This window comes from Herpailurus yagouaroundi, unplaced genomic scaffold (assembly GCF_014898765.1).
Source record: "Herpailurus yagouaroundi ecotype Mexico unplaced genomic scaffold, PumYag 426, whole genome shotgun sequence".
NCBI lineage: Eukaryota > Metazoa > Chordata > Mammalia > Carnivora > Felidae > Herpailurus > Herpailurus yagouaroundi.
The window spans coordinates 192,214-334,266 of NW_024412643.1; the positions used below are offsets into that span (position 1 = coordinate 192,214).

At 46.8% G+C, this 142,053-nt stretch overlaps 3 protein-coding genes, 1 long non-coding RNA gene and 2 pseudogenes across 4 annotated transcripts in view; 2 read left to right on the forward strand and 4 right to left on the reverse strand.

The window, feature by feature from the left end:
• Positions 1 to 14,033: 14,033 nt before the first annotated feature.
• Positions 14,034 to 82,334, reverse strand: LOC121022559 (multiple epidermal growth factor-like domains protein 6). The gene is made up of 54 exons (XM_040463755.1): positions 82,219 to 82,334; positions 81,717 to 81,851; positions 78,447 to 78,593; positions 76,544 to 76,670; positions 75,707 to 75,846; positions 73,973 to 74,176; positions 73,209 to 73,358; positions 72,820 to 72,999; positions 71,993 to 72,109; positions 71,313 to 71,462; positions 70,903 to 71,118; positions 69,765 to 69,869; positions 69,064 to 69,205; positions 68,534 to 68,748; positions 68,061 to 68,279; positions 66,538 to 66,644; positions 65,226 to 65,379; positions 64,960 to 65,059; positions 64,347 to 64,513; positions 63,959 to 64,132; positions 60,234 to 60,458; positions 59,135 to 59,284; positions 58,449 to 58,552; positions 57,427 to 57,638; positions 56,466 to 56,686; positions 55,288 to 55,434; positions 54,486 to 54,650; positions 53,881 to 54,032; positions 53,386 to 53,554; positions 51,173 to 51,281; positions 49,475 to 49,611; positions 48,827 to 48,952; positions 48,553 to 48,723; positions 48,229 to 48,453; positions 47,855 to 47,981; positions 46,824 to 47,023; positions 45,953 to 46,165; positions 39,526 to 39,671; positions 38,885 to 39,012; positions 38,012 to 38,156; positions 36,742 to 36,874; positions 36,263 to 36,424; positions 33,952 to 34,078; positions 33,437 to 33,648; positions 32,732 to 32,894; positions 32,210 to 32,292; positions 29,433 to 29,593; positions 29,149 to 29,314; positions 26,902 to 27,017; positions 25,980 to 26,098; positions 22,480 to 22,609; positions 15,909 to 16,046; positions 14,489 to 14,545; positions 14,034 to 14,118 (listed from the first exon to the last, which is right to left on the reverse strand). The coding sequence occupies exons 2-54, from the start codon at positions 81,772 to 81,774 to the stop codon at positions 14,095 to 14,097; spliced, it is 7,935 nt and encodes a 2,644-aa protein (XP_040319689.1). The 5' UTR covers positions 81,775 to 81,851; positions 82,219 to 82,334; the 3' UTR covers positions 14,034 to 14,094.
• On the forward strand, positions 60,017 to 61,340 carry LOC121022561 (uncharacterized). Its single transcript, XR_005786998.1, has 2 exons — positions 60,017 to 60,097; positions 61,133 to 61,340. It is a non-coding gene; the product is annotated as an uncharacterized LOC121022561 (long non-coding RNA).
• Positions 82,335 to 84,219: 1,885 nt separating the features above from the next.
• Positions 84,220 to 96,050, reverse strand: LOC121022560 (laminin subunit gamma-1-like). Its single transcript, XM_040463756.1, has 9 exons — positions 95,338 to 96,050; positions 94,689 to 94,776; positions 93,798 to 93,906; positions 90,333 to 90,398; positions 89,302 to 89,403; positions 86,358 to 86,550; positions 85,813 to 85,949; positions 85,241 to 85,465; positions 84,220 to 84,902 (listed from the first exon to the last, which is right to left on the reverse strand). The coding sequence occupies exons 1-9, from the start codon at positions 95,499 to 95,501 to the stop codon at positions 84,757 to 84,759; spliced, it is 1,230 nt and encodes a 409-aa protein (XP_040319690.1). The 5' UTR covers positions 95,502 to 96,050; the 3' UTR covers positions 84,220 to 84,756.
• Positions 96,051 to 110,668: 14,618 nt separating this feature from the next.
• Positions 110,669 to 111,556, forward strand: LOC121022556 (pleckstrin homology domain-containing family B member 2-like; annotated as a pseudogene).
• A 10,630-nt stretch (positions 111,557 to 122,186) lies between these two features.
• LOC121022557 (eukaryotic translation initiation factor 3 subunit F-like) lies at positions 122,187 to 124,175 on the reverse strand (annotated as a pseudogene).
• Positions 124,176 to 131,827: 7,652 nt separating this feature from the next.
• The window catches only part of PTPN18 (protein tyrosine phosphatase non-receptor type 18), a 20,782-nt gene continuing 10,556 nt past the window's right edge, over positions 131,828 to 142,053 (reverse strand). Inside the window, 9 exon segments of the mRNA XM_040463754.1 lie at positions 131,828 to 132,025; positions 132,234 to 132,308; positions 132,738 to 133,289; positions 133,609 to 133,676; positions 133,915 to 134,102; positions 134,187 to 134,305; positions 134,368 to 134,408; positions 135,296 to 135,438; positions 135,655 to 135,717. Coding sequence (XP_040319688.1) covers positions 131,958 to 132,025; positions 132,234 to 132,308; positions 132,738 to 133,289; positions 133,609 to 133,676; positions 133,915 to 134,102; positions 134,187 to 134,305; positions 134,368 to 134,408; positions 135,296 to 135,438; positions 135,655 to 135,717 — 1,317 coding nt within the window. The 3' untranslated portion in view covers positions 131,828 to 131,957.

Below are 142,053 nucleotides of genomic sequence, written 5' to 3' on the forward strand. Positions count from 1 at the left end.
TGTTCTGAATATATCTGTTAAGTCCATCTGGTCCATTGTGTCATTCAAAGCCTTTGTTTCATTGTTGAGTTTTTTGCTTAATGATATGTCCATTGTTGTAAGTGGGTGTTAAAGTCCCTTACTATTATTTTATTATTTTGTGTATTATTGTTTCTTTATATTTGTTATTAGTTGATTTATATATTTGAGCTCTTCCACATTGGGAGCATAAATATTTACAATTGTTAGAACTTTTTGATAGATAGACCCCTTAATTTTGATATAGTGCCCTGCTTCCTCTCTTGTTATAAAATCTAGTTTGTTTTAAAATCTAGTTTGTCTGATGTAAGTATGGCTACTCTGGCTTTCTTTTGACTTCCATTAGCATGATAGATGGTTCTCCATTCCCTAACTTTCAATCTGCAGGTGTCTAAAATAAGTCTCTTGTAGGCAGCATATAGATGATCTTGTTTTTTAATCCATTTTGATACCTGATGTCTTTTGATTGAAGCATTTAATACATTTACATTTGGAGTAATTATTGAAAGATATGAATTTAGTGTCATTGTGCTACCTGTAAAGTTAGTGTTTCTGGTGATGTTCTCTGATCCTTTCTAGTCTCTGTTACTTTTGGTCTATAAATTCTTTATGTATTTTGGATACTTGCCCCTTATCGGATATGTCATTTGCTATCCTCTCCAATTTAGTAGGTTGTCTTTTTGTTTTGTTGGTTGTTCCTTTTGTTGTACAGGATTTTTTTTTATTTCGGTATAGTCCCAATAGTTTATTTTTGCTTTTGTTTCCCTTGCCTCAGCAAACATACCTAGAAAAAATATTGCTATGGCCGATATCAGAAATTACTGTGTTGTTTTCCTCTAGGAGTTTTGTGGTTTCAGGTCTTACATGTAGGTCTTTAATCCATTTTGAGTTTATTTTTATGTATGGTGTAAGAAAGAGGTCCAGTTTCATTCTTTTGCATATAGCTATCCTGTTTTCCTAACACCATTTATTGAAGAGATTGTCATTTTCCCATTGCATATTCTTGCCTCCTTTGTCATAGATTAATTGACCATATAAGGGTGGCTTCATTTCTGTTCTCTCAATTCTGTTCTGTTGATCTATGTGTGTATTTTTATGTCAGTGCCATACTGTCTGTCTGGGAATTTTTATCCCTTGGCAACTCCCTCAAGCTGCTTACTTTTCTATTACTTCTTCATTTCTTCATTTCCCCCACAGATTCTCTGTACACACTAAGCTTTTCAAGAATAGCTTGAATAACAACCAAGCAGGGAAACTATGGCATTTGGTAAGTTGGTGCTGGGAGAGAACACAGCATGATTTTGACATGAGTTGTTTACACTTTGTTAATTGGCCTTTATGTCTTAGATCAACATTGCAGCTCCAGTCTTAAAACTTATTTATGTAGATGTAGATGAGTCAAGATTCACAATCTTTCACAGGAAACTGATCTACTGATGCTTTTAGCTGGTTTGAAAAAATAAAAAGGGTTTTAGAAGTCCACCAGCAATTTCAGCAAATCCCTGCCTCTAGAAAAGTTCCAAAGGGCAGTTAGGGGGCTCCTGGTTGACTCAGCTGGAGGAGCATGCGACTCTTGATCTTGGGGTTGTTAGTTTGAGCCCCATGCTTGGTGTAGAGATTGCTTAAAAATAAAATCTTAAAAACATTACCAAAAGGCAGTCCAGAATGTTCCATCTTTTATACCTTTTCTCTGTTTAGTGCAGCCATAGAATGAGGCAAATGTCAAGATAAAAGATGAGGGGTCTGGAAATCAATGCTATAGCCAGTGATTTCTAATTAAGAGACACCTCTTACTCTGTCCCAGCAGCTAAGGATGCCCAATACCACCACCATCACTGCTTCTCCTTCCCTTGTCATCATCTTCAGTGTTAGCATCATTGTTTTCAGACCTTTGTGGAGGGATAGAGAGCCAGCTGGATTCAGATAAGCTTGACTAACAGATTTCCACCCAGTCCTTTGCTGCCTCTGGGGCCTGTGGCAAGTTATTAAATATCCATGAATTTCAGTGTTTTCATCTTCAGAAATGGGGAGAGAATGACCTCCTTTTTTGTAAATATGAAACAGTGCCTTTCATATTATAGACACAATCGATTTTATTTTCCTCCTTTCACCAAGGAGCTAGGTTGAGAAGATACACACATAAAAATAGAATAAACTAAGCTCATATTGAGTGCCTGATCACTGGTGTTGAGAGGGTCCAGCTGGTGAGGTTTGTTTGCACACCATGGTCTCTTTGGAGCAGCATCTTGGCTGTGTTCTGCCTCAGGTGGGGGGCCCAATATAGGTTCAAGTGGAAGGCATAATTAGGGACAATAATTTGGAAAGTAACCTGATACTATAACCAAAGCCAAAAAGCCACACAAACCTTTTGACCCTAGTAATGCCATCTTAGAAAAACATATTACAATAAAATAATTGAGAAGAAAAAATATTTATTCTTTGTAAAGATATTCATCATAGCACTATTCACAAAAGTAAAACTAGAAAAATCAAATAAAGAATAAAAGGAGAATGGTTCATCAAATTACAATATGTTGCTCTAATACTATATAGGCAAAAAATCAAATTAAGAAGTAACATTCTCCTGTACAGACACAGGGAATGATTATTATAGAAAAAGTAAGTATAAATATCCTTAACCACCTGCTCTTTGCCATGAGGGTTCAGAGCTCAGGCAACAAAATCAGCATTCTTATTATCCTCCCTAGGTAAGCAGAGGAGTGGATATTTCCAGACTGATGAAAACTTATTTACAATATAATTTAGAAGTCAAGAGTGGTTTTCTTCAACTTGATGAAAAATAGACTCAGGATGATTGAAATATTGGCCAACTCCAGGTTTGACATGAAGAATACATTCCCATTGTAGTGTAGAAAGCATAATGCACTTTTAAAAAATTTTAACTTCCACTATAGTTAACATACAATGCTTTATTAGTTTCGGGTATACAATACAGTGATTCAACAATTCTATATATTACTCAGTGCTCATCAAGATGAGTGTACTCTTAATCCCCTAGCATAGTGCACTTTTGGTATAAGCAATATAACAGTTTACTTTGGGAAAATGACTTTCTGGTTCCCTTTAGTTTGGTCTGGGCTTCGGCTCATGGCACTGACTCTTCTGGTTTGTTCTAGCTCCTGGTATGAGGATCATACGGTGAATGAGAGGCCTCTCTGGGGAAAGGAATATGCATACGTAGATGCTTACTCTTGGTGATGTTTCCTAGGCTTTTGTCTTCACATATTCCCTAACAGAATTTTGCAAAATTGGTGTGCCTTCCTGGATGTTTAAGTTGATACGTAAACATTTTCATTTTTAGACCTAAATACTTGCAATATATCAATCATCCTATCTTTGAGGAATGTGTGTGCATGTGTGTGTACAATTTGTACATATATAGATTGAAATTATTTTTTCCTGTGACCATAAGCTTCTAAATGATAAAACATTTCTTTTAGATTGATGTATCATTAGAAGCATTTAGGACATATTTGATTGAAACATTAACCTATTGTGGAAGTGCCTTGGTTGGCACCTGGGGTCAGGGTGCAGGAAGACAACAGGACGTCCCCAGGCCTTGCTCTCAGGCAGATGGGATTCAGAACACACTACTTGTGAAGCTTAAGTACCCCCCAAATGGCTCCCCTAAAACTCTCTCTGCCTGTGAGCCTTGAGGTATGTGTGTCTGTGCTGGAGCCTGGGATGTGCATGAGACACCCTTCAGGAGGGATGTGCACTGACTATAAGACTATAAGACTATAAGACTATAAGACTATAAGACTAGGGCAAGTGCAACTCCAGTATTGGCTCCAGTCAACTCCCTAGGCAGCACCTCTATGCCTGAGTGAAGAAGGGGAAGAAGGGAACTCTGTGTGTGACTCTGCTCAGAGCTGGCATCAGTGCTGTTCCTGGCATCAGTGCTGGTGTCAGTGCTGTTCCATTTTTTCCTCTGCATAATCCTGGTTCCTGCTCCTCCCCTTCATAATGGTGGTTCCCTAGGAAACATCTTGCACCTTAAACTCTGTCTCAGAGTCTGCTTCTAGAAATGTAGCCTCTGACAATAAAAGTCCCTCTGTGAAGACCCCTGTGGGAAGCCAGGGAGCAGCTTAGAGCACTGGGTCTTAAATAAGAGGCCGAGTCCCCTCCATCCCCTTTCCTGTCCCCATGCCTCCTACACAGGGAATCTGGACAGCCTGATTTTCTGAAACACTTAACGCTTTTGAAGATGTCAGGAACTTATAGCATGACTTATAGATGTCAGGAACAGTATGCTTGTCATATTTAATAAAAATCAAACATCACTTTTTGTGTTGTTCTTTTGGGTGCAATGGGAATAGTGAGGTAGAGTCTCCAGGTAGGACCTCTTCTGTCTCATGTGGGCTGTGGTTAACATTGTAAGGTGTCCTAAAGAGAGGAGTAGGACTACACTACGACCCAGCAATTGCACTACTAGGTATTTATCCAAGGGATACAGGTGTGCTATTTTGAAGAGACACATGCACCCCAATGTTTATAGCAGCACTATCAACAATAGTCAAAGTATGGAAAGAGCCCAAATGTCCATCGATGGATGAATGGATAAAGAAGATGTGGTATATATATACACAATTGAGTATTACTCAGCAATCAAAAAGAATTAAATCTTGCCATTTGCAACTACGTGGATGGAACTGGAGGGTATTATGCTAAGTGAAATTAGTCAGTCAGAGAAAGACAAATATCATATGACTTCACTCATATGAGGACTTTAAGAGACAAAACAGATGAACATAAGGGAAGGGAAACAAATAATATAAAAACAGGGAGGGGGCAAAATATAAGAGACTAATAAATATGGAGAACAAACAGGGTTACTGGAGGGGTTGTGGGAGGGGGGATGGGCTAAACGGGTAAGGGGCACTAAGGAATCTACTCCTGAAATCATTGTTGCACTATATGTTAACTAATTTGGATGTAAATTTAAAAAAATAATAAAATTAAAAAATATATATAGGTATATAAAAGGCAAAGTAAATCCTGAGAAGAGGCAGTAGGACTTGGACAGAGAGATTGGATTCCTTGGGGAGTAATCCATCCCAGGATCTTGAGAAAAGACAGTTTCATCCAGGACAGCTTACTTTGGTACTTTTGGGAGGGAGAGAGGCTTCCCTCTCAACACCCTCTAGAGCTAGCAATCCCGGCACTCCAAAGCTCAGGCCTGAAAGTGGAATCCCTCAATATCAACTGCCACTTTGGTAAGGAGTATCAAGAAGAGAACTTTAAAGTCACTGAAAAAAAAAAATTATTGAAACATGAAGTGTCCCAAGCCTCAACTGGGAACCACAAAACTTGGAAAGTTCCTGTGATTCAAAGGAATCCAAGAAAGGGGAACACAGTAAATCTCTGTCATCTTGTCTAATTCTAAAGCCCAGGCATTACATTTATGAATGAAACTTTTGCTACTTCTCTAGTACTAGGGATACCACTATCAGCTGCTTTACTTTAGACTTCTCCCTTTTTCATACAGGACTAACTCTTTAAGAATATACTCACTAGGCCCCATTCACTGGCCTTTAGGCCATTATAATATTTGGTTAGGTGATTTTAAGCTACTGGAAGAAGAAAGTCCTGTGGGATTCAAAGTGCCAAAAAAAAAAAAAAAAAAGCTAAAGAAGGGTGTTCTGGCCATTTTGGTCTCAAATTGCCTTGTACAGTAATGGGAACAAATTTATCACAGGAAAGGATCAGGCCACTGGGGGTACACTGAACCCTGCATACTCCCAAAATAACAAGATTTAAATGGCAAACAGATCAGATAGGTCAGGCCTGCAGTTGGTTGAGAGACCTCCAAGAGAATGCAGAAAGCTACCACAAAGTGAGCAGGGCCAAAATAATGTTTGGTACAGGGGACACATTTGGAAGCATCTGCTCCATAATGATCCCCTTCTAACTCTTCTCTGATTTAAAAAGATATAATCCTAGCTTATATTGCATGACATGACCCTAGCCTCCTGGCAAGAGTTAGTTTCTTTAGGTGTAGGCAACTGATTCAAGCCGGGTCTATCAGTGCTCAGTTTTCTGTGACTTGGAGATTGGAACTAAGAGAACCAGACATTACCTTTCCATGTGACGGAACTGTAACATATGAACTCAGGAGACAAAGGAGCTAGCTATTGCCCACTGTGTACTTTAATCTGCTAAGAGAGAAGAAACAAGCAGGTATGAACAAGGAAGCAAATATGAGACACATAAAGAAAACCAGCTTGTGTTTCCAACAACTCCCCATTTGCAAAACCCAGTTCATTCCCAAGATCCAGTGACATTTCTGTTGCACTTAAACTAGCTCCCGATGGATCCTGTCCTTTGCAACCAAAGAATAGAAATGAATAAATAAAAATGCCTAATTGGGTAGATGCTGCTCAGTTCCTGGTAAATGTCACCATGCAACAGTATAGGCCCAGTGATGCCATACATTTGAAGTTTTTCATGAAAGCTACATACCTATATTTAACATGAAATCTTCTACCTTTCATATACTGGTAATGAAATCAAATTTTGGAAAAACATGGTCCAAGATAAAGTATAAAAAAATAAAAAAGAGGAGAAGGAAACTTGGATTCTGTGTTACCAATGTTATCTTGGCCTGAAGTACATGACAATAATAATGAAATACTATTTTAATAGTGAACACTTCTGAGTACTTGCTATGTGTCAAAGCTCTTCTAAAGACTTTGTGTATGTTTACTGTAGGGGACAAGGACAGTCCACCAAAATGTGCCACTTCGGCATATTGATTATTTTAAATAAAATTTCTTAAGAGACAGCCTGTGCAGGAAGTACACTCAGACCCTCCTCTGCCCCCCTTAAAGCTGGAACTAAATCTCCATGTGAAAGGTGCCCTCTGTGTACCAGGAGATAAGGAGACATCCTTATCACCATAGATAGGAAATTTAGAACCAAGAAGGCTATATAAACAACTCTCCTTACTTTTTACTAATTTATTTCTCCAGCCTAAATTCTGTTTAGAACTGAAGTTGCTTTCTTTGTCCTGTCAATTCCTCATAGATATATTGTCTCTTTGTCTGAAAAGTATCAAAACTGCCTGCCTTGGTTATTTTTTTAGCTCTCAGTTCCATTATTGGGTCTCTGTGCTCTTGTTATAAAACTTTTTTTCTCCTATTGATCTGTCTTATGCAAATGTAATTCTTAGTCTAGCTAGAAGAAGCTTGGCCCAAGGAAAATTTCTTCTTCCCCTTCATGATTCATTTAACCCTCAAAACAACAGCAAGGTAGTTATCCTTAATTGAGAGAACAAGAAATGGAATGACAGAAGCTACTTCGTACTGAATGTTTACTACGTGTGGATCTTCGAGCGCTAAGAAAATAACTTGAAATATTTCATGTAATCCTGATGTGACCTAGTGATTTATGTGTTATTATCCCTTTATAGATGGGGAAACTGAAACTTGGAGAGGTCTGTAAGCCTCTGTAAGGCTCTTACAAACTGTAAGAGCCAAGGGCAGGTGTCCCCAAGACAGACCACTGCATCATGAAGATTATTTTGAGTTAAAAGCAGTCAAAAGCCAGCAGTTTCAAGAAAGGCTCTTTAGCTCCCCCTCTACTGCCTAAAAGAATTTTCGGGCGCCTGGGTGGCTCAGTTGGTTAAGCGTCTGACTTCAGCTCAGGTCATGATCTCGCGTTCCGTGAGTTCGAGCCCCGCCTCGGGCTCTGTGCTGACAGCTCGGAGCCTGGAGCCTATTTCAGATTCTGTATCTCCCTCTCTCTCTGACCCTCCCCAGTTCATGCTTTGTCTCCCTCTGTCTCAAAAATAAATAAACATTAAGAAAAAAAATTAAAAAGAATTTAGATAGAGGACTTGCTCCAGTAAGAGAGCTGTCACCATAGAAAACAACATCGTTATACGACCTAGGTGTAGTAGACAGGGAGAAATGGAACAAGGCCTGTTTGATCAAAGTCCTCTCTATGTCCTATTGTTTCTGGATGGGCCAGACTCTTGTTGACTCTTTATCATCTTCCTGTGAATTGCATTTCTTCCTTTGAATTCCTTATCTCCTTCTTCTTAGTTGAGGATGACACACACATCTCATTTTGTCTGACCATCTTTGGAATTTCCATTTCTGTGTAGATTCCCTGTATGCATGAAATTAAATTTGATTTTCTTCTGTAAATCTGTATCATGTGAATTTGGTTCTTACTCCAGCTAGAAAGATCTTTAAGGGCAGAAGAAATGCTTCCTCCTTGACAACATCCAAAGAGAACAGCTCGTGTATGTGGAGTTGGAGGTTCGAGGTGAGGCCTGTGTCTTGCTGAGGGTTCTCCAAACCCGGACACTTAATCATGAATGGGTGGCAGACACTCGCAAGCCTCTATGCAAATCCTGGGAGGAGTTGAATGTCACCTAAACCCAGCTCCTCCTGACTCTCTCCCTGGCTATGTGGCCCCAAGTTTCATATTAGGAGAAGGATCCTTTAGTTTCTACAGTTGGCAAGGAAAAATTTTCCTCTGCTTGTCCACTGGTCTAAGAATTAAATTGAAAGGAGACAGATAAACAGGAGAAAATCAGATTTAATAACGTATGTCCAGGGAATTCACATAGACATGCGATTCTAAAGACAGTCAGGCAAAATCAGGTATATATGTCATCCTGAACTAAGGAAAAGGGTAGGGGCCCTGAGACTTCAAAGGGAAGGAAAGCAACTCACAGAAAGATGAAAAAGAGTAAGCATTTGGTAAACAAATGTTTGGTGGGCCATCCAGAAACAATAGGACCTGGAGAGGACTTTGATACCCCAGGCCTTTCTAGGCTCCTCCTGTCTACCACGCCTGGCTCATAGTATAATCCAGTTTGCTATGGTGACAAGTTCTCTACCTGGAGCAGGTCCTCCACCTAAATTCTTTCAGATGGTTAGGGGGAAGGTGAAAGTTTCTTCCTGAGTCTTTTGGGACTTGACTGTTTTCAGCTTGAAATAATCTGCAGCAAAAGTGGCACATTCTGGTGTGACTCAGCCTTGGCCCCTACACCACAATCTCAGAACCTCCTCGGAGTGAAAAAGATAAACCAACAAGCTTGCCATCTATAGAATGCCAGCCACACATCAAAAGCTTAATGCATAGTATTTCTAATTCCTGCAGCAACCTGCGTAGCAAGTGCTGCCATCACCCTTGTTTTTCTGCCAGGGAACCTGAAGTACTGAGTTTAAGTAGCTTGCTCATTGTTGCTTTACCAGGAGGTGGCAGAACTGGCCATGAGCAGGGCACCATCCCAGGCTGCGCACTTTGCTGAAGAAGAGGGATCTACAGTTCTCAGTCTCTGTGGGGAGTTTTCATTTGGTCCCAGCTTTAGCTGTCCTGACATGCAGGTGTCTTGCTCATTTGTGCATGGCCCATGTTGGAGCACAATTGTCTTGTGCAACACAGGCCCTTCGAGCTTCTCTCTACTGTAGCAGGTCTTCTCCCTTAGGATAAAGTCACCTGCGGGAGCTGCCGGAGTTGACTACCCCTCCTCCTGAGTTGAGAGTGCTTTGCAGTGATTAAGAAGGTGGTGGAGAGCATGTTCTTGCATCTGTTCTCTGCCCTTACTGATGCACTAGCAGTGCTTGGGAAAGTGGGGGCAGCCTGGGAGGCTGGACTGTCCTTGGCGTGTCAGTGCTAAGCATTATTGCTGTCAACAACATTGGAAGGAAGGAATGCAGGGCGGGATGGGGCAGGGCAATGACCTGAGGCTCTACTGAGTTGTGGGGACCGTCCCTCTCCTGTGGTAGGGACAGACCAGGCTGGTAGTACTGTCCAACACGGAAATGCTGAGGTGTTTTCCCCAGATGCTGCCCACACCAGGGAAATGACAGGCCTTGTTTAATAAAGATGGCTGAGGCCCAGGGCTTCCCCGCCGAGGGGCAGGGTGGGTTACTCTGTCGGAGCTGGGCCCCAGAGCCTCGGGGCTCGGAAGTGACCCACAGGCGCACAGAGGCTCTCTTTCAGTAGGGGAACCTTACTGCCAAAAAAATCTTATGAGGCAGTATATGAAGTAGGAAAAAAAAGAAGGGCCACCTTTTAGTAGTATAAGTTATTTTATAGATTCAAATTGAATAAATTAACTAATTGTAAATTGGTCAATGAAATAAACGAGGCTCTTTGTTTTTTGGGGGGGGTGAGTATTCCTCTCCTTTATTTATTTATTTTTTGTTTCTAAAGTCTGTTTTTTTAAATTTTCTATGTATTTTATTTTTTTGTTATTTAGTGAAATTTTTTTCTTTTTCTTTTTAAATTTAAATCCAAGTTAGCTAACATATAGTGTAATAATGGTTTCAGTAGTAGAATTTAGTGATTCATCACTTACATAGAACACCCAGTGCTCCTCCCAAGTGCCCTCCCTAATGCCCATCACCCATTTAGCCCACCCCACACCCCAAATCCCTCCAGCAGCCCTCAGTTTATTCTCTGTATTTAAGAGTCTCTTATGGTTTGCCAACAATGAGTCTTTTCTGACAAATGCAGGCATTATAATGGGACACATGTATGGCTTTTGCTGACATATATGCAAGCCAGTGTCTCACTTATCTATGTTATTCTATGACATATTATTGAGAAAAATCTGGATTCATACAGATCAGCTGTTACAAATTCCAAAAATTAAAAAATGTCTTGGTTTGCAGTTTCAAGATATTTTAAAATTAAGAGGACAGATTTATTTTTGTAGTCCACATGAAAACACACTAACCTGGCAGTTGAGACTTTGGTGGTTTCCAATGATTTGTATGTTGATGGTGTATCTTTGAATGTATTTTCTTAATTTTTTGTTTTAGAATAGTTAAATTATACTTAAACTAAAAGACCCATATGATTCTGAGGAGCTTGCATTAGATGTCACTGGCCCAGGCAAGTCAAAGATGTCCTTCATTTTGGACTCTGTGGGTATGTGCTTGGTTGTTCATTCCTAACCACCTGTAGATTTCGGAACCTTCACTGGTGACCCCATGGTTAGGCAGCACTGTAACCTGGTGGTTAGAACATGGGTTTTGTTGTCAGATAGACCAGGGTCTGAATATGAACACTGCCACTTAGTAGTTCGTATAGGTCACTGTTTCTCTGCCCCCCATTTCCTCATCTGTAGAACGGAAGTGGTGTCACCTAAGCAATATGATTCCTGTGAGGATGAAATGAGATTATGTATTTAAAGCTCTTCACCCAGGCGTTGGCATTTAGAAAGTACTTTTGAAGGGACGTGGGGACGACTACTTTGGGTGCGGCTGCCAAGGGCTGAGCGCTGTGCAGGCTGCTGAGTGCTGTGTGGACTCCAGGACATCGGTGTCCTTTGGAGGCTCTCCTGTACGCAGCTCCCCATGTCACCCGAGCTCCAGTCTCATATGTACAGCTTATAGTGGATTTGTGTGTCTAGTAGCAGCTCAAACTCAGGAAAAAACAGAATTTAGGAACTTGTCCCTCCTAACACTGTGTGCCCCCAGATCATATTATTCTCCTGGTTAATGACCTTAAAATAGTATCAACTTTCCTTACCAGGGCCTATGACCTTGGACTCAAAATGAGGTCCACGGACCAGGTGTTTCTCCTGGAGCTTGTTAGAAATGTAGATACTCTGCCCCCTAGAATCAGAAGCTGCTTTTTAACAAGATTCCTGGCAATTTTCCTGCATGTGCAGTTTGAGATGCACTGAACCCACCTCATGCTGACTTCCTCAAGGGTTGTGCTTCTCTCCTGGCAGCACTGTAAAAGCCTGGACCCAGTCTCTCTCCAGCTGGATCCCCTTCTGTGAATAAAGGGTAACTAAATGTTTGGCTATTCAGATGGTTGATTTGGCATCCACAAGAGGTGGCTCTGGGCTCGGATCTGGGTAGATAGGCTTCCCACTCCAGTGAATGAACCCTCATGTTGACTTTTTCCAGGCTGATCATACAGACCCATGGGCAGGAACCCTCCCATAAACACATGGCTCACATCTCAGTTTTGAGCCTTGGTCCACCCTGAACCATGTATCCATCAATGAATACTGTCAGACAGACATACATTTGGGCTGTGTTTTGGTGTTTGATGGTGGCAGAAAAGGGATTTTTAGATGTCTTGGGGTCAGCAATATCAATCCCAGAGGCCACATTGGGAAGCAGTTTGAATACATGGATAGCTGCCTGGAGGCCCAGGAGGCAGTGGAAATACAGTATCATTGATGTTTTTACTTTTTTAATCTGAAGTGGGGAGTGACCTTCCTTCTAGCCCAGGGACTTACTGCTACTAAAAGGGACAGCAGTCACTCACCTCTGTAGAGAATGGGATGAATATTTTGGAACCAGCCAGAAAAGCAGAAACCAGCTGGCAGTCAGCAAAGCACCTCCTCTCATCCCATGCTCTAGTGAGGACTTAATAGGGGACTTTGGCTCTTGGGGCAGCTTGTCTCTCCCCGGTGGCCTGGAGCTCTGAACAGTAGGATCTCACAGACAAAAGAGACTTGGATACTTACATCCTTTATGACAATGGCAGCTCTTGGTGAGGGGATAGTCACCTGAAAAAGCTCCCTCCTGAAGAGTTTGCGGCACAATAGTGCATGGCCACCTTGACAGACCCAGTGAACAGCAGAGGAAGGTCTGCTTCTCCAGGTCCTGTGTGAACATCTGCTTGGGACACCTGGGTTCCCTGCCTGGAACACAGGTCCATGGAGAGGCAGACCCTGAACACATTTGATCAAGTTGACAAGATATTGGAGTCCAGGTATGTCTCCATATAGCTGCTGTGAGGGCTAAGGAACTCAACGCAACACTGGCTGTCAGAAATGGCTAGACACAGTTCTACGGTCTGGCCTGGCAGCCTCAGCCACAGCATGGCTATGGGCCAAAGAGCACTAGCTAAGGATAGGGAGGGAAGCCCCAGGAGTCAGGAATTCCTGGGGCTTAGGACATTCTTTCCACTTCTACTTCCCCCTGTGATTTCCTCTTCCTAAATGGATTCTGTCCTGATTCCATTTGGTCAATACCTTGCATGTTCTTCTCTCTCATGTCTCTCTTTACCAGCCACCTAACCAGGCAGAAATGCTCTCCCTTTTCCAGGTCCCTTACCCACCATCCATGTTTAACACCACTGAACTCTTGGTTCAAGTCCTAGCCCCTCCTTGAACCTATCCCAAGGGCTCCAGTCCTGGACCTCCACTTCTTTGCCTCTGAGTGCCTCCCTCTGTCCTAGTGGTGTTCAGTTTCCCTTATGCTCATGTGGCCCTGACATGACCATGTGACTTCAGGGTCAGTGGCTTTGTCTGTATAGTCAGTTACACTCATGAAGCATTCCTGGCTCACCTGGTACCCAGTACGTGCAAAGCAGTGTGTGAGTGGTGTTTGTACGTGTACGTGTGTGTGTGTGTGTGTGTGTGTGTGACATAATTTGCCTTTAAGGAACTTAAAATCTAGGAGGGAGGCTAAATCATGGCACAAATGACTCAAGCGGGAATATGACAAATGGTAGAGATAAGACAACATGAGGATTCAAAGGAGAGAAAGATTGGGAAGGGGGTTTGGGAAGAGCTGCATTGAGCCAGAGACCTCTGGGGCAGGTCTTGGAGGGTGCAGAGAGCTTCACCTAGAGTGAGCAGATGGAAGTAGGAGGGACCTTCTGGAAAGAGAGCTGCTTGTGCAAAGGCACAGAGGGCAGAAAGCATAGGCTGTCCTGGGGAAGCACAGTTCTCTCTGGACCTGAGGCCCTCCATGTGGCACAGGAGGCTGGGGATGACCAGCACATCCTTGCCTGTCTCTACGTGCTCCAGGAGGTCACCAGAACCAGGCAGGGAATGTGGCCCACTGGGGATCCCCATGAGGAGTTGGCAGTGATGGAGGATCAGTGTGGAAGGTCTGTGCTGTGGCTGCACGTAGGGTCTCATGGTCCCCACCCCAAGTGCTTCTCACCCTTGAAGCCAGGTGCCCCAGTGAAGCTGTTGGGGGCATTCAACCTGGACCACAGCACCCAGTGGCCAGTGCCCTGAAAAGAGAGTGAGGACAGACTCAGTGATGGGAGCACATGTCAATTTTCTTGACTTGTATGACTTTATTTTCCCTCACTCCAAAGGATAGCAGACAGAAATCAGCACAAGCCAAGGTCCAGGCTCTGAAAGAAATTTGGGTGTTGCCCAAAAGAAGCATGTCATAAAACTGAGCACATGTTCCAGGCCCCGTTGGTCCCTGAGACACCCACTCCTTCCTACCAGGAGTGAATGGATTAACCCAGTTGTGTTCTCCGTGGAGAAGGCACTCCTACAGATGGCCACTGCAGCATCCTGTGTGACTCAGCATCTCCCCAAGCTGGGCCTGCTCCCTCCTGTATACACACTGCCATCTGCCACCTGGAGGAGCAGGGACAGCTCCCACTCCAGGTCTTCAATCCTCTGAGCCAGGTGGGCTCTTCTCACTCCCAACATCAGGGCCTCCTCTCTATTCAGGGCCCAGGTCCCCAGATTCTCTCCATCTGGGTCACCTACCTCTGGTGGGTAGGGTCTGTCTTCTTGCCACACATAAGGGAAGATGCTGGGAACCTCCTGAAAAGGACACAAACAGGAAAAGGAAATGTGGCCCCTGAGAGTTCTAAGTTCACTCTTTCCTGTATCCACCACATGATCTTGGCATGACTCTCGTCCCTCTGACAGTCTCTAGGCATTAGCACCCATCCAAATACTTGGGAAGATGCCAACAACTTACCTCCAGGGACTGACTTCACAATTAACTAACAAAGACATAGTGTTCCCTGAGTTTATGTTGCTACATTAAGGCACAACAACTAATTATATCATTACACAATCATCATGGTTAATAATTTGGAATAATTATTGAATAATTAAATATTGCTGTATTTTATAGCCCCTCAGCTCATCCTGTTTTTCCTTCCTTAATACTAGAGATATTTATATAATGTCTTTTCAAGCTTGAAGTTACCATGTTACTTTATCCTCACCAAATCATTTGAGCCCCTTAATGCAGTCAGTGATAGGTCCCTATGCATGGTCCTTCTACAGTGGAACTGATGTCACAGCTTCCTATCTGAAGTAGAGGGTGGCTGCTTAGAGACCCCACAGGTTAGTGTGACTTTTTTTTTTTGGAAAATCTCAGAGAAGGCCCTCCTGGGCCCTCACTCCCAGAGACCTTTCTGGTTGTGAAGAGGGGATTCCCCAGAAACACAGGTATTCTGGCACAGATGCCCACTCTGGGAAACCTGGTGAGAGGAGGTATCTCTGCCTGCTTCTCCACCACCCAGGGCATTGCCTGTGTTTAACAATTCAGCAAGGCAGGGATTAGGGTGAGATGAAGGAGGCATTGGCTTGGTGCAAAAGTTAAGAGTATGCCAAAAAACTCAGGTCAAATGAAATGATATTTTAATACAGTATTAAAAATCTCCAAGTAGCAAACTAAGGCCCACAAACTGGCTGTCTGCTTTGGTGAATAGAGTTGTATTGAGCTCAGTGCAGATACAACTCAATTATTCCCTTTTGTCTCTTGTCTTTGTCCCCTCCAACCTTTCCTATGTTGATACCTCCAGAGACTCAAATTAGGATGGGGGAGCAATCTAGATGACAGATGAATATCATGGAAAAGTCCTTGTTCCAGAACCATGTACTACTAGTTAGCTACATCTAAACAGCTATTTTTATTGCTCCCTTTTCATACTCTTCCTCAGTCTTTCCGAGCCATCAATTTACTTAGAGACCTGCAAGCCCAAGCTGATTGAGAGGTCCTCCCTGTCTCTAGAAGTATGTGCCAAACCAAACAGGCAAAACCAAACTTTGGTTGGTGGACTTTCTGGTCCCAACCCTTTCTATGGGGTCCTGTGACTCTGTGGGCCCCACACATGAGACCCAGCTATCTGTGGACATCTCAGGAGCTGAGGTGGTAGTCTGCTGGGCTTACCACAAATGTATTGCCTTCACTTGGGGGAAGTTGACCTGGTTTGTCCTTTTCCTTCTGAAGTTCTAGGGCTTGAGCAGTGAGCTGGAAGAACTCCTCATTCAGCTCATCCAAAGTGTTTTCCACCTGCCATATCTTCCTCTAGAAACAAGAGACACATGGTCTTCATTACTTTCACTTTTATTCTAATTTCATTGCAAATCAATTGAGCTCCTGTTCCATGACAGGCAATGGGATTAGCACCAGACATACAGAGTCGAAGTCAGGTCTGCTCTCAAAGAGCTCAAAGGTAAAGGCAAGTAAACTCAGGTGTACAATCCAGTATAATAAAGGCTATGGTTGGGGGGGGGGCACAGGAGCAAAAAGCAGGATGCCTAATCCAGGTAGGTATGACCAGGGAGAACTTTGCTAAAGTGGGCACATTTCAGCTAAATGTTATCAATTAACAGGAATTAGCTCGGTAGACAATGGAAGAAGGGCATGCTAGGCAAAGGGAATAGCATGTATGAAAACAGAGGTATGAGAGAGAACAGGGAACATTCATCCATCAGTCAGTCCGTCCATCTGACCATCCACTCATAAGTAAAGAAAACTTTATTGATCATTCAGTATGTGTCAAGCCAATGATTAGTCCTATAATTCCATTAGTGAACTTCCATGGGGTTTAAAGTCTATCAAGAATGGTGGACCTAAAAAAAAGAATTATGAGTGAAGAGTATTACCTGTGGATTGCTGTGGGAAGGTTGCTACGGGAAGTAGTAAAAGTTAAGTTTGGTGGTAGCATGGAATTTGTTTGGAAAAGTGGAAGGAGATGATGCTGGAGAAATGGAGGTAATGTGGGAGCTAGAGACAGTAGTACACCATGAGCCCTGTGTGCTAGTCTCAGCTATGATGGCAGAGACTTTCTTATTAATAGAATTCAATTTGTTGGAAGTGTCAGCCCTGCTGAAAAACAGTTTATTTCAGCCTCTCCTGTAGATTGAGATTACCATATGACCACATTTTAGCCAATGAGATGTTAAAGAAAATTGTTGAAAGAATGAATTGTGGAAAATGTCTTCAAAAGGAGAATTGACTTTAGGGTGCCTGGGTGGTTCAGTCAGTAAGCATCAGACTCTTGATTTCAGGTCTGTCATAATCTCATGATTTGTGGGATCAAGGCCCACACTGGGCTCTGTGCTGACAGCACAGAGCCTTCTTGGGATTCTCTCTCTCCCTCTGTCTCTGCCCCTCCCCTGCTCATGCTCTCCCTCCCCATCCCCCAAATAAATAAATTAATAAACTTAAAAAAACAAAATAATAAAAACAAAAAGAGATCTGACTTGGTCAGCCTGTTATCTTCCCCTTTTACCTTCCTGCATGTAGCATGTGGGTATTTTTCCTTAAATACTAAGGTGTTAACTACTACTTTGGGGAGGTGTTGAGGTCATGAGGCAATTTATGGTGGGAACTGGTCCCCGGTTGCCTGAGTAAAGTCTGGACTCAGGAAGTGGCTCTCTATTCTCTGAATTTAAATTAAAAACCTGCATCTTACCTGAGCACATGGCCCATTGCTGAGCAGGCTTGTTGCTCAAGGTTGAGGTTGGAACAGGTTTGATGTGAAGAAATTGGAACCATAAGGCTAAGCACACTATTAGGATGCCAGATGAGAGAGAAAGAGAGCGAGAGTGAGAGCGAGAGTGAGAGAGAGAGATATTAGGAAGCTAACCTCCCAAGAGAACTGGAAGAAACAAACCCCATAGTATGTAAGTGGAGATAATCACAGTTGCCCCACAGGGAGGCCTGCACAGAGGAAAATTCCCCTGAAGATGACTTGTCGGTGAAAAGGTAGGTAATCCAATGGCACAAGAAACAGCTGACCTGATAAAAATACCCCCAAGAAACTGGACATAACAGTGAGATCTGAGCATGACTGTCATATAAGCATGTGAAGGAAGACAAAATAAAGAATAGAATCCATAAAGCAAGCACAGGAACATTTTAGAGAAAAGTAAATCTAGAAATGAAAACATATGAAGAGAATGACAATGTGATTGATAGCTTACATGTAGACCCAGTTGTAGTGAGTTTGTAGAAACTTGTGAGGAAATCACCTGGAAGTCAGATTGGGATACGTAAATGAGAGGAAAATAGCAAACATAAAGGAGAAATGAAGAAATACAGAGGTAGAAATTTCAAATGTTGCCTAGCAAAATCCATTAATAGATGGTGCTTTTTGCCTATACATCTTTGCAAGTGTCTGTATTGTGTGTTCATTTTGCCATCTTATTGGACACCAAAATGCCTTCCTGAACTGTCAGTTCCTTGAGCAGAGGTTTGGGTTTGTCATGTCTGTGGATCCCCAGCTCCCTCACACTCAGCCTGTCTCCTGTAAATGCTGGTTGAAAAAGATGGGGATCTCCTTCCCTTGCCTCATTTATGTTTCTGAATCAGGTCAGGCAGGATGATACAGAAGAAAAAGCACAAGTTTCTGATGTGGACAGAATGGGATTTGAAACTCTCTTGAACAAAGTTACCTTCCTCTCTGAGGTTCAGTTTCCACAGCTGAAGAATCAGTAGGTCTGTCTCAGAAGGCTGCTGTGAGGTTCACATTGGTGTGTGAAAGTGACCAGCACAGGCCTGGCTCACAGGAAGACACGCTTTCTGTCTGCCCCTCTTGGGCACTGATGTGACTCCTTGTGTATTTGGCAGAGAGAAAATTAATCATGGCTTAGTGCATGGGGATGAAGGGTAAAATCATTACTATCCATTTTGGATACCAATGGTTTCCCATGTCATATAGTTCCATTGTGTCATGGACTGTCACAATATCTGCTATTTCACTTTATGAATAAGGAAAGGAAAAAAATGTCCTTCAGTAGAAAGAATTTCCCAGTCTGTCCCCACCCTGGGTTGTATGAGGAAAGAGTTCCAGTGAAATCTATAGGACTTGCTATGCCTCTATACTGGTGTCACTTGTTTTAAGTGACTGAGCAGAAACTGGAGTTTCTGAGAATACTCTATGTACAAAACACTATGTTTCATAGGCTTCTTTCCCACTTCCATTCCCATTACTACCAGATCAGCCCTAGTATCTTTTGATTAAAAAGAAATGAAAAATATATTTGCAAATGACATATTGGATAAAGGGTTAGTATCCAAAATCTATAAGAATTTATTAAACTCAACACCCCAAAAACAATTCAGTGAAGAAATGGGCAGAAGACATGAATAGACACTTTTCCAAAGAGGACATCCAGATGGTAAACAGACACATGAAAAGATGCTCAACATCACTCATCATCAGGGAAATACAAATCAAAACCACGATGAGATACCACCTCACACCTGCCCGAATGGCTAAAATTAACAATTCAGGAAACAACCGATGTTGGCAAGGATGTGGAAAAAGGGGAATACTTTTGCACCATAGGTAGGAATAAAAACTGGTGAAGCCACTCTGGAAAACAGTATGGAGTTTCCTCAAAAAGTTAAAAATAGACCTACCCTATAACCCAGCAATTGCACTAGTAGGTATTTGCCCAAAGGATGCAAAAATACAGATTCGAAGGGGCACATGTACCCCAGTGTTTATAGTAGCACTATCAACAATAGCCAAATTATGGAAAGATCTTGAATGTCCATTTACTGATGAATGGATAAAGAAGATGTAGCATATCTATCTATATCTATATCTATATGTATCTATCTATATCATCTATATCTATATCTATACAATGGAATATCACTCAGCAATCAAAAAGAATGAAATCTCGCCATTTACAACAATGTGGATGGAACTAGAGTATATTATGCCAAGTGAAATAAGTCCGTCAGAGAAAGACAAATATATGATTTCACTCAAATGTGGAATTACAAAACACAACAGATGAACATAGGGGAGGGGAAGGAAAAATAAGGTAAAAGCAGAGAGGGAAGCAAACCAAAAGAGACTCTTAAATACAGAGAACAAACCAAGGGTTGCTGGAAGGGAGTTTTGTAGGGGGTTGGGCTAAATGAGTGATGGGCATTAAGGAGGGCATTTTTTGGGACAAGCACTGGGTGTTATATGTAAGTGATGAATCATTGAGTTCTCCTAAAACTAATATTAATGCACTATATGTTAACTAACTTGAATTTAAATAGTAAAAAAGGAAATAAAAGACAAAACTATGCCAGAACAAAAAAATCTCCCAACTTCTGTTTTTCTCATTGTAAAAGGTATTCCTGGTTCAGTGTAGAATATTAGTAAATATAACATTTAAATATATAAACAGGGGCACCTAGGTGGCTCATTCTGTTCAGAGTCCAACTTCGGCTCAGGTCATGATCTCATGGTTCATGGGTTCATGCCCTGTGTAGGGCTCTATGCTGACAGCTTGAAGCCGGGAGCCTACTTTGGATTCTGTGTCTCCCCCTCTCTCTGTGCCCCTCCCCAACTTGTGTTCTGTCTCTCTCTCTCTCAGAAATAAACAAACATTAAATGAATTTAAATAATATAAACAAGTACATTAATATCATGATAACCCACTGAGGTGGACTGCATCAAAGGCTCTACTTCTTCCCACCCTTTGGGCCTGGGCCCATTGCCATGCTCTTCTGCAGTGCCCTCCCACAGTGGGTGGGCTTTTTTCTCACAGCTTTAAGCTGAGCTCCACCATCTGACTTCCTTTGGCCATTAAGATAGGCAGAAGTCACCTGATGCTAGTTTTGAGCCTGGGACTCAAGAGGCCTTTTGTGATTCTGCCAACACCTTAAGAAGGACATGTCCAGACTAGCCTGCTGGCTCTGGGAGGAGGAGGAGAGACTTTGGATGCACAGTTGCTCCCAGAGTCTCAAGCAAGCCCAGTCTGGAGCTGGAACTCAAGTGAAATGCAGACACCTTGTCAAGACCCAGAACTGAGGGGTGGGCCCAGACCAGATCAGCTGAGTTCCCAGACATCCACTGCTGGGAATTTGTGTTGTTGGTCCTGCAGCAATAGCTGACTGATACTCAGTAATCATTCTTACATTTCAGGCCTTCACATTTCAGTTTCTCTCTCTCTCTCTCTCTTCCCCCAAGATAGTTTTACTCCTGCTTTTATGGCTCTCTGTTTCTCATGTGTCTTTTTAACAACATATATACCCACATATGAAATCATGTTACATGTGCAATTCTCTATCTTCATCTTTTACCTTAATAACATTGAAAATTCTCTATAACCTTATTTTTTATAAAGACATTAATATTTTATGACAGAGCTCTACCAGAGCTCTATAACCCTGATATAAAAAATTTCAATGTCCTTGTTTCCTCATATTTGCCTGTATCTAAAAATTTTTCCCCTTAGAGAGATTCTTAGGATTGGAGATATTGAGTCAAATGGAATGAATAGTTTAGAGACTTTTGACACAAATTGATGGATTGTTTTCCAGGAAGGTTTTAACTTTTTATCCTCAACCAGCTGGATGTGGGAGTGACTACCTCCTTCATTCTCACAAATAATTAATACTTTAGTTAAATGTTTTAGGTAGATAAAAAAGGGCATCTAGTTTAACTACTATTTCTCTGATTCTTTGAACATTTTTCATATAATTTTATATGTCTGTATTTCCTTTCTCTTAGGGTCATTTACACATTTTCCTCATAGAGCAAAAGTATCTGTTGATGGTAAATTTTTACCTAGACTCCTGTTTTATATTATTATGTGATCATAACTATTATTACTTTCATTTGGGATTTTTTACCATTGTTTTGAAGATTCTTTTAAACCTTCACAGGATCCTACCTCTTGCCCTTGTGAATATTATAGATGCAGGGGCCTGGGACAGCACCCCTCCCCTGCCAAGACAGGCCATGTTGGCATGCAGATTATGCCAAGTTTAAAATAGTCAAGGCTCAAAGGACTTGACCTTCTTCCACAACCACCTAAAATAATTTAGATAGAGGACCTGCTCCAGGAAGAGTGATGTCACCATAGAAAACTACATTGTAATATGAGCCAGGTGTGGTAGACAAGGAGGAATGGCGCAAGGCCTGTTTAATCAAAGTCCTCTCTATGTCCTATTGTTTCTGGATGACCCAGTAAACATTTATTGACTGAAAATTTACTCTTTTTCATCTTCCTGTGAATTGAATTTCTTACCTTCTTCTTAGTTCAGGACATACTTCATTTTGTCCGACTGACTTTAGAATCTGAGGTCTGTGTGGATTCCCCATACATACAAAATCAAATTTGATTTTTTCCTGTTAATCTGTCTCATGTCAATTTAATTTTTAGTCCAGCTAGAAGAGTCTCGAAAGACAGAGAAAAATGGTTTCCTCCCCTACACGGACAATCAGTGAACACTTAATGAGTGATTTTCTTGGCCAGTATTCTTTAATCCTAATTTCTTTTTCCACAAAGTATCACTTCTACTCATATTTTCTCCACCCCTGTATTTGATTTCTGGGCCCCAGAATCATATACAGTGTGTAGGTAACAAGCAGTGTTGAAAGATGGGACAATTGGACAGCTCAGAATCCTTGGAGGTGACAATGAGAGGTTGGAGGAGATGGTGGCCCATAGCACTCCCCGAGGTGAAGAGGACCTTGGTCACAGAGCCAGGATCCTACCTGCATCTCAGGAAAGGCTCCATGCCTGTGTCCAGCCCCGATGATCCACAACCTAGAGCCTGGGCTCTCAGTGCCTCCTCCTTTGGCAGCACACTGGGGAAGCTGTCCAGGTCCCAGGTCCTGCTGAGAGCTGGGAAAAGGGAATGAGAGACACCCCTTTAGGCCTCTGCTGCCCAATAGTACATCTTCCCAACCAGAAAAAAGAAGACATTGGCCACTCTTAACTCCTCCCTGAGGAGTCTGGGATTAGAGAAGAATGAGATTATTCATGTGACAGAGAAACTGACAGATGCATAGATTCCCTGAAGCTGCACCCACATAGCTGTCCCTGCCTCAGCAGGTGAGTGACTTCTCAGTGACAGGTACAGAATATGTCACTGAGAAATATGCCAACTTGGCATATTGATTATTTTGAGCTGAAGGCAATTGAGAAGAAACAGATATAAGGAAAGATCTCTGCCCTTACCCTATTTTACTAAAAGCAGGACATACATTTTAAAGATGCCCTCCTCCCTCCTTCTCTAGGAAGGGCAGGAGTTAATCCCCAAGGTAACTCTAGATGTTTATCAGCCTGGAATTGGCACCACAGGAATTTACACAAAAACCTTGCTAAAACTAGCCCTTATCCACCACTGGTTCATCCATATATTTACCTTCTGACAATTTGACACCCAAGAAACTCAAAGACCATTTATTTTGTCTTGTAGCCTCTCTAAAAATTTACTGTTATTTTATTAAGATGCTGTGTAAGCCCAAGTTCTCAACACCCTTCCTTCCTTTACTCTTCACCAAGTGCTTTCATGTGTATGTGCCATGTGCATGTTAATGCTCATCTTTTGTTAGTCTAATTTACTGGGCCCTAGCCAAGAACCTAAGATGGGTAGAAGAAAGGAATTTTTTTCTTTCCCTATATCAGGCTGGTTGTGCCCTGTGAGAGCTGTGTCTGTTAGAGCCTCCCTAACTGGTGTTCCATCTGTGGCTCAGTAACTGCTTTGTGCCCTCACCCTTCAGGCCTGGGACAGGGAGATGTTGGCCCAGTTCTGCTTGCTCTAGGGAACTGTGTTAGCCTTTGTGGTAACATGTATCTGCCCACACCTTTATATGTCCTCCTTTATTACATTTCTCTCAAATTTTCCATCTAGAAGGTGCTTGTTTCCTGTTGGGATCCTGGTCAGTACACTGCTATACTCTTCAGACTCCCTTTGGGAAACTCAATTTTCAATCTCAGTTTCTGTCCCTTGATATGAGAGGGGTGGACTATCTTCAGTGAGCCTTTAGGCCTCTGGGACTGGTTGCAGTTCATGAGCCATATCTGAGCTTTCTCACCACCATGTTTTTGTCAACACTGTTCTCCTCCAGGAACACCCTTCCTCAATGCCTCTGCCAGTTAGGACCCTACTCTTATTTTAAAGCCTATTTCAAAGAATACTACCATCACAAAAACCTTTCCTGATCCTTGCAGATGTCTTTAAACCTCTATAGCCTTTTATTACAATCACTTGTTCTTCCTGACTCCTTCAGCTCTGTATCAAAGACAGCAATAAATATCTGTTGAGTGAAATTATCCTCAGGTTGTAGGTCATGACACTGGCTGGAAAGCCTGGGTGGCTCAGTCAGTTAAGCATCCAACTCTTGATCTCAGCTCAGGTCTTAATCTCAGGGTTGTGAGTTCAGGCTCCATGTTGGGCTCTGCCCTGGATGTGAAGACTACTTAAATAAATAAATAAATAGGCACTACTTTCAGGGAAGAGCCCAGTCTAGCTAGGTCCTGGATTATAAATGTTGGGGAGGAAGAATTTCCTCTGCCCTTCAAGGTCCTTTTAGCTGGACTAAATCAAATTGACATGAGACAGAGTAACAGGAGAAAATCAAATTTAGTTTCACATGTACAGGGAATCCACACAGACATGAGATTCCAAACACAGGGAAAATGAGGTGTATGTGTCATCCTAAACTAAGGAGAAGGGGTAGGGGTCTGGGACTTCAAAGGGAAAGAAAGCAATTCACGGGGAGAATGAGAATAAATGTTTGGTAAACAGATGGTTGCTGGGCCCACAGAAACAATGAGACATAGAAGGTTTTGATCAAACAGGCCTTGCTAGGTTCCTCCCTGTCCACCATACCTCATTCATATTACAATACTATGTACTACATGTACATATTACATGTAGTTATCTATGGTGACAGCTATTTTCCTGGAGCAGGTCCTCTACCCAAATTCTTTTAGGCAGTAGAGGGGGAGAAAAAGAGTTTTTCCTGAGTCTGCTGGATTTTGATTGCTTCTAACTCAAAATGATTTTCATGCCAGAGTGGCCTATCTTGGGCCAGGGGCAGCCCTTGGTCCCTACACTAACTTGCCTTTGTGTGATCCTTCTTTCTGGAGTCCCTGATCCTCTAGGAACCCAGGCCCCATGACTTTAGCAGGAGAGTCAAGATTCCTCTCCCCTTGTCTGCAAGAGACTTCATTTATGTAAGTTTTCTAGGCAACCTAAATAAGGAAATCAATGGAAAAGAAGTTTCTGGGAGGAAAGACTGTCGTAGCTTTGGTGGAAGAATTAACGGGGAGGTTAGTGCAGGGTGGGCTCTGAGACTCAGATCCCTTGCACTGATATCCCAGCTCTATCATAAAGCTTGGCCTTTCTGAAACCTGGTTCTCTCATCTTTAAAATGGAGCTGGGGTGCCTGGATTAAGTGACTGACTCTTGATTTTGGCTCAGGTCCTGATTTCATAGTTGGTGAGTTTGAGCCTGGTATTGGGTTCTGCACTGGCAGTGTGGAACATGCTTGGGATCCTCTCTCCTTCTCTCTCTGCCCCTCCCCCACCTCTCTCTCTCTCTCCTTTCTCTCTCTCTCTCTGTCAAAATAAACCTAAAAAAATAAAGGTAAAATGGAGCTAGCAATAGTATCTACTTCACAGGGTTATTGCGAGGATTAACTTAGCAGATAAAGTGCTTACCTTAGCACCAGGATACACAAAGCATTCAATATGACTACTACCACTTATGATAATTAAAAGGGGATGAAGGGAGGAACAGAGCATAAATCTAAATGCACAGAGAGAAATCAAGTCTACACAAGCAAATAAATCCATCTTAGCCTCTTGGTCAACTTGGAGGAAGAACACAAGCCCACATGGCTACACCCCAGAAGAGATGATATATCAGAAGAAGGAGCATTGGAAGGAAGTGGGGTGGGGTTATAAAGTCTAGGGTCAGCCAGAGTGAATGTGACCTCATCCCCATGGGTGGGAACAAACCCAGTAAATGACATGAGTTCTGATGAGTTAAATCAGTGACCTCTTGGTAAACCAAAGTAGCTGGGACAATAGGGGAAATTACTATGGGCAGAGCATCCTGAAGCCTTCAGCTGGATTTGAGTGGGTTAAGCTTTAAATGAGGTGTTGGTTATGGAAGATAAGATTCTCAGTACTAGATGCTAAGGGCCACACCCAAAGAATATAGCTGCTGTGTGTAAGCTTTGGTGCTGATGCCTGTCCCCACCTTGTACTTTGGTTCTCCTCATCCGGTGGTGGAGGCTGTGGCTGCAGGGACATGTTACTTGCCAGTTGAGGGTTTTGTTGGTAGGTGCGAAGAGGCTGTTCACCAACCTGAACAGAGGCCTTGGAAGAACAGATAATCCTGTAGCTTTCCTTCAGTTCTGGGCTCAGTAAAGAACAGTAATGGACAAGGGCATCATTGCTGAACCACTATGGACACCCGCACTGATCTGAACTTGGGATTCTGTTTCTTGGTGTGGCCAGGCCACTGACTGCCTAGTGCTCTTGGGGACCCCAAGTGTCTGCTCAGTAGTAGATAAGACCTGATATGTATCATGGTCTCTCTTTTCTACATCCCTACAGGTGCCTTGGGAACACATGTTGCTGTGATGGATTCTGCCCTATTGCACTGGGGTGTGCCAGCCAGAGACTCCTGAACAGAGGCCCTTTGAGTCTTTCTTCCATTTGACATGCTGCTCTCAGTGTAGGATGCATGAATCGTGCTTCCCTTTTGAGCTCTGTGTAAGAGGCCAGATCAACAAGGGACTGGGGAGATTGTCTCTGACACACATCTTGGTGGAGATAAATAGCTGAAGACAGGGGTTAACCTAGGAGCACAGGCAGCACACTCTGCTTTTCTAGCAGAGTGCAGAGCCACCTGAAGAGTGTGAGGCCTAAGCGCATATGTGCGTGTGGTGTCTGCGCATGTGTGTGTGTGCACGAGTGTGTAAGTATGAATGTGCGCATGTGTGATGTGTGCATGCATGTTTGTGTATGTGAATGGTGTTTTGTGTGTGTGTGTGAATGTGCACGTGTGTGTGTGTTTGTGTGCACGCGTGTATGCCAAATGAGTCTCCACGAGGTCAGGGTGACACTGAAGCTGTCTGAATACGCAGGTGCACTCTAGTGCCCTGGGGAGCTTTCACCTTTCTGTTGGCCCCAGCTGGTTGTCCGTGTGCGTGAGAAAGTGCTGATGCCAGTGCCACAATCACTCTGTCAAGTTCCAGCTGAAAGCCCAGGGGTGTGACACTGGGGGTGCGGCCTGGGGAAGGAGAACACAGAGAGTAGCCTGAGACCCAATCATCTCGTCTGACCACAGACTCCCCACCTCACACTTCCTTGATTTTTCTCAGTTCTGAAGCCTTTGATGGGAGCCTCTTGCCTTTTTATTCCTTCCACCTTTCATCCCAGAGCCTGCCTGCATCTCCTTCCTTCCTTCAGGCAATCTCTCCAATGTGCTAACTATATGCAGATTGAACCTTGAAAGACACATTGTGGTTTTTTATGTGTGAGTAGTTAAATTTTTATACATAATCTCTTCCCTTCTTATACATCTTTTTTTCTTTTTTTTGGTTTTCTAGCTTTATTGAGATATAATTAACATAACACTGTGTAAGCTTAAGATGTACCATGTGTTGATTTTATATTCAGAAATATTCAAAGGTATACCTATCTTTTATCACCATATCTACTCTGTTACTTCTGACTGCTTGAACACTTCTAAGTACTGTGTTTTGCTTGTGCATCCCCTGGGCACTCAGGACACCCACTGCCAAGCCCCATGCTGTGTTGGGGCTCACAGCCAGCAGTCTCCAAGAACTTCACTCTGACTTGCTGAAAAAGCCACCCACAGGGAGCCTGATGGGCTACAGGGTAGTTTTGCAAAAGTGTTATTTAATTGCTTTCTTCTTTTTAATTTGCTAAACTTTCATCACATAATTTTTTAGAAAAAAGTGTTCCTTATCAAGAAATAATGGAAGCCTCTGCCTCCAGTTAGCAATAGCTAACTCCTGCATTCAGCTCCCATCAGTGCCTGTGGAGAGGATCTTTGGGACATGGAGTTTTTACAGCTTAGTCCCAGGCAAATTTCGGATTTTGTCTTTCTCCTTCTCATGATCAGTTGGCCAGATATCCCAGCCCAGAAGTTTAAGAAGAGGGAATGGTTTCAGAGAAGGTCAAGGAAAGCTCTTAAAATAACATTCTCCATCCCCAGGGTCTCATAGACCACACATGCAGCAAGCACACCAGGGAGGGGTGCTAGTGTCTGTTTGACCTGCTCCCCAACTCCTCTCCCCTAGGGCCATTGAGGGCAGATGGCCCTCTTATTCTAGGGCTGCCATCATGGAAAAAGTAAACAAGTGATATAGCCTTGCAGAAAGCAGCCTGGTAGCCCCCTTCTTACCTAGACTGGCATCCACTGGGCACTCACAGGGAGGGAGAGGAGCCAGGAGCAAAGGGGGCAACAGCACTGACCACTTCTAACATGGAGCCAGGGTCACCCACTGTGGCAGCCAGAGCTGTGTTTTAGTCAGTAGCCCAAACATAGAGACATCAGGGCCATTCAGGGGTAGCTTAGAGACCACACGCCCAGAGCTGCCATCTGCTAGACCCACCCAGGATAATGCTCAGTTTTGGGCTCTCAGATTTCTGAGTGTGGTTCTAAGTCAGAGCAGGTAGTGAGGCCCATGGATGTCCCTCCACACCCGTTCCTGTCCTGTCACAAGCCCTGTCTGGGGACTCAGAGTCCGGGTGGGAACTGAACACATGCTTCTTTGCAGTGAAGCTCAACACCCAGGTCCTAAAGGAAGAAGGCTTTACAAGAGTTTAGACTCTTGCGAGTGGCAGGAGTATTTCAGAGTATGGGCTGTCATGGAAGGGGCTTCCACGGGGTCCACAGAAGAGCAAATGAATACTCACCCACAGACCTGTGAGGCTGCTGAGATTTGGGCTCAAGTGGACTTTAGCTTCCCATTGCTTACTTTTTTGTACTGATGGAACTTTTGTGGGGAGTATGTGTTACTTATGCCCTTTAGAAAAATAGAACTAAAGGTATAAACTAGGGAGACTCTCAAAAGCCTTAGGGCCCTTGTTACCCTGATATCCTACACAAGGCCAGCCCTAAAACACAGGGGTGGATGTGGCCGACAGGAAAGCTGGGCAGACATCACTCTGCCATGTGTTATATGAGTCTCCTTCTCCTCTGGCAAATCACACCGCTCCCTGGGCCCAGGACCATCTTCTGTGGTCAGAAGATGCTGTCCAGTTATGGCACAGGGGTGCTGAACGTCAAGTGAGATGACAAATGTGAAATGCACACTTAGGTGCTATACAGAGTTAATATTATGACTTTCCATCTGCCATCATTGTCCCATCCCTGGGCACCTGCCTCTCACCTAGAGGATGCTGCCAGGGCTCCCTAGGTAGACTTGCAGTGTGGTGGCCCCATGATTCCACACTCTGCTCAGTGTCTGTCCTGGTGGCAGCTGTGGCCTCCATCTCTGGGTCTCCACCCTTGTCCAGAGCTTGCCACTCAGTTGTGCTGAGGTGTTGGAGAAAGTCCTGGAAGAACCAGGGCTGTGTCAGTCTTTAGCAATTTCCAGAAGTGGGTGAGTGGGGCCCCTGTTCTCTGGGGTGGTAGGGATGAGGGTAGCTTGGCTGTTGGGGAGTTGTGGCGGACCTTGAGCCCCTGGAGCTGCTGGCTGGCACCCCTATAGAAGGCCAGTGCCTCGCTCCTGTGCTTGCTCAGCTGGGCGGCCACGTGTAGGCTCTGGTCCTCGAGCTTGTCATAGAGAGTGCGGACACTGAAGTCCTCCAGGGTCTTCAAGGGGAGTGGTTCTCCTGCAGGAAGGAGGCTTAGAGTGAGGCTGTGCGATGGAGCCGGAGGTGGGAGCTGTACAGCTCCCGGAGTGGCTGTACAGCTTCCCTCCTTCCTTCCAGCACTGACAAGTGAGAACAGAGGAAGCCTGCACGGGGGAGGGTTAGCGCTGGGAGGAAAGGCAAGCAAGGAGGCAGGAGACCTTCCCATGCAGGAGGTGGCAGTGGCTGTGGAGAGAACTTCAGTGTGAGTGTGACAGAGAGGGGGTCCTGCAGCCTCTGTCCGTCTGGCTTGGCGTCACACCAGAGTTGGGCGGTGGGCACCGCCTCCCTGTTTTGTTGATGGTGGGTCTCACTGGCCTTGACAAGCCAGCAGCTCCTTGAGGAGGCTGTTTGCTGGGTCGCCCAGGCCACATCTGGCTAAGTAACCTTTGTCCCTTCCCTCCACTTGAACTCATCTCACTGTCCCCATGTCTCCTTAACAACCTTGTGCTCCCCTTTGACAGCTCTTGCCCCACCTGTCCCCACTGCTCTGTGGACTCCTGTTTAGCCCCAGGTGTCCCACAGTACCCGGCAGACAGCAGAGGGTCACTAAGTACTTATCTAGCTGAGGTGTGGAGTGTGGTGTAGGCTTCTGGCTGGAGTGTGACCCGAGCTGAGCCCAGGGGAGTAAACCAGACAGCTCCACTGAGGTTGCTGGGCCTCATCGTAGTTCTCTCACACCCTGCAGGAATGCCCCCTTGCCAAGGGTCTTAAGCCCCTTGACCTCCTTCTCCCTCAAGCCCACTCTGCTCTGCTAAGGCACATGTGAGTGAAGCAGGCCCCTTTCTGACAGTCTTTCCCCCATGGAGTTGGGTTTTGAAGGAAGAAGGAAGAAGGAAGAAGAAGGAAGAAGGAAGAAGGAACGGAGGTGGCCATGCTGGCCTGGGGCTCTCTCAGAGAGTGGCCTGCAGGAGTGGAATGTGAAGCTGAGTGAGTATCCACTGCCAGGCCATACACTGCTCTTTCCCAGGCCTGGTGGGTGCATGAGGGGAGAAAGGTAGCCCCATTCATGCTGGCAGAGTGATGTGGGAGTTCTTGTTCTGGGCAACAAATGTAAGCCCGGCCCCTACATGGCCAACTTTGCCTTCCTTTCCTCTCTGCAGCCTGGGTAGGTCTGTCCCTTGAGTTACCAGCCACTCAGGTTGGAAGGCAGTGGGAAGGCAGCTTTCCAGACCTCTTACACCATCAAGCTTCTTCTCTCTGTGCACCCATCACGACCCCCACTATGTAGGGGCACTTCACCCTCCCTTAGAGGCCAGTCCTCTTACCAAAAAAGCCTTGTGCCAACACCTCCTCCTGTGGGAGATCTCAGCAATGAGCCCCCCACCCTCAGCCCTGAGCCTGAATTGAGACTTCCTTTGAGGGTTAAAATCCTGGTTTTTATCCCTGACTCTGTATACCCTTCCCTGTGTCCACATTATACACACTTTTCACAGCCCACCTTGCTGATCACCCCTGAGGGGTGATCCGAGGTGGGGAGGGTAGATTTGTCCTGCACTCAGTCAGTTCCCTCTGCCTGCATCAGGGAGGTACTGTCCTCACTGTCCAGATCTATCACTAGGAAAGAGATAACCAGCCTCTGAGCCCTAGGCAGAGTCATAGTCAGGACTGCACAGAGCTAGGCCTGCCTTGGACAGTGTGTGTGTGTGTATGTGTGTGTGTGTGTGTGTGCAATGTGTATATGTGTGGATGCTTGTGGATGTGTGGACGTGTGGTGTGAGGAGGGGTGTGTGGTGTGGACCTGTGTTCAGGTTCAAAGCTAGCAAGACTCCAGTGCTGGTCTGGTCCCATGACTGTATTTTATAACCACTTACTTCACTGCTTCCTCCAGGTCCTTGTGCATTTAATGTACTTCCTGGGGTCTCTGCAACACTGTAGTTAGGGACAAATGGAGGTAGACTCTAAGCTGTGTGAACCCACATCCAGGAGAGCTTACAGGGCTTTTCCTTTGTCCCTTTGATGTCTGAAGTGAGGCAGTCCAGTTGTTATTCCCAAGCAGGTGAAGGGTGTTGGCAGAGCCTCCTCTCCATGCCCCTCTGCACACACTTCCTCCTCACAGTAGGTACTGGGGGCCAAGTGAGGTTGGGAAGAAAGTGTGGCCCCTCTAGGTCCTCCTGAGAACGAAGGCAATATGCTGTTCTTCAGGTGAGAAGAGGAACTGACAGGGGCAGATGAGTGATCCTGTAAAGGGATTCTGTAGAACAAACTTCATTTTTGCCCCTGTGGTGAGCTAGAGCAAGCTGGCCGTGAGATTGGAGAATTGCCCTTGGGTTCCCAAGAACTCTTGACCAGCACAGCAAAGATTAGAGAGCCCTTGATTCAAGCCCAGAAGCACCTACTCTCTAGCCCTTGTCACTTGGGGATCTGGGGGGATTTCCTTGAGTCTCAATCTATTTGTCATTAAATAGGGATTGTACAACACCTGAAAACATCCACTTCTTGGCGCCATTGTGAGGATCAGATGGAAAGCATGATGTGTCTTCTAAGCTGTCAGTGCTATAGAAATGTGAGATGTTCCCCAGAGTGTACCTGGGGTGCAGGTGGGGGTGGAGGGCAGGTGAAGAAGAGAAGAGGAGTTGCTGTGTATAGGTGTGGTACCTGTACTCCAGGTAATGACTTTCTCCTTGGAATCAGCTCCTTCCCTAGAGCCCCACGGACTGAGTTCTTCATAGGACAGAAGGCTGGAAAGAAGAACCCATACTCAGGTGGCACAGGGCTCACATGGACCAGGAGTGCCAGTGATGAATATCACAGGTCAGCTTAACGTGTTCTTGGGGAACCTGTGTGGTTCAGTTGGTTAAGCATCCAACTTTGGCTCAGGTTATGATCTCATGGCTTGTGCTTTCGAGCCCTGCCTTGGGCTCTGTGCTGACAGCTCAGAGCCTGGAACCTGCTTCGGATTCTGTGTTTCCCTTTCTCTCTGCTCCTCCCCTGCTCATGCTCTGTCTCTGTCTCACTCTCAAAAATAAATAAACATTAAGAAAAAAAAGAGGACGTTCTTTCCTGAGTCTCCAGAGCCAGCACCAGGATCATGAATGTGGGCAGGGCCATGGTGGGGAGTGGCCACACATGCTGTGGCCCCTAGGCTGGGAAAGGAGTGAAGGGTGGAAGGAGACTCACCTGTCCCTGAGCGGCACATACTCAGCAGGCACATGAGACTCCCCAAGGCCCTTCCACTGGGGCCTCCAAGCCCTTACAGGGCAGGCCTGAGCCAGGGAGGGCCTCAACACAAGGCCGAGGCCTGTCAGCAGCACAGTTGCCAAGCCAACAGCCAGCAGCACTCCTGCAAGGTTAGGACAGAGAGGCAGAGGCCACATGATGACCACTCAGAGCCTCTGCAGGCTTTATGCCTCAGCCGCTGCAGGGCTGCTTTCTTCCTGCCCATCTGGGCAAGGGGCCATGACAGACCCACCGTCTGAGGCTCAGCCTGGAAAGCTCAGTGAGATTGCTGACTCATGAAGACAGGAAGGAAAGAAAATGGTTGGAAACACACACCGAAGAGGTTAGAATGAACATCTTGGTGAGCCTATGACTCCACTCAGGGGCGCTGTTGACCACGAGACCCTGTTCACAAGAACAGGTCCCAAAACTGAGGGGCTTGGGAGGTAGGAAGAAAGGGAAGGACCCCAAGAAGGAAATTAAATAATCTCTACCTGGCAAATGAAGTCCTAGTTCAGGGACAAGGTTGTCCTAGTGCCCATCTGAAGTCTTTGGGGCCATGCCTAGAGTTACAGGTAGGGCTGGACATGCACTGAAGGGTCCTGCTGTGCAAGGTTTCTCCCATGCCCCCTCCAGGTCATGGCTACTCTGGCCTGGGGTCAGTACCTGTGATCACTGTCCAGTCTGGGCCCAGGTTTAGCAGCTCGTGCCTGAGGACCCCATGCCTGGCAAGCTGATACGGGGAGGAGGGCTGCACAGGGGATAGGCCGGGATCGCAGGCCACTCCTTTCTTCTTCACCAGCACCACGATGATGCTCTCAGGCAGTCTGTTGTCTCGAAACACATATGTGCCTGGATCTAGGAACTGGTGGGCAAACCTGGGGAACGAAGGGCCAGAATATAGGGAAAGTTAGCTTTGCTGAGCTGCTTATACCAGACTGTGTGAGCTCCTCCCCATGCACAGGAATAATGTGGTCTAGGGAAGCTGCCCATGACTCCCAAATCGCTGCCCTCCATGCATTCAGGAGGCCTCACCTGTCCTTGGTCTTTTCTGGTCTCACCTCCCACATGGTTGACAGCCTCACATCCTCCTCTGTGTCTTCCTAGTGCCTCCCTAGCTGTGACCTACATGTGAGGAAGCATGGTTCCTCCAAGTTCCCAGGCAGCTCAGCAGAGATTACCTTGAAAAGTTGAGGTGAGTCTCTCGCACGAGGTGGCTGAGTCTCCTGAAGGCCCCAAAGTCCCAGTTGGGGTTGCTGTTGAACAAATGCTGCATCTGGTACACAGGGTAGTGACTGGCTGAGCGATCTGGGGAAAGAAGCCAGGTGGTGCTGGGTTCTAGGGGGCTCCTCAGTGCCAGCTCTGGGCAGCCCACATCCAGGCAGTTCAGGGTCTGTCCTCAAGACCGTGAGGAAACTGAGAAGACATGTTTTCAATGAAATGACATGTTTCATCCTTTCATGTATATGATAACACATTTAACACTCTTGGTGCCAAGGCAGCCTGCAAAGTGAGCACACCAGCCCATTGCAGAGGCCCCCAGTCCCTGATGCCCTTTGTGGGTGAGCACAGCCAGATGCCCTGGTACTCTCAGAGGTGGGACCTGTTCAGCTTTGTACCCCTGACAGGCAGTGTGCATGCAGCAGGCACTCAGTACATGCTGTGGGGTGGCTGGGAGAATGAGCAGCTAAGGGGGTGGATGGGGTGCCTGGCAGAAATCCAGGTGGGCCCAGCCAAGCAATTCGCTCTGCACAGGGGGTCTTTTCCAATGACAGGTATCACTTCTTCTTCCCAAGCACCCCTAACCCCCCTGAAAGATGGGGCTCTGAACTCACCTCCCCCAGCACATGGAGAAGGGGGAACACAACTGCATTCACTTCACAGATGTAAATAGCAAGGCTGAGAGAGGATGCAGGTTGCCCCAGGTCCTGGGGGCTTTATGGGAGACCTGGCCTGGAAACTGGGGCACAAATGTTTGGAGTTCACCTTCTGGGATTTGTTTCCCCTTTTGTTTCGCCTTGGCACTGCTTTGTGGGGAGGAACTTCGGTAGTTAGGTGACACATGAAACAAAACACTTCATCTACTTCTTGGGCCAAGTGGCCATCCTCCTGTTTAAATCAGGCTAAAAGTGTGGCTTGTGCCACATACCCAGTGATCCATCTAAGAACAAAGACTGCAGCATAAATTCCAATACCAGATACTGATATCTTCAGCTTTGCCTGAGGGAGCACCTTAATCTTTGAACCTTTATTGTGCTGTTTGTACAGGGCATTCTCTGTACTAATTTATTGTGGTTCTAAAACAATTAGCAAATCAGGCTGCTTTTGCATTTATTTTCTATTCCATACCTCTCTGCTCCATGTTTTTCTCCTCAAAATCTATTCCTTAAAAAATATATCTGTTGGGGGGGGGGAAAAGCCCAACCCACACTGGCCTGGAGCTGGCTGCTCTCTTGCTTCTCTCATGTCTTTTTTTTTTTAATTTTTATTTTTTAAGGTTTATTTATTTTTGAGACAGAGAGAGACAGAGCATGAACGGGGGAGGGGCAGAGAGAGGGAGACACAGAATCGGAAGCAGGCTCCAGGCTCTGAGTCATCAGCCCAGAGCCCGACGCGGGGCTCGAACTCACGGACCGTGAGATCGTGACCTGAGCTGAAGTCGGACGCTTAACCGACTGAGCCACCCAGGTGCTCATCTTCTCTCAAGTCTTTAGAGCTGCAGACCTGTGCCTGTTTCTGCCAAGCCAGCTGGTGTCCTGGGACATGTGAGTGGGGCAGCACTGTGACATCTGCCATCTGCATGTGAGCAGGTGGGCTGGGTGTGCAGGGAAGGCCCATCCACTCCACAGCAGCACCCCAGGGAAGTGCCAGGCAGGAGAAAGGGAGGGAATTAAGGTCTACTGAGGGCCCGGACTGTGCACAATGCATGCAAGGTTGATGCTGAGCCTGGAGGGATGAGACTTCTTCTCTAAGGGAAGGCTGTCTCATGGAGGAAAAAGTCTTGTTCTGTAAGGTTCCCAGGGGCGGGAGTCACAGGGAGGCAGGCTTCTGCTCATTACAAGGATGACAATCATTGTAAACCAAGGTGTCTCAAGATGGAGGGGGCTACCAGGAGGGGTTGAGAAGTCTGCCTCTGGGGGCCTCAGGCCCTGAAAGGACGACTGTGTGGCACAGAGCAGACATGTGGGAGGGCTGGCTGAGAGCAGAGGTCACTTTGGTGAGTCCTTGCCTCCACCCAAAGCACAAAATCTGACACCCGTGGGCTGCAGGGAGCAGTTGCAGAATGTTGGAGCTAGAGCATCTGCTCCAACGAGTGAAGGGAGGCCCACAGTAAGTGACCAATCATGTTGAGAGCAGGGGGACAGCACAGGCTTGTTACTTGCTACTTCAAAGTTGTGGTCTATATGTGATGTCACAGAACAGCCAGGCAGAGGAGGGATGAGAGAGCCAGAGCCCGAGGGAGGGTCTCAGGTACTGAATTAGGGAACTCACTGTGAGGAAGAATGTGAAGCTGGAAAAGAATCACGTCTCCTTCTTCTAGGCAGACCACTGGGTTTGGAATATGGAGATGGATGCCAGGGTCCTGAGGGACAGAGTACTCCAGTCCTGTAGTCCGATGATACCTTTGTAGCCAGGGGCTGGATACAGGTGGTTCTGGGAGAGTTTGGGGAAGGAATGCTGAAGGATCTGGGCTTGTCTGGGAGGGGGGTACACACACCCACCTACTAGCCCTGTCCTGTCTCGATTCCCTTTTAGGAGCAGTTTCAGCACTTCTGGAGCCCTCACCTCCCCAAAGACTGTCTTCCTACATGGCCTTCTGTGGTCCCTGCCTGACTCTCACCTTTTGAACACCAAGACAGGGCTGAGAAGTTTCTGAGGGGCCATCCCTTGCTGAAAGAATGCAGCCATATCCTTTACCCCCTTGCACTCACTCTGGGAAAGCCTGGGCTTGGTATTCCTCCTCTGCTTACCAAGGAAGAAAGAGTCAAGCATGTCCACTCTGGAGATGACAAAGCCAAAGATGCCACGGGGACCACATTGGACCAGATGGACCCTGGCATTCTCTTGGAAGAACTGGTCTGGGCCCAGAGTGCTTGATACTTCCTGAGAACATACAGCACAGCATTATATACCTGGGGAGGGCCAGAGGGGCAGCGAGGTTTGCAGAGATGGATGGCCAGAAACCCAGACTGAGCCCTTTGGCACAGCCCCTGGTGATGCTGAGTTCAGAGATATCCACTGTCCACATCCCTCAGGATTTGTCTCCTTCCTTACTGAAACTTGCCCAGGGGGACTCCTATGCCCAGGGCTCCTCTTTATCTTCAGCAAACACCCCTGACTCTTGTCCCTGTCCTGGGTCATCAATTGCTCCTTTTCTATTTGCAAAGTCCTACGAACAGAACAACTTCTTCAGAACAATCATCTTACTATCACCCCAAATCTGCTGTCCAGTGTCACACCAGTGATCTCCCCACCCTTTCAGTGGCAAGTAGACACAGCCATCTAGAACCTTCTGGTAGGCCAACATAAGGGTGAGCGGGACCTGCACTGCATCTGGGCCCTGGTCTTCTGCCCCTCCCACCCTGATGAAGCATCAAGACCCTGAAGAAAGCCTCAGCCAACACCATTGTAGCCAAGAGAAGGCCCTGCCTGTGGCCAGAGGTCTGGCCTTTGATAAGAGGCTCAGGCTCAGTTCCAGCAGGGCTCACACCATTTCTGTGACCACAGTGAGTGGTTTCATGCCCCTGGGCTTCACTTAACACTCTATAAAGTCAAGCTGTTGCTTTCTCGGCTCTCTTAGTGGCTTTCAAATTGGATGGTTGACATTATCAACATAAGAAATACCACTTACTTCCTTTCTGCCTTTCCCTCCAGCCTATGGAACAGAAATTCATGCAGATAGCAACAGACTAGGAAAGACTGGTTATCAAGTGGATTTTCCCTTTTTTTTTAAGTTTATTTATTTTGAGAAAGAGAGAGAGAGAGAGGAAGAGAGAGACTCCCCAGCAGGCTCTGAACTGTCAATGCAGAGCCTGATGTGGGGGTCAATCTCATGAGCTATGAGATCATGACCTGAGCTGAAATCAACAGTCAGATGCTTAACCGACTGAGCCACCGAGGTGGTGGCTGGTTTCTGCAGCCTGGTTTCTGCAGCCAGGGTGCCTGGGAGATTTTTTCCCCTTTGTCCCCAGCAGGCAGAGGCTGCCCTTCTATCCCAGCCCTTCCCCGAGGTGGGCTCACCCTCTGGTCATGGTCTCCAGCCTCGCCCTTCACGCTGAGGACCAGCTCCCTGCTGGAACCCCAGGCCAGGGAGAGTTGGGGGGCCTTTGCCAGACACTGGGCATCACAGAGCTCTTCTGCTGAAACATATTCCTGGCACTGGCAGCTGCAGGAGAGGAGAGGATGGGAGGTCTGTCCTGGTGGGTATGGCGCAGCTGCCCATTCCTGACACCCCTCCACTAGTACAGGCACCTCCAGAAGGATCTGAACTGTCTATTCTTCCAAAGCAGTGACTGCACTTTCAATGGAGGTCCATGATGACTCATTAAAAAGTGCTCTCTCTGGCCCCTGCTTCTGCACTAGCTTCCAGAATGGGAGCAGTGCCTGGGACAAATCCTAGTTGACAAGCTCAGCATTTTTGTTTTGGGCATCCTGCTGAGGCAAGAGTGAGGAGAGAGAGTTGTTCAGCCTGGAATACTCTATTCAGCGGACCTTCTAGCACAATGGTTCCCTGGCCCTGCCTTCTGGGGGATACCATTCAGTCCACAGGCCAGGGGGAGGACTGGAGAGCCAGACAAAATCAGAGCCCTTCTCGGCTTGGCATCTAGCCAGGGTCACTCCTAACAGTTGGCTCAGGGACCTGGGGTATGGCGCTCACTCTGCCTTGCTGCCAGTACCTCCTCAGCTCTGGCTGCTTGCTTTGGCTGGTGTTGGCCTGATTCCCCTTCTTGGGAAATGCTGACATGGCAGCTTCTGGAAGGAGCTTGTATTTGGCTCAGTCTCCCATCAGAGCTGGGTCCTGCTCAACATTTCTGGAGGGACTTTCTGGGGACAGTCAGGACCTGTCTGGAGACGATGAATTCATTCTGTTCTCAGCAGGTTTTTGTCACTCACATGCCCAGTTCAGCGCTGAGCTTCCCATCCACTGGGTGGCAGAAAGAGGAGCAGTTGTGCAGCTGGGGGGACACACACTTGCGGGTGGCAGCCAGACGTACTTCTCCAGCTGAGCAGCGCTCAGCGACCTGAAGGAGGATGTGGGAGAAGAGTTCTGGCTCTGGAACCCCCTGCAGGCCCAGGATGAGGGCACTCTCAGCATCAGAGAACATTCCAGGGACATGGTGGGGCCTCTGGGGAACCAGGCTCCCTGAGAGGTCATTTAGTCAGCACCCTAAGACTAAGGTTAGGCTTGAGGGTAGAGGGAACCTACAATAGTAATAGAAGACAAGTTTGCTGCTTGGAAGAGGTAACTGGGAGGTCCAGCTCTAGGGAGACTGGGTGGAGTGATCAAATTACTCTCCTAAGATCCTTTATAATGAATGCTGAAATTTGTGGGTCTATGATAAGGAGAAATATGTCTTATCATGCGAGCTTTCTAAAGTGTTCTCATTTGTATAGGAGGTAATCCATCCAGCACAAAGGACTACACATTAACCCAACAGACAATGAAAAGCGACTGGCATGCAGAGGGACCCATAAATGCTACCTCTCCTCACTCTCCTCAAGCCTTCCTTTCCTAAGGCTGAGTGAGGTGTTACCTGGGGCTGACAGTCCTCATCACTGTCGCTCTCCTCACTTTCCAGGCCCCTCCTGCTGTAGGACTCATGTCCTGCCTGGCAGATGCAGGAACCATCTGACTTCTGGAAGACCCTGTTAAGGCCCCGACATGTGCAGTGGGAGGCACCTGGAGATAGAGAAGCCCTATGGCCCATCACAGGTGCCTAACAGTGAACCATGATATGAGCAAGCTCTCTTTCCCTGTCCACAGTCAGGTACCTGATTAGGGTTAGAGTTAGGGTTAGGGTTAGGGTTAGGGAGATCAGATACCCACATTTGCCAGAGTCTGACCTTAGGAGTCTTTGTGGGGATTGAATGAAATCTTCTAAGTCAATGATTCTCAGCCCTGACTTTTAATTTGATTCATCTGAGAAGCTTTAAAAAACATGGATGTCCAAGTTCCCTTTAGGCAAATTTAATAAAAACCTCTGAAGTGAAGCCAGAACATCTACTTTTCAAAAAGGCCCTTGAGTGCTTTAATGTGTAGCTGGGGCTGCAAATTACTGATATTATTGAAAGCACTTGACACCTCATGGAAAGTGTTGTTCCTATTCTCCACTACACAAAGCCTTGTGGGCCTGTTCTGAAGGACTAGCACGGGCCTCTGTCTCTAGACAATAGAAAGAGAGGGAGCTGGAGAGACTGAAGGTCTCTGAAGGAATTTGAAGGATGGTCTAGATTGGATAGACAGAGCCAAGAGAACAGGGAATCTCAGCAGAGGATAAAGTGATGAGTGGGGAAGTTCATATTTTATATGGGAGACCAAAGGAGTCTAGGTGAATGTTCTTCTGGGAGAACAATTTGGGAGAGAGGTAGAGATTGGGACCTTGTAGCTGACTAGGGTTCTTTGCAAATCCAGCTTGTTTGCCCCTGTTGGGACTGTCATCTGCTCAGGAAGAATGAAAAACTCATTTAAAGTTTAGCACATGTCAACTTCCTGAAGATAATCACTCATACACTGTGCATAGTAGCCCAAAGGCCCTCAGCAGAACTTGTTGAATGGATTGAAAGTTGACTTTTTTTGTGTGTGTGGACTTTGTCATATTCTTTCCCCAAATTAATTTAGGGACCACTGACAAGAGAAATAATTGTTTATACTGTAGAGAAGGAAGGGAATTACTCAATTCTGAAGTGACACAGAGAACTCTCACCAGTGAGGTTATAGATGGTCAAGCCCTCTCTGATATCCTGAACTTTAGTATGTTCTTTGGCTCATTTGGACCAGGTCCCTGCTGACACCCTGGGCACTCTCAGATCGGGTCCAGGAGTCTTTCGTGTCTCATTGTCCAACTGGGCTTCCACTTGGTTTTGTGGGACCTGTAGTTCCACAGGAGAGCCTTGGGGACTTCTTGGGTGAAGGAGTGACTCAATGGGAGCAGTTGTGAGAGCTTGTCCTTTGTTGACTATGGGTTACTCTGCTTTTGCATTGCTTCACATTAATTTCCTAAATAAACATTATTTTGAAAAACTCTTGGCCTGGCATCTATGACTATAGAAATAATCATGGATCTATATTAAAAGAATCATTGTTTAATATCTTTCCCCAGCAATCTCAACTCAACAAGATTTTACTCATTCTCAAGTTCCTGTTTAAATACAATCTTTCCCATAAGTTTCCCTGATCCTTCAGTTCTTCCCATTTTGAACTATCCAGCCTTCCTTGTTTTTTTCTTTCTTGTGGCACTTGATGCTTCTGCCAATTTCTTATATATTTTCTTTCTTCCTATTTTATTTGTCTTCATATCTTCCATAGTGTCTTTGTGGCACTAACAACAATAATTGGAACTTGGCATTTGTGAGCTAACCTCTAAAATAAGTTAACTAAAAAGCCCCTACCTCATCCCCAAAGGGAAAATGGCAGTTTACAAAAGTGCATATACTTACAAGATTTTTTCTACCTTTGACAATGGCAGAGTATCTTCCTATGACATATAACTAGAAAGGTCAGAAAAAATATGGAAAACATCTGTTTGAAGGAATGAAGAACTTAACTGGGAACTTAAGGGGAAAACAGTTTTGGATAGAATGAAAACCCAGAGGGGTGAGCCCCACATTTGGCACCCCGTTTTCCTGAAAGGCATTTACCACTTCAAAGGTACCATTAAGAAGCTGAGATGAGCATAGCTTTAGGATGTCTCATAAGGCTAAGGGGACAAAAATTGGGCCCACCAAGAATAAGGATCTCTGGTAAACATCATAGGCTTTCAGTTTGGGCCACTGAAGGGCTACACCCTAGTGTGGACTGACTGTAAGGAAACCAACTTTATCAAAACCTGGAACCTAGTCCTGATTTTCTGAATCCCTGATGAAGTGAAATGATTTATTCCTACTGTAAATGCTTTCCAGAATGAAAGTAATCTTCTATGGAGGAATGTAACAACATCCAGAATTTCAGATTTTCTCTATAGTTTTCACTCACAATATGCAGCAATTTAAAAAAAACAAAACAAAAGAAACAAAAAAAATAGGCATGAGAAAAAAGAATTTTTAAGAAATCAAAGGAGAGAGAGAGAGAGAGAGAACAACAAAAAACGCTAGTTGATAGCTACAAGCTCTCAAGAGGTCCAAATATTGGAGTTTTAAGACGCAAAATGTACTTTAAACTGTTATAAGTATGTTTGATAAATCAAAGGACAAGATTAAAGGAGAATTTCAACAGGGAAATATAAAAGACTATAAATTCCAGATTTGAAAGATTCAATAGCAAAAAATAAAATAAAATAAAATATTGATAGATGCACTTAATAGCATATTGTATGGAGCTGAAGACAAAATTAATGAAGTGGGATATAGATTTGAAAAAACTATCAGACTGGATCTCAGAAAGAAAATGAAAGATGAGAAATGCAGAAAAAGGTGCAAGAGACATGTGTGTGGTAAAAAGTGATAACATATGTGTAATTGGAGAGTCCAAAAGGAAAGAAGAGAGTAGACCAGGAAAAATGTTAAAACTATAATGGCCAAGAATTTCACACATTGATGAAGTGCACCAAAACACAGATACAAGAAGTGCTAAAGAAACTCAAAGAAGATAAATACAAAGAAAAGCTATAGGAAGAGAACTGTAGTTATATTCCTAAAAAATGAAAGATAATGAAGAAATCTTAGAAGCACCAGAGAAAAGGATTTTTACCTCCTAAAAGCAAATATGAGACTTATGTGACACTTCTCAACAAAAATAATGAAAGACAGAGGCCATGGAAGTCTATTTTGGAAATGCTAAAAGAAAACAACTATCAAGCTATAATTCTCTGTTTAGCTAAAATATGTTTCAAGGATAAGCTGAAAAAAGAAATTTTAGACAAATAACACACTGGAAGATGAAATTTGAAAAACCTAATAGCATTTACAAAAACCTCAAAATATGTTAACTTCAGGCATATCTTGGAGATAATGTGGGTTCTGTTCTAGACCACTGCAATAAAGCAAATATTGCAATAAAGCAATTCAAATGTATTTTTTGGTTTCCCAGTGCATATAAAAGTTATGTTCAGGGGTGCCTGGATGGCTCAGTCAGTTAAACATCTGACTCTTGATTTTGGCTCAGGTCATGATCCCAGGGTCGTGAGACTGAGCCCCTTGTTGGGATCTGTGCTCAATGTGGAGACTGCTTAAGATGCTCTCTCTCTCTCGCTCTCTCTCTCTCTCCCTCTTCCCTCCCCCTGCTCCTCTACCAGCTCATGCTCTGTTTCTCTTTCTCTAAAAAATGTTATGTTTATACTATACTGTAGTCTATTAAGTGTCACTAGCATTGTCTAAAAAATGTATATACAGTATATGCCCTAATTACAAATATTTTATTTCTAAAATATGCTAATCATAATCTGAGCTTTCAGCAGGTCATAATCACTGATCACAGATCATAACAAATATAATATTAATTAAAAATCTTGAAATATTGAGAGAATTAGCAAAATGTGACCCAGAGATACAAAGTGAGCAAACACTGTTGGAAAAATGGCACCAATAGATTTTCTCAACGCAGGGTTGCCACAAACTTCAATTTGTTAAAAAAAAAATCCCTACCGAGAAATAAAAATGAAATAAAAATCTTAGAAGAGTAAAGGAGACATAAATAAAAGGAAAGCTAAGCCATGTTCAAGGACTAGAAAACTCAAGATAATAAAGATGTCATTTCTCTCCCAAAGGATTTGTTGTTTCTATGCAACCCAATAGAAATTCCAGCAAGTACCTCTGTGGATATGATCTGATTATATGGAAATCAAAGGCTACAAGAGCTAAGACAGTCTTAAAAAGAACAGAGTTGGAAGACATAGACTATTGATATCAAAGTTTACCATATTTATATAAGGATAGGATAAAAGACCACTGGAACAGAATAGAGATTCCCAAACAAACCCACATGTATATGGGATGTCTGATTAATGACAAACATGAATGATCTTTCAATAAATGTGTCATTCCCTTCCAAGTAGTAACCAGGCCTGACCCAGCTTAGCTTCCAAGATCTGATGAGATAGGACGCGTTTGGGGTGGTATGGCCGTAGACAATAAAGGTCCTATTCCAATTGAATATTTGTTTCGGGAAAATGAATATTGATTCCTAACTCATACCTTATGTGATAAAGAAACACAACTTTTAGAAAATAAAAGGGGAGAATATATTAACTGGAGTAAGACTTCCTCTTGTAGAAGTTGAGAAGGTTAATCAGAACACAAGCCTGAAGAGAATGTTGGCTTACTCCAATATTCGACCTAGAGGTGATCAAGGCCCCTGTTATGTACTCAGTTGTGTCCCCCCAAATTCTTATGCTGAAGTCTGAACTCCCAGTATCTCAGAATGTGACTGTACTTGGGGATGGGGCCTTTAAAAGGTGATTACGTTAAAATGCAGCCATAGGGTGGCATATTTATAGGAAGAGGAAATTTGGACACACAAGAGAGATACTAGGGATGCTTGCATACAGAGGAAAGGTCATGTGAGGACACAGAAAGAGAGGTCTGAAAACCAAGAAGAGAGACCTCAAAAGAAGCCAAATCTGCCAAAACCTTAATCTTGGACTCCTAATTCTGGAACTGTGAGAAAATAAAATTTTATTTAAGTCACCAACTCTGTGTATTTTGCTATGGCAGCCTAAGAAGACTAAGATAGCCCCAGGGTTCTATGTCACAGAGAACAGCTGCAATAACTTCAGCCTGAAAAAAATGTAAGTAGTGTGACCTAAAGGTCATCTCTACCGCAAAAATTATAATCACATGCCCATAGAAGGTGTAACTCTAATCCCATCATGATCACTCCAAGATAAACCAGTTAAAATATATTTCTCAATAACTAAAGAAACGGGCTGTACTAGATTGCTATGTAGAAGCCAATGAAATGCAATTTGGACAACACAACCACTGGGACTTGCTTCACTCAGCCCCTGATCTCCAGGTCCTGAGGGATCACTGGATTCAGGGCTCTGTCACCTAGGATATAGAATCCCAGAGACAAGAAGTGATGGTAGAATCCCTGGAAACCTCAAATCACACCATTTGAAAGTGGCATAGCATGGTGGTTAAGAGTAGGAATGTGGGAGTCAGCTAGACGGGGTTCAAATCCTGGTTCTGCCACTACCTGACTGTGGGCAAGTTATTTAAACTCTCTGCAGTTTAGTTGACATGTTTGCAAAACAAGAATGATAGTAACTGCACCTATTTAATAGAGTTGGTATGAGGATTGGTATTAGGGCGGCACTTACAATGGTACCAATGGTACCTGGCATCTGTGGAGATCTGGGGTCAGCCCTGAGGCTAAATATATATGATTCTGATGACCTTAATTTCCTGCTATTGGATTATCTGGTTACTTATCCTGCTTGTACTATGGATCATGCACAAGTGGTTCACACACAAAAACCATGTGAAGACCACCTATGTGAAATGAGGAAAGGTGACAGGTATCAGCAAGGAGCCAGTGGCCATGGTTGAGTGCTGTGCTTATGTCTCTGGGCCTGATCCTGCCACATAGATGCTAAGACAAGGGTCGGCTTGAGAGAGCTGGATGTGGCTGCCCCTACCTTTAAGCACATGCAGCAGCATCGGAACCAACTGGCCAGTCTCAGCGCAGGGTCCTGGCTCCTCCATTAGCCGAATCATCTGGGGCAAGTTGCTTGACCTCTCTGAGCTTGTTCCCTCACATTCATTCACTTGCTTGTTGAAGTCTTTGCACAGACTTATTTTATCCACGTACACACACCACACTGGGACAGTGAGAGTCACAGGGTCGCCCATTCTCTCACTTCAGCTTTTGTAGAACAACCATATTTGGTGATAATGTGGTTTTCTGAAAGCTTACACTGCTGACCCTCAAAACTTCAGGGGACAGGAGAAATGGTGTGTTTGGGACCCATATCTGGAGACCAGGGCAATTAGCCAGTTAGAGAGTGGGCATGGGTGGAGACTCACCAGGTGGAGAGAAAGAAGAGCTCCCACAGGGGAGGCAGCTGGCCTGGCCAGGATGGGCACTGAAGGTGCCTGCGGGGCATGGCAGGCACTCTCCAACTGCCCCTGCCTGGCTGCTGTTTCCAAAGGTTCCTGAGGGGCAGGGCCTGGGGCTGTGAGTCTTGGCTGGACAGTAATGCCCCACTGGGCAGGGCTGGCTCTGGTAACTCTCTGTTCCTGGAGGGAAATGGAGGGGAAATTCTGAGCCATGGACTCCAGCTCAGGTGGGGACTAAGAAATGGCAGAGTCCAGGGGAAGAATGAACTTGGGGTATGGGTGGGGCGGAAAGTGGGAGGGAGATAGCAAAGCAAATACTGTTGAGGGCAGATCTAGATTGTAGGGAGGACAGTGGAGGCTCTGTGCTTTATTGTATCTACCCCCCCCCCCAAAACAGTCCTCTTTGACTTTTGGGGCACCACAGAATGCACTTCCATCCCTCTAGCAAACAGAGCAGAATGCCCAGCATTGCTGACACACTGGGCAGTGGTTGTCCTGTTTTTCAGAGCACTTGGACCACTCGCTCCAGTATGCTAATTTGTACGATGTGATGTACAGTCTGTAATTTTTAGGTCTTTTAAAAACTAACATCAAGACAGTTGTGGTACCTACTTTCTCTGAATCTTCCTTCACCTGTGTCCTCCCCATGTTCTTGGGTCTTTCTCATCAGGTGGCTGGTCTAGCTGAGAAAAACTAGCCCCTGTTCCTCTGCCTGCTCCCAGGGGTTCTGTGGGTCCTCCCTACCTGCCACCTGCATCTTCCTCACCGGGCTCTGCCCAATTCTGACTCAAGGCCCCAGCCCCCCTCTCTTGCTCACATCCAGGCTTCCCAAACTCACCCTGGTGGCAGCTGAATCCAGGGGGGCAGGGCTGGCAGGCTTGGGCATCCAGAGCCAGGCTGCGGTAGGTGCCTGCTTCACAGAGGTGGCAGCAAGTCTCCTCTGAGACCCTGAGGCCACTCCTGTTCAGTGCCTCGGAGCCCCCAGGGCACTTGCGTGGATGGGCACTGCCCAGGGGACAGTAATAGGGAAACAAACAGCTGCACAGAGACACAGAGCCCAAGACTCTAGTTTCATGTTGATAAGCGGCTGTGTGTGCTATTGGCTCTCATCTCGCTAGCAGGGTTCCCCTCAACTCCCCCATCGACATTCCCCATGCTTAACCCTTAAGCTGCCTGGGGGAGGGGCAGCTCTGATATTATCCCAGACAGGGGGTCATGGGCTGGGCTTTGTGTCCAGTGAGGACTAAGTAGGTCCAGGTGTCATCCTGGAGGAGGGAGCCACATCCATTGGCCAGGTCATTGGGCAGTGGCCAGACCTGTGCTCCCTGCCCACTTCACCCTGGGCAAAGGAATGAGTGGAACAAATCTGACTGGCTCTGGATGGGGGGACACAGTGGGAGTGCTGGGAGTGTCAGTCCTGGACACAGGATTGGGGTTGCCAAATGAAATACAGTGCATCCAGTCGTATTTGAATTTCAGATAAACAGTGGTAATTAACAATGAATAAACAATGAGTATAAGTACTCTCACATATTGCATGGGCCATACTTATACTAGACATTTGTTGTTTACTTAAAATTCATACTCAACTGGGTTTTCCTGTATTTTTATTTGCTAAATCTGGCTGCCCCACACAAAATGGCCCTGGAAACTAATGAAGGGCATCTCAGTGGGATTTGCTTCCTCACCCTCCCTTCCTTTTTAAGGCCAGAGGCAGAGACTGAGGCATGTGAACACTGTAGCTGGGAAGTCCAAGCAAAGGGTTGCCCAGTACTTGTCTTGGGGTCCTGAATCCTTTGGGACTCAGGGGTTTGACTCCTCTCTGGAGATCCCTGAGGCTGAGACACACAGGCAGGGGAGGGTACTCACAGCTGCCCTGGGCCAGTGTAGGTGGAGGAGCCAGCAGGGCAGGCATAGCCCCCAGGACAAAGCGGGGGGATCCCTGTCTGGGTCTCGCAGTAAGAGCCAGCTCTACAAGTGACCTCAGCCACAGCACCTGAGGGAGACAGGAACAGACCAGTGCACCTTGGTCTTGAGGGTATACAGGTGGCACAGATCCAACCAAGACTGAGTGGGCCATGGGGGGCTGGGCAAACAGCTTGCTAGGACAAGCAGGTGGCCATGCCTTGCCTGCATGACGCGCTGATAAGACTTGCCTGAGCACCTGGCCTAAGCCTCGGGGGTGAGAGTACAAGGGATGGGAGCAGTGGCTGGGGAGGGAGGGACAGGCCAGGCAGTCTCACCTGCAGGGCATTCAAATCCAGCTCTGCAGGGGATCACAAACACATTTGCATGATCCCTCAGCTCGGCCTGGGGGCAGTAGTGGCCAGGGGGACAGAGCTCACAGTCTTCTTTTGATGATGCCCCTGGTTTTGTCCGAAAGGTGCCAGGTGGGCAGAGGAAGGCACCCTGATCACCTGGACACCAGTAGCCTGGAGGACAAAGGCGGCTTTCAAGGGAGGAGAGACCTGGGGGCAAAAACAGCAGGCATGGCCATGGGACCCCTGATGGCCTCTTATCTCTCCTCCACAGAGGTCTCAGTCTCTGGCCTAGAGGTAGCCTCTCACCTGGGGATACACAGAGGTATCCAGGAGGGCAGGGGAGGCACTCTGCCAGACTCTGGCCTCCTTCTGCAGGCAGATAGGTGTGTTCAGGGCAGGCCTGAGGGGTTCCTGGGCTGGTGTCACTCCCTCCAGGGCAGTAGTGGCCGGCAGGGCAGGGGTGGGTGGCCGGGTCCCCTGGAGAGCAAAGGTTGTGATCACTTTCTGTCCTCTCTTCCTGCCCAGCGGGCCTCCCTCTGCCCTTCTCACGACCAGTGCACTCCTGGTACAGGTATCTCACCAGCTTTGCACCAGCGCCCAGCAGGGCAAGGCCCACATTCCTCTCGCTGCTTGGCTCCGGGGGCAGCCGCCATGGTGTGAGGTGGACACAAGGTGGGTTCTCCACTGCCCTCTGGGCAGTAAAAACCTGGAGCACATGGGGTCACACCAGATCTTGTGGAAGGCAGGGAGGCTGCTCCACCATGGCAGGTTGGCAACAGCATGTATCCAGGGGTGGCCTGGGGGATTCTACTGGCCCAGGAGTTGAGAGGCCTGGATGCCAGTCCTGGCTCCACATAAGATGTTTGTCAAATCACTAACCATCTGAATTACATTAGGTGCCTATCATATTGCATACATATGATGTATGCAATTACATACACATGCATATGCAGATACATATTAGATGTATAACACTGGGGTCCACTACTTTTTATGATTTTTTAAAGTAACCTCTATGACCAACATGGGGCTTGAACTCATGACCCTGAAATCAAGAGTTGCATGCATGCTCTGCTGACTGAGATAGGCAGGTGTGGGTGTCAACTATTTTTAGAATTTGTTTTTGGCTAAAAAAAAAATCCTTTCCCTGAGTGGGTCTGGTGGTGACAGCTAAGCAACCTTGTTCTCTGCCTCTTTCACACCCCAAGGAAAAGAAATGGGTTGTTACCTGGTGGGCACTGCTTGGCACACAGCTGTCCTTGGGGACACGAGGTCTGAGACTCCCTGGGACCTTGTGTTATCAGTTCGGAGGACCCAGGGGGGCAGTAATAACCAGCAGGACATTTCCCCCACACCTGTCCACCTCTAACAGTACAGAGAGGGGGAGAAGAGTGAGATCAGGGTAGAAGGGGTGATCCGAGCCCAGTGCCCCAGAACCAGAGGAGACCCAGGCCCTTGTTTTAGACAGTTTCATGCTGACCCAGCGTGTGAAATGCTTCTGACCTCTGCCCCAGGACAACACATGACTATACCCACGTATATGATAGAAACAGGATGTGATACTTCATTCAGCAACAAAACAGGGCACGAGGGTCAGACCCAGGGGTGCTGGGCCCAGTGCAGGGTTCGAAGAACCTCTGCACGTCCTTCAGGAAAAGATGGATTCCTGGGTGTCTCTTCTCCACTGAGTTTGTGGAGCCCAGTGGATAAAGATGAGGACCCAGGGCTGCGACAGCAGGACAAGTTCCCCCTGGAGGATCTTTGTGGCCTTGTCACATTCACTGTGGAGTGAGGAGGGAGAAGACTGGCAGGTGTTCTAGCTGCTTCCTGCATTGCCCCCAGTGAGTGCCTGGGGCCTGCCAGGTCCCGAGGCCTGAGCTTTGACAGCCACCAGTCTGATCTCCAACTCTTCAGCAGAGTGCAGGCTAGATCAAAGGACGAACTTCCTGAGTATAGGGAGATGATCCTCCAGAAAGAGCATCTGAGGAACTCTCCACTTTCACTTTTCAGGAGAAAACAATCTGCTCTGAAGCAGGTTCACCTCTGCATGAAATGGAGCAGCTCTTCTTTCGAAAACCCCTCTTTCCAGTCTCAGGAAATTGGGAGTTACATGCTTTCAGCGAAAGCTGGGAGCTTCCTCTGGATCAGATATCCCCAGTGTGCTTTCCTTTAGTCTGGCTACTCTGGGAGATTTGGGCCGAGGGCCACTTTGAGAGGCTAGGCCTGTCTCCAAGGCCTCAGGGGAGACTGGGGAACCCTTATCCAGCCCTGGAGGTTGTGAGTCTCTGAATCCCAAGTACAGAGTTCTTCCAGTGGCTTCTCCTGCTACAGGGAGAATGTCCCCATTGCACAAATTACATACATAACAAGTAAGTATAGGACATTCAGGCAGAATTTGGGCATCCTGAGGCCTGCTCTCTGATTATTCTGTTTATGGGTACCATTTATTGTCTTTCTAGCCCTAATGATTATAAAAGCTATTCACATTTTGGAAAATTCAGAGATAGAGGTAAAAGGAAGGATTGTTCATCTTTTCCCCTGAGTGTATGTGTATTACCTACAGGCACATAGAATTTTGCCTCTAAGGAAATTCCCCATGTTTTTAGGCAGGACTGAGCAGAGCTATGTTCATTTCATACTGACCCTCGCTCAATTTGAATGTATTTATTATTTTTTAAAGAAAATCTAGGTCTGTGCCCATTGTCCTGGCTCTCTTCACCTAATTGTCGGGTTTGACTCCCTGTTCAGACCTGTGTGGCCAGGTGGGGCTATAGTCTTACAGCTGGCCCTGGCCCCTCACACTTTAACTGCCCCACAAATAGCGTGGGGGCCTTGAGGAAGGCCAGGGGGCCCAGTGCGTCTTTTCACCCAGAGGATAGAATTTGATGGCAGCACAGGAGGTGAATAACCGTGGACTATCACTGACCTGCAGTAGTTACCGGGGGGACAGACGGAGCAGTCACCCTCTTCCCGGAGGCCTGATGCATCTTGGGGAGTGAAGGTCCCTGGAGGACATGGAAGAGGGGACCACGTTCCTGGAGAGGGTAGGGTAGCTGGTGAAGATGGGCAGCTGAGGGCTCAGGTTACATGAGGGTCTGTGGACCCACCTCCTCCACACCTGGAGTAATTAGTGACTGGGCCCCCCACCTGTCAGTATCCCACAGTCCCCATGGTGTTGAGTTTTTCTCCTTGCTTTCTCAGAGTCTTCAAAGTGCTGAAATGGCTGTGACTTTAGTCTCTCCCCCTAGGATTATTGTCCTCTTAAAAAGAGTAACTCCCTAGGGAAGAATTTCCAGATAGCAGTGAAGCTTATTTGAGGGTGAGGGGCTATTAATCTAGCCAATGGGCTCAGGGAGTTGCCTTCTCTGTATCAGACACTGGGCTCTCTGGGACTGAGCTGGGACCAGTCAGTCCATACTAAGTACATCTCTCTTGGGAGCTGCCTTCCCCTCCTAGCCACCACCTCCACAGTGCCTTACTGCCTGGCCTGCTCGGTTGTGGTTCTCTTCTCTCTAACCTGGGTCACCCCCCAACCCCACTACATCAGTGGCCCTTGTAGTGGCCTGGAGGCCATCCTCTGGCTTTGCTGACCTCAGCATTGTCTTGTGTATGTGGGCTGTGGTGCTTTGTGTCAGGCGCACCCCAGTATACACCTGGGATGGAAAATAAGAGAAGTCCCCCAGCAGGGAAAAAGTTTGAAGAGAGCAGCTGGATATACTGAAAAAAAAATTCCTGACCAACAGAAGTAAGAAGCTGAAAGGTGTGAGTTTACTTAGGGAAGGTTAAAGAGAGTCAGGACTTCAGCAAGATTGGGCTGAGGGTCTGGGTAGCCAGGTGAACAGTGCTTCCCAGAGGGCACCTGTACTTCCTGTGTGTGTGTGGGTGTGTGTGTGTGTGTGTGTGTGACTAATACAACCTGTAATTGTGGGGACAACAGGCCAAGTTCTTTGAACTTGAAATGTTGTAAATATTCTGGGGTAAGAGGTCACTCATTTGAAAGGGGTACATATACCTTTCACAACATAGTCACAAAAAGAACAAAGGTAGGGGTGTCTGGGTGGCTCAGTTGGTTAAGCGTCTGACTCTTGATTTCAGCTCAGGTCATGATCTCATGGTTCATGAGATTGAGCCCTGCATTGGGCTCTGCGCTGACAGTGTGGAGCCTGCTTGGGATCCTCACTCCCATTCTCTCTGCCCCTCCCCCGCTTGTGCTCATTCTTTTTCTCTCTCTCAAAATAAATAAACATTAAATATATATATGAAAGGAAGAACAAATGTATGCATTAACTGTGGATCAAATACTTGCAAAGGTAACATACAACTCCTAAAATTTTCAGGAAGATTTTCCCCAAATTTATGTAAGACATGGCAAAGATTATGAACTTTTGTGGATACGTGCTTGTCTGCCAGGCTGCCTGGGACAACACATGTATGTTTGTATGCATTTGCGTGTGTGAATTTGCATGTGTCTGCATACACTGTGTGTGCATCTGTACATGTGTGCACACATGTGAGTTTGTATGTGTGCACTATGACCCTGTGTATGTATACTTGTGCATGAGTGTATGTATTCACATGTGCATGCAAACGTTTGGGTGAGCATGGGCTAATTCACAGTGTGTTCAGGGTGACTGGACTCAGACTTGAGGAGAGTGAACTCATGGTCACTGGGACATTGCCTTCTGATCTTCAGATTCCACTTCCTGCACCCCAACACCACCACAGAGCCCTTCTCCATGTGGTGCTCAGGAAGCTGCTCCCAGATTGTTGGCCCAGACCTGGCACAGGTTATGACATCTGTTTGCCATCATCCTGATCCAGGTGCTCACCCTGGGTCCCCAGGCTGAGTGTAAGAAAGAGGCAGGACATTGAGCATGGGTGCGTCATGCTGAAGAGAAGAAAAGAAATGGGGGGCGGTCAGGATGGGCATGGGTAGGAGTGAGGGGAGGATGGAAGTTGTGCAGGTGCTCTTCCCCATTGGCAGTCCTAGTGCAATGGCATGCAGTAGGCACTCCACGGAGTTTGAATGAATGGAAGGAAGGAAGGAAGGAAGGAAGGAAAGAAGGAAGGAAGATGAGCATTTCAGGGAGAAAGATAAAGGCCTGGGATGCATGGGGACTTGAGGGTTCCTGGGCATACCGGCTGGGCAGTAGGCATGTGCTGGGCAGAGCCTGGGCATTCTGGTGCTGGGATGCGGGCAGTGAAAGCCAGGTGGGCACAGGAGGCAGGAGTCTGAACCTAGGGATGGCTGGTACTCCCCTTGGTGGCACAGGACAGGCCAAGCAGACCCTGGTTGGCAGAAGTGACCCTGGGCATTGGACACAAAATGGCACCTCTGAGAGCCAGGTCGGGTATGGCTGAGTGCTCAGGGGCTCAGGAAGGTCATGGAGTTATCCTTCATTCTAGGTGGTTCAGGTCATGGTGACTGGAGTGCAGGAAGCCAGGAGGCTGGGTGGGCCAGTTGGAGAAAGAACTGGGGCCTGGGAGATGGGAGTGTTGAGGTCCCTCCTACAAGGCACCAAGAGCTGGCCTAAGGCCCACAGTTGGAGGGCTCCAGCCTGAATCCTGGGTGGGGACCCCTGGTTTCCCAAGCCTTGGGGACTGGGCTCCCTTCTGCAGCTCCTGGGGAAGTACCTGAGGACAGAGGATGGCCATGGGGCTGGAGGTCCTGAGGTCCCAGGGGCATTCAGAGCCAGCCACACAGGAGCTGATAGGAGAGCTAAGGCCCAGGCCAGGGCAGAAGGAGCCAGCTGGGCAGGGCCCGCAGCTCCCCTCGGAGGTGCCACCTGGATAAGGAGGTTGAACTTCATGGGCTCTGTCCCCATGCTGGAATATCAAGTCCTGAAGACAGGACATTTTCCCTGCTTGGCTTGCTGCCACATCCCAGTGCCTAGCACAATGTGTGTTGGATGAAGTAGCCACTGATCAAAGCCTCGCTTAGGGCATCTCTGCCTTGGTTGGCCAAAAGAACAGCCCTGCATTTTGCAGACAAAGCCCTCCATTGGGCATGGTCTAAAGGGTGGAGGAGTGGACCTTGTCCTGGGTGGGAAGCCCTAACATCCACACTTAGGCACAGGCCTGTCTCCCAGCCTCATGTCCACCCTAGTGGGAGCCCCAGAAACCCTGACAAACAGATGCTTCTGTTGTGCTGTTTGTGTCTACGGTGCTAACACTGGGATTTTGAAGAAGGAGGGGCCCACAGCTGGGAGGGGGTGGGAAAGTACAAGTCAGATGCTCACCTGGGCTCCTCCTTGTTGTCCCCATCGGGCAGGGCACAGGGTACAGAGTCCCCTGGGGGCAGTAGTGGCCTCGGGGACAGGGTCCATTGAGGGGGAAGGCAGAGTTTCTCTGGGGAGTGGGGCTGGAAGCTCCCCCCTCACAGTAGTAACCAGCTGAGCAGGGTCCTTGGATACAGAAAGACTAGAATTTTAGGGCAGCATCAGAAGCCTTACCAGCTGCCTGTGCTGTGGAAGACCCTTTTCTTGCCTCCTCCCTGGTCCCTGCCTGCTATCCCAAACCCCAGAGAATCATGGAAATTAAGGCAAGAGGAAGGAAAAGTCAGGGAAACAAGGGATTACTGAGCACCTATGGTGTCCATGGCCCTGAGCTGGTGGCTTTCACTTGGAATCTAGGGTGAGGTGTAGCTATAGGAGATGACAGCTGTGGGCACTTATTGTGCACCAGGCACTGTTCTGAGCTCCTGTTTGTAGGGACCACACTCCCCATAGCAACTGTGGAAGGTGGGTACAGTTATCACCCCATTTTACAAGGGAGGAGACAGAGGTCAGAGGGGTTAAGTGACTTGTCCAAGGTCACACCTGCACTAAGTTCAGAGCTAGAATAAGAACCTGCTCTTGGCCACAAGGCTGAGGACTTTTGGGGGAGAGAGGGAGGAGCAGGGCCCAAGGGAGGAAGTGGCAGGAGGTCACAGCGAGGTAGGCAGCCAGACCCAGACGTATGCTGTGGCCCTGCCAAGAAGTGCACTGCGGGCAGTTCTGCAGTGGGGCTGGGACATAGCTCTTCTGGGTCGCTGGTACTTACCCTCAGTCTGCCCGTTGCCCTCACCAGGGCAGTATCTTCCTGCAGGACAGGACTGACAGGCCCTGGGGGAGAGAGCACCTTCCCGTAGGTTCAGGGTTCCCTCCGGGCAGGGAAGAGCAGAGGGTGTCCCTCCTGGGCAATAGTGACCTGTGGGGAAGATATGAGTAAGTGGACACCAAGTGTCCCAACCCCATAGCTACTCCCTGGGCCTTACAACCTCATCATTTATGGCAGAGAAGTGAGGGAAGCCCTGAGAGGGATGCAGAGAGCACAGCTGAAGGACAGGGAAGAGGACGCTGGCCTAGGTGGTGGGAGAAGGCGGGGAGGGTTAGAATCCAGGCTAGGAGGGTGGGAGCTTTAAGGGGTCTGTGCAGGCAGCAGAGGTGTGCCTGTGTGCATGTGTGTGGGCATGCATGTGCATGTGTGCGTGGGGACGTCAGCACTGAGGTTTCTGGAGTCATTACATAGTAAGAATGAGTAATAGGTCTGGTCTGGCTTGATAGGCCTGGGAGAGAGAGTTTCTTGTGTTAGAGAAAGTGGGGTCATGTGTACCTCAAACAACCCCTCAGTATTCCCACTCAAGAAATAGCTGCCCTAGAAGCATTCCAACAGGCAACCTGGTTAAGAGTCTCACAAGAGACATGCTGTAGTCTTCTCTGGGGGCATTTACTCAACTCTTTCAGGGTGGGGTTCTCAAAATCCTCTGGTTTCACTCTGCAGACAGGTGGTGGCTGTCCAAGGACAGCAGCACCTTAGGATCAGGATGGGACTGACCAGAATTTCCAGCCTCTCAGATCTGTGTTCCTCCTTCCATAGAATATGCACACTTACCTTCTGGGCACCCTGGAAACCTGCGGTGATAGGGAGGTATGAATATATGAGGCTGGTCACAGACTGTGTGAGGGAGGCCCTGGCAGTCCTCAGCAACCTTCACCCTGTGTCCTCCTTATGCAGCATAATTAGCCCCATTTTATAAGTCAGAGACTTATAAAGTCTCTGACTGCCAGGGAGGGCTGAGGTTTTGCCATCGAGCATTCAGTGCCAGGACAGAGTCGAGCTTTGGGAGCCGGGGGCGCCAACTACAGTGAACCCTGAGGTGCGCTGTCCATTGCAGTCATGTCTAATGTCCCTCTACCCCTGAGAGTGATGGAAGAGGCTGATCTGAGGGCATTCGTTACCTTTGGGGCAGGTGGTGGGCTCCACGGTAGCAACATTTTGGCAGTAGGTGCCTCCTGGGCAAGGCAGGCAGGTGTCAGCCCCAGGCAATGGGCTGAAGGTGCCAGGTTCACAGGGCTGCTCACTGTGAGCCCCTGAGGGACAGTGGAAGCCAGGAGGACATCTGTATCCATGGGTTCCATCAGAAGGTGAGGGCACAGCACTGCCTCCCAGGCAGATATACCTGAGGAAATGAAGAATTGTGGCTGAACCACTTCTAGCATGATGATGGGGTCCTGGCCAAGCAAAAGGTGAGAGAAAGGGGTAGCCTTTGGAGCCCCAGGCTATCAGAGTTGTGCTGAGGACAAGCTCAGTATGGCCACAGCCAAGTGTCATCCCTGGGATGGAAGGAGGTCCTCTGGTCCTCAACTCTAAAACATGTCTCTGCCCCTGTGATAGGAAACTATACAGTAGGGGCTCAGGCACAGTTCTGGGAAGTGTCAGACATTTTCCAGGATAAGCATGTCTTCCCTCTCCAAGATTTTTCTGTCCTGTGAACCGATGGAACAGGACTTCCTTCTTACTGGTGGCCAGTCTCCAGCCCTTTCAACAGTGAGGAGAAAATGTACCTGTCAGGAATCTCAGACACAGGTTGGCCATTGGCCAATGAGGAAAAGACCAAAGCCTGGTAGTGGAGGGTGTGGAGGCTGCCCTGAGACTTAGTGGGACATAGGGCTGTCCTGGCACACTGGCATTCCTTGGATCTTGGAAGGTCAGTGCTGGGAGGGTGGGATCAGTTCAGTCCTATATCAAAGGGACAACACATCAGAGGCCTACATCCTAGGCGACAGTTACCCTGGCTCAGGCTTCTTACAGGGACTGGGGAGAGACCATGGGATCTGTAACTTGGGGCCCTATCAGGCCTGACCTAGGGACCCTCCTCCTTCTTTGCACCTGAGGAGTTCAGGGTCAGGGCCCCCTCACCCTGCATCGCAGAGTTCTGCCTCTGGGACGTGGGAGAGCCCAGGGTTGCTGCAGTAGTGCCCTGGAGGACACGGCTGGCACTGGTCCTCGCTGGCCAGGCCTGGGGCAGAGGAGTAAGACCCAGGCAGGCATGGCATTGGGGAGCCTGTTCCCCTGGGGCAGAAGAAGCCGGGAGGGCAGATATCATTCCCAGAAAGTCCTGGGGCCTCCACCTGTCAGTCAGAGAGAAGGAAGAAAGGCCTTTATATTAGAGCTGTGGTCTCAGGTTGCAAACACCTCTGCTGGCACCTGGGGGTGGGGAGACCTCAAATAAGAGCATTACATGCAAAATCATCCCATTACTATGTGCTTCCAACTGTGTCAGTCAAAGGCCTATGGAGGATGAACTAGGAGGTCTGGGAAGTGTCTCTTACTTCCTAAATATAGTATTGACCTCCTCCCCCTCTCTTCCTCATTCCCTGACCTTGTCTCTTCTCTGTGGCATCAATGTAGGATTGGGGCAGTCTATGTTCTAAAATGGAAGTTAGGGCAAGGGGCAGGTATGTCCAAGGTCACAACACAGGTCAGTAACAAAATGAGAATCAGAGACAATCAGCTAACACACCAATACACATCTGTCCATCTGTCTGTCCAACATGAGTCCATGAGTCCATCCACACAACTGATTCTCCACTACCCTACTCTACAGTATAATGATCTAATATACTGATGGTCACCTTCTCACCATGTGGCTTTGAGAACATCCATTACTCCACATGCTTCTCCGTTTCTTCATGTCTAAAGTGGGGTAACCCTGGGGCCTCCCACAGGGCCATTGCGAGGACTGCTGAGTCAATGTGTATGTGACACATGAACATTGCCCAGTACCAACTAAAGGCTCTATTTATGTTACTGCTATTATTGTCACATGCCATCAAACCCAAGATGTCACACAAGAAGGCAAATGCTTTAAAATAAAACAAATCACTGTTCAGGGTGGACTCAAGACACATGTCTGGGGGCACGTGCCTAGTGTTACATACCTTGTGTTTGAGGGGGGTGGGAGACACCGCACCTCCTGTGCAGTAGTGGGCTGCGTGGCAGAGCCCTGATGGCTGGGACAGCCCTTCTGATGAGCAGAACATCCCTATAAGAAGCAGACCCAAGGGGCAGGTGACAGAAGGACCCCTCCCACCTCCCTCTGGCTCTGGCACCAGCCCTGCCTCTCTTAGGCTATGCCCCACATGCTCCTCCCCTCCCCAGGCTCTCAGACTAGCACAGGGTGTTGGCATGATGGCCAGGCAGAGTCACGAGTGAGGGGCAGAATGAGCTAGAGACACATGGAGCTGCCTTGCCCAGGGCAGTGCTTTCTTCCAGCCATACCTGGTCTCTGAAGAAAACATGGGGGTTGGTCTCACCCTGAGCCCTAGAGGTACATGTGGGGTAGGCTGGAGCACAGGCTATGAAGAGGCCTGGAGAATCCAAAGGATGGTGGGGACTGTGGGCCTACAGGAGATCAATGGGGCTCTGACCCATGCTTGGACTTGACTTTGCTTACCTTGACCCAGCTGTTAGGCATATGAGGGGCTGCCATGGCAATATGGGCACAGGGGACCAAGGCACATTCCCTAATGGATTTGTTTGCCTGTCCTCCTTCTACTTTTCCTTATTCTCTCCTCAGCCCTTTAGTCTAGGCTTTCTAATGGCTCATTGTCCAGAGTCCACAAACCTGCTGGGCACAGCTCACAGTCCAGTTCTGCACTGGCCCCTCGCTTGGGCCCGAATGTCCCCCGAGGGCATGGGTGGGCAGTGGCTGAGTGGGAGCCAGGGGGACAGAAGTAGCCCTGGAGGCACAGGCTGGGGCCACCGGCTGTGAGACCTAGGGTGCAATGGCAAGGTCAGCCTGAGCTTGCAGTAAGAGCCCTACCTTCTGAGCATCCTGGTCAGAGACTTGGGACCCCCCTCCCCCCAGCTCCAAGGCTGCCCTGGCCCAGCCCCTCAGTCAAGGTGCTTTATTCTTTGTCTAATTCCGGGGCATATTGGGTGGGAGAGGGACCCTCAAAGGCTGTCCGTCTGTCATCGTGGCAGAAGGTGTATTGCCCAAGAAACCTCTGTAGCCTTGTGAGATCTCTAGCCTTGAGGCTGACTCTTGAGCATAAAACTCCGTTTCTCTATAAGGTGGCACTTGCCCATGCTGGGCACACTAGGTCCACCACCCATGCAGTGGTCTGAAGACTCCACTTCTTTGCTCCTGGGCTCTGCTGGGTCAGTAGCCACCTGTGTATCTCTAAATAGGAACAAGACCATATCATGATCTTGAGTGTGGACACCGAGTCAGGCCACAGCCAACTAGATCCTAGGGTCCTAGACCTCAGATTTTTCTGTCCTGCATGTAGTGCCTACCATCCTGAGCTGGGCACTGGACATCCTGGTGAGTCACCATGCAATCCCTCCTCCCAGCTTAAGTCCCTAACTTGCCTTTACCTCGTACCTGGACTGTTTCAGGGTTCCCTTCCCTCCGCTTTGCTGCCAGTTGTCATAGGCTGCATGTGGATCATAACACTATGACTATGACAACCAAGATTCTGGCATAAGAACTCCTGAGATACATTCTAAAGCCAAACCTAAATGAATGCATAAGGGAGGATACCAGGGGTCTCTTGTACGGAGCCGATTTACTGTGCCACCTCAGGTTAGTCCCTCCCCTCTCTCTTGAACAAGGGAGGGGACCTCCTGCTCATCAGGCATCACTCTTACAGGGGCTCAAACTACTGGAACCTTCCCCTGGGACCCAGCACCATATGGGGACCTTGTGTTCATCAGCTCACCTGTGCCTGATGCTTCACAGTAGAATCCTGCAGGGCAGGGCTCACAAGACCCCTTGGCCTCCTGGGGCTGGAATGTTCCATTCTCACAGGCCCTTGGCTGGGGAGATCCCTCTGGACAGTAGAAGCCACGGGGACACCGGAAAGATGTAGGGGTGGCTGAGGTCTGGCCAGGAGGACAGTAATAACCTGCTGAGCATGGCCCATCTGGGAAGGGTTTCCCGGATCCTATGGAGAGGGGGTGGAGATAGGCTGAGTCTATGACAGTGAGCCTGGCTTTAAATGAGAAGGAAAGGGAAAAAAGGGACCTGGAAGAGCACCTGGAACTGTGCCTAAGCTGGGAAGTGTGGTGTGTCCTGAAGCTCAAGGTACCAGGCTTTGCAGCCAGACTCTGCATCCCCTCCCAGCTCTGCTGCTCACTCCCTGTGCAGGAGGCCACTTTCAACTCAGGTTTGTCATCTGTAAAATGGCATCTCTATTGTGACGATAAATGAGCTTAAAAGGCCTGTCTGGTCACATGCCATAGGATCATATAGAGCCAAAATGAATGAGTGCTCACTTAGGAACCTAGAAATACAGGCCCTGCTGTGGTAGTTGTAGATGTGCAGGGCTTTGCCACCCTGGCTGCAGGTGATGGGCCAATGCCTCACACCCCTAGTCTTACTCTGGTGTGACACACCCATGCTCCTATGGGGATCCCCAGGGGACCATCTGTGGGAATCCACACCTCCCTTCTTCTGCTTCTTAGTACCGTGCACTATTCTGTTTACTGCCCTACTGTATCTAGTTCTAGATGATCTATACATAAATGGAGTAGTCAGCTAAAACTGACAAATGCACACCATACTGTCTTCCTCCTCTTTGCAACATGGTTACTGCTATGTCTACTCTCTCATCCTCAGGCTCAGTCCTGGCAGGGTCTCCCTGAAGTCCTGCCCCCTGCTGCTCTGGACGGAAACCCCTGACTCCTGAACAGGGCCATTACCTTCAAAGCCCATAGCAAGCACTCCGTGAAGCCTCCACCCCTGTGGGATCGATGTCCCTCTCCTGCCCAGGACATCCAGAACATCTTGTCTGCCAGAAATCAGCATGCTTGGGCTGTAATATTCATGTTCTTGTCTCTTTCCATCCCCTTCCCCACTGTGAATTCTTAGGGGTCAGAACCAGGTCGCCTTTGCCTTCCTATCCCATACCCATGTTCAGGCCTCAGGTAGCATCCCCTATATAGGGCCACAGGTCATATGTGATGGGACGGGACCTAGGATGTCACCTTCAGACAGGTTAAGTGCCTCTGGGACAAATGGATCACAAAAGGACCCCTCAGAATCCCAGAGAGATGGCTCTTCTCACCTGAATCTGAACAGAATTGTCCCGCAGGACAAGGTCTACAATCCGTAGCACTGCGTGCACCAGGCCACTCTCGGAAGGTTCCCCTTGGACATGGGTGCTGGGTGGGGGTCCAGGTACCCAGAGGGCAATAGTAGCCAGCAGGACAGTCCATTGGCCAAATAGGCCTGGCGCCTGGCCTCTGAATCCCAAAGGAACAGAACCTGCGGAAACAGCCAGTAGGTGGTCAAGAATGAAGGAGTCAGGGCTTTCTACATCCCTAGGTTTTCTAGGCATTGAGGATCCTCTAGAGGAAGAAAGCTCCTGGAGCATGATGGATTTGGGCAGAAGTGAACCCCCCCAGGACCATCTGAGGTCAGAGGAAATGAACATCAAGGAGGACAATGGCCTCCTGTCCTATGAGTCTTGTACACAAAGTCTGCAGCCCTCCAAAGCCCCTGCATTGGCGTTAGGGCTTTATTTACATTGGGTTCTGCAAGGTAAGGGTGCATGCAGTGCCCATGGTCACTGGTCCCTGAAACATGTATGAGCCCCTCTACTCTCAGAGAGGGCAGGAAAGGTCAGGTGTCACCCAGATAAAGGAGGAACCCTAGTCCCCGGCAACAGCTCCTCACTTTCCAGCAGGGCATGTCTTGCAGAGACTCTGTCCAGGTTCATCCTGATACTGCCCTGGGGGGCAGAGCTGGGGCTCCAGGCTGCCTGGGGGGCATGAGTGCCCAGTGGGGCAGAGAGTGCCTAGAAAAGCCATGGGAGACAATCATTCCCTCTTGGGAGACTCCACATCTCCTTCCAGCCAGAGCCCAGAATGATTCTTACTCCCTCCATGTGAGTGTGGCTGAGTGGATGGGGCATGTGATTCATGGTACTTATGATGTACGACACTCCCAGGCCTGGCTTCTTATACCTTGGTATATGCCTAAAGGGGAGGGTCCAGCTGAAAACCAGCCCTGTGTGGAAGGCCTGTAGGAACCTCCTGGTGGTCCCTTGGTGGGAAGGAACCAGGTCTACAGTGACGGGACTGAGAGGGGTGGAAAGACAGTGCTCTCCACAGGGTGGGAGTTAGAACTGGGAACCTCACAAGGTACCTGAGGCAGCCCCAGGCTTCCAGGTCAGAGCATCTCTCACTGAAGTTGTTTCCAGGGGTCCTTGTCCTGTCAGATGTTTCTTAAAACATGGGCTCTTTGGACATGTGAGTTTGGGAAATGCTGTGTCAAATGCAGTGTCCTCCAGAGAACAGAGGCCCTACAAGACAGAACTGTGCAGGCTCTGCTAAGGAGAGCTCTAATGCATCCTTGTCCTAGGGGTCTGACCTTCTCCCTCTTCTCTGCTGGACCCCAGGTAGTACATGAGGGGTGAAGGCCCTTCCTTTGCTCTCACTAGAGTGTCTTATATAGCTCTAGAGTATTTTTATTCCCTCCCCCAAAGCACAGGATTATCCATCTTTGATTGATTTTTTAAAAAGTCTTGTTTCTTCCTTTTCTTATCACTCATCCCAAGTGTCTCCCTTCTCCCTTTCTGTGCTCTGGGTGCATGAGGAGCCTTGCTAACACCTGGTGTCATCAGCTCCTTCCATGGCAGGTTCCAGGTCACAAGGGCCTGTCTCACTGCGTTTGGGCCACAGGAGCCTGAGACCACAGGCATGTCTCCTTCTAAGCCAGCCCACTGAGGGTCCCATAACATCCTCCCCCCTTACCCAAATGGTGAGGAGGCTGCACCCTTACCTGGACTATGCCCAGAGACAGAGGCCCTGGGGCAGAACCAGCCTCCTTCGCATGGGGCCTCTGGGAAGCTCAGGCCGGCTCTGGAGCAGAACCAGCCAGCTGGGCACGGCTGGCAGTCCTCCCGTGACATGGCCCCAGGGATGGGCAGGAGAGAGCCTGCAGGTATATACTCCATGGCTACCACCAGGGGGCCTCTCTCCCACATGGAGACTCAAGGTGGCGCCTCTCAAACCGAGTGGTGATCCTGCTCTGCCTGCTAGGCCTCACAGACCAGTGGCTGACGGGCTCCCCAGCCTCCTGGGCTGCCTCATCTCCTGGAGGTCTGAGCCCTGACAGCTGAGGTTCATCTCATCCCCCCATCTGTGCTGCAAGGCATCACTCACTTCTTGTTGTGCCTCTGCCATACACCCTTCCATGTTCAAGCCTCCCCCAGCGAGCCAAGGTCCAAGCTCTTAACCACCTCATTCATCATTCTACCCCCAGGTCCCATGCTATGTGCATTCAGGATGGACATTGCTCTTTGAGTATAGTTTAGGGGTTTCTTCTGTGCCCTTCCCAAGATGTCTCCCCAAGGCTGGACCCTCATTCCTTCCCCCTCTCAAGGGTCCAGAGCAGACCTGTGCACTGCTGGTTGCCAACCCCACCCCATCGGTAACTCACCTGGGGGGCATGGAGTGGGCTTGGGGCTACCCTTGGGACAAAAGTGGCCTGGTGGACAGAGGTCTCCTGTGATCCCATCAGTGGGATTTGGGACAGCCGCTGCCTGAGTACAGTGGAACCCTGCACTACAAGGCCCAGACACGGCCACTAGCCCAGGTAGGAGGCAGTAGGAACCTGTAGGAGAGAGGGAAAGACAGGACGCTCAGGCATGGGGAGCAGAGGGATTGGGGTACCTCCACCCCAGCCAGCGAATGTGGGCTGACCTAGTGTGCACCATGGGCTATGGCCAAAGCATCCCCATCTGAGACAGGCCTGAGTCCTGCCCTCACCGGTCAGGGAGGATGTGGCCTAACATGGTAGGATTGGGGATATGTACCTATCCCCTTACCTGGTTCACAGGGTGTGCAGTCTGACTGCTGGGCACCCCCTCTCTGTGGCTTGTAGGTGCCCCTGGGGCAGGGGAATTGAGAAGCAAAGGATGTGGAAGCAGGGCAGTAATGGCCAGCTGGACACTTGTTTCCCACCACCGAGGAGGTGTTTGCCGGGCAGAAGAAACTACAGAAAAGACAAGTGGGGATGAGGGGGCTCACAGGGCTGGGAAGCCCCAGCTTCGTGACGTGGGGCAGAGAAGGCTGCCTGGGCTGGCCTTCCATCACTGGCCTCAGGAGTTATTGCCCACCTGGCGATATCATAGCTCTATTACAGCTAAGGCACAGGGGGCTGGGCGGGGAGTCGGGTGGGACTTAAATGGCTTAAATTGCAGCAAAAAAGACCTAGGTTTGAAATTAGGAATGACTCAGTGATACCCAATAAAGAGATCAAGAGTTATAAAGAAAGGTGACTAGAAGGTGTGGAAGTTCTTCAGTGACTTCTTGAAGTCACAGAAAACTCAGGTTGAAAGAGATCTTAGCTAGCATCTGGTCCAGCCGCCTTCTGTAGCAGGAATGCAAACTCTGCCCAACTGGACACGTGAGCCCCTAGGACGGCCTCTTAGCACTCACCCCTCAGGACAAGACTCACAGTGGCCCTGCGAGGCCAGGCTGTTGTAGGTGCCTGCTGGGCATGGCCTCGGGGTAACAGTGCCTGGGGGGCAAAAGTGCCCTGAAAGGGAAACAGATCCAACAGGTCAGGGCCACAGGAAACCCCATCCTAAGCCCAGTTCCTGCAGAGCCCAGGGGACTGTTGGCCCCTGTCTGAGTGGCAGCCTTGGAGCTTGCTCCCTTCCCATCTCCCTAGGTTCCTCTTCAGACCAGTCCCCAGGGGGTACCTGCAGGGCAGGGGCCACCAGTCCCGTCTTCCAGGGAGCCATTGGGTACGATGGCTCCATGGCGGCAGAAGAAGCCTGTGCTGCAGGGCCCAGAAGGGCTGGTGAGGCCTGCAGAGCCGCAGTAGTGGCCAGGCGGGCACGGGGAGCAGGCAGCCTGTGGGAGATGTCCCCACTAAGATGCCAACTCCCAGCTCTGGCCAAGGCAGGGGGGCAGAGACCACACCAGAAGGCCTTAAAGGGGCCTCAGGTCAGAGCACATCTTGTCTTGGTTCACCTTCCTTCATCTACAGCACCCCTGATAGGACCTTGCTCCATTCTGCTTGCACACTCTCCAGGTGGGGCACAAACTCCCTATGATAGTCAAGGCTTAACACTCCAAAACTACTCTATCAGCATGTTGTTCTGCTTGCTTTCTTTTTTCCCTCTTTACTTCCATGTTCTTTTGTAGTTTGACCAATAACAACAGGAGAAGCCTGTTCTTCTGATCTACCTTCAGGGAAGACCTCTCTGCTCATTTGAGTGAGGAGGACCAAGCACTCTAGAGAGCTGGCATTCCTGGACCTTTTGACAAGCCAGGAATATTTCTCTAACAACAGGAGGGTCTGTGAATGGTGAACTACAAACCACAATTTGGAGTGGCTTGTGAAGAGAGCCAGATATTAAAATTACTTTTGGAACCTAGCAATTAAAATAGAATTTTGTGCATCCCATGGTGGTGTTTTATAAGTTATATATTAATATGTATTATAAAGTAATGTCTCATGTCACTCCTCTGCTCAAACCCTACTTTGGCCTCTATCTCCCTCAGGTAGCAGTCCTCAAGGTGAGCACCAGGTGCTGTATAGCTGGCCTCTCACTCCCTCTCCGACCTCCCTCCTTGTGCTCCCTGCAACCCCCAACATGCACCTGCCACAAGGGGGTTGCTGCTGCCTCTGAGGTTCCTAAGTCAGCTTGTACAGTCATTCATGCAGCCAACAAGTACGTGCTGGGAGCCAGCTATGGGCCAGGCACTATTCCAACTATAGAGTAGTGAGCAAAAGACAAAACTCCCTAGCTTTGTGGTGCTTATATTTTGGTGGGGAATATAGAAAATAAACAAGGCCAGTAAGTAAAATGCTATGGTAGAGTAAGATATGTGGTAAGGAGGGCCAGGGAAGATCTCCCTGGCTAAACGACTTTTGCGTACAGACCTGAAGGATGGAAGAGACGGCTAGGTGCCCTGTTCTCCAGTCCCCCTTGACCTCAAGGTTTGGCTAGATCCAAACAGTGCTCTTCCCATACCGAGCCTCCTCCCAGGCTGGAGTTTCCCTACCTCTGAGCTGAGCTTGATCCGTGTGCTGAAGGTGCCAGGTGGGCAGGGCTGGGGTATGGCTGAACCCCTGGGGCAGTAGTGTCCCTGAGGACATGGGCCAGCCTCCTCTGGAACCAAGAAACAAGTCAGCCTGACCCCTGGGAAGTGGTGAGGAGCAGGTACTCCAAACAACTCCTTCTGCATTGCTGGTATAGGCTCTGGGCCCTGGAATTGGGCTGTGGGTGCCGCACCCCCACTGGTCACACCCTCTGCACCTGGTTATTCCACTATAGCCCGATGCTGCTGTTACAGAAGGGAAGAGATCGGGGGAAACTTGTCCTCACATGGGATGGTGGCATCTGGAAGGGGCTCTTGAAGGAAGCAGGGCATCTGAGGGAGGCAGGGCCTCTCTGGAAGGTTCAAGCCCTGGGGTCTAGGGGTGGACAGACAGCATTTGAGACTGAGGCAGGGTTTCCATCACCCATTCCAGCTCTTACTGTAGAGGCCTTTGCAGACCTTCTCATGCTGATTGGTATTTTAACATTTTTTCCTAGTTTCTGGAGGTGCTTATCTGTGTCTTCTCTCCTCTCCCTCAACCCACATGGGCCCTGCTCCAAGAGGCCTGCCACCAGGGCTGCCTGCTGACTGAAGATGGAAACCAGCTAGTTCTGGGCTGTTGCTGAGTAGACAGGGGTGTTGTAGCTGGAGGATCAGGAGCTGGTGGGATGAGCTGTGCATCAATGTCCTCACCAGAGTCTAGGCCTCCATAAGAATGTGTGACTTTTAGGCCCAAGGGCAGCTGCAGAGTGATAGAAAGCTAGACCGGGGTCAGTGGGCCTAAGCACTCAAGTTGGCTACTGACTGTGTGCCCTTAGGCAAAGCAGACCGTTTTTCTGAGCCTCACTTTCCCTTCTGCCAGAGATAGGGATTGCACTGAATCATGGGATTTTGCCCTATGGTCCCTGGATTCCAAAGAGGACTTGAGCCCCAAAAGATCAAAACCATTGGAACAATCCCTCAGCTATACAATGAGAACCACTTGGGAGGATTAACATATTGACCATGCCTGGGATGGGCCCCACCCCCAATATTCAGATTTGATGACCTGGCTCTCCCCCAACCTCAGTATCATTATGTACCAGCTGACTCAAATGCATGGGCTCAGCTGAAGAGTACTTCTCCATGACCCATAAGGTAAGCTTCCTCAGGTCTGCCCTGGTGTTTGCCCTCAGCCTGGACTGTGTGGGATACAGGAGTTCTTGGGCTGTCCTGCTCAGGAGGGACAGTAGGTAGTGGAGACAAACACCAACTCACTGTTTATGCTGGGCACCCATGTCCTGCCTGCCCTGCCCCCCACCCTCCACCACGAGTGAGAGCCCAGGTAGCCTATGATAGGCACCCAAGGTCTCTTGGAGAGAACAGGCTCGTCAGTCTCTTTGGGTTGATGGAATGGATGAAGGGCTCTGCATATGTTCCCTACCTCCCATTTGGGGGGGTTAGAAAATGGGGTAGGGGATCCGTGTCCAACAGAGAGGGCCTGGTACCTTCAGTGTCGGCCTCTGGGTTGGGCCGGGTGGACCCTCTGGAGCAGAAGAAGCCTTCCCAGCACTGTCCACCAGCCTCCGTAGCATTGGCACTTGGGCAGAACCTGCCCCTATCACAGGCTTGACATTCTGGCAGGCTGCTCAGTCCCCGCACAGGGCCATAGGTGCCTGGAGGGCAGGGCTGCCAGTCAAGCCCCGTCCCTTCAGGGCAGTAGAAACCTGGGAAGGGAGATGGGCCAAGATTAGGGACTGAGGAGGCAGGGGATGGGGAGGAAGCTGACAGAGGGCAGGCTCTGGGCTCTGGGCTGGTGTCCAGCATGGAGGCCCGGCATCTCTGCTGCAGGGCTCCTGCCCAGGAAATAGAAATGCTCTGTAAATCCCGGAGTTACCACCTTGTTATTAGAAATGTATAGGCCAGGCCTTTGAGGGAAGTGGAGAAAGGTTGTCAGCTGGGCTATTGGCAGGACACTCACCTCTTGGACACAGCTGAGGCCTCAGCCCTGGAACACAGTAGTGGCCACTGGGACAGATGTAACATTTTGTTGTGTGGGTGCCAGGGGTGTAGGAGCCAGGAGGACACGAAGTGGGGTCAACCATTCCCAGAGGACAGACGTGCCCAGGGGGGCAGGATCTCCCAGAGAGGCCCTCCATGGGGGTGGCAGGGGCAGTTCCTCCAGTGCAGGAAACACTGGAAAAATGTGAGCCAAGCAAAAGGGCCTCAGCCAAGGACAATTGCTGAGGAGCATGCAGCCACAGGCAGTGCATGGACATTTAGCATGGGCCTGGGACCCTTCCTAGGCTGTTGCTTCTTGAATTCTGGCATGACTTAACCTCTGCATGTCTGCAAGTGGCCCACAGGCTTCACAGGCCAGTGGGGGTGGCTCCTTCCTGACTGTAGGGATTTCCTCCCCCTTGCTCTCTGGCTGAATCAATCCTGGAATGGAACTGCCTCCTTACTTTGTGGACACTGTTCCCTCAAATCTATGTGGGTGTGTTTGCCTACCCTAGGTGGCAAGGTGCTGGCCAGATTGTCAGGTGGCCGCTAGAGCAGAGTCTCCCTCCAGAGCAATCTTGACATCCTTCTGGGGTTTTGTTCCCTTCCTCAGACCAGGTACCAGGTGGGCATTGAGTGGGGACAGGAGCTCCTGCAAAAGTCAGAGTGACAGAGGGAAGAGGCCCCCAGTGGCCCAGAGGGAAACATTGGACTGAGTTAGGCTTCTATCCCTTGGATTTCTCCCTCTGAGCAGACCAGGATGGAAATGCTTCCCCTTCTCAGCTTCTAGGGGGAGGGCAGGGACCAGTTCAGCTTTGGAGTCCTTGAGTCAACTTTATTGAATGGAAGGAAGATTCTTGCCATTCTGCAAGAATGGGGGAGGAATAACCAGGCCCCTGAAAGCATCCTCAGGGCAAAGGAGGAAGGTCAGTTGCTCAAGTGAGGTTTCCTGAGGGCCAGGTTAGAGGAGGGTTCCCAGGGAGGGGAAAGGTGAGGACTGTTGAGCAGAATCAGGAGGGCATGTTGGGGAGAAGGGACCTGTACTCAGCCCTGCACAGCTTAGCACTGCCCTCCACTGAGGGCCATGGCTCATGTGCTGGGAGAAAGGCTCAAAACCTGTAGAGACCTGCCTTCAACAGCAGGAGGCTGGAAGGGCCTTGACCTCCTCCCACCCTGCCACCATTGAAGTAGACTTAGAGGTGGTGAGGTACCCTCAAGGCAGTAGTGCCCAGCAGGGCAGAGGAGTCCCCGTGCCCCATCCGTGGGGTCCTTGCTAGTGGCTCCTCCCTTGCACCAGTGCCCTGCAGCACAGTCTCCTAGAAGAAAGGACATCTTGTCAGCTGTTCCCACAGTACCCCTTGCTGGAGAACACACCACAAGGCACAGGGCTGCTCATGCTGTCCCCAGACCCTCCCCCATATGGCCCATATGGCCATAGTTGGCCATAGACTATACGTGTCCTGACACAAAGCCAGCCCAAGCCACCTTGTTCCTCGGATGAGCAGGGTCCTGAATCTCTTCCAGGTTCAGTCAGTGCAAGTTCCCAGGTCAAAGTGGTTGTGGGGTCTGGGCCAGTTTGAGATTTGCCCTCTTTAGAGACTGCCAACTGCCAGGACTAGATTTTCCTTATTGATCAAAACATTTCCAGCCATTTCATAGGGAAGCCACCCAAGCTAATGGGGTGTGGGGGGCAGGGGCTGAGATGTTAAAGGCCCTCTAGAAGAACCCCTGAACCCTGTGCTGACAGCAGACAGCTGGGGGTGGTTCTACTTTGAGGCAGGTATACTGTGATGAAGGGACTCCCAATTCTTGGTGGTAGATCACTGGAAAGTTTTAATGTTTTTATTTTTATTTTTAATTTTTTTAAACATTTATTTATTTTTGAGAGAGAGAGAGAGAGAGAGAGAGAGAGCAAGTGGGGGAGGGGCAGAGAGAGAGGGAGACAGAGAATCCAAAACAGGCTCCAGGCTCTGACCTGTCAGCACAGAGCCTGAAATGGAGCTTGAACTCAGGAACCGTGAGACATGACCTAAGCCAAAGTCGGACACAATCACTGAGCCACCCAGGTGCCCTATCACCTGGGAAGCTTTTTAAAACTAGACACTGAGGTCTGACCCCATACCTCCTGACTTTCTGGGGTGGGATGTGGGGACACAGTGTTTCTGATGTAAGGGGTCTTGGGAAGGCGGTGGAATATTTGCCCAACACCCTGCTGCTCTGTCCCCCATCTTTACCAGTGATCCAGGTCCATATAGTTTTCCCCTGAAGCATCTCCTCCTCAGCCTGCTCTGGGACCCACCAATCAAGCCCACCCTGTGCCGAAGTCCTTTTCTGCCCTCCAGGACATACCTGTTGGTGCCGCGAGCCCTGCCAGTGCACAGAATTTCCCAGCAGGGCACAGCTGGCATTCAGCGATGCTCCTTAGCCCTCTCCGAGGGCCGTATGTACCTACTGGGCACCTGTGGTGTGTGGCCATGGCTGTGCCCAGGGGGCAGTAATAGCCTTGAGGACAAGGATATAGGCTGAAGTCCTTGATGGGCCCAGCACTAGAGTCGCAGTAATAACCTGGCCAGGAGGGAGGGACACTTAGGAGGACTCTCCTCTCCCTGAGACATTTAGACATAACAGGGTCTCTTGCCACAAGGGCCTTGAGAGCTGTGCTGTGGAGCCCAGGACCCAGACAGCTGCCCTTGGGGCGCTCTCCCCCCCCCAGACCTTGTCCCCCTTCCCTGCACCTGAAGATCTTTGCTGCCTCTCACCTGCTGGGCAAGGCCCACTGGGGGCCTGTAGACCAGCCTCCTTGCAGTAGAAGCTTCGTGGGCAGGTCTGGCATGCAGAGGGCATGGTCTGCTCTGCGAGGCCGGAGAAGGTGCCAGCAGGACATGGTGTTGGCCTGTGTGATGCTGCAGCTGAGGACACAGGGAGGCAGCAAAGCCATGGCCTGGCTGAGGGGAGGCCTCAGGTCCAGGGGGTAGGCTCCTTACGGGCAACAGGTGTGGGCCCAGCCTCAGAGATGGGGCAGGACCCATGGTGACCTTGCCTGTAGGACCCATCTCTGCCAACCTCCCTGAAGCCCAGCTCCCTGGCCCCTCCACATCACATGGAGAGACTCAAGCCCTTCACCTGCTGCTGGAGGATCATCATGTGGGCTCATACACTGACAGCTAATGAGACTCCTGATGCGACAAGCCACTGCTGTCGGTTCTCAGCTGTCCACATCAAACAACTCAAATCACAGCAAACATCCCAAGTGACTTTAACTACTCCCCACTGCAACATTCCTTGGCCTTGGGATGGACCATCTACGGCATCCCCTTTCCCTCTGGCTTCTTCCCAATTGCCCCAGGGTCCAGACACAAACTGAGAAGTAAGATCTGTCAGCAGCCTTCTGGGCAGGAGGCCGAGTAGGGCTGAGAGTGGGGCCCATGGAGACACTCACGGCAGAAGGTTCCTGGGGGACAGGGGGCCCCTGTCAGCCCATCCTCTGGAGCTGGGGACACTGCTCCTTTGGCACAGAAGTAGCCAGCCTGGCAGGGCCCACTGGGTGTGGACAGGCCTGGGGGCGAGAGGGGGTGCCAGGCTGGGGCTGAGTAGCTTCCTTATGAAGACAGACAGGGGTCCTTGTGCAGTGTCTGGCCCCGGAGGACTGGGAGTTGCATGAGTGGCTGAGCCTATGCCCAGCGCTTTGTCTCTTTCTCTCCTCTACCCAACCCTGTGACAGGGGTACCACTTTCATCTCACAGAGGGCCTGAGGCTTTGTCAGTAGTAGCAGACAGAGCTGAGATCTGAGCCGAGGCTGGGGTCTTGGCCTCACTATGCTCTACCATCTGAGGGTGGCCAGAGGCTGGGGCAGGAAGAGTCTAGTTCATATCTGGGTCCTCAGTGACTGGGAGTGTTTGGCCACAGCAGGTGCTCAGGACATCACTCAGTCACGGGGATTCGTGAGAGGGCATAAGTGAGGGGCCACCGAGCTCCTTCCTCTGCAGAGAGACTTGCCCTCCCTTGGTATTCTGCAATGACCCTCCTGTGTTCACTCAACCATGATGGCAGCAAGTTTATGTTAGCACAGACCTTCCTGTAGGCTTGCCAAGCACACCACCTGACCAGGCAGGTACAGACATCAGTTCTCAGTTTATAGAGGGAAATATTGGTTCATGCCTGCAGCCACACAGCTGGTAAGAGCAAGGTGGGTTCCTACCATTTCTCTCAATCGTCTCCAAGCCTGGGTCATAGCACAGTGGCCAGAGAGGGCTCCTGGGTCCTTACCAGAGGTGGCGCAGAAAGAGCCTGGTGGGCAGGGCATGGGTTCTGAGCTGCCCTCAGGGCAGAAGGATCCAACTGGACACTTCCCCCCTGTGGCCGTGGCTGGACACAGGCAATTGGTGCTGGTGTAGTTGTCCAGGTCAAAGGGGCGGGCGGTCCAGGCTGCTGAGACGCAGAACCAGCCTGGGGTGGAGATCAGCACAGAAAGGCAGGCAGTGGGGCAAGAGGACTGTTGGGGACCCCAGGGGTCAAAAGCTGAGCTCACCCAGGCTGCAGGCCTACTCCTCCCAGTAGCTGTTCCAGGAGATAGTTCAGGTCACCCCAGGTCCAGGGACAGCAGTAGGAAGCACGGGGATAGGTGGGAGTTTCTTAGGGTGCTTTGGGAAGCGCACCTGCATCACATGGTCCAGAGGCCCGGGTCAGATTCTCCTGCCCACAGTAGTGGCCTGGGGGACAAGGCAGGCAGCTGTCCAGGCTCTGGGTCATTGGGTCTGGGTTGTAGTAGCCCCGAGGGCAGGGGAACTGGGTGGCATATTTGGTGCCTGAAAAGCAAAGTTCAGAGGAGGGAGTCCAGCTGGGCTCAAGGCTAAGGAGAGAGACCATGCCACTCACTGCTCCTGGTGCCATCTCGTAGGACCTGTCCTGGCAAATTCCTGGCCTGAGCCACAGGAGCCACTGCCTCACCAATAGCTTATGTTTGGCTTTCCAGGCTGTGTGGTCCCGGGCCCAGGGTCCACAAAGCCATAGAGTTTGCAGGAATCATTTTCCTGGTGGTGAACTTTGCTGAAAAGCATGTGGCCCCAAATTTGTAACATACTGGTAAAGTAATCTTAAATCTTTAGTTTTTAGCCAATGGGATTATGTTATAGAGTAGAAAGTAAAACTCTCATGAATTTTAAAGGTAAAGCAAAACGCTTGTATGAAATTTGCTGCTCAAGGCCTCTTGCTTTGGGCTCAGCCTCTGTGAAAGGTCCAGTCCTTCCCTGGGCCTTTGGGACAGGTGGTGGGACAGTCTCAGCAGTGAACATCTGTGTGATCCTTGGTTGCTGCTGCAGTTTACAGAGCAGCAAGCACCAAGCCCCACCCCTACCCTTGCCACCTATACTAGCCCCTGCTGCTCAGCCTTGCCTCTGGGAGTTGTGGCCCAGGCACTCACCTCTGGGGCAGTAGAAGCCAGTGGGGCAGGGGTGCCCGCTGTAAGTGGTGATGTTCTCAGGGCAGTAATAGCCAGCAGGGCAGGGGAAGCAGGATGCTTGGCCAGTCAGGTTGCTGTAGGAGCCAGCAGGGCAAGGATGGGGAAGGCTGGTCCCACTGGGGCAGAAGTGGCCTTGGGGACAGGGCCCCCCGTGCTCTGCGTGGCCTGAAGAAAGGAAGGAAGCTAAGTGAGGAGTGCAAGCCCAGTCACTGTTGAGCATAACGGAGCCTGGGGTGACTTGTGCCACCAAGACCAAATGTGGACTTGGGTTTGGGGCAGAGGCTCAAGGGTTTTAGAAATAAATAATGCTGATAATTAACATTTATATAGCATCTTCCAGATCAAAGAATATATGCTTTATATATATGTTATATATTTATGCATGTGTATTTGAGCCTCAGAAAATCCCCCTTTCGGGTTGCCTGGGTAGCTCAGTTGGTTGAGTGTCTGACTCTTGACTTTGGATCAGGTCATGATCCCAGGGTCAGGGGAAGAAAGAAGGAAAGAAGGAAAGAAAAGAAAGAAGAAAGAAAGAAAGAAAGAAAGAAAGAAAGAAAGAAAGAAAGAAAAGAAATAGAAAGAAAGAAAGAAAGAAAGAAAGAAAGAAAGAAAGAAAGAAAGAAAGAAGAAAAAGAAAATCCCCCTTTCGTAGGTGGGCAGGAATAATGACCCATTTTTAGTGGGGATGGCATCCTGGAATGGTAACTGATTTTTGTGACCAGCGTCTCTCCGTGCTTCGCCCAGACTCAAAGCCTGTTTTTTTTAATATTTCCCCTTGTGTTCTTCTGAGGACACACAACGTGAGTGTTTATTTAAAAAAAAAAATGGATTTAGAAAGCATTGCTTTCGTGTGTGGTTGTGAGCAGAACCCTGTGCCTCCTATATCCGCCCCCCCCCCAAGTCCCCACACAGGGGGCTCGTGACCCGTGCTCTCTTGCTGCCCACCCGACTCCCCAGAACTTCACTTTCCATCCTGGAACTGGGTTTTTGCCTCAAATGTTTTTTGGACAAATGGAAGTTCTTGAGAAGAGGGACTTTAAGGCCCTGGCCTAGGTTCAATGGCCCTCACCAAAGTTGTAGCTCAGTGCTGTGTGTACCATCCCCCTCTCCCTTCAGAAGTTCCCAAGGAATAAAGGGCATCCTCTGAGAACATGGGTGCAGAGGGTCTTCCCTGTGAGCTTACCTTGTGCTCCACCTCCCCACGGGTGCTGTCTCTGGCCCTCATGGGAGACGAGGTCCACACTCAGCTCACCTCTGGGTTCCTCAAAGGGTACCATTCTGGAACCTGCTGGCTGGTCTCTGGAAGCCCCCAGGTTCTCCCTGCCCACATTCTTGAAAATATATGGCGTTTCCATCTTTGGGTCAGTGGGGCTCTGATTTAGGAGGTTGGGTGGGGCTGAGGTGGGCTCAGAACCACAGATGTGACAAGAGCCCAATGACCACAGTCCAGAGGGCAGTGAGCCAACCATGAGAAATACTGCTACAGGCACAGGACAGGAGGCCAGTGGGTCCAGGAATAGCAGTCAGACTTCTAAACACTCCGGCCAAGGATCTTCTCCAGGCCCGCTTGTTCACACCCTTCCCCTTTGTCCTCAAACTGCCCCGCACCCAGTCACTTCCCATAATCAGAGTGCCCATCTACCTCTGGGCGTTGGGCCAGTGCAGGGCCCACACCAGTCCTAAGAGACCCCTTACCTGCTGGGGTTGGGGAGGAGACTCCTTCCATACAGAAGTAGCCAGGTGAACAGGGTCCAGAGGGGGCAGTGAGGCCAGATGCACCACAGAAATGGCCAAAGGGGCAGGACAGGCACTCCGATGCCATGGTGAGAAACATCCTGGAGAGACAGAGAGAAACCTGGGCATCAGTGGGACCAGGTGGAGTAGCCATGTCCTGGCAAGGGACCATGCATTTCTGGAGCTGCCTTTTCATTTCTCCTCTTTTAGGTTCCCTGGGATTCTTCCTGCTTACAAGGCAGGTGGTTTCATTCTGGACGATGCCTGGAGGAGAGCTCAACAGGGCTCTCTTTCTCTTTCTCCCCCTGCTGCTCCCCAAGACAGCTGTCTGGGTATAGTTGTCCTTTTCCATCTTAATCTTAATTCAAACTCAGTTGTCTAGGGCCACAGACCTTTTCGTCTGGCAGCAATAGGCAGAACATCCACCAGCCCTTCAACCATTGGCTCCACAGCTGTCCCCTTGCCCTGAGTACCTTCTCTTGGGGGCTGGGATGCTCCTAAACATGGGAAGATGGGACTCTACTCTCAAATTAGACTCAGGCAGATGCACAGAATACCTGATAGCCTTTCTTTCTCGGGTATGAATGTTCTCAAGCTCCCAGCAGCCCATATTGCCTGCCCTTATTCTGATAAGAAAACTCCCTTTACCTATAATGCTGGTCACAGGTCAGGTGGAAGCCCTGCTCTGAGGCTGATGTCCTTCTGTGGTGGAGGGATGCTGCCAGTGAGATGGTCCATGTGGACAGAAGACCAGGAGGAAGACAGCTCTGAGCTTACCCCCATGGGCTTCTCACTCACCGATCTGAGAAGGTACCCACAGGGCAAGGCAGGGGCACTGCTGTGCCCACTGGACAGAAGTGGCCTGGAGGGCAGGGGCCCCCTGCCATGGCATGGATGCCTCCGTCAGGTTGGGTGACTTCAGCTCCTGCCCAAAGTCAGAAGTAGGTGGGATCACAAAATAGCCCCTCCCACACCCAAACCAATCACTCAGTAGTCCCAGTCTTGCCCACCCTCTGCAGAGGACATTTTCTGAAATACAGTAGCAGAGATTAAAAACTGGAGTGACATCACCCTTGACTGCCCAGGCAGCTCCAGTCCAGGGTCCTGTCCAGTCCTGGCTCATCACAGGGACAGTGGGTGGGGCCCCAGGTGTGGGGGTGGGGCACAGAGATGTAATCAGAAATTATCTGGGCAGACTGCAAAGGTGAGGAGAAAGTACAGGGGTGCCAGCATTTGGCCTATTCTGGAGAAAGGTGGGCACAGGACAGACCAGGAGGACTGGGGGCTCCACACCCAGCTTGAGAAGCAGAGTCTGAGCCACTGAATGAAGGCCTCTGGGACACTTGTTTTGGAAGCCTGTTCCCTTCTTGGCCAAGTTTGTTATTTCTATTTGCAGCATTATGACCCTTTATTAGCTCATGGAGCACATAATCTATGGGTAATAAACTCTAAGAAGAAGAAGGATAGGAGAAGTTAGGAGAAGAGAAAAAAAAGTGTGTGTGATCCTGGTTTTGTCACTGCCCCCAAGCTGGCAGGTTTACCTGTGGAAGTATGATGTGTACACATCTGCGGGCATGTGTGAGCATAGGAAACACGTGCAGTGCATGTTGTACCAGCAACAGGCAGGTGAAGGAGGAAGACAGAGTAACAGAGTTTTAAACATCTGTGGTCTTACAGCTTGCATGAGAGTTGTCTCCACACCCCTAAGGACACTGATGTCACAAGGGGGAGGATAAACAGTGGCTGCTCTTTGTGGGCTGTCCTTGGACAAGGGAGGTCTGGGGTTGGGAGATGGTCCATAATCTCACCCCTGGGGCACCCCTGAGCCGGTGGGGGTGGGGGGTAGAGGTGCTGTCTGGCAGGGGCTGCCGGGCTGGTGCTCATCCCACAGCACAGTCCTAGAGTGCTGCCCATGAGCTCCGTGCTGGCCCTGGCCACAGAGAACCTGCACGGGTGGCAGTGAGGTCACGATGGCAGGGTCTTGGGAGACACAAGACCTCAGTGGGGTCACCAGCCAGGCCCAATCTTGTTACTGGAGGAAGGACAGGGAAGGAAGTCCTGTTCCCTGAGGCTCCCCCAGCCCAGAGGTTCCGTGATTTGCCATCTCATAGCTGCCCTTATCTAGCCCCACACTTAACTCACTCTGCCAGAAGGTCTCTTGATGCTGCCCTGGGGAGTGAAGTACAGCCAAGGTCAGGCCTGCAGTGCTCCCAACACTCCCACCCTTTGAAGCAGGGCGTTGGATGGAGCCACTGCTCAGCCTGCCCTGCAAGAAGCCCAGTCCCATGCTGTCACTTCTGGGCCAATGACATGAGTGTCACTGAGTACACATCCTCACTTACCCAGGACCATGCCAAGCCCTTTGTCTCCTCCATGGAACCTGTTCTTCTGTATTATGGCCACTTCTTTGCCTTATTTACTGTCGTATCTAATTTTTACCTCGATAATACAAATTCCCATATTCTGTATTCTTATTGGGCACATGAGAAACTGAGTTAAGTTATTTCCCACAGCAAGGAATAGTGCCACTGGACTTCTGCCCAGTCCAAAGGCCCTGTCCTTGACCACTGTTCCCAGGGCCTCCTGTACCCTAGGCCATCAGAGAGAGGTTTCCAGTGACCTGCTGCTCCCCAGGCCCCAAAACACAGTTTTGACCTGACTCTCCAAGAGAAACCCCAACTGCTCCCTTCTGTTTCCTCACCTGCAAAACATAGCCAACAGCTCTGGGCTGGGCTTTGGCCCTTCCATGGACTGGACATGTCCTGAGGGCAAGGAAAGGGGATGTGGCCAGTGCCCTGGGGACAGTAATGACTGGGAGGGCAGGTCCTCTCCTGGTGGCTCTCTTGGCCTGGAAAGTAAAGCATCTGTGTCAGTTTGTGGCCTTGCCCACCCTGTGTTGTAGATGGTTTCTATAGCAACTCTGGTCTGCCTTCTGAGCCAGCCCAAGTACCTGAGCCATTGCTGTGATACCCATCTGTCTGGGATGTGGCCACCTGTGAGCTTTCAGGGCAGATGTGGCCCACAGAGCCACCATCTCCCCATGGGCCACTGAGAGGTGTCGGGGTCCACGCCCCTCCTGGGCAGTAATATCCTAGAAGAAGAGAAGGCATTCAGGCTGGTCTATTTTTTGGTGCTGGAGCTGTGCTACTTGCCTTCCCATCCATAAGGGTCCTGCCACACTAATAACAGCTTTGATGGCAACATGCTCTGTGGATATCCCAGATGAGCTATTAACTAGGTCCCTTTGAATGTACATCTTCAAATACGTGTTCACCATTTAGTCAAAGGGAGGCTGAGGTGGGTGGCAGGTTGGTGGAGCAGAGTGGCTGCGTCTCATCCATCTGAACCTAAATTTCACTCCCCAGTGAACCCATGGATATTCTGTTGTACATGGAACCCCCCCCCCAATCCAGAGGACCTTGGGGGAAGGTCAAAGTGTTGTCCCAATCACAGACAAGGTGATGGGCCTTCCCGGGCCAAGCAGGCAGAAGACTCTTCCTTAGCCTTTGGAACACCACTGTCCTTCCTCATCCCTGGTCCTTCTTTTCCTTCTCCTTCCCCTTCATCTAGGCCTCAGGACTTGGAACAATCCATTTAGAAGGGGCACCTAGTAGCTTCCAGCCTGCCTCCCAAGGCCAAGCCGAGCCTCACTGACCTGGGAACACTTCCCCTAAGCTCTCACTAACATGTCTCTACCTCAGGAGCTGAGGGTCCTAGGGCCAGAGCCCAGGTGGCAGACCTGACCATCCTCTGCTTGGTGCTTTTCCTGCCAGGTCATCGGGGGAGATATGGATGCCCTCACCTGGTGCACACGGGCCCCTGGGGGCAGCCTGGCCTGCTGCAGCACAGAAAAACCCAGGTGGGCAGGGCAGGCACCAGCTCACATCCTGTGCCCCTCTCTCTGCATTCCAGGTGCCAACTGGGCAGGGCCTCTGCCTGGCATCCTTGGTGCCAGCAGGGCAGAAATGGCCAGCAGGGCAGAGGTCACCAAAGGGGAGTCCCTCCTAGAGGAAGAGGGTCCAGTTGAGTTTTAAAAGTTGAGAACAAGAGGGTTCTCTCCACTGGGCTCCCTCATAGTCCTTCTGAACCCCTCTGTGAGGAGGCCTGCCTCAGTCAGCCAGTAGTGCACTCCTGCTCATTTACACGCATCAACCTGACTTACACCCCCCTCTGGGAAATGCTCTGGGAGTTTAACTTTTCAGAAAAATGAAATAAATTTTAATGTTGAGTAGCCTAAACAATCCCACTTCTCTGCCTATTTGCTGAAAGTGCTGCTACACTTGTGGTAAGGCACATCTGTCTGTCGGTCTTATCTTTCTCACTCTTACCTATGTATCATCTTTCAGTCATCTATGTATCGACAGTATACCTACCTGTCATTGTTAACTGTCACCTGTTATCCAGCTGGATGGTATTCCATATCTGTGCTTAGATATTTTCCTATTACTGGGCCTTTGTGTTGTTTTGTGTTGTGTTTTTGCTGTTAAAATGTGTGGTGTTTTGAACATCTTTAACATATTTAAATGAATGACATTTTTTTCCCTTTTATGTTCTTTCCCACATGAGTATTGGATCAAAGGGTACAAACTGCCTTGAGGCTCTTGTCAACATGTTTCACGATTGTTGTCCGGCAGCCTGGGCCCAGGTGCGGCCCACTGGAAATGGACTCTATCCCTCAGCCGTGTCTTCTTAGGGCCTCAGCAACTGTGTTTACTTTTGATGATTAGTAGATGCATATTGTACAGAAATGCCTTTGGTTCATGTGTCTTAATTGTCAGCTCTGTTGTGCTTTTTCCTAACTGATGACTTATTTGTATTTGGTGGCTTTTTAGGTAAAAGCTGGAAACTGATATTAAATACTTTGGCCCTTCCACATTTTTATTGGCCATGTTTAATGGTTGCAGTTTTACTGGCTCTGTCTCTGCAACGTCCCACCATTTTTGCTCTGTTACCCCAAGAGGCCGTGAGCCCTAAAGGTAGGTACTGGTGTCCCCTGACTCCAGCCCAGTCCTCTGAGCTCAGGCCAGCCTTGCCTCCCTTAGGCCCAGGAGGGCCTGCACTCACCGGAGAGGAGGTGTTGGAACCAGGCCCACAGTGGTGCCCAGGACTGCATAGCCCCTGGGGCTCAGTCAGGCCTGTTCTGCCACAGAAGGCCCCAGGGCGGCACAGCTGGCAGTCTTCCACACGTGCTGCCCCAGGGGCCTCTCGGAAAGTGCCCTGAACAGAGAACGTTGAACTGACATCAAGGACCTGGAGGCCAGAATGGGGCTCCAGGCCCGGGTAGCCTGGCTGCTCTGCTAGGAAGGGAACAGAGCTGGGCCCCTCCACCCTCACCCTGGACACGGCAGGGCTGGGGAGGAGGAAATGGCCTGCTTGAAGAATGAGCCTCCAGAACACACACACGAATGAGAGGGACTTACTTTTTGATAGACCAACAGTGTTTGATGGCAAAACACCCACCCAGTGAGGAATGTGATTAATTCACAGCAGATTTCAAAAGCAGGCAGGAAGAGAGAATAGAGGACATCAGATCATTTGAAGAGGTGCGTATATCTTGGGGAGAAGAAGCCATGGCTACAGTGGGGGGTGGGGGAGATTGGAGGGTTCTGGAGCCTGGAGAACAAAGGCTGCCCCCCCCCCCCCCCCCCCTGCTGGCAGCTCCACCTGAGTCTCTATCTTTCAGCTCCCGAGCCTCTCCCTCCCTCTCCCTGCATCCCTCCCTCTTCCACAAGCCTGGGTTGCTTTGCCCCTTGTGACCTCTGGTCTAACACCACTATCAGAAATCAGCTTTGATAAAGGGAGTGGTCCAGTGCTCCTCATCAGAGTGGGGCAGGAGGCAGAGGGCTGGCATGTGGCCGTGTCACAGTGAAGGAGTGTCCTCCACCCCAACCACCGGTACAGGGCTGATGGCTCCAGAGCCTTTGCAGGCACAGGTGAAGAGATGCCAGGAGGGCTGAGGGGATCTTCTTACCATGGGACAAGGGATGGTCAGCAGGCCTGGGGCTGGGCAGTAGTGCCCAGGTGGACATGCTATGGGGCGGGCCAGTTTTGTCTGATTGCAGAGCTTTCCTCCTGAGCACTTTTGGCACCAGAGATGGCCTGGACCCTGGAAGGAGGATTGGCAATAAGGTTGGTTTCTTTCCACTCCTCTAACATTTGGGCCAAGGCTGGCACATTGTAGGCATTCAGAATACATGTGGAATTGAACTGAGAATGCTGCTGGCTGGGACCCCAGGCTATTGTGTACATCTCCTTCTGAGGAGGGCAGGGCATGGGAGGGGCTCAGAGCAGGGCAGATGCCAGTAAAACTGAGGTACTCTCTGAGCACCTGCCCTGGTCCACAGGTTTCCAACGCCTGGAGGAAAGGGGCCCAGGATGGAGGCTGCACCTAGCCACCTCCCCACTTCCCTGACTGTAGGATCCTCCCCCTTCTGAGCCCTCTAAGGGATGGAGTCTGTTCTGGGAACACTTACAGAGAAGCTTCCAGCACCACAGGGCTGTGGAGTAGCAGTGCCTGGCTCAGGGCAGTGGTGACCTGCAGGGCAAAGCACACAGGCCACAGCCAGCCTTGCACCCAGACTCTGGTGGGAGGTTCCCCTGGAAAAGAAGCAGAGAGCAAGGAGTGTGGGTGCCCACAGCCTTCTTGGGGAGGAGCTGTGACAGCCACATGGGATCACCATTGATGGAGGGCAGGAGACCACCACTGTCTCCAGCCTCACCCTCCGGATTTAAAGGCCAAGTCCCACCCTGGCTGTAAACCCCTGGGTTATGCTGAGGATGTGGTAGGTGTGGCCCTAAATGTGGCCTAGATGGGACAGCGTATCGAGAGAGGTTTTAAAACCAGGCTTATAGGCTGATCGTCCTTCTATTAAAAGTTTGCACATGACATATCTGATAAAAGGTTAGTATCCAAAATAAATAAAGAAATTATAAAACTCAACACCTGAAACAATAAATAATCCAACTAAGAAATGGGCAGAAGACATGAATAGACTCTTTTCCAAAGAAGACATACAAATGGCCAACCGATACATGAAAAGATGCTCAACATCACTGATCATCAGGGAAATACAAATCAAAACTGTAATGAGATACCACCTCACAGCTGTTAGAATGGCTAAAATCAACAACACAAGAAATGACAGTTGTTGGTGAGGATGTGGAGAAAAAGGAACCCCCTTGCACTGTTAGTGGGAATGCAAATTGGGGCAACTAGTCTGGAAAACAGCATGGAGGTTCTTCGAAAAGTTAAAAGTAGAACTACCCTATGATCCAGCAATTGCACTACTAGGTATTTATCCAAAGAATACAAAAATACTACTTTGAAGGAACACATATACTCTGATGTTATAAATATTATCTACATAGCCAAATTATAGAAATAGCCCAAGTGTCCATTAACACTTGTAAATATGTATATATATATGAATATTACTCCATATTTATTCAATATTTACTTCACAAAAATATTACTCAATACTTACTTCATAAAAAATAATGAAATCTTGCCATTTGCTACAACATGGATGGAGCTAGAGAGTATTATGTTAAGCAAAATAAGTCAGTCAGAGAAAGACAAATAACATATTATTTTACTCATATATGGAATTTAAGAAACAAAACAAATGAGCAAAGGAGAAAAAAGAGAGGCAAACCAAGAAACAGACTCTTAACTATAGAGAACAAACTAATGGTTACCAGAGAGGAGGTGGGTGGGGGGAGGGGGAGGGGGCTAACAGGTGCTGGGAATTAAGGAGAGCATTCGTCATGATGAGCACTGAGGGATGTATGGAATTGCTGAATCACTGTATGGTGCACCTGAAATTAATATTACACCGAATGTTAACTGCTTGGAATTTAAATAAATTAAAACACAACCAAACAAAAAGTTTTCTGTTCCTCTACTTTGTTTATGTTTTTATGTTGGTGTGGTCTATCGTTGGTCTGTCTGTCTGTCTCTCTCTGTCTTATTGTAAGTGATTTGTAATGGCCCTTATATAATAAGGCAGTAAGTAGATGGATGCTTGGCCTGACGTTCATATTGAAAACATCTCCCTGCTTGGTTGTTTGCCTTTTAACTTTGTTCATGATGCTGTTGAACAGAAGCTTGAAATAACTACCTTCAGATCCTGTGGTCTTTCCTCAATTATTTCTGCCTTTCATGTCATGCTTCTTTTCCACATTCTCTCTGGTTGTAAATACTTATTTTAAAAAGTTTTAAAAATATTTATTTATTTTTAAGAGAGAGAGAAAGAGCATGAGCAGGGGAGGGTCAGAGAGAGAGAGAGAGAGAGAGAGACAGTATCTGAGGCAGACTACATGGTTCTGAGCTGTCAGCACAGAGCCCGATGTGGGGCTTGAACTCAGGAACTGCGAGATCATGACTGGGCTGAAGTCGGATGCTTTACAAACTGAGCCACCCAGGCACCCCTACAGTTTTGTTTTTTACATGGAAATCTATATTTGGTCTGAAATTTATTTTGGTTACTACTGTTTTCACTTTTTACGTGAAGAATATGTATCACTTTTTCAAAATAAGAAAAATTCTTAAAGTTTACTCCGTGACCAGAGGAATAAGGGGCACATCTTCATAAACCAGTCAAATCAACAGAGAGAATTCCAGAGCGCCAAATGATCGTTGCTAAGATGTCAGCCAGAATTAGCTTCCAGAGTGCGTGGCCTTGGGGTGTGTTGTTCTTGAAGCAGCTTCTCCACTGGGGTGTGGGCACCTTACCCATTGACTCCAGCCCAGAGTGAGTTCTCTCCCTTTCAACATCTAGGGCCATGAGGGTGGGGGTGGGTCCCACTCCAATTTGCCACCCTGCATCTCAGCCCTGGCCCTTGCCTTTTCAGTTCCTATGTCTTATCTTAACAAAGCTATCAGGTCCTAAGGCAGCCCAGACCCTCATCTCTCTTTATAAATCCCTCGATGCCTGGCATAGTGCCAGGCTTCGGCCTGTACTTAATAAACATGTGGTAACTTTGAGGATGGCCATACCCTTCAGCCTCCCTTACCGTGGGCAGAGCACGGGCTTGGGGGCACCACTGGGGCAGAAGGCCCCTGGGGGACATGGCAGACAGTCTTCCATCTGGCTGTTGCCTGCTTGAGAGCTGTAGGTGCCTGCTGGGCAAGGGAACTGGGTGCTCCACATTGTACCTGTTTCAGAAAGAAGGAGGGGTCTCAGGACGGAAGAGGGGGGCCAGGGCTGCATTATGCAGGTACAGTAGCTTCTCACCCTACTGCCTGGGGACAGTTCCTCAACAGAGGCCACTGGGGAAGGGGCAGGGAGCAGGGGGTGCCACTCACCTAGGACCAGCCTTGTCTGGACTCATACCCTGGGAATCCCCATTCAGGATGTTCAGCAGCTGAGCAGTCTTGGCCCTACTCTCAGGAAGGTTCTCTTGAAATCTAACCTTAGTATGGCAGGCTGGCTCGTGGCTTTCTCTTCTGGCACTCACCTGTGACCTTGCAGAGCAGACCCTGGCCCCACTCACCTTGTGGGCAGTAATGCCCAGCTTTGCATGTCCCTGAGGGAAGCTGGGCTCCAGTGACACAGAACCAGCCCCTGGGACAAGGTACACACTCCTCGACTGCTGTTAGTCCAGTCTGGTTACTCCAGGTGCCTGGGGGACACTGGAACTGGGTCGGCCGTTTGGTGCCCAGAGGGCAATAATGGCCAGCTGGACAGGGGATAGGGGGCCAGTTTGGACTTCCAGTTCCTGCAAACACAATCTTGAATTAGACCCGGAGGAGCAGCACCCCCTCCAGCTACATCCCTCTGGTAAGTGGAAGGGACATGGGCTGGGGCCTGGCATTGGTGAAAGGGGCATCTTGGTCAGCAGCGGCCCAAGGCTACCTGAGGCAGCATGGTGGGAACGCAGTGATCTTCATGGTCCCATCCTCAGACACCCTAAGTGAGGTGAACCATGATCTTTGTGCGAAAACAAAGGGTTATGGGTCAGGGTCTATTTTGCTGGCCTTCCTTGCCTAGGAGTGGAGATGGTTCTTCACCCAAAAAGGCAGGGTCCAATAGGCAGCAAGGCTGCCTTTCCCCCTTTTCACTCACCCCTAGGACAGGCTACTCCCGAGGGGCAGACCTCACACTGTGACAGGTCGGAGAGGTTGTTGCGGCTGCTAAATGTCCCAGGTGGGCAGGCATGGGTGGGAGCATTGGGGCTGGAAGAGCCCACAGGGCACACATACCTACGACAACCAAGGAGCACCCATCAGCCTGGGTAGTCGCAGGGAAATCCCATTGTGCCTGCTGGCCTCTGTGGCTTTGTTGCAGTAACCTCCCTGTGCCCCTTTCTCCCCGTGGGTTACCTAGCTGCCTCCAGCTCATGTTACCTAGCTGCCTCCAGCTCATGTTACCTAGCTGCCTCCAGCTCATGTTCAGGCCCCGGTGCTCCTGGGGAGGGTCCTGGAGCCTGGGGCTGGAGTGACACTGAGCCTTGATTGGGAGGCAGGGGCCCTCCCAGGACACGGAGGTGGGTGGATGTTTGCTGAATCCCCACCTGAATCTGAGGGTATGACTCCTGAACGATGGTAGGGGGAGGACACTGAGCCCCCATCCAGTCACCTCTATATCATTAAGAAATCAAAGTTCCTTACCCCGGTGTGCACTCTGCATCTGGCTGAGTCAGCCCAGCCTGGGTACAGGCCTTGCCTGCTGGGCATGGAACACAGTCTGTGGTTTCATCCTGGCCTGGATTCGGGCTAAATGTGCCTGGCTGGCATGGGATGGGTTGGGTGGCTTGGTTGGGGCAGAAGTATCCCGCTGGGCACTGCAGACACTGGCTGAGAACTGGGGAGAGAACAGCCCACATCACTGCAGTTCTCTCCGAAGGACCTGCGTTGCTGGTCTCAAAAGGAAAACAATGAATGCTTCCCAGGCCCTGGTGGGTCTGATCCTCCTGTGGGCCTGGGAGTGCAGGGAGGAGGGTTGCCATCGGCATTTACCAAGGTGCAGAGTGGGGGGGGGGGGGTCCTTTCTTCTCCATGCAGAGACCAGTGGCTTCCTTGCTCTCTCAGTGCTGCAGGTTTCAGGGGGCTCCCACTGCCTCAGCAGCACAGCCCACAGACGACTATGACAGGGAGTCTCCTAGCTTCTCAAACTCCCATCTTCCTTTCTATAAAATGGGATTACAACAACACAGCTTCCCAGGCTTGCTGTGACAACACTGTGCAATGTGACAGAGCCCCTGTGCAGGACTGGGCACCCGGCAAGTCTTCGTGAGTCCTAGTTTCAACATCGCAGCATCACAGTTCCAACACCCTGGGGAGAGAGGAAACTTTCCGGCTGCTGTGGCTCACACCAGACCTATCTTCACTTTCTTGGAGGCTGGGTCACTTTCCTAGTTTTGCTGTTTCTGTTGCTCTGTCTCAGTGTGGGACAGCCTCTGCCCTCACTCTGTCCTCACATGGGAACTGGGGTTCCTAGTAGGGGAGTTAATGTGTGACCACGGGTGATGCTGCTGGACACTTTGCTCCTCGCTCTCCAACTCCTGGGGCCTGCAGAGGAAATGACTCCTTCCTACTCAGCTATCTCACCTGAGTGCCCACTTTGGCCCTATCCTCCAGGGGCTGGTTCTGGTGGGGGCTGGTCTTGGCCCTGGGCTGCAGAGGAAGCATCACACTTTCCTCCATGGCTCCGAGGAATGGCCCAGGGAGTTGGTGGCTTCAGAACTTCACAGAAAAGTAGCTGAGAGGCTCCGTCACAGAAATCTGTTTCCTTGAACCACTTACCAGGGATCCAGCCCTGTCTCCAGTTAACAGCCTCAGAATTGGGCAAAATGGAGGCTGTGAGGAATTTGTCCCTGCCTCTTTTTCTTCCTTTCAAAACCATCCAACATCCATCCATGTGGACTTCGGGGCATTCTTGGGGTGTTACAAAGTAATGAGACAGATGTGGGTTTGCACTGTGACCTCACTCTATGTGACCCAAGCCACTTAATTGACCTCTGAAGTTCAGAGGGGATTATGAGCCCCAGATCATAATCGATGGTGTTCGATGGTGTTATGTGAGCTAACACATGTGAGAACACTTAGTGCAGAGTCTGACACCCAAGAGGTGCTCCAGCCCCACCCCACTATGCTTGGGCCTTTCCTCCCCTGCCAGGTCAAACCTGTACTGTGTTCCATGAGTCACAGACTCAGGATGTCAGAGCTTGGAGGGGCTTCGAGTGTCACCCAGCCCATGGCAAGTAAACTGGTGCTCAGAACTGTTGCAGAGTTGTGACAAATGGGAAGCAGGAAGATGTTTGTGGCCATTTATATTTTTCTGGAGAAATCCTGTATTGGCCTTTGGAGACAGCACTAAAAGAATAAGCAGTGGAGAGCTTGCAGGCAAGGGGAGAGAACTGTCTGGGCTAGGGGACAGGCAAGCGGGCAGTGAGACCTATTGTGTGCAGGGAGCAGTGGCCTAGGGCCCATGATGTGGTGGGTCTCTTGGGGATTCAGGGCCCCCCAACACCACACACCATTATCGCTGATGGCAGTGGCCCTGTCCAAAGGCCAGCAGCTGGATTGGCAGGTGCCCTCCTGTCCCATACAGCACTGTGTGTGGGGCTGAAGTTCAGGAGCCTCAACCCTGCCCAGGCTTGCAGGCGAGGGCATCAGCCCTGTGTTGTCTTGACACCCGGGTTCTGGTCCTGGCTTCGCTGCCAAAATTAGATGATCCTGGGGAGCGAGTGAGCTTCCTGAGCCCCCAAATCGTTACATCCCCAGGGTGGTCACAAGCTCTCCTCAACCACTACTGGCTGTCACAAGCACTTACATGACAGTGCGTTGGGATCTGTGGTGGTGCATCTGGTAGTGCTGAGGCAGGAGAGGGGGAATATTCCCTCAGGACACTGAGTGGTCTGACCTGATAAATACCCCTTCTCTGCCCCCAGACTCATTCTTCCAAGGTAATAGGGGAAGTTGTTGATGGCGGTGATTATGAGGTCAGAAGCAACTCTTTCCTGAGCACTCAATATGTGCTAGGTTCAGTGCAAGGTCCTTTATATAGATGTCTTGTCTGATGCCCACAGAAGCCTTATAAGGCAAATATTACTACTGAGGCTTAGAGAGGTCAAGGAACCTACTGATAGCCCATCAATAGCAGATCTGGATGTGTCCCAATTCCCACATGGTGTTCTCTGTCTGGGCTCCTGACCACTCCTCCCTTGTGCCTACCAGCACTTTCATTCTTCACTTTTAAACTGTTTGTTTCTTTTCTCCATGTGCTCACTGTGAGTGGTTCCCAGCCACATGACCCCTCTGTCTTTAAACTCTATGTTGAACAATTTGGGCTGCCTTGAACTTCCTGCACATGTCCTGATTTTCCCAGCTGAGCAAAGACAACATGGGGCTCCCAGACCTGGTAGCCTGCTGGGGCCTGCTGCATCCTGAGTGGGGCTTTCCTGGTGTTCACCTCTACCAGGGCCTGGAGATGCTGCTGGCTATAGTCAGCATCATGAAGTATGTATGGTAGACTTTGGATGAGCACCTAATCAGCAAAGTCAGCAACTCACTCTTCCCATTGTACAAACAGCAGACAAAATTCAGAACTGACCTGCTGAGCAGAAGCTGGTGTTGGGGTGGGGTGTCTCCCTCCTGCTTTCAAAGGTCCTGGCCAGGCATGGCATGGTGATGGCACCATCTGGGCAGAAGTGGCCTGTGAAGGGAAGCCATATGGGTGGGTCCCACCAGGACTCAGGGCCTCATCATGGGAGGAGTCTGCAGGCCCTAGGGTGGTGAGTTGGGGGCCCAAGACCAGGCTGGCCTCTGTGGCAATCTATAGCCCAGAGCCCTGGGGTGGCATCACTGCCAGGGAGAAGATCAGAGCAGCAAAGTCTCTGCTCTCTGCTTCTCCAAAAAGCTACTTCCTCTGCTTGAAGGGTTCTCCCTGCCCTCCGTGACTGACTGACTGAGCCTGTGCATTTTCTGGGCCTGACTCCCATGTGTATTCCTCCAAGAAGCCTCCTGGGTCCCTTGCCAAGAAGACTGCCAGTACCTTTGTCTGAGCTTCGATGGCTTTGTCCTTACTTTGATTCAATACTCTCCACACTGTAGTTTAGGGGGTTCCTGTGTCTGTCTGTCTTCTAACAGTGAGCTCCAGGGACCCTAACACTGGCCCAGTGGCTGGTACGTGCAGGTGCTCAAGAAGAGTGTGTGAGGCAGAACATGGGTGGGCAGAGGGCTGGCAAGAGGTCCACGTCAGCTGTGTTCCTTTTCCCACTGTGCCTTTCTAGTCCTCCTGTCACTGCAGTGCAATCTATGGTCCCTCTCCAGGCAGCCAGACACTTCACTGAGGTCCTTGCCTGCCTCTAGTCCAGCCATGTGTTTCCCTAGGCTGCTTCACACTGATGGATGGGCAAGCCCTCTTAGTTCCCCTGGGAGTGGCTCTGTCTCCTAAGTGTCCCATGAATTCAGTGGGCTCCCCACAGCCTGGCCCTGCCCCACAATATACATCAAAGAGCAGGTGGATAAGAGGCTGGGTGACCTTGAGGTAGGGGCAGTATCCTTACAGAGGGGAAGGGATAAAGATGAGAAACCGCTCCTGCTCACGCAGGTGTCAGCACCCTCAGTGTCAGCCCTGTTTACCTTCTGCCCGCAGGTGCAGGGGCTCTCCCTCCATTCCTCTTCCACTGCTGTCCTTTGGCCAGTGCCCTGGAAATACAAATACACTTCATTTTCAACCTGAAGAAAATTAAGGGGGGAAATACTGCTGAAAACAAAACCATATACAGTCTTAAAGTTAACAAAAGTAAAAATGATGTATGCCTTGAGATACTCCCTTCTTGATCTTTAGAACCTCACTTGTCTTGTGGCCCTGCGCATGCTGCTGATGGGAGTAGGGATCCACCTTGGATCCAGCTCCTGGTTCCATTGTTCTGGCCTCCCCACTCTTGGAGGCCTGGTTGTTAGGGCCTTGGCACTCTCTTGTGTACGCTATTTCTCCCTATCTTCTTTTCCCTCAGGCCCCCTCTATGTCTCATGTTCTTTGTCACTCCAAACCACCCTTGCACAGTGATAGCATCATCTGTGCACAGCTGAGTGGGATAGGGTCCTCTGAGCATCCTCTCTCTCTCTCTCTCTCTCATGCTCATTTCAATCCTAAATGTCTTTGTGGATGGGAGACAAAAGGATTGCAGGAGTTAGCGGTGGGATGGGTAGGTAGCTGGACAAGAAGACCTCTCTATCCCTTTCCACTTGACATTTATGGGTTCTGGAATGAAGTATGGCCCCACACAGGCCTCTCCCCTGCTTGCTCTGTCTGCCTTTCTTGCTCCCACTAAGAACTCAGGCAATTATGGGGCTTGTAGAACATTCAGAAGCTGGACAGGGAGGGAGAACAGGGGACTGCATGTGTATGTGGCCAACCAGAGGAGCCTCCTTACTGATGGGCAGCAGAGCCAGTTGGGCAGTGACAGAGCTCTTGTCTCTGAGATGAGGTGCCAGAATCCCCACCGCTCATGTGAGGAACAACTTGTTTCTGAGTATGGTGGCTACCATTTACTGAGTCTTTACTTAGAACTTTCTACATATGACTTTACTTAGCAGGCATATTTAGTCACCATTATTATCAACTCCATTTTTAGAAATAAGGAAAGAGAGGTTTAAGGAAAACTTAAATAACCTTCTCAGACTCATACATATGACCATAAGAAAGGTCTCAATAGATTTCAAAAGATTGAAATATCAGAGAGTATGTTTTCTGACTACTATGGAATTAAAATAGAAATTTGTAAGACATCTAAAAAAGCCCCAAATATTTGTAAATTAAACAACACACTTCTAAATAATCTTCTGGTCAGAAAATATCAGAAGGAAATTAGAAAACTTTTTAACTTTAATGATAATAAAAACCCCACATCATAAAATTCGTGAGATATAGCTAAAGCAGTGCATAGATACAAATTTTAGGTTTAAATGCCTGTAAACTAAATGCTTATATCAGAAAACAATAAAGGTGGAAAATCAATTATCTGTTTTTACCTTAGGAAGCTGGAAAAAGGATATCATTAAAATCAAAGCAAGTAAAAGGAAGGATATGATAATCAATGAAATAGAAAAATAAAGAAAATCAATAAAACCAAAACCTAGTTACTTGAAAAGATAAATAAAATTTATAAAGCTCTAACTAGACCAATCAATAAAAAAAGAAAAAGAAAGAACACAAAGTACCAATATTAGGAATGAAACAGAATCATTGCAGATGATATGTTAAAAGGTTAGTAAAGGGATAGTATGAAAAACTCTATGACAATAAGTCTACAACATAAACAGATAAATGCCATGAAAGACTTAAATTACCAAATTGTCACAATGAGAAACAGAAAATCTGAATAGCCTTAAATTTATTAAAATTTTGAATTTGTAATTAAAGACCTTTCCATTAAGAAAACTCTAGGCCCTGTGGCTTTACTGAGTTCTATACAACACTTAAGAAATAACTCATACCAAATCTACATAAACTCGTTCATACAATAGAGGAGTAGGTACTAACTGGAAGTTAATTTTATAAGGCTAGTATTACTTTGATATCAAATCCAGACAAAAATCAGAAAAGAAAAATACAGACTAATATCTCTCATGAACATAGATGCAAAAATTCTTACAAAATATCAGCAAATCAAATTCAATCATAGGTAGAAAGGATAAAATATCAGAGCTATGTGGAGTTTATCTCGGGAATGCAAGGTTAATTTAACATTCAAAAAACAATGATACTCATCATCTTATCAGAACAAAGGAGAAAAACCATATGCTCATCTCAATCAGTGCAGAAAAAGACAGGACAAGATTAAATACCCATCCATGATAACAACTCTCAGAAAACTAGAAATAGAAGAGGATTTCCTCAACCCAATTAAGATTTAGAACAGAGAAAAGATGTCCAATTCTATTCAAACTAGTACTAGAATTCATAGACCGCATGATAAGACAAGAAAGGGTAATAAAAAGGCATGTGGCTTGAAAAGATAGAAGTTAAAAAGTCTTTATTCAAAGATAAAATATTGCATGAAGAGAAAATATTATGAAATCTACACACAAAATAGTTACTCTAACAAATAAATGAAGCAGGTAAGATTGAAGGATGCAAGGTCAATATAAAAAAAGTCAATACTAGCTGGGGTCCCAAAGACATATCTGTACACCCATGTTCATAGCATTATTCACAGTAGCGAAAATGTTAGAGCAACTCAAGTGTCCATCAGTAGAATGAAAAATCAAAATGTGGCATATATATATATATATATAGTCTTTTAAAAGAAGGAAATTCTGACCTAATGGTATACCATGGATGAACCCTGGAAATGCTATGCTAAGTAAAATAAGCCAGTCACACAAAAAGCAAATACGGTATGATTCCACTTACATGAGATACTTACAGTAGTCAAAATCATAGAGACAGAAAGTAGAATGGTGGTTGCCAAGGGCTAGGGGTACAGGGGAATGGGGATTATTGTTTAATCAGTATAGAGCTTCAATTTTACAAAATGAAAAGAGCTATGTAGATGGATGGTGGTGATAGTTGGGCAACATTATGAATGTATTTAATACCACTAAGCTGAACACTAAAAACCAGTTAAGATGCTAAATTTTATGTTACATGTATTTTGTCACAAATAAAAAGCAAATTGAAAAAAATAACTAGCTACCAACACTTGGAAATTGAAATAAAAGATACGATTCCTTTTATAATAGCATCCCAAAACATGAAATACTTAGGGATAAGTTTAACAAACTGTGCAGATGCTGTACATTAAGAACTGTAAAACTCTGCCAAGATCATACATCTAGTAAGGAACAGAGTTAGTACTTGAACTGTCTTCCAAAGTCCATGCTCCTCACCACTCTGCAAACTTCCTTCTTTCTGTGTTGCCTCATTTCACTCTCCCCAAGCCATATGAGTGCATGTTCGGGGCCCAGGAGTAGCCAGACTTTGTCCCTCAGAAACCACCTGGGCTTCCAGGGGATGTAGTTCAAGCAGAAAACCCTTCGATCCCATCCTGTGCCAGTCCTTCCCCAGTGGCATCAGGGCCCCAGCCCATTCTCACCTACCTGTGGGGCGAGGCTGGCAGCTAAGGACTCTGTCTATGAAGAAGTAGCCCAGAGGGCAGAAGACATGGGCAGTGCGCTTTGCTTTTGGCTCTTGCCTGGGCAGGTAACACTGAGAGAACACAAGGAAACACAAGTTGAGAAGGCAGGTAGGTCATGACTAACACCTGTACCTGGAGGCTGTTGAGAGTTGGGATCTCAGTTCAGGTGCTTACTTTGCCAAGGGTCTTTACAGATCCCCTAACTTTTCTGCCCCTCCAATTTTCTCTGTAAAAGAAAATTACCACCAACATTACCTCCATATGTCATGGTGAGGCGGAATTAATTATTGTGATCCATGGTTGAAGGGAGGTTTTCAAGTACTCCTTGTCTAACTTTTGGTGGATGCTGCAGCTCCAGAGCTAAACTTCTTGAGCTGTAGTTGTTGCTATGATTCAGTTCTCAGGGGACAGAGGTCTGCCTTGACTCTTGTCCTCTACCCAGTGGTGCACACAGTAGGTGCCTGGTTGACACCCACTAAGTGAGTGAGGTGCAATGTGGCTGCTGTGGGCATTTGTGCCCCAGCTCCAAAGTTTCTATGTTAATTGCATGTCACATGGAAGCAGTGACTCTGAACCTCCCAGCACTTCACAGGTATCATCTCATTTAATCCCCACAGTAGAGGTGTGTTATATTTGTTTTTGTATTGAACTGGCTGGGCAAGTCCCCGGGCACTGGGTCAGAAGCGAGCAAGGAGTGTTGGGTGTCTCCCCAAGGAGAGCATCACCATCTTACTTTTGACATGTTTGTTTTGATCCTGAGAAATTTAGCCTCTTCTGGGAACTTCTTGATAACCACCATGCCCCCTCCCACAGGAATGGTTGAGACAAGGAGCTGCCCTTCCCCCGGGGTCACCTGGTAGTCTTTGCTTTCTCTGAGTCTTGGGAGCCGGCTGCAGATTCTGGTGAGGCACGGCTGCTGAGCTGTCCTGCCACCATGGTAGCTGCAAAAGCCAAAGGAATCTGAGCAACTGAGGAGAGTCCCTGCAGGTTTGGGAGCCAGGGAGCAGTTGGGCCTTAATGGCAGTGCAGATGGCATTGAGGCCCTTCACACCTGGCCTTCGTACATTTGGGTCTGCTGCCATCTGGTCTGAGGAGAAGCTGCAAGCAGCCAGAGCTGCTAACAGTGAATGTGGGAAGATAGATCATATGATGGCCAGCCCCACTTCCCAAGTGAGGATTCACCAGGTTATAGGGCAGGAGAGAAACAGTGCCTGTCTAGAGCCCACGTCTTCTGGTACCTGTCCTGCACCTTGGCTGTGATTGAAGTTAGAAATCCAGGGACTGTGTCCTGGGCAGGCTCCAGGGGATCAACCACCAGGCTACTGGACTCATGCCCCTGGGAGCTCTTCACACTCAGGGCCACCATAGAAGGGACCTGTACAGGACCACTTTCTTCCAGGGAGAAGGAAGCCCTGGTCTCTCCCAACCAGTCGCCCTGCTGCTTTGTCCTTCCTGCCCTTTCCCTCCTCTCTTCCTGGGGCACCAGGGTGTCCACTCCTTACTGAAAGTCCTTGGAGCACTGCAGGCAGCTTCCAGCCATGGAGTCCTGGCCTGGCAGGCAGGCAATGAGGCACAGGAGGTAGCAGAGGGCCCCACTGCGGTGACAGAGGGCAGCTGCCCCTGTGAAAAGCAAAAGAGAGGAGCGACAGGCTTGGTGTGAGGGCATTGCTCCCCTTTTGCCTCTAGAGAGTCCTTCTGCTCTGGGCCTTCTCCTGTGATGATGTTACTTGAACAAAAGTCTGCAATTACTGAGAAACTGTCATAACAAATGGGTCTTCCCTGAGGACATGGGGTGCCATGGCTGGTGCTGAGGATGATAGTTCTTTTGGACACATGGCCAACCTGAGACATAGGAAGAGAAAAGCACAGATGTAACAGGGACACCAGGTTGGCTGAGAGCCCCCCACCCAAGGCCTCAGAAATCTGATGCTTTGATGAAGCCTAGTGACTTTTTTGTTACCCTTACCTTCTAGAATTTCAGGCACTTGAAGTGCCCTGAGGCTCTATTATCATAAGATAATAGAGCTGACATTTCATCTGGTCAACCCTCTCAATTTACATGTGGGGAAGTGGGGATTCAGAGAGATCACAGGACTGGCCAGAGTCACCCTGAGGCCCTGGTGAAAGGGCTGGCACAGGCAGGGGTCATGGTATGGCAGGGCTCCTGTCTGGGGCCCCCTTGCAGTTCATGAGGCCTGATATGCAGCCCCTCCTTAGTGCTGGGACGCCAACCCTCTGTCCCTGAAAACTGATGCATTGTAGACCCAAGGAAGAGCTGCATGAGCTTTACCTCAGAACTGCTCAGCAAATCCTTGTGGGTGACCCCAAGAGACTCCGGGTTCTCAAGGGAAATCCACAGGCTTTGGGGACAGACAGACCTGGGTCAGATCCCAGGTCTTCCACCCACTACCAGTTGGTAACTTCTGTCCACCTCAGTTTGATCATGTTTTATTGGGGCATGAAACCTACCTCGGAGAATTGTGAACAATAAATGAAAAACAATAATGAAAACAATAAATGAAAAATTGTGAACAATAAATGAATTTATATATTAAATATATATTAAACAAATATATAAATGCATATATTTATGTATGCTATAGGTATGCTATAAGATTATATAAGATTTATATAATTTTCATTTGACAAAGCCAACTATAAGTACTTGCTTTACATGAGGCCCAGAGAGGCAGACAATTCAGAGAGAAACAATACCCACTAGGACATACAAAACCACTCAGACTGCATGTGATTCCAGGGCCAAGACAAGGGGCAGAGTATAAGGATGAGGGGACAAGAAAGGGAGTGATCACTGAGAACTTGGGGGGGGGAAAGGCTGTGTACAAAAGGCAGCTTCACTTGGGTAAGGGAGAGAGTGAAAACGTGCAGATGGAGGGAGGGGACACACACACACATACACAGAGGAGTGTAGGTTAGAGAAACCCAGAAGAGGAAGGCCAGCGGTGTGTGCCCCAGATGCTTCCTTTAGGGCAGTGACCCAGCAGTGATGAAGGCCAGGCGCTGGGTTCATACCTGGACCTGATACTTACAGACAGCATGCCCTTGGCCAAGTGATTTACTCTCTGAACCCCAGTGTCCTCATTTGAAAAGCGAGGTTAGTTGTACGTATGCAGAGTTGACAAGAGGTCTAACAGAGAATGCAGGTAGAGGCCCAGGTCCCAACACACAGCATGAACCCAGATGTCATGGCTGTTATTTTATTGATCTTGCTATTGGCTCACCTGCACTGAGGGCACCTAGCAGAGGGGCCAGGGCCATCCAGAGTCCAGGCTGCAGCATGCTGGAGCAGTGACAGGTAAAGGCTGAGTGCAGATAATGTGCCAGATCCTAGCCTCTCTAGACTGGAACATGTGACCTACATTGCTGTAACCTGGCCTCTGTAGCTGCCTAGGACCAGACCCAGTACACCCCCCACCAAGGTTCCCTGGGAAACGTGCCATCCCTGAGTGCATCAGAGGAAGACAGGAGGGATGTGTTCTTTGTCCAGCTCTCCTGTCCTTCCAGATGGCCTCTGAGAAGATCCAGATTGCCAGGTTCTGATGCATTCATGAAACTTACTAGCTTCAGGATCCTGCATATAACTTACTATTTTTCTGTCTCAATTTCCTCATCTTTAAAACTGAGGTGACAAGACTACATATTTCCTGGGATTGTGGGAGAGCTAACGGAGTTTCAGGCATCTTCAGAGCAGTGCCTGCACACACATGCTTAGCAGCATTACTAATTTGTGTTTTAATTTATTGAGCACTCACAGTTTGTGTGGCAGCATACAATGGGCAGAAGAGTAAAAGTCCTGGCACATGTCCTTAGAGCTTAGCTTAAAGGTTATGAGACTAGCCCTCAGGTAGCAATTCCAAACACCATCATCATAAACCAGTTAGCACTATGTGGCCTTACTGTGGGGCCAGCTTTCATTTACTTTTTCAGGAGCTCTGTAAGAGGTGGAATTTTACCGGTGCAGTAGGAAGAGTGACTTGCTTGAAGTGGCCCACTATATAAGTGATAGAAGCCAGTCTGTGTTAGCCAGAGTCCATGCTGACTCAGCTCTCTTCCCATGGTAATGTCTGTGGTTCTCATGGCCCTGGGGAACCATCCAGACATGGATGATGATACACCTTTATTTACCCAGAGCTGGCTCCTCCAAGGGACAGGGACACTAGTGACTAGGTGTCTGAAGCTCGGGTTTGGCCTTGGAGGATGCACCTCAGGTTTAAAGTGTTGTGAGGTCAGTAATCTTGGTGGATGTGATGTTGCCTATAATTGCTGATTTGTAAAAGCTATCATATTTTAGAGGGACTCAGAGCCATCCATGCACTGGACATGCCCACCCATACCGCCTCAGTTGTATGACTTTCCCTCATCCCTGTGCCCAGTCACAAGGCCATCTTTCTGTTCCTCACACACTTAAGGACTGTTTCAGATTTCTGCTTAAGTGTTTCCTCTTTATTGTCTGATTCCCCACACTGCCTTGTTTTAATTCTCTTGCTTGCACTAAGTACCATTGATGTTTATCTTGTTTGTTCACAGATTGTTGGTCTCTCCTCAGTGGACTCTAAGGCCATGAGAGCAATGACCTGGTTGAACTCTCCTCCTCTGTGGCCCTGGTGCTTAGCATAGTACCTGGCATGTAGTGGGTACCTAACTCATAAGTCCTTGAGAAAGGGTAAAGAAGTGAGAGGTGCCCAACAGTGTCTCTGTTAACTGCAGAAGTTTATTTTTCAACCTTATACAGGTGCCCAGCAAACAGAGCAGATAAGAGCTCTGGTTGGTTTAAAGGGAGGTGATGGTGGGGCAGGGGGAATCCAGAGGCCCCTTTTCTCTCCAGCTTGTCCCATAGGCAGCCCCTGAGTCTCCCTGTACAAACTGCTTACCTCAAAGAGCAGTTTAAGAACTACTAATCTGGTCCAACTTCCTTATTTCCTGGAGGATAAAGGCACAGAGAGGTGAGGAGATGTGCCCAAGTCCACACAGTGAGATGCAGGCCTGTAAGAAAGCTGAGTTCCCTGACCTTGACCGGAGACACTTTCTGTTCTCCTCAATCACAAACCCAGATTGATGTTGCCCACCTTCATCTTAGACAAGCCATCTGGTCTGGGGCCACCTTTGTGTCAGCTATACCCACACCTGTCCCAGTCTCCAGTTCTCAGACAGAAGCCTGAGATAAGCCCCAACCCCAGCCTTCTCTGGAAATATGCTCCAAAGTGCATCCTTGGTGAAGAATAATGATTCAGGAGAAATACTGTCTGCACTGTGAGCCCCACAGAAGGCTTTATTTCTGCCCAGATGATCAGTGTGGCCCTGTCTATTATACTGAGCCAAGCTGACTGTTCCCAAAAGAACCTCAGCGCATCCATTTCCTTCTACTTCACAAAAAATTTCCAGGAACTTGTGTAACTCTTATTTCAGGTAACAATTGCCAATTTAAATTCAATCAGCATTAGTGCAAAGGGGGCTTAACACAAAGTTTGTCAGTCACATCTACCAAGGTGTGAACACATGAAGGTTATGGGGTTTCACCAAGGAGCAAGGCCTCAAGATAGAAAAAACAAAACAAAACAAAACAAAACAAAAACAAAAACAAAAACAAAAACAACGAAAACAAAAACAAAAAAACCCAACCAGCTTTCCCATAAGAACCTCAAAGCTAGGGAGATTTTCAGGCTTTTATTTCTGAAACTCAGACCTGGTCTATCACTCAGGTCTCTCCCAGATTCCAGAGGAGAGCAGCTGGGGCTGTAGGCAGCCAGCTAAGTGCATCTTCAATTTCCCTTTTAGTCTCTCTCAGTTGCTGGCTTCATTGTTAGCAGCAATGAGATCTGGCTCCCACTCCACACATAGGGAGAGAAGTGGTGAACTTTTGGCAGAGGTTCTAGGATGGATGACTTTTTGTTATGATAACTGATCTATTGAATCATGAGCCTCTGAACTTGGTGGACCTAGTAAATGTCAGTCTAGCTTCTTTCGGTGTTCCTGATGGTTGGGCCCTGATGCCAGAGAGTGACAGTGAAAATAAGAGAAGGATCTTGATCATTTCAAGTCACAGTGCCATGATGATGATGGTGATAATTATATGATAGTAATGATGGTGATGGTGATGATAATGAAAGTGATTATCATGGTGGTGATGGTAGTGATGGTCATGGTGATCATGATGGTAATGATGATAATGATGGTGGTAACGGTAATGGTGATTATGATAGTGATGATGATAGTGGTGATGCTGCTGCTGACCATTTCTTGGGGACTTGATTTTTTTCTAGACATTGTATGAACATTATTTCATCTGACCCATCAATAATTCTGTGAAGTATCTGTTATTATTAACTCAATAGATAGGGATATTGAAGCTATAACAGACCTAATTTCCCAAAGTTATTCTTCTATTAAGACACCGAGATGTGATTTAAATTCAGGCCCATCTAAAGGCTGTGACTTCTTTCTTTCTTTCCTTCCTTCCTTCCTTCCTTCCTTCCTTCCTTCCTTCCTTCCTTCCTTCCTTTTTCTTTCTTTCTTTCTTCCTTCCTTTCTTTCTTTCTTTCTTTCTTTCTTTCTCTTAAATTTTCTTTAAATCCAAGTTAGTTAACATATAGCGTAATAATGGTTTCAGGAATAGAATGTAGTAATTCATCATTTACATATAACACTCAGCACTCATCCCAACAAGCACCCTCCTTAATGCCCATCCCCCATTTAGCCCATCCCCCCAACCAAGACCCCTCCAGCAACCCTCATTGTGTTCCCTGTATTTAGAAGTCTCTAATGATATACCTCTCTCTCTGTTTTTATCTTATTTTTCCTTCTCTTCCCTTATGTTCATGTTTTGTTTCTAAAATTCCACATTTGAGTGAAATCATATGATATTTGTCTTTGACTGACTTATTTAGATTCTAGTTCCATCCACTTTGTTGCAAATGGCAAAAATTCATTCTTTTTGATCACCAAGTAATATTCCATTGAATATATATGCCACATCTTCTTTATCCATTCAGCAGTCAATGGACATTTGGGCTCTTTCCATAATTTGGCTATTATTGATAGTGCTGCTATAAACTGGGGCGCATGTGCCCCTTTGAATCAGCATTTGGATAAATTCCTAGTAGTGCAAGTGCTAGGTCATAGAGTAGCTCTATTTTTAATTTTTAGAAGAACCTCCATACTGTTTTCCATAGTGGCTGTACCAATTTGCATTCCCACCAACAGTGCAAAAGTATTTCCCTTCCTCTGCCTCCTTGCCAATATCTGTTGTTTCCTGAGTTGTTCCTTTAAGCCATTCTGAAAGGTGCGAAGTGGTACCTCATTATGGTTTTGATCTATATTTCCCTGATGATAAGTGATGTTGAGCATCTTTTCATGTGTCTGTTAGTCATCTAGATGTCTTCTTTTTAAAAGTGTCCATGTCTTCACAGTATACAAAATGAATGTACAGAAATCAGTTGAATTTTTATACACCAATAATGAAGCAACAGAAAGGCAAATAAAGAAACTGATCCCATTCACAATTGCACCAAGAAGCATAAAATACCTAGGAATAAACCTAACCAAAGATGTAAAGGATCTGTATGCTGAAAACTATAGAAAGCTTATGAAGGAAATTGAAGAAGATTTAAAGAAATGGAAAAACATTCTGTGCTCATTGATTGGAAGAATAAATATTGTTAAAATGTCAATACTATCCAAAGCTATATACACATTCAATGCAATCCCAATCAAAATTGCACAGCATTCTTCTTCAGGCTAGAACAAGCAATCCTAAAATTTGTATGGAGCCACAAAAGACCCCAAATAACCAAAGGAATATTGAAGAAGAAGACCAAAGCTGGAGGCATCACAATTCCAGTCTTTAGTCTCTACTACAAAGCTGTAATCATCAAGACAGTATGGTATTAGCACAAAAACAGACACATAGACCAATGCAATAGAATAGAGACTCCATAATTGGACCCACAAAAGTATGGCAAACTAATCTTTGACAAAGCAGGATGGAATATCCAATGGAAAAAAGACAGTCTCTTTAACAAATGGTGCTGGGAGAACTGGACAGCAACATGCAGAAGGATGAACCTACACCACTTTCTGACACCACACACAAAAATAAACTCAAAATGGATGAAGAACCAGAGTGGGAGACAGGAAACAATCAAAACCCTAGAGGAGAAAGCAGGAAAAAAACCTCTCTGACCTCAGCTGCAGCAATTTCTTACTTGACACATCTCCAAAAGCAAGGGAATTAAAAGCAAAAATGAACTATTGGGACCTCATGAAGATAAAAAACTTCTGCACAGCAAAGTAAACTAAAAGGCAGCTGATGGGATGGGAAAAGATATTTGCAAATGACATATTGGATAAAGGGCTAGTATCCAAAATCTATAAAGAACTCACCAAACTCCACACCCGAAAAACAAATAATCCAGTGAAGAAATGGGCAGAATACATGAATAGACACTTTTCTAAAGAAGACATCCAGATGGCCAACAGGCACATGAAAGGATACTCAATGTCACTCCTCATCAGGGAAATACAAATCAAAACCACATTGAGATACCACGTCATGCCAGTCAGAGAGGCTAAAATGAACAAATCAGGAGACTATAGATGCTGGAGAGGATGTGGAGAAATGGGAACCCTCTTGCACTGTTGGTGAGAATGCAAACTGGTGCAGCCACTCTGGAAAACAGTGTGGAGGTTCCTCAAAAAATTAAAAATAGATCTACCCTATGACCCAGCAATAGCTCTGCTAGGAATTTACCCAAGGAATACAGGAGTGCTGATGCATAGGGGCACTTATACCCCAATGTTTATAGCAGCACTTTCAACAATAGCCAAATTATGGAAAGAACCTAAATGTCCATCAACTGACGAATGGATAAGAAGGTGTGGTTTATATATACTATGGAATACTACTTGGCAATGAGAAAGAATGAAATCTTGCCATTTGCAGCAATGTGGATGGAACTGGAGAGTATTATGCTAAGTGAAATAAGCCATACAGAGAAAGACAGATATCATATGTTTTCACTCTTATGTGGATCCCGAGAAACTTAACAGAAGACTGGGGTGGGGTGGGGGAGGAAGGGGGGAAAAGTTACAGAGAGGGAAGGAGGCAAACCATAAGAGACTCTTAAATACTGAGAACAAACTGAGGGTTGATGGGGGGTGGGGGAGAGGGGATCGTGGTTGATGGGCATGGAGGAGGACGCGTGTTGTGTTAAACACTGGGTGTTGTATGGATATCAATTTATATATATATATATATATATATATATATATATATATATATATATATAAATTAAAAAAATAAAAGTGTCCATGTCTTTTGCCCATTTCTTCACCGGATTATTTGTTTTTTGGGGTGTTGAGTTTGATAAATTCTTAATAGATTTTGAATACTAAACCTTTATCAGATATGTAATTAGCAAATATCTTCTCCCATTCCATTGGTTTCCTTTTAGTTTTGTTGATTATTTCATTTGCTGTGCAGATGCTTTTTGTCTTGATGAGGTCCCAACAGTTCGTTTTTGCTTTTGTTTCCCTTTTCTCCAGAGACATGTCTGGTAAGAAGGTGCTGCAGCCAAGGTCAAAAAGATTGATGCCTGTTCTCTCCTGTAGGATTTTGATGGCTTCCTGTCTTACATTTAGGTCTTTCATTAATTTTGAGTTTACTTTTGTGTGTGGTGTAAGAAAGTGGTGTAGGTTCATTCTTCTGCATGTTGCTGTCCAGTTTTTTCAACACCATTTGCTAAAGAGACTGTCTTTTTTGCATTGGATATTCTTTCCTGCTTTGTTGAAGATTAGTTGGCCATACGTTTGTGGGTCCATTTCTGGGTTCTATATCTGTTCCATTGATCTATGTGTATGTTTTTGTGCCAGTACCATAGTGTCTTGATGATTACAGCTTAAAATTTGTTTAATGTTTATTTGTTTTTTTTTTGGGGGGGGAAGGGCAGACCACAGAATCCAAAGCAGGCTCCATGCTCCAAGCTGTCAGCACAGACCCCAATGTGGGGTTCAAACTCACGAACCATGAGATCATGACCCGAGCTGAAGTCAGACATTTAACCTACTGAGCCACCCAGACACCCCTGATTACGGCTTTATAATACAGATTGGAGTCTGGAACTGTGATGCGTCCAGCTTTGGTTTTCTTTTTCAGGATTGCTTTGGCTATTCAGATGTTTTGCAGTTCCATACACATTTTAGAATTGTTTGTTATTGCTTGGTGAAGAATGCTGGTGTTATATTTTAGGGATTGCATTGAATGTGTAGATTGCTTTAGGTAGTATCGACATTTTAACAATATTTGTTCTTCTGATCCATAAGCATGGAATGCTTTTCCATTTCTCTGTGCTTCTTCCACTTCTTTCTATGTAATTTGATCTATCCCACATCTCTGCCTTGTCTTTGTCTCAGAAACCACCTAGGAGGTGGACTGTGCAAGAGTGTGTGTCCAGGGTCTCTTTCCATTGTTTTCATGCAGTGGCTTGAAATCATTTTGGAGCTACTTGCTATATTTAAGCCTTAATGAAACGTGGACCCATTTTTCCTGAAAACAGCAGCAACAATAATAAAAAAAAACATACACATGAAGCCAACACTGTATATCCAATTTGGGGAACAATGCAGGCAGCAATCACATCTCCAGTTTACATTCCTGATCATAGGCATGCTCACAGTTCCCATCCATCTTGTTACTTCCAGCATCAAAGAGGCAAAATCAAATGTGTTCACCCACCCCATAAACACAAACTTGTCTTGAATGTGCCAAGAGGCAAATCTGCCTACAAAAGCCACAACCAGACAGCTGGGGGTGGGGCTCATGCAGATAGGTGTATTGATTGGACACAATTCGGAGAATGCTTCTCATGCAGAGGGGCACCATGTTCTGATTGGAGCACCACTTTGAAGTGCCCTGTTGAGGATGGGCCATATCCCTCAGGGGTTTTCCCTATCCTGACAATGCTAGGTAGGATCCAGGAAGGGAAGGCCATTGGCAGAGGATTTGGGGCAGGCAGTCACAGGCCACATCCCTGTGGTCTGCCTCCCCTCCTTACATCCTGCCTTCCTGGAAGTGAGTGACGACACTAGGACGTCTGTATACTGTTGGCTGAAAGCTGCCTTGCAGTGCTTCTAACATCTGGGTTATAGAATGTTACCAGGTAGACATGATTTTATTAAAATACTCTGCCCTCCTATAAGCATATTTATTTCATTTCAGCTTATAGGAGCAGGTTTCCTGTTGTTTTGCTTCTGAGACAGAGAAGGCTTCTGGAAACAGGGTCTTGTTTTATATTAAACACAATGGCTGCCAGAGTTGCTGGGCCTGCCAAGTTGACCCAGCATCAGTTTGATGTCGGAAGCCATGTTTCTTGCACTTCTCAGGAGAACACAGGCGACCCCATGGCTTAAAGTTCATCCTTACCTTGGACTCTGTGGGGATTAAGAGGGATAGAGGCTTCAAAACCTGATGTGGGTACTTCAGGAATTGGGGAGAGAGGAGATGTATGGGATGAGACACATTCTGTGCTGGATGCTGAGCACCTGGAGGACCAGCATTTTGCATTTCAGCACTTTGCATAATGAAAGAAACACAGTACTATCCAACAACTGTGAATACATGAAGCTCTTTTCTGTGGTATAGTCCTTTAAGCCTTGGTGTTCCCACAGAGACTGCCAAAGGGCTTCCTGGCTAGGGCAGCTCTAGGGAAAGAGAAGAGGATGCCTGACCTATATATGAGTTCTGTGTCCATACTGGGGCTTACAGCTTGATCCCAGACCACTTTCTTTATATCTAATTTTCAGCTGAAGTAAGGCAAGGTTATTAAAATTTATGAATTGCTCTAGAGTCTAGAGCCACCAGAGCTTCTCAGAACTGCCACTTATCATGTGAAAACTTGTCTAGTAAAAGCAGGCTTCTCACGGAAAAACCTTACTCCTCAGTGATCCAGATTCACAGCCCACCTGCCTGGGAAAGGAGCTTATGTTACAGTTGGCAAGGCTATTTCCTATAAGATGAACACCAATCAGCCACCCACTCTGTCTAGAGTCAGAGGAGGAGTTGTGGGGTGTGAAGTGGCAGCCCTCCACTGCTCTATCCCCGGAACATCAGCCAGGTGGGATGAATGTTGGGACCTGGTGACAAGATGAAGGCGATCTTTGACCTCCAAGTTCTTCATGCAAGAACTTAACAGGCTTGGTGACAGATGAGAAGAGATTGCTGATGTTTCAACTATTGACATCATCTTGGATCTCTTGCAGGCTACTGTCATTTATGTCTTATGTGCATTCTTTGTAAAAAATTTTTTTAACGTTTATTTATTATTGATAGAGAGACACAGATTGTGAGCAGGGGAGGGGTAGAGAGAGGGGGAAACATAGAATCCAAAGTAGGCTCCAGGCTCTGTGTGTCAGCACAGAGTCCGACGTGGGGCTTGAACTCACAAACTGCGAGATTGTGACCTGGGCCGAAGTTGGTTGCTTAACCAACTAAGCCACCCAGGCTTATTCTGATTTTGCATCGCTGAGATATCTCCCTCAGGATCAGCAATGTCTGTTAGAGGTTGGAGCTGTCCTCTTCACTATGGAGCTGCCTGTCCCAGAACAGGTAGAGGATGGGGTTTGATACACACTATACCTCACTGCCTTGGGGGAGGGCCCTGTACGCTGAGCATGGTGCACATTGAGCAATGGAAGGACATTCAGGTTTAGGACAGCAGAATACCCCAACATTCTTAACAGAAGAGTTCATGGGGCCATATCCTCCATCCTAGGTCTGCTTAAGGACAAATAAATAAATAAATAAATAAATAAATAAAGCTGTCCAAAATAAATACATTTCATTTAAATTTACCCAGCATAGAGAGAGGGAAGGAGGAGCAGAAATAGACTGAAGTCAGAGGGGCAACCCAGGCCAGACGGTATACAGCCTTGCAGTCACTTGAAGTTGAGATTAGCTTATTTTGCCATAGAATTACAAGGGAATTTCTTTTTTATTTCCTTCATGCCTTCTGTCTAGGGCTTCAGTTCTGGAAGCAGAGAACAGGCATCCCCTTTGGGTTCCACAGTGTGTGAGATTAAAGGGCGTGAATAAATGGCCGAGGTCTTCAGAGTTCCAGAGTTGTGGCAGCTGATGACAAGCTCAGAGTCATAAATCCATGGCCTGGAACAGATTTTAAAGGGTGGAGAAAGCAGACTGACTTTAGAGTTAGAATGCCTGGGTTGATGCCTTGGCATTGTTGGGCACCAGCTGTGTAACACCAGGCAAATTTCTTAGCCTCTCTGAGTCATAGATTTCCCAACAATAAAATTAAAATAGTAATACCAGCCTTCTTCAACAGGTTTCTTGAGAGGATCAAATAGAATTAATGTATATGTGCTTAGATACTTTAAAGGGTTAAAATATTCTAAAATATTGTCACTACTTTTCAAGTCCCAGGCTCCTGAAACCCAACATTTTAAAGCCTCTTTTGGACTGCCTGAACAAAAGAAAACTTTCCTGAAACTGGCATACTGAATCTGGCAGGAAGAGGCTGACAGTGGCTGGGCAAGTTTCAGCACATTTCAGTTGACACATGGGGTCTTGTATGTAGGAAGATGCTCAATGCCTGCTTTTAGACTCCACTGAGGATAGAACTGGAGGAAACAGATTAAAATTACAGGAGGGAGTATGTGGGATAAACAATTATAATACAGCATTGTCAATAAAGGTGTGAACATAAGAGAGCTGATCCAGGAGCTTGTGGAGCTTTTCTTGTGTCTGTAAAAGGGAGAAAGCAATTTCCTTGGAAGTAGAAAAAGATAAATGACTACCCACTGTCCACATTTCAGCCAAGGATTCCTGAAGCAGAGGAAGATGCTTAATGAGAAACAAATGATTTAGTTGTTTGCAAGGCTTATTTTAACTCATTGTATTCAAATTTACTTTGCTTTCTTTTCAAAGGTAACTTATGGTCACCCAGTTTCATTGATTCACATCTTTAGGTCAATAAATTATTCCAAAGTTCTAGTCCAGTGATTTTCAGTCTTGGTGATGCAACAGAATCACCTAAGCAAATAGATGATAGATAGATAGACAATAGATCAATAGGTGGATAAATAGATATTTGCATGGCATCCCCAGACCTCTTGAGTCAGAGTCTTCTAGAATCTGGGCTCAAGTATCAATATATTCCTAAAGCTCCACAGGTCACCCTGAAACATGGCTCAAGTTGAGGACAACAATGCCCTTCAAATCCTTCATTCTGCAATGCCAACATTGTAACCCTTGAACTCAGTTGTTTCAGAATTGTGTACTGCATTTTTGAACTGACTTTAAATACTGTTTTGGGGGGAAAGGCATGCACTCTTTCAAAGCAATACTTGATTCTAAACTTGATTCTATAAATTTTATCAGGGGTGCCTGGGTGGCTCAGTCGGTTGTGTGTCTGACTTTGGCTCAGATCATGATCTCACAGCTCGTGAGTTCAAGCCCCACACCGGGCTCTGTGCAGACAGCTCAGACTCTGGAGCCTGTTTTGGATTCTGTGTCTCCCTCTCTCTGCCCCTTCCCCACTCATGCTCTGTCTCTCTCTGCCTCTCAAAAATGAATAAACGTTAAATTTTTTTTTTAATTTTATCAAAAAACCCATCTAATTTCATGGCGATTCTATATAACTGATGGATAAGGGAAGATCTTGTATTTGGAGGAAGAAAACCCTTCTGACTGTAAAGGACTGTTATGAAGAAGTCATTTCACTCCCTCTGTGTTCCAGCCTGGGGCACATGTGGGGGTTAGGGCTGGGTGGTGAAGATATCTGTGTCTTTTGGCTTGAAATTCACTGGGTAGAAGCCAGTTTCCACTTATGTAGATGACAGCCAAAGGAGATGAAAGGAATGAAGAAAGCTGAGAAGTCTAATGGAAAGAACAGAAAAAGATGCTGGAGTTTCATCTCTGACAAGCTTTAAGTTAAAAGTCTCTTCAAAAAGGTCTTGGGGAAGTTGTAATTAGGGCTTCTCATACCAAGCTGTCAGGAGCTTCACCTTACTCTTCTCTGGGGTTCTATATGGACTCCCAGGAGGTTTGCATGCCCAAGACAACATTGCAGGTGAATGCATAATTTTTCTACCATGCAAAAAGGACTCACTGGTAACAGTTCAAGATTGTAAGAAAATTTTTTATTGTTCCTCAGGTTTTGTATACCACTTTCCACATAATAACTAGGTAAGACTTGAAATTACTTTTTAAGGAGAATTTTTTCCTATATAAAAAGGAAACATTTTCCTGAGAGTTTGTGTTACACACATATGCTCACATTCTTGAAAGCTGACATTGTGTGGCATTCCCAAACCAAGCCTGTGAGATGATGGTAGAGCTCCAGGGTTCGTGTACTCTTGAGTGCAGGTTTTTGGTGCCCAACCTAGGGGGTGCCACTCATACACCCAATGTCAATACATGTCCTACGGTTGCACACTGCCTAATATGCGCAACTGTAGGCATGCACGGAGGTGCTGAAACTCCAGGGCAGAATAGGGGCATAGGGCTGGAATCAAGAAGGACAACGCACAGCAATCTTACCCAGACAGAGTGCTGTGTAAGAGTAAGTTCTGACCTTGCTACTTTGAACCCTGGTCATGAAAGTCATCTATAGAAAGAGGGACATCTGGAATGATGTCAGCATTATGACAGTGTAAGTCATTTTTCTTTTCTTTCCCCCTTTTAAGCAACTAAGTAGATAATCACTATGAACCTCAACATCTATGCCAAAGGACCTGGGAGGACTCCTGCCCACCTATGCATTGAAAAATAAACAAAGAAGACCTCAGCAAGGGTTGCAGATCCAAGGGAGTCAGGGAAACTTCCCCACCCTCACTCACCAAAGTGGGGCAGGGGTGGGGCGTGGGGAAACCTGGAAAGTGCTGACCTGGGCAGATACTCACTGGTGAGACAGAATTTGTGGAGGTACAGCCTGTCTGAGGGGGAGATTCAAGCAAGATAGAGATGAGTTTGGATGCAGAGGAGAGGCAAGAACTCCAGAGCCACTCTCCTCCCCAGGATGACACTGCACAGGGCTAAGCTGTCCTTCTGTGGAGGAGGTGGAAAGCAGGGAATGAATGCCTGGGTATTCCAGTTGTGGGGGTTGCAGCTGGAGAAACCCCATTTTTATCTTCAGAAGTACCCTGATTTCTGAGGTAGGACCCTTATGACTTGGGAGAGGGAGAAAAGGAAGGAAATATCTTAAATACCAAAAGGTATTAAAGGAACTTGGTTCCTGCTGTCTGCTTCGGAACTTCAGCAGGAAGTCTTCCACAGGAAAACTGCACTTGAGGATCTCTCCATCAAGTCCACAGGCACACCCAATGCCCTGAGTGCTAAATCCACGTCTCCCCCGCGTTGTTTGGCCAGCTGTCTGTATGCACTCTTGAGTGTGGCAGTGAAAACACGTTGGGTAATTGGATTTTCTTAGGAAAAATGGACCACTACCTGTGGGCAAAGTAAAAACCACAAACTAGAGTTATAGTGCCACCTCTTGGAAAACGAGAAGTTTCCTGCAGCCAGCCTGATGAATTATAGGAAGAAGAAAAAAAACACAAAGTTTAAGGATTTGGCCACAAAAGAGATCAAAAGAAGTGGAACACGTTTATCCATAATAAGCCTAGGAAACCCCAGAAAAGCAACACCAAGGAACAGTACCCCATCTGAATATAACCAGTAAAGATACTTCAAATGTGAAAGCAGCAATGCAGAAATACAAGGAACTTTAAAAATCTAGAAAGCAAGCCATTGCCAAAAGATACCAATAATTCTCTAACAATCGAGCCCAAAGACACTTTAATAAAGATCTAGCTAATAAAGAATTCAAAATAGTGTATTGCAGAAACTCAACAGGCTATAAGAAAACTTAGAAATACAGCTCAATGGCCCAGCCCTGCTTCAATGCTCCGCAGCTGCAGCCGGATAGTTTGCAGGTAGAAAGATGGTGTTTGTAAAGAGCGGATGGTTGCTGCGACAGAGTACTATTTTGAAGCATTGGGAGAAGAATTGGTTTGACCTGTGGTCACATGGTTACCTGATCTATTATGATAACTAAACTTGGCAAAGTGTTGAAGACAAGGTCCACATGCCAGTGGACTTTATCAACATCTGCATGGGGCATGAGTGTCAGGATACTCAGCCTCCAGATGGGAAACCAAAAGACTGTACGCTGAAGATTGTTTGCTGAGATGGGAAAACCATGCGTCTTTGTGCAGAAAGCACAGAGGATTGTTTGGCCTGGAAATTTACACTCCAGGATTCCAGGACGAACACAGCTTATGTTGGCTCAGAAATCCTGTATGATAAGACAGCCGTGACTTCTTCCTCTCCTCCTCACACAGCCTATGGGACACCAACCTCTGAGGCATATGGTTATGGTCCATACAGTGGTGCATAGCCTCCAGGAACTCAAGCTATCTATTGTTCTGTATCCTGCCAGTACCCACATGAAGGACTTTATGGACAACAGCCTGCCAACCAAGTCATCATTCAGGAGTGGTATCGAGACAGTGACAGTGATCTGGCACTGGACATGGTGGCCAGAGCTGCCACTGGCATGGCCTTAGGCTCTCTGGTCTGGGTCTTCTAGAGTCCTTCAGATCTGGATGTGCATAGCTTCTGATACCCTGTGTGCAATAATATAATTTTCAGGGCATTTCTGTTGGTGATAAATGTTTTTAATAATAGTTTAATTGTTCTTTTGAAAGTGATGACATCATAGTTCTAACTAATCCATACACGTACTGTAGAGAAGGCTTCTGACTTGTGTTTAGCTAAAACATGGACTCTTTGGGGCACTGGCTCGTTCCAGGAGTTTCTTTCTAGAACTCTTGGAATACCTTATTTTGGCTACACCTGTTTAGAATGGCATTTTCTTTTCAGAGTTAGGTATAGTGCTTAAGGGATAATTTAGTGTTCTGTTAATATATGGTGACACATGTGTGAGTGGTATGGCAAGGAGGACTACAGCTTCTTTCTGTTGAACATTGAACTTTGAAATCTCGGATCAGAGCTGGCTGCATGTAACTTCAGGAGTTGTGGGCTGGTAAGCAACCAGGAACTTCCCTGAGGCAGTGGGGTGGTATCCCCAGGACCTCTGGGGCCAGCAAAGCTGACTACTCAGGATGATGGGGGAGGGTCAGCCCCCCTCCCCGCACCCCCTGCCCTGCCTCCTCTTAGAATGATGCTTCTTCATTTTATTCTTTGTTTTTTTGGTAGCAATCCTTGGAAAATATCCCACATTAGGAATTGGCTTGAGCCTCAAAGTTTTATCCTTTAAAACTTGAAGAACGCAAAACAGTTTCAAGTATGTGGAGGTAGATGTGCTTTATTCAGAGATGACTCTATGTTTTTAGTGTCTGCTTTGAGTGTTTTTGTTGCCACAGCAGCCTACTTATAGCTTTTTTTTCCTACTTGTTGAGAAAGTGATATTAAAAGAGTGGTGAGGAAATGGAATGAGAGCCATAGTTATAATGTTACTGTGTCAGGCCTCTAGAGATTGCACTGTGCAGAGGGTGCTCTTTTCCTCTCTTCTGTCCTTCTGAAGAGCAGGTGTCCTTCTTTGTGCAGGACTGGGGCACTGTCACTCTCCCCCAAGCACTGGGGTTCATGGAGCCCTGGTGGTGGCATAGTGGGGGCCCTTGGAACCATGGCTGTGGGGGAGACTCAGGCTATAGATGGGAAATGATGCCTAAGGACATGAATGGCCTTCTGTCAAGATATTACTAAACTTGACCAGGACACGGGCTTTGTTTTTATTCCTGATACAGAAGCTTAAACCATGTAATTTTGAGCCCCAGCTATGTGTGAAACTCTAGAAAACCAATAATCCTGCACTTCTGTTATTTCCCTATGCGAATTTGTAAAGCCCATAATTAGTTCAGTCTTCTGTCCCGCGGGCTTTAAACAATGTACTTCTACCAAGGCAGCTTAGCACAGTAATAGTTCCTGACCCAACATCCCAAAATACATTCCCTACTAGCACAAGTTCTGTTTTTATTTTCTGTGGCCAATTTTATAGGTCAACTGACTCCATCTCTGAGCAGACTTAAAGAGATCTCCATATGAAGCCATATGCCAAATGACCTTGATGGTGACCACAGTCAGGTCTGTTTTCCTGGGCAGTTCTGCTGAACTTACTGACACTGTAGAGTCTGTTTCTAGTTGAAAGGATGTGCACTTGACTATCATCCTTTGGGATATTTGAGATGTTGGAAAATTGCCAGATGTGCTGTGTGACAATATTGGTTTTGATGGTAAAAAATGTTGCTTTAATGATTTTACATCCTGTAGAGTAAGAATGGCTTTGTTTATATGATAGTCATTATTAGAGCTGTATACTTTACTAACAAAATATTAAACAGTGTTTAATGTGGCATTAGGGTATTAATTTTGAACTTAGAGTTATTGGAACTACAGAGTACTTAGTTATGTCACTGAAATGCCTGGGAAGCAGAGTCCCCCTCTGACGGAAGGGAGAGGTATGAACTGAGTCTTGGGCACACATGTGTGCACTCTGTTGGCCAGCCCTATTGGGCAGACATAGTTGAACCTGGAAATTCAGTGTTGCCGGTGACTTGATGCTGATAGGAAATGCATAGTAGGTATAAAGATGGGCTGAGAGATTTCATTTCCTTGGTCCAATTTCCGTAGATGCCAGCTTTGTAATCACCTCAATTTAGGTAATCCTAAATCAAGAAGTTAGTTGAGGTGGAAGAAACTTGTTCAGGTGTGAGTAAGCATTTCACTTTCATGTGTACTTCAATATAATGTGCCTGGAAGAAGTTGGCCACTGACATTGCACACATGCCAGGCTGATTGGTTTTTTTAGTTACTGGAGTGAACTTCAGGATCCTAGATTGTAAAGAGAAGGGAAAGACCAGTGGCTGTGTTTCAGATGATCATCCTGAAACAGGCCAGACCTGGACCCAAGACCTGGATCATAAGAAGAAGTTCCTACAGTTGAAATGAACTGCCCAAGTTTATTTTCTACATCAGTTACGATCCTGTTTCATTTTTCTTTCTCCTTCCCAAGTTTATATAGACACAGCCACAGAATGCAGTTCTATTTCCCACCTCCCCCAGAATTGATTTTCTGATTGCTTTCCTCTCATGTTCTCTAGTGCCCACAGAACCTATTTTTTCCTGTATATGCAAATTGTATGTTTAGAAGTGAAAATGTTAATACATTAAATTATTAACCTAAAAAAAAGAAATACAGCGCAATGAGATTAGGAAAAAGATACATGAACAAAATGAACTCTTTACAAAAGAGATTAAATAACCATTAAAAAACCAAACAGAAATCCTGAGGCTGAAGAATTCAATGAATGAGATGAAGAATGCAGTAGAGAGCCTCTGAGGTAGAGTAGAGCAGATGGAAGATAGAATAAGTGACTTGGAAGAAGAAATTTTGAAATAACACACAAGAAAAAGAAGAGAAAAGAATAAGGATGAGGGGTGCCTGGGTGACTCAGTCGGTTAAGTGTCTGATTCTTGATTTTGACTCAGGTCATATTCTCATGGTTCATGAGATTGAGCCCCTCATCAGGCTCTACCGTGACAGTGCAGGAACTGATTGGGATTCTCTCTCTCCCCCTCCTTCTCTGCTCCTCCCCTGATCATACTCTCTTTCCCTCTCTTTCTATAAGTAAGCAAGTAAATTTAAAAAAAGGATAAGAATGAGCAAATGCCTTCCCCCACAAAACCTGTGTGATCAATGAGACTCAATCAAAAAGGCAAACATTTGAATAATTGGGATTCCAGAAGGAGAAGAGAGGGAGAAGAGAGCAGAACATTTATTTAAAGAAATAATAGCTGAAAACTTCCCTGGGTAAAGAGTGAAACATCGAAGTTCAAAAAGCTAATAGGTCAAACACAGGTAGTAAATTCCTTGACCTCAGCAGGGGCAACTTCTTACTAGGCATGTCACCAAAGGCAAGGGAAACAAAAGCAAACATGAACTATTGGGACTTCATCAAGATAAAAAGCTTCTACACAGTGGAAGAAACAATCAGCAAAACTAAAAGGCAGCCTATGGAATGGGAGAAGATTTTTGCAAATGACATATATGATAAAGGGTTAGTATCCAAAATTTATAAAGAACTTATAAAACTCAACACCCCCCCCCCAAAAAAAAACCCAGTTAAGAAATGGGCAGAAGACATGAACAGACATTTTTACAAAGAAGCATCCAGGTGGCTAAGAGACATAGGAGAAGATGCTCAACATCACTCATCATCAGAGAAATAGAAATCAAGACCACAATGAAATACCACCTCTCACTGGTCACAAAGGCTAAAATTAACCACTTGGGAAACAACAAATATTGACAAGGATGTGGAGAAAGGGGAACCCTATTGCACTGTTGGTAGGAATGCAAACTGGTGCAGCCATTATGGAAAACAGTATGGAAGTTCCTCAAAAAATTAAAAATAGAACTACCTTATGACCCATCAATTGCACTACTAGGAATTTATCCAAAGGATACAAAAATTCTGTTTCAAAGGGGCACATGCACCCCAATGTTTATAGCAGTGCTGTCAACAATAGCCAAATTATGGAAAGACCCAAAATGTTAATTGTCTGATGAATGTATAAAAAAGATGTGGTATACACACACGCGCACGTGCACATGCACACACACACACACATACACAGTGGAATACTACTCAGTGATGAAAAAAATGAAATCTTGCCATTTGCAACAACGTGGGTGGAACTGGAGGTATGCTAAGTGAAATAAGTCAGTCAGAGAAAGACAAATATCATATGATTTAATTCGTATGTGGAATTTGAGAAATTCAACAGGTGAACATAGAGTAAGTGAAGGAACAATAATATAAAAACAGAGAGGGAGGCAAACAGTACATTAACATAATTCTTTTAATGTACTGTTGAATTTGATTTGCTTGAGATCTTGAGATCTTGAGATCTTGTTGAGAAATTCTGCACCCATGTTCATCAGGGATATTGGCCTGTAATTCTTTTTAAAGTGGGGTCTTTGCCTGGTTTTGGAACCAAGGCAAATTTGGCTTTGTAGAATGAGTTTGGAAGTTTTCCTTCTATTTCTGTTTTTTGGAACAGTTTGAGAATAGGTATTAAGTCTTCTTTAAATGTCTGGTAGAATTCCCCTGGGAAGTCATCTGGCCCAGGACCCTGGTTTCTTGGGCGATTTTTGACTACTGATTCAATTTCTTTGCCAGTTATGGAGTTTGTTCAAATTTTCTATTTCTCCCAGTTTCAATTTTGGTAGATTGTGAGTTTCTAGGAATTTGTCCATTTCTTCCATATTGCCTAGTTTGTTGGCACATAATTTTTCATAGTATTCTCTTATAATTGTTTGTATATCTGTCATGTTGATTATGATCTCTCCTCTTTCATTCATGATTTTATCTCTTTGGGTCCTTTCTCTTCACTTTTTGGTAAGTCTGGCTAGGGGGTTATCAATTTTGTTAATTCTTTCAAAGAACCAGCTCTTAGTTTAACTGATATCTTCTACTTTTTTTTGTTTATATATCATTTTTTTTCCTGCTCTAATCTTTATTATTTCCCTTCTTCTGCTGGCTTTATGCTTTGTTTGCTGTTCCTTATCTAGCTCCTTTATGTGTAAGGTTAGGTTGTGCATTTGGGATCTTTCTTGCTTCTTGAGATAGGCCTGAATTACAATATATTCCCTTGGGATGCCCAGGTGGCTCAGTCTGTTAAGCATCTGACTTCAGCTCAGGTCATGATCTCGTTGTTCACGAATTCGAGCCCTGTGCTGGATTCTGTGCTGATAGTCTGCTTCAGATTTTGTGTCTGCCTCTCTCTCTGCCCCTACCCCACTCATGCTCTGGCTGTCTCTCTCTTTCTGAAAAATAAACAAACATTAAAAAAATTTATACAATATATTTCTGTCTTAGGATTGCCTTTGCTGCATCCCAAAGGGTTTAGACTGTCGTGTTTTCATTTTCATTTGCTTCCATGTATTTTTAAAAATTTCTTTAATTTCCTGGTTAACCAATTCATTATTTAGTAGGATGTTCTTTAACCTCCATGTATTTGTGGACTTCCCAAATGTTTTCTTGTGGACTTCAAGTTTCATAGTGTTATGATCTGAAAATATGAATGGTATGATCTTGGTCTTTTTGTATTTGATAAGGGCTGATTTGTAACCCAATATGTGATCTATTCTGGAGAATGTTCCATGTGCTCTTGAGAAGAATGTGTATTCTGCTGCTTTAGGATGAAATGTTTTGAATATATCTACTAAGTCCATCTATTCCAGTGTGTGATTCAAAGTCATTGTTTCCTTGATTTTCTGCTCAGATGATCCATTCCTTGTTGTAAGTGGGTGTTAAAAGTCCCCTAATACTCTGGTATTATGATGAATGAGGTTCTTTATGTTTGTTACTAATTGATTTATATATTTAGTTTGCCAAGTTGGGGGCATAAATATTTACAATTGTCAGATCTTCTTGATGGATAGACCCCTCAATTATGATGTAATGCCCTTCTTGTTAAAATCTTTGTTTCAAAATCTAGTTTTCTAATGTAAGTATGGTTACTCTGGCTTTCTTTTTATGTCTATCAGCATGATAGATGGTTCTCCATCCCTTCACTTTATATCTGCAGGTCTCTTTAGGTCTAAAGTGAGTCTTTTTTTAGGTATAATATAGATGGGTATTGCTTTTTTTTATCCATTGTGATACCCTATGTCTTTTGATTAGAGCTTTTATTCCATTTACATTCAGAGTTATTAGTGAAAGATATGAATTTGTGCCATTGTGTTAACCTATAGAGTTGGTGTTTCTGGTGATGCTCTCTGGCCCTTTATAGTCTTTGTTGCTTTGGTCTTTTTTTAAATTTTTTCTTCACTCAAAGAGTTCCCCTGAAAATTTCTTTCAGGCCTGGTTTAGTGTTCACAAATTCCCTTAGTTTTTGTTTGTCTGGGAAACTCTTTACCTCTCCTTCTATTCTGAATGGCAGCCTTGTTGGATAAAGAATTCTTGTCTGCATATTTTTCCTTTTCAGAACATTGAATATTTCCTGGCAATCCCTTCTGGCCTGCCAAGTTTCAGTGGACAGGTCTACTGCTGACCACATGTCTACTCTACTCTTGTTGGTTAAGGACATTTTGTCCCTAGCTGCTTTCAGAATTCTCTTTATCTTTGTGTTTTGTAAGGTTTCCTGTGATATGTTTTGGTGTAGACCTGCTTTTGTTGCTTTTGAGGGGATTTCCCTGTAATTCTTGGACTTCAATGCTTTTTTCCTTCCACAGATTAAGGAGGTTCAAATAAACCTGCTTCTTTTCCCAGCTCTTCCTCTGGGACTCTTATGCTGTAGATATTATTGTGCTTTATGTAATAGCTGGGTTCTACCTTCATGATCTAATAGTTTTTGTTCTGCCTTCTTTTCAGCTTCATTATTTTCCATAATTTTATGTTCTATCACCCATTCTCTTCTCTGCTTCTTCAATCCTTGTTGTGACTGTATATCCAGTAAGCTTTGCATTTCAGTGATAGCTTTTTTTTTTTTTTATTTCGGCCTGACTAGTTTTTAGGTCTTTTATCTCTACAGCAAAGGTTTCTCTAGTGTCTTCTATGCCTTTCTCAAGCCCAGCTAGTATTCTTATGACTGCTGTTGTAAATTTTTGTTCAGATATATTGCTTATATATGTCTTGAGCAAATCCTTGGCTGTGATTTCTTCTTGACCTTTCTTTTGGGGAGAATTCCTCTGTCTTATCATTTTGGCTGTTTCTGTCTTTTGTGTATTTTAAAAGCTTGTTATGTTTCCTGAATCTGAGAGTACTGCTATATTAAAAGGGGCCATACACTGCCCAGGGCCTGGTACTTCAGGAAAGTGTTTCTGGTGTATGTTGTGTGCACTTTGCTGTTGTGTTTTGGCTGCTCTTTCCCACTGGTCAGTCCTCTGCAGAGCTCCTCCTAGCTTGCAGTGGGGAGTATTTGGAACTTTAATTAGGTATGTTTTAATTTGTTTGTTAAAATAAGCCTAGAAAAAAAGGCCTGATTTCCCCACTAAAAAAAAAAAAAAAGAAAAAAATAAGGAAAGGAATGAAAAAAAAACCTAAACAGACAATTAAAAAAAAAAAACAAGTATAAACCTGATTCCAAAGAAAAAGTAAGGGAAAGAAAAAGAAAAGAAAACAGAACAGAAAGAAAAAAGAGAAAAGGGAAAAAAAAGAGAAAAAAGGAAAAAAAAAAGAGAAAAGGAAATGAACAAACAAAAAAACTGTAAGCCTGGTTTCAAAGGGGAAAAAAAAGAAGTAGAAGAAAAGAAAAAAATTAAGCCTTGTCCTATTTCCACAAGAACTGCAGGTGATGCTTTGAAGCACTCTATGGTAGTAGACTTGGTGCATGCAGGGTGCTGCCTGTGCTGATCTTCTGGAGAAGTCTGCTGCACTGGCTAAGAGTCAGACCTGCCCCAGTAAATACGCAGTTGCCAGGCACAGGGGTTTGGGATTTGGTGTCAGCAGTTCCCACCTCCACTGAGGGCTGCTCTGTTGCTCTCTAAAGTCCCATGATGTTGGTAGTAAGGGGGGGAAATGGCTCCACCTACTCTCTTGTCCTTGGACAGAGGATCTCACACCCATTCTGTTCAGTAAGCCCTCACAGAATAGCAAGGGCAGTCAGTGTGTCCTGGTCCACATATTCGGCATGGAGCTGGGATTCAAAACTTGAAATCTTTACCTGGCACCATTTGGACCCACCCCCCTCCTCCAGAGTAGAGCCTCCCCACAATGCGTCTGATGTCCTTTGTCCAAGAAAAATGATCCCATGCCTGTGCAGTGCACGGAATCTATGGTGTAGCACAGCAAAAAGCAACAACCAGGTTATCTGCCCTCTGCATGCCCCTCTGTCCCCTGCTGATGAAAAGGCCTTTGGCTGGTGCCTGCAGGGTCTTTTGGCCTTGGAGAGGCAGTATACCCACTTCCAAAGGTACTCCAGGAAGGGAGTGCTATGCACTTTGGGGCCAGTGTCCTCCTTCTCCCCTGGAGTGCATGCCACAGCTTCACTCCAAAGTCTCACACTTCCAAAAGCTCAGAATTTGAACTCCAAACGTTGTTTGCAACGTGACACTCAGTACCTCTTGCTCCCCAGTCCGTGGTCTGGAGAGGTTTTCCTCTTGGGTGAACCCAACGCTGCACTCTCTCAACCCCTCTCTCTTTCTCTTCCTTTTGCCTCTCTATGGAATGGGTTCTCTCCCCTCCACAGTGCAGCTGTTTTTCTCTCTCCCAATTCACATCCGTGTACCTCTACCTGCCATGCTGTCTCCCTCCAACTGTGGAGATCCCTCTGCCAGTCTGTAGATGGATTTCCTGGGTATTCTAGGTGATCTGACCTCAATACTACTTTGCTTGAGGGACAAGAAAAGTCCAGGGTCTTCATACTTCTCCACCACCTTAACTCCTGTCCCTCTCCTCTTTCATTTCTGATTTCATTGATTTGGGTCTTTTCTTTTTTCTTTATGAGTACGGCTAAAGGTTCATCATTTTGTTTATCTTTTCACAGAGCCAGCTCTTTGTTTCATTCTTTTTTTTTTTTTTTACTTTCCCTTTCTTTCCTTTTTTTTTTTCTTTTAGTTTTTTTTGTTTTTTTTTTGTTTTTTTTTTTCATTTATTTCTGCTCTGGTCTTCGTTATTTAATTATTTCCTTCCTTTACTAACTTTGAGCTTTGTTTTGTTCTTCTTTTCTAGTTTCTTTAGGTATATGGTTAGATTATTTACTTGAGATTTTCTTGTTTCTTGAGGTAGGATTTTGTCATTATATATTTCACTCTTAGCACTACTTTCACTGTGTCCCAAAGATTTTGGACTGTTATGTTTTCATTTTCATTTGTCTCCATGTATTTTTTTAAATTTCTTCTTTAATTTCTTTGTTTACTCATTGGTTGTTTCACAGCATGTTGTTTAGCCTCCACGTTTGTGTTTTTTCCAGTGTTTATCTTGTAATTGATTTCTAGTTTCAAAGCATTGTGGTTGGTTGGGATGAGCACTGGGTGTGGCTCATGTAAGTGATGTATCACATGAATCTACTCCTGAAGCCAAGAGCACACTGTATACACTTATGTTAGCTAATTTGACAATAAATTATATTTAAAAATTAAAATAATAAACAAGGATATAGAGTCACACAAAAAAGCACTGTGGTTGGAAAAAATACTTAATATAATTTCAACTTTCTTAAATTTATTGAGACTTGTTTTGTGGCCTAACATGTAATCTATTCTGCAAAATGTTCCATGTGCACTTGAAAAAATTATATTTTGCTGTTTTGGGATGGAATGTTCTGTATTACCTGCTAGGTTCATCTGGTCTAATGTTTTGTTGAGAGGAACTGTTTCCTTATTCATTTTCTGTCTGGATGATCTATCCATTGATTTAAGTGGGGTGTTAAAATCCCCTGGTATTATTGTATAACTGTCAATTTCTCTTTTTATATCTGTTAATATTTTATTTATATTATTTAGGGGTGTTCCCGTTTTGGGTGCATAGATATTTACAATTGTTATATCCTTTTGCTAGATTCACCTCTTTGTCATTATGTAGTGCCCTTTCTCTTGTTACAGTCTTTGTTTTAAAGTCAATTTTGTCTGATCAAATATTGCTACCAATATTTTTTTTTTCACTTCCATTTGCAAGGAATATCTTTTTCCATCCTTTCATTTTCTGTCTATACTTGTCTTTATATCTGAAATGAGTCCCTTGTAGGCAGCATATGGATGGGTCTTATGTTTTTATTTTAATCTAGTCTATTACCTTATGTCTTTTGATTAGAGCATTTAGACCATGTAAATTTAAATTAATTATTGATAGTATGTACTTATTGCTATTTATTGAATTGTTTTCTGGTTGTTTTTGTAGTTCTTATTTGTTTTTTCATTCTTCTCTTGCTCTCTTTCCTTGTGATTGATGACTTTTTAAATGTAATGCTTGGCTTTCTTTCTATTTATTTTTTGCTATCTATTATATGATTTTGTTTTGTGGTGACCATATGGTCTATATGTAATGTCCTTAGTATATAGCAGTCTATATTAAGTTGATGGTCACTTAAGTTCAAACTCATTGTAACTTTTTTTTTTAAGTAGGCTTCAAAGATAAAATTTAAAAAATTAAATAAATTAAATAAATAAATAAATAAATAAATAAATAAATAAATAAAAAAAAATGGGCTTTACACCATGGAGCCCTATGAGGGGCTTGAACTCACAAACCTGAGATCAAGACCTGAACTGAGATCAAGGGCCAAACATCCAATCGAATGAGCCACCCAGACACACCCCCAAACTCATTCTAAAAGAAGTCTTTTTTGCTCTCCTCCACATCTTATGTATATGTTATCATATTTTACATCATTTTATTTTGTGGGTCCCCTTAACTAATTTTTTAGATATAAATGATTTTACTACTTTCATCTTGTAACCTTAATACTAGCTTCATAAGTGATTGCTCTACTACCTTTTCTGTATGTTAGCTTTTACTCATGAAATTATTTCCTTTCATAATTTTCTTCTAATTATGGCCTGTTCTTTCCACTTAGAGAATTCCATTTAACATTTCTTGTAAGGTTGGTTTAGTGGTAATTCCTTTAACTTTTGTTTGTCTGGGAAACTCTTCTTCTCTCTTTTGATTCTTAATTCTACCTTGCAAGGTAGAGTCTTCTTGGTTGTAGGTTTTTTTCTTTCAGCATTTTGAATATATAATGCCTGCAAAATTTCAGCTGAAAAATCAGCTTTAGTCTTATAAGGTTTCCCTCATAAATAAGTAGTTGCTTCTCTCTTGTTTCTTCTAAAATTCTCTCCTTATCTTTAATCTTTCACATTTTCATTGTTATGTGTCATGGTGTGGAAATCCTTGGGTTCATCTTATTTGAAACTCTCTGTGCTTCCTGAACCTTGATGTCTGTTTACTTCCCCGGGCTAAGGAAGCTTTCAAGTATTATTTCTTCAAATATTTTTTTGCCCCTTTCTCTCTTCTTTTTTCTGGGACCCCTATAATGTGAATATTTGTTTGTGTGATATTATCCAAGAGATCCCTTAACCTATCCTTGTTTTTTAAAACCCTTGCCCTCTTCATTCAGAGGGCATCTTGGTAGAACAGCTGAAGCTGATGTGGACATGGCTGGGACAGTCCTAAGCTCTCTGTGCTGAAGGTATACTGAGGTTTGTACCTGTGTTACCTAGGCAAGATGGCTGGAGCTGTTTCAGTATGTGTTCCAGTATGCACCATGCCGGGGATTTTTCTAGTATGTGCCATGCTGGGACTGCCTTGGTAGGATGGCTGTGGTTGGTATGGGCTAGGAGCCTGGGGCCCACTGAGGCAGTAGACCAGCTAGGATGCCCAAACCCTGCTCCTGTCCATGCTGTCATGGTGGAGGGAAAATGGTAATCATGGAACTCCTTAGTCCCTCTGATCCAGAGTGAGTTTCAGCTGCTCCCCTGCCATTTGGCAGAGTTCTAGGGCTGAATCCTTTATATTCTAGTTTCTCTCTCTCTCTCTCTCTCTCTCTCTCTCTCTCTCTCTCTCTCTCTCCAAAGGTAGGCTATGTTTATTTAGAGTCACAAGTAGTTGACTGACTCAGTCTGACTCAAACCACGAGGAAACCATCCTGTTTCACTCCATTCTGGTCCTAGGGTGGCCAAGCCTGGCAGGAGTACTACTTAGGGCCCATTTGAAGGTTTACAAGTTTCTCACTGAGGACAATCTGTGACCGTGTGAGAGTGGTCAGGTAGGTCACCATCAACAGGTCATTGATGTTGCTATTGAGCATGGTCTCAAAGTTATCGGGAATTATCCTGGGTACTTAGTTAACCAGACTCATCAAGAAGTGGCCCACAGTATTGTCAGCTGATACCTTTCCAGACAGCACATCCTCTGCATACTGCAACACTGTGCTCAGGGCATCCTATATGCAAGCCGATGTCCCTCCTACTTGCTGAAAGTCGCTTGAGAGTCTGATCACCTGGTTGGGGCTAAAACAGGACTCCATGATCAGCTCAACTCAATGTGTTTAGTCATAATGTGCATATTTCACTAATAGAGGTATGAACATCACCCCCTTGGTCTTCCCAGGGACACCATTAAAGTGCTGAAATAGGCCTTGATGCTCACACAGCCAATCTCAAGGCTCATGTCCATAATGAGGTGAATGGGGTTGGGGGCTTCCCCATGTAGTACTCATGGATCAGCATAGAGTCCTCTGTAATGTCATGGTCTGAAGAATCCCAGGCTAGGATGAGCTCATTTGGGCTTTCTTATATGATTCATACATGTTCTTAGTGAATTCCGAAAGTCCTCTATACTTTTTTGAAGCCCAGCGATTAATTTTACGACTATTATTCTAAATTCTTGTTCCGTTATATTGCTTAAATCATTTTTTGATCAATTTGTTAGCTGTCGCTACTTCCTGGAGTTTCTTTTGAGGAGAATTCTTCCATTTCATCATTTTGGATAGTCCCTAGAATGGTGCGGAACTGCAGGGCTCTTCCCCTGTGCTGTCTGGAGTAACTTGTGTTTGCGGGCGGGGCCGCAGTCAGACCCAATGTCTGTCTCCAGCCCACCGCTGGGGCCACAGTCAGACTGGTGTGTACCTTATCTTCCCCTGTCCCAGGGGCAGGATTCACTGTGGAGTGGTGTGGCCCCTGTCTGGGCTACTTGCACACTGCCAGGCTTGTGGTGCTGCTTTGATGGGATCTGGCATATTAGCTGGGGTGGATCCGCAAAGTGCACAGGGGTGGGAGGGGCAGGCTTAGCTCGCTTTGCCCTTGGTGGTCCCCAGCAGGAGGGGCCCTGCAGCACTGGGAGGGAGGCAGGTAGACCTGTTGGAAGGATGGACCCACAGAAGCACAGTGTTGGGTGTTTGCGTGGTGCAAGCAAGTTCGTGAGGGGAACTGGTTCCCTTTGGGATGCTTCAGCTGGGGGATGGGAGAGGGCGATGGCGCTGGCCAGAGCCTTTGTTCCCCCACCGAGCTGAGTTCTGTCCTCCAGGGCTCAACACCTCTCCCTCCCAGTGTCCTCTCGTCCTCTCGCCCTCCCGCTCTCGGAACAGAGCTGTTGACTTTTAACATTCCAGATGTTAAGTCCTGCTGGCTGTCAGAACTCACGCAGTCTGGCCCCTCCGCTTTTGGAAGTCAGACTCAGGGGCTCTGCCTTGCCAGAGGGGCTGCCCCTCCACCACCCCAGCTCCCTCCCGCCAGTCCCACACTGCCTCTCCGCCCTTCCTACCCTCTTCCGTGGGCCTCTACGCTTGGCTCCAGACAGTCCGTTCTGCTAGTCTTCTGGCGGTTTTCTGGGTTATTTAGGCAGAGGTGGGTGGCATCTAAGTGATCAGCAGGACAGGGTGAACCCAGCGTCCTCCTATGCCACCATCTTCTCGAGAGCCCCCTTGAGATGCCAATTTCAAGTCTACATGGTTACCTGTGCTGACTGGTTATAAATTGGAGGTTCCCACAACCCCCTCCTTAGGTTTCATTAATTTGGTAGAGTAGCTCACATAACTCAGGAATAACAATTTACTTACTAGTTTAAGGATTTATTACAAAGTATATGAATGAACAACCAAATGAAGAGATACATACAGTGAGGTCCAGAATAGTCCCAAATGTAGGACTTTCTGTCCCTATGGCGTTTAGGGTGTGTCACCATCCCAGAATGTGGATGCATGCTGGTCTACGAGCCTGGAAGCTGTCCAAACTGGCAGTTCAGGGATGTTTTTGGAGGTTCATTGCGTAGGCATGGCTGATTAAATTACTGGCCATTGGTGACTGGATTTAATAATCTCCAGGTACCACCTCACCTCACCTCACTGCAGGTCAGGGGTGGGGCTGAGTGTTCCAACCCTTTAATCATATGGTTGGTTTCCCTGGCAACCAGCTTCCAAACTTAGTTACTTAGAGGCTTTCCAAAAGTCATTTAATTAACATAAACTCAAGTATGGTAGAAGGCCTTATTATGAATAACATGACACCCATTTCACTTTTTGGCTCTGAAGAAATTTCTGGAATTGAGGACCAAAGGTCAAATATTATTACAAAAGATGCTCCTGTTGCTTTTATTGCTTAGGAAATTCCAAAGGTTTTAGGAGCTGGAAGCCAGGGGCTGGTAGATGAAGCCCAAAATATATATTTACTGTAAGTCACAATACCACACTGTTGATATTTTTTGTTGCTATAAAAGCATCCACTATACAAATGACAATGCAAATCTGAAACATTTCCTGATAGCTGTAGAACAGCTGATCCCACATTCTCATGGGGCCCCTGACCTATTTAAGGAAGGTCAGGGTGGAGAAAGTTCAACTCTGGGCTTTTAGGTATGGCTAACTTTTTTTTTTTTTGAACCAGAATGCCTAGATTTGAAACACATCTCTGCTATTTTCTAGCTGTGTGTCCTTGGATTGCTTAACTTCTCCACCTAAGTTTTTTAAATCTATGAAATAGGGATAAAAATAGTATTTAACCTCTTTGGGAGTATTAAATGAATTAATACATTTAACATACTACTAGGATAATGAACCCTACTCTTTACATTTTTTTAAATGTTTACTCATTTTTGAGAGACAGAACAGAGTGTGAGCGGGGGAGGGGCAGAGAGAGAGACACACACACAGTCTGAAGCAGGTTCCAGGCTCTGAGCTGTCAGCACAGAGCCTGAGGTGGGGCTTCAACTCACTGACCAGGAGATCATGGCCTGAGCCGAAGTCAGATCCTCAACCGACTGAGCCACCCAGGCGCCACCCAGGCTCCCGCCCCCCCCCCGCTCACTTTTTGCAGGTAAAAGTCTTGATATCTTTTTATGTACTTTTGGAAGGCATCCAGTTAATTTGCTTCTGACTAAATTTAATTACATTCAGTGACATCTTTAAAAGTGGCTGCTCCCTTTTGCAGGAGTTACTAACTGTATTTATGAACTCAGAGGAGAAAATACTTACATTGTAATGCATTCCAATTCAGAATAATGGAAAATATACAGCAAGAGCCTTGGTCTTTGCCAAAGCCCCACGGAAAGCATTTTGAGTTCTTTCTGTTTAAGTATTCAATATAAGAGTATTTGCCCTGTCTAACCCCAATTGAGGCTCTGTTCAAATGCAGGCACAGTTATACTTTAGAGCTCTTTCTCACCAAGTCTTCCTTTCTTATTAATTTCAATAAATATTCACTGACCCAAAACTCTGCTAAACCCATGGGGGAACACAGAAGTTTTTAAAACTGGGGTCTTGTTCTCTAGTGTAAGTTAAGTGAAATAATATGCAAATTCTTATTTCTGGTATTTGAAGTAGCACTTGGGGCTGGAGAGGTCATGGCAGTCAGCCTGTTAACCTTGTCAGTTGTCAATCCCAAAACAGAAAGACAGAAAGACAGACAGACCTCTCTTTTTTCTTTTTAATGTTTGTTTATTTTTGAGAGAGAGAGAGAGAGAGAGAGAGCGAGAGAGAGAGCACATGCAGAAGCAGGGGAGGGGCTGAGAGAGAGGAAGACACAGAATCTGAAGCAGGATCCAGGCTGTCAGCACAGAGCCCGACACAGGGCTTAAACTCATGAGCCATGAAATCATGACCTGATCCAAAGTCAGACACTTAACCAACTGAGCCACCCAGGCGCCCCAGGACAGATCTCTTGGAGAAGTCTTCCTTAAAGCAAGGTTACACAGCTGTAGGTATGTTTGAAATCTATGGCATCCCACTGAAATCACTTTTCAAATGCACTTTGTGTTTATGTTTGGACAGTCTGCAATTATTAAAACATCTGAAATTGATTTGAATGCTGGTATGGCTTAACAAACACTTATCTTTCTCATATTTTCCTAAGGATTTATGTCCCCTGGACCAAGTTGTATATTATAAGAGAAATGTGCCATAAAATAAATAAAACAATTATCACTTACTAGATAATTCATATATTGACCTTATGTTTGTTTTGAGCTTTGGGCCTTAGTTCTTAGGAGCTTTTTATATGTCAGAAAATTAGCCTTTTGTTTGATCTCAGTTGTAAATTTTTTTCACATTTGTCATTAATTGTCTGACTGTGCTTACGGTAATTTTTGTGAGGTTGAAATATTTTTAAGTATTAAAATTTATTTACATTTCTTTTGGACTTCTGATTTGTCTTTCCATACTTAGCAAGGACTGCTGCAGTCCAAGATTATAAGGAAAATTTCCCATAATTTCTTCTAATACTTATGGTTTAATATTTTATATATATAAATATATTATATATATACTTTAATGTTTGTTTCTTTTGAGAGAGAGAAAGCATGATTCGGGGAGGGGCAGAGAGAGAGGAAGAGAGAGACTCCCAAGTAGGTTCTGCGCTAATCAATCTGGGGCTTGATCTCATGAACTGTGAGCTGAAATCAAGAGTTGGACACTTGACTGGCTGAGTCACCCAGGCGTCCCGAATATTTTATATTTAAATCTGATACATTTAGGATCTGTACTGCTCTAAGGTATGATGTATGCCTCAAACTTTTTTCCTAAACGACTACTTAGCTCAATAACCTATGATGAGTAAACCATTTTTCTGCCCAACTCCTAACCAAGACTAGGACTATCTAGAATTGTTTTATTTTGGGAATAATCCATGAAAAAATAAGAAATCTCCTTTTCTATGTGTGTTACAAAAAATCTAGATTCACTCTTGCTCTGATTAAGCATTCGTGTGGTAGCCCTATGATAAAAGTAACATTTTCCTCCATTTACAGAGTAGGAAACTCACTGAACCAGAGAGAAACTGAAAACTTGCTCAAAATCATAGCATTAGTAAGTGATTGAATCCAAGCTATTAATCACTATGATACAGCCCAACTTAAAGACATATCAAACGATGCTGTGTTCATTGCAGTTATTCATGGCTTCTGTAAAGTGGGGATAACAAACTTACCTGTGTGCATGGATTGCTCTGGAGATTAATCATTCAGGCCATGTTCATACCAAGCACTCAGTGCTAGCTATTTATATTCATTTAATGATTTAGGGCTTCTGTAGCTCAGAGCCCTATATTTCTATACCACCAAACAGTGAGACCTAAATCTAGGTGTGAATCTCAAACTAACAGCCATCTTCTCTGAGTCTCCTCTGCATCTGCAAAATGGGCTCGGTGGCCATACTTACTCATAAATATTATTTTAAAGATTAAATGAGATAAAATATGGAAATGGCCCCACCCAACACTCTCCTGCATGTTCTGCCTTGCAAGCCTACAGACTTTCTATGTTGCTGATCACCTTCCTCAGATAATCAAAGCAGGAAAACCATTCAGTCTTGAATGGGCAGCTAAGAATTGCAAACAGTTCAACCTTAGACTTAGTCAATAAGAAAATCTTACCTACATCTGTCTACTGTACCCCATAGTCATGGTGTCTGGCAGGAAACTGGGCTGAGTGGGTACTGGCCTCAAAACAGACCCCAGAGACCAATACTCTAATTGGCATGGATTTCCCTCCCCTGAGGAGGGACATATGCCTCTTCCTTCTGCCATGGGCTGCTTCTCTTCCAAGATACTGCTGCTTTTCCCCTTCTGGTCTCTGGAGCCAAATGAACTGGCTGGTGAGGCCAGTTTATACTCTAAATGACACCTCAACTTTCCTCTTTTACCAGCAGCCTTGGGTCTCCCTTCCTGCCTCTTTCCATAAAGGTCAGCTCCAATTTCTGCCTGACAGTTTGGACTCCAGGTGATGCTGGCCTCCCGTTCCCCATTAAACTGGAGAATCCCTAGGTTTCTCTGCAAATTCCTGGTTTCTGCTGGTTCACTGCATCTTGTACAGAGACCTTACAGCACTTGACAAATTAAGTCCAATGCCAACAAGCACCAAGGCAAGTTTCACTTCCTTTTACCAACACTCAAAGGGCAAATGACTTGTCTCAGAACCAATATTGAATACAGGGGCCCAGACATGATTATAGTCTAACATTTATCAAGCATAAGCTCCTGAACTAAATCTTTATATTCCCTCTTTTACTGAATTCTCACAGTAACTGTGTGAGGGGTGTGGGTGTGGCTGGGCAGGTGGCAGGTGGCAGGTGAAGGCCTCAGTGGCCCATGCTCATCACAGACACAGGATACTTTCCAATAGCCTTGGGAGGGCACTGTGCTGGGGAAGAGTGGCTGGGAATCCACCTGGATGAACTAGACATTGTTAGGAAGATAACATGGGGAGAGAGGTTCACAGAGCAAGATCAGGGTTTAGGAGCATCAAGTATAAATTTACTCGTCTTTCTGTCCACCTGGGGTTGTCTGGTTTAAAATCTATCTTGGTGAAGGACTGTTTGTTTTGTCTGGGTGGCTCATTTTTGTCTGTCCAGCTGGAGATCTCTCTGGCTCACAGAGTGTCTACCTGCCTAGTTGGAGATCTGTCTGGCTGCAATCCTTCTGGCTGAGGGTCTGTGGTTGTGTCTAGCCAGGGGTCTTCCTGAGGATCTTGTGAAGTTGAGATTCAGTCTGTCTGGAGTTCATTTATCCAGCTATCTACTTGGAGGTTTATCAGCTGATCTGGCTACACACTGATCTGTCAGTCTAGGGTCAGTCCATCTGTCTGTGAGGCTAGATGTCTGTCTCACTAGCCATAGATTTGTGCCAAACTGGTGCATCTGGCATCCAGTTCAATGGCTGGGGTCTGTCTGGCTAGGGGTCTATGTGAACAGCTCAGAATCAGCCTGGTTTGGGGTCTTTCTGTCTGACTAGGATCTGTCTAAATAGGGTCTGACTTGTTGGGGGTCCATTCATCTCTCCAGATGGGGGTCCATCTGTTCCTCTGGTTTGGGTTCTATCTGTCCAGCTTGGCTTGGGGGTCCGTTTATCTCTGACTGGGCATAGTGTCTCACTGTCTGGCTGGGGTCATCTGTCATGTGTCTAATTAGAAGTTCATCCATCCAATGGGGCCCTATCGGCTAGCAGGGATCTAGCCTATTCAAAGGACCCGCTGATTTGCAACGTACACCCAGCTGGTAGATGGTCTGGACAGTGGGCCATCTGTCTAGCTTAGGATGCTTATCTACCTGAGGGTCCGTCTACTTTTCTGGCCTGTTGACTGCTTGGGGATCTACCTGGCAGTCTTCCCAGATGGTGGTGCATCAATCTGTCTGCTAAATTGTGGGCTTGTGGAATTGATGAGTTGGTGGGGACTAACCACCTGTCTAGAAGTCCACTTATCTGCCTGGTTGGAAGGCTGTCTGGCTGGTTGGGGTGTCTGTACAATCAAGGGTCTATCTGGCTGGCTAGGAGTCCATCTGGCTACTTGGGAGTCTGTTTGACTAGGTCTGTCAGTCTGCCCACTTGGTGGTGGGTCTGTCTAGCTGAGAGGATGTCTGTGTGTCTGTTCATCTAAGGATTTGCTTATGTCTGTCTGGGAGTCTGTCCACCTAGAGGTCCATCTGACTGGTATCTGGCTAGCTGCCTATCTGGGAGAGGGGTCTTTTTGATGGTTTCTCTTGCTGGGTGTGATCTGTCAAGGTGTTAGTTTATTAATCTGACTGGAGGTCCATCCAACCGGCTGTGGACTGTCCTCTGAAATCTGGCTGTCTAGGTGTATGGTTATGTATTTGTCCTGATTGGGGGCCCATCTGACTGTGTAACCCATCTGGGGATTTTTTACCTGTCTGAAATCAGTCTGCTTGGTTATTATGCCTGGTGTGGATCCGTCCAAATGGTGGGGGGGGGGGGCAGGGAGGAGCAGCCAGCAGTCCTTTTTAGGGCCCACCCATTTCTCTGTGTCCAGCTGAATGTCTGAGCGAGGGAGACTCAGATACTGAGATGAACTAGTCCATTATGTGGTGATAGGGGCAGTTTCCAGAAGCCCATCTGTCCATCTTCTCTTTCACACCTGGGGGAACTTGCCTAGTACCCTGGGGTTGGGCCCATCCTGATGTTTATTATTGAATCTGTTCAGTGTGGTCTCACTAGCCATTATCTCCCAGCTACCTCCCCCAGCCTCAGGCCCTGAATGCTATAATCACTGGGGCAAAGCCCCATATTTCCACCCTGAGAAACTTTTATTTTGATCCAGGACCATCATTCCCATTCCCAACACTTCACACAGCAGAGAATGGCCGTCAGCAGTCCAGGTGCCCATGTGGGGCAACAGGCAGGCAGGGGTGCAGCACTCACACCTGGGTCCACTCAGCAGGGGGGTCCCGGGGCCCTTTAGGCCTTCCAATGCGCAGGTTGAAGCCTGGAAGAAGGGCACCGTGGGTTTCGTGGAGAAGCTGAGGTGTGGACACGTGTGGAAGGTCATCCTCAAGCTTTCAGGCCCTTGTGATTTACTGCAGCCACATCCACAGGACTCGGAGAGTGGGAGCCCCATGCCACTATCGCTAAACCCCCAACACCTGGTTTTCAGTCCAAGCTGCGGTATCCCAGCAACCCAGGCTTTGACTTACCTAGCCCACCGGTCTGAGCTCCATCCACCACGTCCTCGTAGGCGTCAGGCCCAGCGGGGCTTTGGTCAGCCAGAACTGTGGGCAGAAAACCACCCCCCACCCCCACGGATCGATTCAGGCAGCCCCGTGGAGCTCTGGAACCCACCCGGGGCAGAGCCTCATCCTCCAAGCTCCCAGGGGTTGGGGGTGGGGGCCTGGGGGCCGGCGCGGTAGGGGCGGGGCCAAAGGCCACCTCCGTCCGGACGAGCTGGTGTCGCCAGAGAAACGGACCCAGACTTAGGGCCACGGCTAGGCCTGGGGCACTTCCGGCCGAGCCGGGGCGGGCAACAGTCCCAGAGGCGCGGCCGGAGAGGCACCGACGTCAGCCTTGGCCGTGACCAGGCCGGCCTTAGGGGCGGGGGGTCCTCGAGGCCGCGGGGCCCTCCACACCGGCCACACGCCGTCTGGCGCAGGAGCTGGCGGGCGCCGGCCCTCCCGGCCCACACCCCGGCGGCCCGGACTCACCGCGCCCGGGCGGCGCCCCCTGCGCCTCCTCTGCGCGCGCCTGCGGCCTCCGGGCGCGCGGCAGCACCTGGCTGTAGAGCGGCGCCTCCTCCGCGCCGCGCCCCCGCGCCCCCGCCTCGGGCCCCGGGGGCGCCCTGCGCTTCTGCACCACCGCGTACGTGTCCGTGTCGGCCATAGCGGGAGCCGGGGACCCGGGCGCCGAGATGCTCCTGCGGGCGGGGCGGGCGGGGAGGAAGTGAAGACGCCGAGCCCGAGGAAGGAGGGGGTGGGGGCCGCTCGCGGCGCGCAAACCGCCCGCTTCCTTCCCGCCCGAGGCTGCTGGCGGGTCGGGAGAGGGGGAGCGGGCGGGTTTCCGTGGCGAGAGGGAGGGGCCTCTGGGTGAGGGGCGTCTCGCTGTGCGTCCGGAGGGCCCCGCTAGTTTGGTGGATGGAGGGAAGGGGCCAGCCTGGCGGGTGGAGGGCGCAGCGTATTGGTATTGCGGGGTGGTCCTGTCGTGCAGATGTTTGAATAAAGGAATGAGGAAGTGGCATGTAAAGGGGAGGGAGGGACGGCCTCAAGATGGAGAGCTAGTCTTAAAGAGGAGGGGTGACATCTCTGCTGCAAAGGAAGGTTGGGTCTGTGCCCCCAGCACCTGACACGACGCCTGACAAGTGGGCTGCATCAAGAAATATTTGCTAAGTTAATGACCGGGGAAGCAAGGAAACGGCTAACATTGAGGCGAGCCTTAGAAGCAGAGGCAATGAGATCTCTGGGATCAAAGTGTCGTCTTGGGGCAGGTTCCCAGAGTGCAGGCAAAGAGCGAGTCAGTGAATGTTTGGTAAATTGAACAGCAAGGAAGGGGCCGGTGTTGAAAGGGCGAGGAAAGGGTTACCTTGGGCATGAGAAATTGGAAAGGGAAGAATGAGGAGATAGGGCTGGGTGCCTGAGGACCTCACCAGGCTAATGGCGTGTGGTGGGAAGGATCCGGAAGGAAAGGGCGTCATCATAGAGTGGGGTACAATTCTGGGGAAGGACAGGAGGGGAAGGCTGCGAGGCGTGGAGGAAAGTTGCCAGACCCCTGATGGAAGTCACCACGGACTCTGGGGGGTAAGCTGAGGCGGAGTCTGATAAGGTCACAAGGAGGAGAACAAAGGTAGATATCATAGTCAGTCCCTGCTCCCAGAGGGAGTCCAGGGGCTAGATGCTGCAGTGATGGTGTCCACAGACCTCTGCTCTGGTCCTAGTCTCTGAGGGTGTTTGATGGTGGACAGGAAGACAGTAGGCAGGAGGCCTTGGTACCTCCTTGAAGTTCTGGTAAAGGGGGCTGGAGGTGTGGAGTGCTGAGAAGAACATCTGAACCACCAGGTTCCTATTCCTGTACTCCTCCTCGTGGGGGAAGAGGAATCATCAAAAAGGGAAGACAAGAGGAAGAGGCATGTGTCCTTGAATTGAGGAGACTAAGGCTCTCACCTTTGTCTGCACAGCTACAGGCCGCTGCTTTCTCATCTCCAGGACCACGCTGAAGAGGCTGCAGTTAGGTGGGATCATGTGGAGATAAAGAGGACACATGAGCAGGACCTGGTGGCCATGGGGCCTGCACTGCACCCAAGCACACATGCCCTATTCATACCTGGGTCAAGAGCACCTGTTTAATCCACAGTGCACGGGACACCTGTTCACCCACAACCTGCACTGACAAGCAAGAATAAGAGTAAGCTGGGTCAGGACCTGCCCACAACCCCTCTTGTACGAGGCATTTGGGGTTTTCAGTGAGGGCCCTAACTGGGGATCCCCTGCAGCACATTTTGATTCTCAGAATCCCCCAATTACAATTTAAAAGAAAACACTTTTTAATTGTTTACATTTGTTGAGCATCAACTGTGTGCTTACTCCCCAGCAGGCAGTCGGTGTCCAATAAATGCTAAATTTCAGTTGATGTGGTGTGAGCAGTGTAGCCTCAGGTTTCTCAAGAGGCACTCAGTGCTGATGCATAGGGGCACTTGTACCTCAATGTTTCAACAATAACCAAATTATGGAAAGAACCTAAATGTCCATCACCTGACGAATGGATAAAGAAGTTGTGGTTTATATATACAATGAAATCCTACTTGGTAATGAGAAAGAATGAAATATGGCCTTTTGTAGCACCATGGATGGAACTGGAGAGTGTTATGCTCTCTGTGAAATAAGTCATACAGAGAAAGACAGATAGCATATGTTTTCACTCTTATGTGGATCCTGAGAAACTTAACAGAAGACCATGGGGGAGGGGAAGGGGGGGGGAAGTTAGAGAGGGAGGGAGCCAAACCATAAGAGACTCTTAAAAACTGAGAATAAACTGAGGGTTGATGGCGGGTGGGAGGGAGGGGAAAGTGGGTGATGGGCATTGGGGGGGCATCTGTTGGGATGAGCACTGGGTGTTGTATGGAAACCAATTTGACAATAAATGTATTTAAAAAAAAAAAGAGGCACTCAATCTGCAAGACTGGCTCCAAGTTCTGCACTGGCCTCCCTGCCTCCCTCCCCCACTCCCAGTCACCTCTGTCTCACCACACTCCCATAAAACCCATTTCTTAAACCTGCAGTGGACACAGACGGGCCTGGGGCCATATCCCTGGAGGTGATGGGCTTCCTCTGCCATGGTGAGCACATGTTCAGGATTGCTAGTGACTCCTCTGTCTGGCCAGGACATATATTGCAGCTGGTACACAGATCGGCATTCCTGAAACACAGGAAAAGAGGGACAAATAATTAAAAAAAAAAAACATTTATGAGTACCTACTACATGTCAGGCTCAATTCTAAACATCTTTCATTTAAATCCAACAGATAATAACTGAGAAGATAAGTACTATTGCTAATGCCCATTTTACAGATGAGAAAATGGAGACAGAAAACAGCTCTCCCCATATGGGAGCCTCCTCCTCCCTTTTCAGTACCTTCTGAAAGGTGACCTAAAGTGCCCTGAGTATGATGTCTGTGTTCAGCCATGTCTCCCTTGTCTGAGGATGTGGGGCAGGTGGGAAGAGAAGGGAGAACAAAGACTACAGGTGCCAAAAGACATTTACAGAAAACAAAGCATTTCTGATTAAAAATCAAAGTCAAACAACATTGTTTTTAAAACGCATTCAGCCCTGGATACCGGATAAGATGGCGGCGTAGGAGGACGCTGGGCTCACCGCGCGTCCTGCTGATCACTTAGATTCCACCTACACCTGCCTAAATAACCCAGAAAACCGCCAGAGGATTAGCAGAACGGAGTCGCCGGAGCCAAGCGCAGACGAGAGGCCCACGGAAGAGGGTAGGAAGGGCGGTGAGGCGGTGCACGCTCCACGGACTGGCGGGAGGGAGCCGGGGCGGAGGGGCGGCTCGCCGGCCAAGCAGAGCCCCCAAGTCTGGCTTGCAAAAAGCGGAGGGGCCTGACGGACTGTGTTCCGACAGCAAGCGCGACTTAGCGGCTGGGAGGTCATAAGTTAACAGCTCTGCTCAGAAAGCGGGAAGGCTGGAGGACAAAGGGAAGGAAAGCTGCTGAGCCCCCGGACGACAGAGCTCAGTTTGGTGGGGAACAAAGGCGCTCGCCAGCGCCATCTCCCCCGCCCATCCCCCAGCCAAAATCCCAAAGAGAACCAGTTCCTGCCAGGGAACTTGCTCGCTCAGCGCAAACACCCAACTCTGCGCTTCTGCGGAGCCAAACCTCCGGCAGCGGATCTGACTCCCTGCTGCTGCCACAGGGCCCCTCCTGAAGAGGATCACCTAAGGAGAAGCAAGCTAAGCCTGCCCCTCCTGCCCCTGTGCACCTTGCCTACCCACCCCAGCTAAGACGCCAGATCCCCAGCACCACAAGACTGACAGTGTGCAAGTAGCCCAGACAGGCCACCCCACCCCACAGTGAATCCCGCCCCTAGGAGAGGGGAAGAGAAGGCACGCACCAGTCTGACGGTGGCCCCAGCGGTGGGCTGGGGGCAGACATCAGGTCTGACTGCGGCTCCGCCCACCAACTCCAGTTATACACCACAGCACAGGGGAAGTGCCCTGCAGGTCCTCACCACGCCAGGGACTATCCATAATGACCAAGCGGAAGAATTCCCCTCAGAAGAATCTCCAGGAAATAACAACAGCTAATGAGCTGATCAAAAAGGATTTAAATAATATAACAGAAAGTGAATTTAGAATAATAGTCATAAAATTAATCGCTGGGCTTGAAAACAGTATAGCTGACAGCAGAGAATCTCTTGCTACAGAGATCAAGGGACTAAGGAACAGTCACGAGGAGCTGAAAAACGCTTTAAATGAAATGCATAACAAAATGGAAACCACCACAGCTCGGATTGAAGAGGCAGAGGAGAGAATAGGTGAACTAGAAGATAAAGTTATGGAAAAAGAGGAAGCTGAGAAAAAGAGAGATAAAAAAATCCAGGAGTATGAGGGGAAAATCAGAGAACTAAGTGATACACTAAAAAGAAATAATATACGCATAATTGGTATCCCAGAGGAGGAAGAGAGAGGGAAAGGTGCTGAAGGGGTACTTGAAGAAATAATAGCTGAGAACTTCCCTGAACTGGGGAAGGAAAAAGGCATTGAAATCCAAGAGGCACAGAGAATTCCCTTCAGACGTAACTTGAATCGATCTTCTACACGACATATCATAATGAAACTGGCAAAATACAAGGATAAAGAGAAAATTCTGAAAGCAGCCAGGGGTAAACGTGCCCTCACATATAAAGGGAGACCTGTAAGACTCGTGACTGATCTCTCTTTTGAAACTTGGCAGGCCAGAAAGAATTGGCACGAGATTTTCAGTGTGCTAGACAGAAAAAAATATGCAGCCGAGAATCCTTTATCCAGCAAGTCTGTCATTTAGAATAGAAGGAGAGATAAAGGTCTTCCCAAACAGACAAAAACTGAAGGAATTTGTCACCACTAAACCAGCCCTACAAGAGATCCTAAGGGGGACCCTGTGAGACAAACTACCAGAGACATCACTACAAGCATAAAACATACAGACATCACAATGACTCTAAACCCATATCTTTCTATAATAACACTGAATGTAAATGGATTAAATGCGCCAACCAAAAGACATAGGGTATCAGAATGGATAAAAAAACAAGAGCCATCTATTTGCTGTCTACAAGAGACTCATTTTAGACCTGAGGACACCTTTAGATTGAGAGTGAGGGGATGGAGAACTATTTATCATGCTACTGGAAGCCAAAAGAAAGCTGGAGTAGCCATACTTATATCAGAGAAACTAGACTTTAAATTAAAGGCTGTAACAAGAGATGAAGAAGGACATTATATAATAGTGACAGGGACTATCCATCAGGAAGAGCTAACAATTATAAATGTCTATGCGCTGAATACCGGAGCACCCAAATATATAAAACAATTACTCATAAACATAAGCAACCTTATTGATAAGAATGTGGTAATTGCAGGGGACTTTAACACCCCACTTACAGAAATGGATAGATCATCTAGACACACGGTCAATAAAGAAACAAGGGCCCTGAATGAGACATTGGATCAGATGGACTTGACAGATATATTTAGAACTCTGCATCCCAAAGCAACAGAATATACTTTCTTCTCGAGTGCACATGGAACATTCTCCAAGATAGATCATATACTGGGTCACAAAACAGCCCTTCATAAGTTTACAAGAATTGAAATCATACCATGCATACTTTCAGACCACAATGCTATGAAGCTTGAAATCAACCACAGAAAAAAGTCTGGAAAACCTCCCAAAGCATGGAGGTTAAAGAACACCCTACTAACGAATGAGTGGGTCAACCAGGCAATTAGAGAAGAAATTAAAAAATATATGGAAACAAACGAAAATGAAAATACAACAATCCAAATGCTTTGGGATGCAGTGAAGGCAGTCCTGAGAGGAAAATACATTGCAATCCAGGCCTATCTCAAGAAACAAGAAAAATCCCAAATACAAAATCTAACAGCACACCTAAAGGAAATAGAAGCAGTACAGCAAAGGCAGCCTAAACCCAGCAGAAGAAGAGAAATAATAAAGATCAGAGCAGAAATAAACAATATAGAATCTAAAAAAACTGTAGAGCAGATCAACGAAACCAAGAGTTGGTTTTTTGAAAAAATAAACAAAATTGACAAACCTCTAGCCAGGCTTCTCAAAAAGAAAAGGGAGAGGACCCAAATAGATAAAATCATGAATGAAAATGGAATTATTACAACCAATCCCTCAGAGATACAAACAATTATCAGGGAATACTATGAAAAATTATATGCCAACAAATTGGACAACCTGGAAGAAATGGACAAATTCCTGAACACCCACACTCTTCCAAAACTCAATCAGGAGGAAATAGAAAGCTTGAACAGACCCATCACCAGTGAAGAAATTGAATCGGTTATCAAAAATCTCCCAACAAATAAGAGTCCAGGACCAGATGGCTTCCCAGGGGAGTTCTACCAGACGTTTAAAGCACAGATAATACCTATCCTTCTCAAGCTATTCCAAAAAATAGAAAGGGAGGGAAAACTTCCAGACTCACTCTATGAAGGCAGTATTACTTTGATTCCTAAACTAGACAGAGACCCAGTAAAAAAAGAGAACTACAGGCCAATATCCCTGATGAATATGGATGCAAAAATTCTCAATAAGATACTGGCAAATCGAATTCAACGGCATATAAAAAGAATTATTCACCATGATCAAGTGGGATTCATTCCTGGGATGCAGGGCTGGTTCAACATTCGCAAATCAATCAACGTGATACATCACATTAACAAAAAAAAAAGAGAAAAACCATATGATCCTGTCAATCGATGCAGAAAAGGCCTTTGACAAAATCCAGCACCCTTTCTTAATAAAAACCCTTGAGAAAGTCGGGATAGAAGGAACATACTTAAAGATCATAAAAGCCATTTATGAAAAGCCCACAGCTAACATCATCCTCAACGGGGAAAAACTGAGAGCTTTTCCCCTGAGATCAGGAAGACGACAGGGATGCCCACTCTCACCGCTGTTGTTTAACATAGTGCTGGAAGTTCTAGCATCAGCAATCAGACAACAAAAGGAAATCAAAGGCATCAAAATTGGCAAAGATGAAGTCAAGCTTTCGCTTTTTGCAGATGACATGATATTATACATGGAAAATCCGACAGACTCCACCAAAAGTCTGCTAGAACTGATCCATGAATTCAGCAAAGTTGCAGGATACAAAATCAATGTACAGAAATCAGTTGCATTCTTATACACTAACAATGAAGCAACAGAAAGACAAATAAAGAAACTGATCCCATTCACAATTGCACCAAGAAGCATAAAATACCTAGGAATAAATCTAACCAAAGATGTAAAGGATCTGTATGCTGAAAACTATAGAAAGCTTATGAAGGTAATTGAAGAAGATTTAAACAAAAATGGAAAGACATTCCCTGCTCATGGATTAGAAGAATAAATATTGTCAAAATGTCAATACTACCCAAAGCTATCTACACATTCAATGCAATCCCAATCAAAATTGCACCAGCATTCTTCTCGAAACTAGAAGAAGCAATCCTAAGATTCATATGGAACCACAAAAGGCCCCGAATAGCCAAAGTAATTTTGAAGAAGAAGACCAAAGCAGGAGGCATCACAATCCCAGACTTTAGCCTCTACTACAAAGCTGTAATCAGCAAGACAGCATGGTATTGGCACAAAAACAGACACATAGACCAATGGAATAGAATAGAAACCCCAGAACTAGACCCACAAACGTATGGCCAACTCATCTTTGACAAAGCAGGAAAGAACATCCAATGGAAAAAAGACAGTCTCTTTAACAAATGGTGCTGGGAGAACTGGACAGCAACATGCAGAAGGTTGAAACTAGACCACTTTCTCACACCATTCACAAAAATGAACTCAAAATGGATAAAGGACCTGAATGTGAGACAGGAAACCATCAAAACCTTAGAGGAGAAAGCAGGAAAAGACCTCTCTGACCTCAGCCGTAGCAATCTCTTACTTGACACATCCCCAAAGGCAAGGGAATTAAAAGCAAAAGTGAATTACTGGGACCTTATGAAGATAAAAAGCTTCTGCACAGCAAAGGAAACAACCAACAAAACGAAAAGGCAACCAACGGAATGGGAAAAGATATTTGCAAATGACATATCGGACAAAGGGCTAGTATCCAAAATCTATACAGAGCTCACCAAACTCCACACCCGAAAAGCAAATAACCCAGTGAAGAAATGGGCAGAAAACATGAATAGACACGTCTCTAAAGAAGACATCCGGATGGCCAACAGGCACATGAAAAGATGTTCAGCGTCGCTCCTTATCAGGGAAATACAAATCAAAACCACACTCAGGTATCACCTCACGCCAGTCAGAGTGGCCAAAATGAACAACTCAGGAGACTATAGATGCTGGAGAGGATGTGGAGAAACGGGAACCCTCTTGCACTGTTGGTGGGAATGCAAACTGGTGCAGCCACTCTGGAAAGCAGTGTGGAGGTTCCTCAGAAAATTAAAAATAGACCTACCCTATGACCCAGCAATAGCACTGCTAGGAATTTATCCAAGGGACACAGGAGTACTGATGCATAGGGGCACTTGTACCCCAATGTTCATAGCCGCACTCTCAACAATAGCCAAATTATGGAAAGAGCCTAAATGTCCATCAACTGATGAATGGATAAAGAAATTGTGGTTTATATACACTATGGAATACTACGTGGCAATGAGAAAAAATGAAATATGGCCTTTTGTAGCAACGTGGATGGAACTGGAGAGTGTGATGCTAAGTGAAATAAGCCATACAGAGAAAGACAGATACCATATGGTTTCACTCTTATGTGGATCCTGAGAAACTTAACAGGAACCCATGGGGGAGGGGAAGAAAAAAAAAAAAAAGAGGTTAGAGTGGGAGAGAGCCAAAGCATAAGAGACTGTTGAGAACTGAGAACAAACTAAGGGTTGATGGGGGGTGGGAGGGAGGAGAGGGTGGGTGATGGGTATTGAGGAGGGCACCTTTTGGGATGAGCACTGGGTGTTGTATGGAAACCAATTTGACAATAAATTTCATATATAAATAAAATAAATAAAAAATAAAAAATAAAACGCATTCAGCTAAAACATCCCCCATGGCTTTCCTGAAGGAAACATTTGATGGAGGAGGGAAAGAAGAAATATGATTAAACACCCCAGCAAGCTCATTTATAGTGAAAAAAAGAGATTTCCTCTGTTCTACAAGAGTTTTATTGCACTTCTCATGTACCAACTGTATGTATGACTTGAGGTGACAGATTTTCCTGACTTTTGAAATGTTAAGGGAAATAAGGATTTTAAGAACTTAACAAGGCACA

Excerpts from the sequence above, each read along its gene's own strand:
- LOC121022560 (XM_040463756.1), bottom strand. The coding sequence starts at position 95,501 with ATGCCCTCACACCAAGCCTGTCGCTCCTCTCTTTTGCTTTTCACAGGG. Across the intron at positions 93,907-94,688 it reads GAGAAAGCAAAGACTACCAG|TGTTACCTGCCCAGGCAAGA; the intron begins GTGACCCCGGGG and ends GTGTTCTCTCAG. Across the intron at positions 84,903-85,240 it reads TGGGCATTACTGCCCACAAG|GTACAATGTGGAGCACCCAG; the intron begins GTGAGTGGGGCC and ends TTTCTGAAACAG.
- LOC121022559 (XM_040463755.1), bottom strand. The coding sequence starts at position 81,774 with ATGTCCACCTGGGCACTACTGCCCAGCCCCAGGCCTGCTGACCATCCC. Across the intron at positions 55,435-56,465 it reads GCCCACCACCTGCCCCAAAG|GTCACTATTGCCCAGGAGGG; the intron begins GTAACGAATGCC and ends TCTTCCCCACAG. Across the intron at positions 14,119-14,488 it reads ACAGACCCTACCCACCAGAG|AGCCTGGACCTTGGCTTGTG; the intron begins GTAGGTGACCCA and ends AATTTCTTTCAG.